Here is a 144,179-nt window from a genome sequence, read left to right as displayed (position 1 = left end):
GTGGAGACCTCACGCCCCACGTGTTGAGCAATTCGGCGGTACGTCCACCCGGCCTCCCGCATGCCCACTATACGCCCTCGCTCAAAGTCCGTCAACTGCACATACGGTTCACGTCCACGCTGTCGCGGCATGCTACCAGTGTTAAAGACTGCGATGGAGCTCCGTATGCCACGGCAAACTGGCTGACACTGACGACGGCGGTGCACAAATGCTGCGCAGCTAGCGCCATTCGACGGCCAACACCGCGGTTCCTGGTGTGTCCGCTGTGCCGTGCGTGTGATCATTGCTTGTACAGCCCTCTCGTAGTGTCCGGAGCAAGTATGGTGGGTCTGACACACCGGTGTCAATGTGTTCTTTTTTCCATTTCCAGGAGTGTATAAATTTAAGAGTCAGTAAGTCTCTTCTGAAAGTATATGTACGGAGTGTAGCCATGTATGGCGGTGAAACATGACCGATAAACATTTTAGACTAGAGGTTAACTTACCAAAAGCTTTCGACTTTATGTGGCTTATTTTTTTGTGATAGTTTCTCGATGCATATGCGTTGATGATTGTGTATCTTTTGTTTCCTGATTTCAAGGTGTTTGTCAAGAAATTTTCTGATTTTGAAATGCAATGCAGGATATTGTCTATGACTGATTTGTCTACTGCAAATCCTGTGTCAATAACTGCCATTGTTCCCCTTTCGATATCAGATTTACCTTTGTATTGTGCATGCTGGATGCGGATATACAGAGTGGAAAGAGAATTTTATTCATCGTTTAACCCTCAAAATGCCAAACGAGGGTGTGGAGGGTGGGGGGCTGAAGTACCTGCTACTCATCTGTAGAAAATAAATCTAGTCTGTGACTTAATATTTCAATTCGCGAAAAAGTGTTATATTTTTTTAAAAAATCTGCTAAATGATACCATGTATTTTTTAAATTTCCCTATTAAACTTCAGTATAGTTAGTATAGGAAAATCAAAATTTCCCCAATGAATATCGTATTCAGTATTACAAGATATGCAGCGAAATTATTCGTTAAAAGTAATGAAACCAGCCGTAATGTCTGTCTCCGTTTATTTCCCGGACTACATCTCACGTGGTGTCTTCTCCGCACAGATGTTTTCTCGTGTGAGGGAGTGGTTCTGCTGCTGGTCAGCAGAGCCAGGGGAGGCGGAGGAGACGCGCGTGTGGGACGACGTCTCTCCGGAAGAAGACACCTTGCAGGTGAGTCTCGTCGTGCTACAGTGCTTCCGAGAGCAAAACCTAAATTGTAAGGGATGACAATTGACCATTCGTTTCTGTTTCGAGTCAGTTTGACTCTGCCGGGAAGCAAACAGTTTAACGTAACTGAAAGAACTGAAATGTCCAAAAGCACTCAACAACAAGCTACTTATGGCTTTAGCTACGAGTAACAAGACCGTATTGACAATGCGAAGGAACCTGATTACAGGGGACGTCACAGTAGAGCAGCAGTTAGTGATGTCGCAGGGTTTTGTGACAGAGGAATCTCATGTAAAAGACCTGCTGCATCACCTGGCGGTGGAAGACACCATTGAAGCTCGTGTTGTTGATTAATGGTGTATCACGTGCTCTGGTGATATATAGAAAGAGCCTCACAGGCGTTGAGGTTGCACTGAATGTCCGTGTGTTGGGAAGCGAATATTTTATGAGACGGAATGGAAATGTAATCAGTCCTCCGACTAGTTTGATGGAGCCAGAAAGAACAGAAAAAGACTGTGCCACCTCTTCGTCTTAGAATACCTTTTACAATCATCGTCCTGAATTATTTGTTGAAAGTATTACAAAATGTTCTTTCAGCTAAAGATTTGACTCTCTGCGGTTCGCTGTGGTAAAATGGAATGTATTCCCTGATATCATGATAGATTTCATTTAATGAAGATCATTATTCAAATCCGTGTATTTTCACATATTCCTTTGTTCTCACCGGAGGAACTAATTACTTCGTATCTCACCAGTCCTCTGAATTTTAAGGGAAGTCTCTAAAACACTTTCAAAACGCTACTATTCTCTCCGTTCAGATTTTCCCATGGCCTATAATTTGTTACAGACGTCTCAATTTTAGACATTTAATCCCCGAATGCAGACCTGTGTTTGACATTAGCAGGCTGCATTTACCGGGCAACCACCGTCTTCATCTGTTCTGGTCTATTTCTTCGACTTTTCTCGCTTTAAAATTCTTGTGATATTTTGCTTTCAACGTGGGAGAATTCCTCCGCCCCCTTCCCTCCACCCCCCTCCGGCCACTCTCTTTTGTTTCTCACTTCATTTTTGTTTTCCTGAGAGGGCATATTGTCTGCTCATTACACTGCTCAGTTCACTCTACATGTTTAATAAACCTTTCTCCCATTCAAAGAGGATTAAAATCTCATTTGCGACTTTTACCACCGATATTCATTCACGCCGAATTTTCATTCCTCTCCTGAACCTTAATCTTATTGTCGTCTTTGCTCCTTTGATGTACTGTAATGACAGGAAGATGAAGGAAGACGGCATCCCGGTTTTAGTACGCTTTTTACCAGAACACCTCTCTCTTACTTTTCCATTCTAACTCTTGCCTCTTGGTTCTTGTAATTGTTGTGTATTACCAGTCTTTACGAAAATTTCCATGTAATTCCACATGCAAACAAGACTCGACAGCGTCAACTTTAAGATTCGGACTGACCAACGATAGCACGATGGCTCGAATATTTCTATTTTCTATTGTAATCAGACAACTCAAATGTAAATATTTATCGAGTGTCTAGAAAGTGTAATTACTGATACACCAGCGAACAGTCCAGATATGTTGAATAATACACCATCCCAACACTTCAACTAAATCTTCGTTGTCTACACTAGCATTCTCTTCCCCAATAGGTGCGAAATGTGACGCGGGACGAGTTCATTCTTCTGTTGCTTGGAAACCGCCTGCTTGGAGAGGAAGAGCGTGGTGCTGGAGGGGTGAGTACCGCAGATTCCGTACTCTTCCGTTATAGGAGTGGTATGGAGGCAACAACTGGATATTTCCGCCAGTCATTACATGTTAGCAGTGCAGACGGCGTCTTGCACCTAAACAACGTTTTTTCCTGGCCTATTTATTTTCCTGAGTAAACAGAGTGCGCCCTTGTCACTTTTATTAAGTGTCTGAGAAACACACCCTTAGTTTGCAAATGTCTTTGTGCAGTTAGTGTTGGAATTTACTTTACGACTCAGTAAGGTCATAATCCTGATTGCCTAGCGCCATCTACAGAAGAATGCTGAAGAATGGATGGGTAAGCTGGTCACCTAATTAGGAGGAATTGCAAGGAATAAGGAAGACACTTACAATACAGTCTAAAGGTGGAACTAATTGCAAATTATTAAGGTATTATAAATGTAATCATGTACAAAAGAGCACGTGTGGAGGGGGAAAGTAGATGTGATTTATAAAAACAGGTTAAAGCAAATGCGATTCACCATGAAAGGCTTGCACATTCCTATCTAGCTTTGAGAGTTGCATCGACAACAGAACAATAATAACAACGAAATATACCCCATAGCATTACATAGCCGATAACTCACAAGTAAACTGAAGCTAATAAAAATCACAGTGTTATAACCTCCAACAAAATTACACCCTAATAACTTTTGTCTTGAAGTTAGTCCACAACAGAAAAAAAGAAACTAACGCCAAGTTTCTCGTTTAGATTCATACAGTCCGTAACATGAACCTTTCAAAACTAAGGCAGCAACTTTAGATTACCACTAATTCTTATATCCTTGCCATACACAGCAGCCGAGCACACCATTGCACGACGCCGCTATTTCAAACTTCTTAATTTTCTTCTCCAGGACAGTGGTGGCGCCTGGTCTGCCTGCTGGACTACTGTGGACACCGAGCCGTCCCGCTCTTCAGAGACACCACACCACGCTTCGCGCCCATGGCGTTCGCGTCCTCATCCCATTGGAGAGGAAAGACGATCTGGACGCCACACGGTACGTCCCCAAACAGCCGCTATTTCTATTCGAATACAGAATTCCAGTTGCGGTATAGACGTAGACGGAGACGATAACTTGTTCTCACTTCTCAGTTGGAACGATGAAGGGAAAGATAAACTGTAGTAATGGCAATGTATGGCGGGAGATGTCTAGTGGCTTTTGAGTCTACCGATTCGATGACGTAGAATATATAGAATTTTCATAACACAAGGTAATCGGTGCTTGCTAGTAACGTAGATGCAGTATCTGAAACTTCAACGTCTGTTTGTTCTGAAGGCTCCGAAAATATGGTTCCACACTCTTTGACAAACAGTCAGTTGGTTTTCAGCAAAGAGGACGAAGCTCGTGATTCTTCCATTACCTGTACTGTAGAGCACCATTAGAATATTTTAAAGTTAATTGTATTTCACTTGCTCTGCCCACTGTCTCACACCTTGTTATGTTTATGCAGATTTTCCAACGCATCAGGAACCTATGCTGCCTGGGCGCCGGATACCAGGAGGTCCAGGAGGACGTAGAAGAGGAGGAGCAGAGCCGTGCTGCGGTCCCAGACACTCCGTAGGTGAGGCATCTCTTGTTATGTCACTACTGACAGGCCATTCTCATTTCGTCCGGGGAGTGCGGTAGGAAAACAAGAGAAAGTACTCACTACGTCAAAGATCATATTAATTTTGCAGCAAAAAATAGTGGCACCATCTGTTTTGACGCAATTTCATAAGATGAAGTTTTTAGTTACTAGTTAGAGAATTAATGTCCATATTGCTCATATGTTTTTAGTTTACCTTCACTGCTGAAAATCAGAAGTGGTAAATGTACGTCTATCAATATACTCAACAACCCAAAGTGTGGTACATAGTGGAGTGTTCTTCCTAACAATGTTATCGAATATCTGTGAAAATTCATTCTCGTGTTGAGAGATGAATCCTGACTGTGTAGCCACCTCTGTCCCCTCTTAGTATCTTGTTCTGATGTTCTCTTTGTGATGCAGACGACGGCAGTGTAATATCGTACACTCCTATTCAGATACAGGATCTCTAAATTATCCAACAAAGTTTCAGGAGAAGTGCATTTTCTTTCGCCCAAAGAGTCCCATTAAAGTTAGGGATGCATCTCTGTTATTCTTTTCCTATGGGCTAAACCGATCTCTTCCCATGGTAGGAGTACGCTTCTGAACTCGTTGTATGCGAGCAGTTCTTCCTACTTCATGAGAACATCTTTAACGCAAGAACAATACACCGGAATTGTTATATCTAGTATCTTTCATGCAATGTCCCTTAAGTATGTAGTGTATTTTCGCAGAACCGTTCCAAGAAGTCTTTGACCTCCAATTTGGTTTGTTAATACTGGTTGAAGTATTTGTCCCACTCTGTTAAGCCGGGCAGAAGTACGAATACATGTCTAGTTTATAGATATTATCTTGTATTTACGTTTAGTTGGAGAGTGCTGCCATTAGTACACCTAGTGTAATTTTTTTATTCTCTTTGCATTTCCTTAGCTTCACCACACGGTGATAGTGGCTTGTAGACACCTGATGCTGTAGATACCAGGCAATAATTCGTTAGGTGTATTGACAACGTTACAGGTGCTATTACGTCTGCTTGATGGGCAACCCATGTCAGTTTCGTTTCCGCGCAACATTCTCCACCCAGTATAAAGTGCCAGTTTTTAGTCGTGAACTTTTTAGGGAGTGAAAGACGTGTCTACAAAACATTCCTTATGACCGTCTTGATAGTCGACCATGTAGAACAGTGTCTAACAACCAAAATCGCATGTGAACCGACTACACGAATGTCTGTGAACTGCGAAGTCGACTAACCTGTGCTTTCGATTATTTGAAATTAGAACAGCATCGTTACAAAACTCACGCTGACAGCACTTGGAATTAACGCAGTTTTCTGTCATTTATTCTGAAACAATCCACTGAAGTACGTAGACTGCTGTTTGGTGGCGAAATTCTCAAACTTCTTTATTCCGCCTACAGGACGCTGGAGAGTCCCTACCACCCACCGCTGCGGCTCTCCCCATCGAAGCGTCCGGCGCTTCTGAGCCGCCGACACGCCCTACACAGTTGCGAGGGCGTCGACGTTCTCGTCGTCAGCGGCGCTTCGTGTGGAAGCGAACTGGACACGTGGCACCTCGGCTGAGAAGTCGTCGACATTACGGCCTGTTTTTGCGACTTCCGTTCTAATAACTATAAAGTCTGGTGTTGATGGAAGAAGATGTATGAAGGTGGGGGGACTGCGTTACTGTTTAATAAAGTGTGCTGCACATTTAATACCGTCTTTTAGATATTATTTATTCATTCAGTTATTTATGCATGCATAAAGTGTTTAACGCATCTGCTGGATCGCGGTACTGATGCGTGTGACCACTATTGGATCTTGCTGGATGTTGTGCTTGAAGGACAGAGTACCAGAACGGCCTGGTTTTCACTGTCGTAGCAAATCTACTCCTCAGGACAGCTAATGGTGATTGCTATATTACAATTGTTTAACATGAATCGTCGATGAAATCTGTAAAAACAACCGTGTATATCTCATTAGTCGTCATAAGATAATGTCAGCTGCCACATAGCACATGAAGAAATCATTGTGTGACACACTAAAACATAGGACCTAATCTCTGTTGACCACAACCATGTTGACGCACGATATTGCTATTTTACACAAACAAAAGGGGATGCGTAACTGAAATAGATTGGTGACACCAGAAACTGAAATTTTAACTCCCAAAATGTGGTTCTGTATGTGCCATTACTTGGCAGTGTTAGTTATTTTGTCTTAAGACAATTTTGTATCAGCAATAGCTGTCAGTGTGTGGGTGTAATGGGTGACTACTGTTACCCTGAAAACACGCTTGATTTATGGCGCGTGGCAAAGAAGATAATTAAAAACCAAAATTGTAGTAAAAATTGTAGCAATGCATGTTACTGCAAAAATTGCTTGAACCTATGTCACAGCAAAAATTGTAACAGCGTATGTTAGAGCAAACAAACTGCCTCTTGATAATGCCAAACCTTAACCATAGGTATACATGTCAAACATACACATTTTAACAGAAAGTTTTACAAAGCATAACAGTTTCCCAGTGTAACTGCTTTATAGTGGAACCATTGTTCTGTGTAAAAGATCGCAGGGTGATTATTTCGCAGTATTAACATTTTCATGTGTTAGTGTTTTCCAGTGTAAACATCTGCTAATGATGCTACCACATGAAGTTAAAGTCAATGAAACATACCTGATACTAAGTCATCACACTAAAGGGCTTCATGGTCAGTGATCACCAGATAAGCGTGCTGACCTCAAGATGTGACATCAGGAATCTGTATGTTTCGCGTATTGGAACATGTCTTTCGGAATCTGTTACACTGCAATGTTTAGACAAGGCTTGGTAACTCTGAAAAACACTTACACTGGAAAAGTAATTCCATCTAAAACAGTACTGCTGAAAACGGCACACTATTTAATAGTTACATTGGAAAATGGAACACTAGAAAATGGTTGCGCTAGATGATGCTTACGAAGGAAAATTGTTGCATTAGCATGCAGTAACACTATAAAACAGTAACAATGTAAATGGTTACACTTGAAAGAAGTCGTACCAGCAATGGTTACAATTAAAACCAGTTACAATGCTAATGGTTACGCTGGAAAATGATTACAGTGGTAACAGTCACAATGGAAAGTGGCTATGCTGGAAATTGTTTACACTGATAGAGCCTTTACTCCGGAAGATGTTTATGTTGATAAATGGGTACAATGGAATTTTTTATACTGAATACAGTTGCGCTGGGAAACAGTTACACTACAAGGTAATTGCAATGCAAAATGATAGCACTTGTAAATGGTTGCACTGGAAAATGATTGCACTGGAAAATGGTTACACTGAAAATATGTGTACTGGAAAATAGTTATAGTGGAAAGTACTTATACTGGAAAATACATATGGTAGCATACTGTTACTCTGGAATACAATTTCCTTGGAGAACAGTTACACTGGAAAACAGTTAAACTGGGAATGGTTTACCAGACTAAAGGCAACGTTGGAAATGAGGGAAATTGATTGCAGTGGAAATGGTAAAGCGGAAGAAATTTAGAGTGGAGAATGGTTACACTGGAAAGGGGTACATCTGGAAATGTGACGTTTTAGAAACAGTCAGACTGGAAAACTATTACACTGTAACACACATACAGCAAATGGCGGGAAAAGTCTACCTCAGTACTCATTTACACTGTAAAACAGTTACACTGGAAAATGCTCACAACGTAAATTAGTTACGCTGGCAAATAGTTGGACTAGGAAAAAGTTACACTAGAAAATTGTTACACTGGACAACACTAACACTGGAAAACAATTACACTGATATACAGTTACAACGGAAAATGTCTGCATTGGAAATGCTTACACTGGAAGAGGACACAGTGGAAAAGTGTTACTGTAGAAACTGCTTCATGGAAGACTGATTACTCTGAAACTGGTTAGACTGTAGAAGGGCTTGCACTAAATATAATTATACCGGAAAATGATTACTCTGAAAATTGGTTACACCAGGAAATGGTTAATCAAGAAGTGGTCACACTGGAAGAAGGCTACACTCTGTAATCTTAATGGTATTTTTCAAACGAAATAGTGTAATATATTTATCGCTTTTGCTAGTGGAAAGGCTTCTGAAATGGTAAAAATGTGCAGAGAAAACTTTTACTTGTGGGTAATGAAATTATATATTCCGCCGACCAACATCATATTCCCATCAGACCGACGAGAACGTCCTCAAACAGTCACATATAGTTGGTAGTTATTCTTGTCTGACAAGGGGGCATCCATATCGGAAGATTCAATTACTTGCACTGCCCTACATACACAAACTGCCATCAACACTTAATATACAGAACATACCGTGAAAATACAGAGTTACGTTGAGTCCACTTCACTATAAGATGCGTCGATATGGTACTCGACGGAGTACACATCAACCATGTTCGACGGAGGCTCCTAAGGCTCTGCTCAAGGAGAAATACGCTTATGACTCACGACGTTCACTGTGCCTGTAATACTGCTTCTAGCCAGAAGACTCCGTACCATACAATACAGTAACATCCGAAACATAGGCGACTCATGTAAACGATTATCTAGCCACCGAAGTCGAGAGCGGTAATCGTACCATGCGACTGTACAGAAGTTACTTACTTTCCTCTTCACTCCACACACACGGACTGCCTCCAGCACATGAACCAAACCACATCTCTGCTCCAGCGATGTTATTGAGCGATGGTGCCAACCACTGCACAGCAACTATAGCTTTGCTGAGAACCACATCATTATACTAAGTCTGTTACAACTAGTTTTGATGAAACCCGGAAAATGTTCATAAACTCCTCAAACACTTGTGGTACTTCGCCTTAGAGAATCTGTAATGTAATCATTTAGGCTTACATACAGTACAAAAGAAAATATACGTAAGCAGACATTGCACATGTTCCTCTCCTTGTCGCTTTCATCTGTTGTAGGAAAAAATGCAGCCCAACGCGACGCATGTAATGACCATTATGTCTAATTTCTAAAGGAAACATAGTTATATCAGTTCATCCCTATTTCTTACGACTGTGTTATCAGAACAATACAGCTGTTTACACGTTCTTTAGAATCATAATATGGTCGCGAGTGTAACGTGACATCATTAACACTGGATGCAGTACTGTCAGTCTAGTAACGTACGTCCGTGGCTACTAATCGGTCATACATTAAACGTTATCTTTGGTTGACCTAGTAACGAGCGAAATCAGTGATTAAATTTTACATGACCTTGGCATTCTTGATTAATATATTTTCTTTTAGAATATAAAACTATTTCTCGGCGTACAACTCTCTTTGAGAGTTAGAGGCTCTGTTTGTGCTACAGTGGTATTAACCTTACAATCGTTTATTTCATCTCCTTCTTTTATATCTTTATTTTCGTCCTTTCTTTTATTTGTTCCTCGCGTTGTAGTTCCTGCTGAATGGATCCTATTGTTATATTAAACATCGGTTTTTTGTGGCGGGAGCCGGTGATTCAGAAGTAGACTATCATATTTTTTGTAGAAGTTGGATGTACCGCGAAAATACTGAAAATGTCGTGTTAAGGTCGATTTGCTACAATTTGGTGTTTATTGTTGTTGTGGTCTTCACTCCTGAGACTGGTTTGATGTAGCTCTCCATGCTACTCTATCCTGTGCAATCTTCTTCATCTCCCACTACCTACTGCAACCTACATCCATCTGAATCTGCTTAGTGTATTCATCTCTTGGTCTCCCTCTATGATTTTTACCCTCTACGTTGCCCTCCAATACTAAATTGGTGATCCCTTGATGCCTCAGAACATGTCCTACCAACCGATCCCATCTTCTGGTCAAGTTGTGCCACAAACTCCTCTTCTCTCCAATTCTATTCGATACCTCCTCATTAGTTATGTGATCTACCCATCTAATCTTCAGCATTCTTCTGTAGCACCACATTTCGAAAGCTTCTATTCTCTTCTTGTCCAAACTAGTTATCGTCCATGTTTCACTTCCATACAAGGCTACACTCCATACAAATACTTTCATAAACGATTTCCTGACACTTAAATCCATACTCGATGTTAACAAATTTCTCTTCTTCAGAAACGCTTTCCTTGCCATTGCCAGTCTACATTTTATATCCTCTCTACTTCGACCATCATCAATTATTTTGCTCTCCAAATAGCAAAACTCGTTTACTACTTCAAGTGTCTCACTTCCTAATCTAATTCCCTCAGCATCACACGACTTAATTCGACTACATTCCATTAACCTCGTTTTGCTTTTGTTGATGTTCATCTTATATCCTCCTTTCAAGACACTATCCATTCCGTTCAACTGCTCTTCCAAGTCCTTTGCTGTCTCTGACAGAATTACGATGTCATCGGCGAACCTCAAAGTTTTTATTTATTCTCCATGGATTTTAATACCTACTCCGAATTTTTCTTTTGTTTCCTTCACTGCTTGCTCAATATACAGCTTGAATAACATCGGGGAGAGACTACAACCCTGTCTCACTCCCTTCCCAACCACTACTTCCCTTTCATGTCCCTCGACTCTTATTACTGCCATCTGGTTTCTGTACAAATTGTAAACAGCCTTTCGCTCCCTGTATTTTACCCCTGCCACCTTCAGAATTTGAAAGAGAGTGTTCCAGTCAACATTGTCAAAAGCTTTCTCTAAGTGTACAAATGCTAGAAACGTAGGTTTGCCTTTTCTTAATCTAGCTTCTAAGATACGTCGTAGGGTCAGTATTGCCTCACGTGTTCCAACAGTTCTACGAAATACAAACTGATCTTCCCCGAGGTCGGCTTCTACTAGTTTTTCCATTCGTCTGTAAAGAATTCGCGTTAGTATTTTCCAGCTGTGACGTATTAAACTGATAGTTCGATAATTTTCACATCTGTCAACACCTGCTTTCTTTGGGATTGGAATTATTATATTCTGCTTGAAGGCTGAGGGTATTTCACCTGTCTCATACATCTTGCTCACCAGATGGAAGAGTTTTGTCAGGACTGGCTCTCCCAAGGCCGTCAGTAGTTCTAATGGAATGTTGTCTACTCCCGGGGCCTTGTTTCGAATCAGGTCTTTCAGTGCTCTGACAAACTCTTCACACAGTATCGTATCTCCCATTTCATCTTCATCTACATCCTCTTCCATATCCATAATATTATCGTCAAGTACATCGCTCTTGTATAGACCCTCTATATACTCCTCCCACCTTTCTGCTTTTCGTTCTTTGCATAGAACCGGGTTTCCATCTGAGCTCGTGATGTTCATACAAGTGGCTCCCTTATCTCCAAAGTTCTCTCCAATTTTTCTGTAGGCAGTATCTATTTTACCCCTAGTGAGATAAGGCTCTACACCTTACATTTGTGCTCTAGCCATCCCTGCTTAGCCATTTTGCATTTCCTGTCGATCTCATTTTTGAGACGTCTGTATTCCTTTTTGCCTGCTTCATTTACTGCATTTTTATATTTTCTCCTTTCATCAATTAAATTCAATATTTCTTCTGTTACCCAAGGATTTGTACTAGCCCTCGTCTTTTTACCTACTTGACCCTCTGCTGCCTTCACTAATTCATCCCTCAAAGCTACCCATTCTTCTTCCACTGTATTTCTCTCCCCCATTCCTGTCAATTGTTCCCTTATGCTCTCCCTGAAACTCTGTACAACCTCTGGTTCTTTTAGTTTATCTAGGTCCCATCTCCTTAAATTCCCACCTTTTTGCAGTTTCTTCAGTTTTAATCTACAGGTCATAACCACTGGATTGTGGTCAGAGTCCACATCTGCCCCTGGAAATGTCTTACAATTTAAAACCTGGTTCCTAAATCTCTGTCTTACCATTATATAATCTATCTGAAACTTGTCAGTATCTCCAGGCTTCTTCCATGTGTACAACCTTCTTTTATGATTGTTGAACCAAGTGTTAGCTATGATTAAGTTGTGCTCTGTGCAAAATTCTACCAGTTGGCTTCCTCTTTCATTTCTTAGCCCCAGTCCATATTCACCTACTACGTTCCCTTCTCTCACTTTCCCTACTACCGAATTCCAGTCACCCATGACTAATGAATTTTCGTTGCTCTTCACTATCTGAATAATTTCTTTTATTTCATCATACAGTTCTTCAATTTCTTCGTCATCTGCAGAGCTAGTTGGCATATAAACTTGTACTACTGTAGTAGGTGTGGGCTTCGTTTCTATCTTGGCCACAACAACGCGTTCACTATGCTGTTTGTAGTAGCTTACCCGCATCCCTATTTTCCTATTCATTATTAAACCTACTCCTGCATTACCCCTATTTGATTTTGTGTTTATAACCCTGTAGTCACCTGACCAGAAGTCTTGTTCCTCCTGCCACCGAACTTCACTAATTCCCACTATATCTACCTTTAACCTATCCATTTCCCTTTTTAAATTTTCTAACGTACCTGCCCGATTCAGGGATCTGACATTCCACGCTCCGATCCGTAGAACGCCAGTTTTCTTTCTCCTGATAACGACATCCTCTTGAATAGTCCCCCCCAGAGATCCGAATGGGGGACTATTTTACCTCCGGAATATTTTTCCCAAGAGGACGCCATCATCATTTAATCATACAGTAAAGCTGCATACCCTCGGGAAAAATTACGGCCGTAGTTTCCCCTTGCTTTCAGCCGTTCGCAGTACCAGCACAGCAAGGCCGTTTTGCTTATTGTTACAAGGCCAGATCAGTCAATCATCCAGACTGCTGCCCCTGCAACTACTGAAAAGGCTGCTGCCCCTCTTCAGGAACCACACGTTTGTCTGGCCTCTCGACAGATACCCCTCCGTTGTGGTTACACCTACTGTACGGCTATCTGTATCGCTGAGGCACGCAAACCTCCCCACCAACGGCAAGGTCCAAGATCCATGGTTCATGTGCGGAGGGGGGGGGGGGGGGGTGGTATTTATTATCGTGCTGAAAACCAACCATTGCAACGTGTTTCTGTGGCTGTTTCATTTTGTGTATTTTATAATTCTCGAAATTTTTTGCTTGTTATATTTTCTTCTGACGCAGAATCGTAACTTTCCGTTGTCGCGTGCCATTAGTTTCAATATTTTTTATTACGAATTTTTATGATTGCATGTTTGAAGTTTATACACTGCCAGACAAAATTTTACACTCTTTAGTTTTCTAATTCATTCATGATTTACTGTTGCGACAGTGCATATGGAGTACATGAAACGATTATATTTGCAGATCAGTAGTACAAGCAGTTTTCAGGTACCAGTTATTGACCCACGCTGAAATACCCATATTAGTTTGTGGTGTAGCCTCCAAGGGTTGCTATGCATGCGCTGATTCTGGCATCCAGTCGATCATGCAGATGGCAAATACTATGCTGGGATACGGTACGCCATGCCTGCTCGATCTGTTCACGTAGTTCTGTAAGAGTTGTTGGTCACACGAAGCACTTCCGTCCCATCACATCCCACACGTGCTCGTCTGGAGATCAGCCTGGACATCTTGCTGGCCAGGGAAGTTGCTGCACGCCTTTCAGAGTCTACTGAGTTTTACAGATAGTGTGTGGGCAAGCATCGCGCTATTGGTACAACACATCGCCAGCTTGTTTCAAGGATGGCAAAAGAAAGGATCTAACAACATTCTGCAGGAACCTAGAGTTAGTTAGGATCCCCTCCAGAAACACCAAAGGTGAATGAGGGTTGTAGCTTATCGCACTCCAGTCCATAAGACCACAATTCGAGCCCTTTTGGACTCGGTCAGTTGACTACAGGAAGGACAAGCGGGTCTCCGTGGTATGATTGCCTGCTCGCTTTACACGTTTGCATTACACTGAGCCTTCTGGCTGTGAGCTTTCCCTACTAAAGGGTAGACGCAGATGGCGCACTGAAAGCTACACCACTACGCTATCTCTTGGTGGACGACGTCGAAGCCGCTGTTAGTACATGTGCTATCCCCATGTGGCATACACCGTTATCGGATCAAAATCGAACTCATACTTCCAGGTGTACTACTCATTTGTCAGGCAGTGTATTTCCGCGTCATCTGAATTAGCAATCTCACTGCTTTTCCTTTTGAAATTTTCGTTTTTGCTGCATTTCAGGGATTGTTATGATGTCATTGGTCAGATCGACTGATGATAAAGAACACTCTGGTCTATCCAACAAGCAAGTTTGCAGTTGGGCAGCATGTAATACATTGTCAGTGAACATAAAGAAATCAAAAAGCATTAAACTCAATTAAATCAACATCGTAGCCTTGCCGTGAGCCTGATAGGACTTTTGTGAACAACTTTCCTCTGCTTTTTATATGCTTCTTGCCTTGATGTTCATTCCCGGATTGTTCTTCTAGTATTCAGAGACGTGTTAATCTGATCCAGCAGTCTTTTTCTGGATCGTCCTACCGGTATTTTTCCTGCAACATTTATATCCAAATTTTGGTCTGGCAGGCGGTTGTCCTTCATCTTCTTCACATGTCCAAATCACCTGAGCCATGTAGTTATCAGTCACTGACAGATCCACTTCATCTCTCCTCTCATGTCTCCATTCATAATTTTATTTCGTCTAGCCTTCCACATGTCTGACCACAGAAACACCATGTGTCATGCTTGTACACTCCACTCCAAGCTGTATGTCGTATTCGGCAGGAGATACGCTTTAAACATGGCCTGTTTAGCTCTCAAGCGAACTCCCTTGTCTGACAGAAAGAAGGCTATGCCTCGTTACTGTGTACTGTACTTCTAGTTGGCTGTTCCATTCCTTGATATCGTGCTTCCCACGAATTAGAAAGATTCCACACGTTCCATTTTCTCTCCGTCTAGCATATCTCTGCCCAGGGCAAGTGTCATGTTAATAATAATTGGTTCTGTTTAGCTTTTGCTTATGGACTGTTGGTACAATTTAAGCTTGGAGCGCCATTCATCTAGTCTCCCCTGTAACGCTGTTTCTGTTTCTCCTCAATTTTTTGGTACAATTTAAACTTATAGCACCATTCATTTACTCTTCCCTGTAACGCTGTTTCTCCTCAAATGGCTTTATCGTCATCATATCTAATAGGTTTCCATTATATTCACATCCAAAAATGTAACAAAATTTAATGGAGAGCGTGTACTGTCCTGTTGCACAGTCTTCAAACAGCAGACAAGGACCATTACGATATTAACTAAAAGTAATAAAGCGTTTCATTTAAGGAAGTATTTAAGAAGTTATTAGTATCCTTACGCAGCCAAGTGAGTTCATCTACCAATCTTTCTTGCACGTCAGAAAAAAATTTGAAAGAGTTAGCAGGATTACATTAATTCAGAAAACAACAATTCCTACGTCTTAAATAATGTATGCTATTAAATTCAAGATTACTTCTTAAGCAAATTATAATAAAACAGCTGCATTATTATATAACATACGTCAGTAACGTAATGGACTTTTTCTGCAAATAGTCATATACATAAAGAGCATAATACTAACGTCTCAATGTCTTCCTCAGCTTCTGGCAGAAGGCTGACACAGGAGTTCACAGAGGACGAACGGCAGACTTGAAGAAGTAGCAGTGGGCCATCAACATGAGCGTGGTAGTGGTGCTGATGCCTTCTGAACTGCCAGTGGTTGTGGGCAGCTAAAAGTATGAAGAGTCCAAACGGTATGTCACTATTTTTCGCATCATTAAGCTAACTTGTTCCAAGTTTGTACAGTCATAAGGCCATTGCATTTTAGGTATAACCGACTGAGACGGTCCATTGTCAACATACTGGCGACGGATTCGGAAGGAAGGGGGTCAAGCTGATGGAAGATTTCCGTGGTTTCCACTTCAGGCCAATGCCAGCCTCAACCCATAAACAATTTTACAGACAGTTACCTGCACTTTCCCCGTTAAACGAAGGTGTATTTATATGTGACTTACATTTTCCTTGTATTACATTGATAAATCGTATATCATTGAGAGGTGATCCTTGGACAGATAAATTAGTTATCCTGATGTTAATGGCGTGTCTTTAAACTACCGGTCGATAACTGTCTTCATAATTATGTTCTTCGTATTTAATTTCGTTTTATAGCGTAACACTTCAGTACTCAAATGATATGAACAAATACAGAAATCCCCCAATAAGGTTGTTAGAGGAATAGATCGCTTTCTTCTCAGATAGGCGAGTTATCAGCCATATTAAACGGCTACTGTGAATCAGCACACCAGGATAGAGATCTTTGTAGCTATTCCGCCTACTGCTGTAGTTATCAAGGCATCGAATTGCTTGTGTAGAACAGCGTCTCCGGCGCAGCCATTTATGTGACCTGAGCAAATGAAGGATCATATAACAGCTCACTGTCTACGCGGTGTTAGCTGTGCAGCGTTCGTTGTCGGATTCATCTGTCATTCTCCTTTGTAGTCGTTACTGTACGGTTTACCAGTATTCAGTTCCAGCATTTATTTCTGGAACAGCTTTTGCAAAATAAATAAATAAATAAATAAAAATAAAAAAGACTGATTTGTGGATAAGGTTACTTCCATCGTCACTCCCCTCTGATTCAGCAACACTACTTCTGCATCTACATCTATACACACTGTCGGAAAATAATCGCAGCACCAAGAAGGAACTACGCAACAGAAACGAAGGTTTGTAGGCATATTTCAACATCTGAAAGATTATGTCTACTCCAGTTTCGAGCCAGTCGCATGCGAGTTGCGCTAGTTGCGCCACTATGACGATGAAGATCAAGGTTAATTTAAATACTTTAGTTAAAAATGCCCTTAAGGAGACAAAGACACCTTTATCAACCAACAGCCCACTGAGTTCCAAAGAGTTCGTGTAATAGAACTACGAGAAGCTGGATGTTCCTCTGCGATGTTGCAGGAAGACTAGGTAGCGATGCAGGCACTGAACATGATTTAGGGAGCATGTTCGCAAGAATCTACGGTCGCAAAGAGAACGGAGTACCGGATAGCCAAGTAGCACTCACGAGAGCGAAGACTATAATGTTTGGCGTATGGCTCCGACGCATCGTACTGCAAATGCAGCAGTAATTCGAGAAGCAGCTGGCACCACAGTGACACAATGAACTGTTACAAATCGGTTATTTGAAAGACTGTTCCGACCCAGACGCCCTTTAGCGTGCATTCCACTGACCGCAAACCACACCCATGTGAGACTTCAGTGATCTCAAGCGAGAGCTCATTGGAGAGCAGGGAGGAGGTCTCTGTGTATTCTAATGAAAGTTGGTTCTGGTTCGGTGCCAATGATGGCTGTGGGTTGGTTAGAACAAAGCCACGGCCTGCAACGAATCTGCAGCGTGGTAAACATCTTGAACCTACACCTTGAGTTATTGTCTGGGGTGTGGCTTCCTGTGGCAGCAGGAGCACTCTCGAGGTTGTACTACGCGCCCTGACTACATATTTGTATGTCAATCTGTTGAGATGCCATTTATGAATAGCATTCCAAGGCCGGCTCAAGTGGCCCAGCGGTTCTAGGCGCTTCAGTTTGGACCGCGCGACCGTTACGGTCGCAGGTTCAAATCCTTCCTCGATCATGGATGTGTGTGATGTCCTTAGCTTAGTTAGGTTTAAGTAGTTCCATGTTCTAGGGGACTGATGACCTCAGATATTAAGTCCCATAGCGCTCAGACCCATTTGAACCATTTGAAACAATAGCATTCCAGGAGGTGCTTTCCGACAGGATAACGCTCACCCACATGCCGCTGTTGTCACCCAACATGCTCTATAGTGTATTTACATGTTACCGTGGCATGCTCTATCAACAAACATGTCTTCAGTCAATCGTTTGCCGTCCCTCACATAATCCTTTCATGCAATGTCCATGTCATGCTGCTTTACAACGTTACCCCTGGATGACAAATCAACGTTACCGTCAGGCAGCACACTACTAATTCTGTATTCGAACACTGCGGAATTATTTTTCTTGTTCACAAGCATTAGCTTACATTTTTTTTACGTTTCCCCATCAGACAAACCAAAAATTTGGACAATGTTATCCTGTATCCTCTAACAGTCACTCAGCGACGGGATCATACAATATACCACAGCATCATCGGAAAACAGCCACAGATTGCTGGTCACCCTTTCAGTGAGAGCATTATGTGTGTATAAAGTAAAGGTGGTCCTATCACACTTTCCTGCGGCACTCCTGACGATATCCATTGCTCTGCTAAACACTCGCCTAGAGGAGAACGTACTAATTTCTTCGCGCCACTCACGTTTCTGGGAACCTAACCCGTATGCTCGTAGCTTCTTTGACAGTCTACAGTGGGGCCCTGTGCAGAATACTTATCTGAAGTCCAAGAATTTGGAATCTGCCTGTTGCACTTGATCCACTGTTCGCAGGACATCATGTCAGAAGTGGGTAAGCCAAGTTCCGCACGAAGGATGCTTTCTAAAGTCATACTGATTCTTGGACAGGAGATTATTCGTTTCAAGGAAATTTGTTATATTCGAATAAAAAATATGTTCGCAAATTCTGCAGAAAGTCGATGTTAAGGGTGGTTAATTTGCTGGAAGTGACCAGACAGTAAGGTTATCGGTCTCATCGGATTACAGAAGGATAGAGAAGGGTGTCGGCCGTGTCCTTTCAAAGGAATCTTTCTGGCATCTGCCCGAAGAAATTTAGGGATGACCGGACGTGAGTTTGAACCGCCGTCCACCCGAATACGAGTCCTTTGTGCGCCACCTCATACGGTCGATATTAAGAATATTGGTCTCTAATTTGGCGGATGCGTTCTTCTACCCTTCGTATATTTAGAAACCAACTACGACTTTCGATCGCTTTGAACTGACACCGTGTGAAAAATTCGTGATAAATGCCGGCTTAGTAAGGCGTCTGTACCGTAAAATACTCTTTGTTCAACTGAATTAGTATTCAGTCCGGATCTTGTGTTTTATTTGCTTACACCTCTTGCAACTGTTTCTCTACAATAGAAGTGCTTATTACTATGACCTCCGTACGAGAGTCTATGCTGTGGGCTATCTACAGGATGTTTGCACTACTCTCCCCTTTGCTATCTTCTACTGCCACATCAGACAGATCAACGACTGAGAGGATACAAGCCTTGAACGGCTTAGCGATTTTAAGTATGACCAGAATTTGCTCGAGTTCTCGGAAATATCTTTTGCTAACTCATGAGGCTGGTAGTTGTATGCTTCGCACATCGACATTTTTACAGACGCAAGAACATCTACTAACTTTTACCTCCATCTTCTGTGTGAACATAAATGTTGTCGTCATTTAGATATTTCCAGTAGCACGTTGGTTAGGTAATTTGTTTACTCACTTGTAACTAATTTTAATGCAAAAACTCGCTACCTTTAATGATGCCAGATCTGTCAATAGAACGTAACGTAAGAACCAACGTCACAATATGCATGCATAATTATATCTGCGTACTTATATGTTGTATCTTTGTAAACCATAGCAAATACAAAATGCCTGCATAATGCTAAAGCTAAAAGACTGCGGAGTGCTCTGTGTAATTCACGGCGTTTTTGGTTAGTAACGATGCCCGGGAACGTTCGCAACAATGGATGCTCGTTGGGAGGGATCTTTGTCGTTGCCTAGCATCACTGCGATTTCTGCCGAAGCTATAATAGTGTCGTTACGAAATCGTGCGCTTACTGAATCCCAGGAGAAACTATCGATTTTCGTTTTTGAGGTGATATAGTTTCCTTTACAGCACAACAGCCGCTGCTAAAAGCTCATTTCGGGCTTGTGAGCTTCGCAAGAAGCCTTAGCTCCAGCTTTGGGAGCACCGGAAGCATCAGCGCTAAGAGGTATGATCCATCAACTTGGTGTCACTCTTTATTCATCTAGTAGCACAAGATATTTTATGACAATCCGAACAACGTAGACACTTCTGTTTCATTATGTGTATAGGAAACTGGTACCGATATATTAAGGTTTGTTTCCGGATGCTGATACAAGTTGCAGATACCTGGTTGGTAACTGGTTTCTCAATGACAGTATACTTCTGATTCAGATTTTCGCGTTCTAGCGCTAGGTATTTAACACATCACATTTATGGCAATGTATTTAACTATTAAAGAAAGAGGAAGTTTTCATTACGTGAAATGTACATTGAGGTGACAAAATTCGAAAGATATCTCCTAATATCGCGTCGGACATTCTTTTGCACGGCGTAGTGCAGCATCTCCACGTGGTGTGGACTCAAGAAGCCGTTGGAAGTCCCGTGCAGTAATACTGAGCCATGTTACCTTGCAGCCGTCCATAATTGTGTAAGTGTTACGACGCAGAAATTTGTGCACGAACTGACCTCGTGATTATGCCCTATAAATGGTCGACGGGATTCACGTCAGGTGACCTGGGTGGCCACATCATCCAATCAAATTATCCAGAATGTTTTTCAAACTTATAATGAACAGTTATGACCCGGTGGCATGCCGCACAGACATCCATAGCAATAAAGTCAATGAATGGCTCTAAATGTTCTCCAGGTAGCCGAGCGGTGACCATTTCCAGTCAGTGATCAGTTCAGCTGGCGCAGAGAGTCCTGTCCATTCCATGTAAACGCGGCCCACACCATAATGGATCCGCAGTAAGCTTACACACTGCCTTGTTGATAACTTGGGTCCGTAGCTTCGTGGGCTCCCCATCATACTCGAACCCTGCGATCAGCTCCTGCCAACTGAACTCGGGATTCATGTGACCTCGCCGTAGTTTTGTAGTAGTCTGGGTCCAACAGTTATGACCACGAGCCCAGAAGGGGCACTTCAGGCTTCACCTCACTGTTAGCGAAGGTACACGCATCCGTCGTCTCCTACAGCAGCCCATTAACGCCAAATTTCACGGCTCTGCTCTAATGGATACGTTCGTCGTACATCCCACAATGATTTCTGGTGTTATTTCACGCACTGTTGCTTTTCTGTAGCTCAGACAACCATAGACAAACGCTGCTGCTTTATTTTGTTAATTGAAGGGCTATCGGCCACTCCGTTGTCCTTGCTGAGATGTAATGTTTCAAATTTGGTGTACACGGCACACTCTTGACACTGTGGATGCCGAAATACTTAATTCCGTGATTTACGAAGTGGAATGTCCCATCTAAATCTGCATCTACATGGTTATCTGAAATTCACACTTAAGTGCCTGCCAGAGGGTTCATCGAACCATTTTCATACTACTTCTCTACCATTCCACTCTCGAATCACGCGTGGAAAAAAGGAACATCTAAATCTATTCGTTCGAGCTTTGATTTCTCTTATTTTATTACGATGATCATTTCTCCCTACGTATGTGGGTGTCAACAAAATATTTTCGCATTCGGAGGGGAAAGTTGGTGTTTGAAATTTCGTAAATAGATCTCTCCGCAAAGAAAGCGGACGTTGTTTCAGTGACTGCCACCCCAACTCGTTTATCATATCACTGATACTCTCACCCTTTATTGCGCGATAACACGAAACGAGCTGCCCTTCTTGCACTTTTTCGATGTCCTCCGTCAATCCTACCTGGTAAGGATCCCACACCCCACAGCAGAGTACGGACAAGTGTAAAGTAGGCTGTCTCTTTAGTGTGGTTTGTCGTATCTTCTAAGTCTACTGCCAACAAAGCAAAGTCTTTGTTTTGCCTTCCGCACAACATTATCTATGTGTACTGTCCAATTTAAGTTGCTCGTAATTGTAATTCCTAGGTATTTCGTCGAATTGATAGCCCTTAGATTTATGTGGTTTATAGTATGATTTTAAGAGACGGTATATTACAGCGTCATCTGCAAATAACCTAAGGGGACTGATCATATTATCAACTAGATGATTTATGTAAATCAGGAACAGCAGAGGGCCTATGACACTATCTTGAGGAACGATAGACATCACATCTGTTCTACTCGATGATTTACCACCTATCACTACGAACTGTGACCTCTATGAGAGGAAATCAGGAATGCAGTCACACAACTGACACGATACTCCAGATGCACGCAATTTCATTAACGGTATCAAAAGCCTTCTGGAAATCTATGAATATAAAATCGATCTGCAATCCCTTGTCGACAACACTCATTACTTCATGGGCATAAGAACGAAATTTTCTGAAAACATGTTAGTTATCTATCAATAAGTCATTTTCTTCAAGGTGATTCATAATGTTCGAGGATAGTATATGCTCCAAAATCCTACTGCAAATTGAGGTCAGTGAGATGGGTCTGTAATTCTCCTATTTTCTTTCTTGAATATAGGTGTTACCTGTGCTACTTTTCAGTCTTTAGGAACAGACCTCTCGTCAAGTGTTTTGTGTTTTGTGTACCTTGTTGGATCAGTCCAGTTTCGTATTAACTGATGCAGCTAGTACCAGCTAAGATTTTGCGTTCAAAGTCTGTTAATTACGATCGTGCGTCCATAATCACTTCGGAGACTTTTCACGTGAATCACCTATGTACAAATGACAGCTCTGGCAACTCACTGCCATTTTGTATCTTTCTTACGTAATACCATTGGTACCATAGCGATCTGTATATGTCCATATCGCTATCGCACGACTTTTGACGACTCAGTGAATTAAGTCGTGAAAGAGAATACCAGTTACAAATACAATCCTCAGGCGTAGATTAAAAATACGAGCGAGAGATAGAGAGAGAGAACGAATCGAGTATCTCTATGAAAGCTTTAGAACGATACAGATTTCTACCACACAGCAGTATTGTTGCAGACACACCTCACAGACTGAATTATAATTTAACTCGAAAACAGAAAAAAATATGAAATCGAAAAATAGTGTAGAGCAATTAAATTCGAAATGTACTCCACGGCATGATGTCAAGGAAACCATTACCATTACGCCACAGGTCAAAGCTGCCTATATATTAGTATATCAAATTCCTCTTCATCCATTTCACGTTGCCACAATGTCACTAGACATTCTCCTTGGTCGATGACATATAGCTAAACTCTGTGACTCTCGTTGCATCGTGATATTGCCATATTCTGCCATCTGTGAATGAGTACTTGTTCCGCGGCTTAGACCCATGCTGAGTACAACCAAAGTGTTTTTTCTCCCGTACAACTTTTGCGTTACAGTTATCGTGGCTCCCTTGCCATGTTTGGCGTCGCGCCCAGTAGATTTTCTTGATTACCACATTAGTGGGCACGTTTTCATTGGGCAAACGGATTATTATCCTCCATGTGTAAGTCTGCTTACGTGGTGGCGAGCATTTCACTGAAAGAACCAGAGGTTGTACAGAGTTTCAGGAAGAGCATAAGGGAACAAATGACAGGATTAGGGGAAAGAAATACAGTAGATGAAGTATGGGTAGCTTTGCGGAATGAAATAGTGAAGGCAGCAGAGGATCAAGTAGGTAAAAAGACGAGGGCTAGTACAAATCCTTGGGTAACAGAAGAGATATTGAATTTAATTGAAGAAAGGAGAAAATACAAAAATGCAGTAAGTGAAGCAGGCAAAAAGGAATACAAACGTCTCAAAAATGAGATCGACAGGAAGTGCAAAATGGCTAATCATGGGTGGCTAGAGGACATATGTAGGGGTCTAGAGGCTTATCTCACTAGGGGTAAGATAGATACTGCCTACAGGAAATTTAAGGAGACCTTTGGAGAAAAGATAACCACTTGCATGATTATCAAGAGCTCAGCGGGAAACCCAGTTCAAAGCAAAGAAGGCAAAGCAGAAAGGTGGAAGGACTACATAGAGGGTCTATACAGGGGCCAATGTTCTCGAGGACAAGATTATGGAAATGGAAGAGGAGGTAGATGAAAATGAAATGGGAGATACGATACTGCGTGAAGAAACTGTAAGACGTGACTCGAAACAAGGCCCCGGGAGTAGACAACATTCCATTAGAACTGCTGACAGCCATGGGAGAGCCGGCCCTAACAAAAATCTACCATCTGGTGAGCAAGATGTATAAGAGAGGCGAAACTCCCTCAGGCTTCAAGAACAATACAGTAATCCCAATCCCAAAGAAAGCAAGTGTTGACAGATGTGAAAATTTACCGGAATATCAGTTTAATAAGTCACACCTGCAAAATACTAACGCAAATTGTTTACAGACGAATGGAGAAACTGGTAGAAGCTAACCTCGGGGCAGATCAGTTTGGATTCTGTAGAAATATCGGAACACGTGAGACAATACTGACCCGACGACTTATCTTAGAAGAAATATTAAGGAAAGGCAAACCTACGTTTCTAGAATTTGTAGACTTAGGGAAACCTTTTGACAATGTTGACTGGAACACTCTCTTTCAAATACTGAGGGTGGCAGGGGTAAAATACAGGGAGCGAAAGGCTATTTACAATTTGTACAGAAACCAGATGGCAGTTATAAGAGTCGAGGAGATTGAAAGGGAAGCAGTGGTTGGGAAGGGAGTGAGACAGGGTTGTAGCCTTTCCCTTGTGCTCTTCAATCTGTATATTGAGCAAGCAGTAGAGGAAACAAAAGGAAAGTTCGGAGTAGGTATTAAAATCCACAGAGAAGAAATTAAAACATTGAGGCTCGCCGATGACATCGTAATTCTGTCAGAGACAATAAAGGACTTGGAAGAGCAGTTGAATGGAGTGGATAGTGTCTTGAAAGGAAGGTATAAGATGATCATCAACAAAAGCAAAATGAGGATAATGGAATGTAGTCGAATTAAATCGGGGGATGCTGAGGGAATTAGATTAGGAAATGAGACACTTAAAGTAGTAAAGGAGTTTTGCTATTTGGGTAGCAAAATAATTGATGATGGTCGAATTTGAGAGGATATAAAATGTAGACTGGCAATGGCAAGGAAAGAGTTTCTGAAGAAGAGAAATATGTTAACATCGAGTATTGATTTAAGTGTCAGGAAGTCGTTTCTGAAAGTATTTGTATAGAATGTAGCCATGTATGGAAGTGAAATATGGACGATAAATAGTTTAGGCAAGAAGAGAATAGAAGGTTTCGAAATGTGGTGCTACAGAAGAATGCTAAAGATTAGATGGGTAGATCATATAACTAATGAGTAGGTATAGAATAGAATTGGGGAGAAGAGGAGTTTGTGGCACAACTTGACAAGAAGAAGGGACCGGTCGGTAGGACATGTTCTGTGATTAATTAGATTAGATTAGTTTTTCATTCCATAGATCCGTGTTGAGCAGATCCTCAGGGATGTGGAACATGTCACTTTTATCCTTTCTTTTTTTAAAAAAAAAGCAGAAATAACAATACTAATAGTATAAATATATACAACACATCATTTGTTTCTATTAAAAAATTCGTCAATGGAGTAGAAGGAGTTGGCCACTAGTAAGTCTTTCAGGCTCCTTTTAAACTGATCTTTATTTGTAACTAAATTATTTATGTTTGCTGGCAAATTATTGAAGATGAGTGTTCCTGAGTAGTGGACCCCATTTTGAACTGAAGTAAGTGCTTTTAAGTCCTTGTGCAGATCCCTTTTGTTCCTGGTATTGTATGTATGAACTGAACTGTTTGTTGGAAAAAGAGACATATTATTTAGGACAAATTTTATTAAGGAGTAAATATACTGAGAGGCAGTAGTTAGTATACCCAGTTCTTTGAAGAGGTTTCTACAAGACATCCATGAGTTTACTCCACAAATAATATGTATTACACGCTTTTGGACTCTGAAAACTTTTGTTTGACTTGAAGAGTTACCCAAAATACTATACCATACGACATTATGGAATGAAAGTAGGCAAAGTATGCAAGCTTTTTCACTTTTATGTCGCCTATGTCTGCCAACACTCGAATTGCTAATACAGATTTGTTAAGGCGTTTATGGAGTTCTTTTGTGTGTTCCTCCTAACTCAATTTATTATGAAGTTGTAATCCCAGGAATTTAAGACTCTTCTATCTGCTCTTCTTCATACTTTATGTATATGTTATGTATATGCTGGGTGGAAACCTCTTACAGGTTCTGAATTGCATGTAGTGAGTCAATGAGTTGACTTTAAACCATTTATTAATATCCATGAAAATATCATTAGCAGATCTTTCTAGAACTACACTCGACATACTATTTATTGCAATACTTGTGTCATCTGCAAACAAAACGAACTCTGCTTCTGGCAGTGTCACTGATGAGAGATTATTAATGTACACAATAAAAAGCAATGGCCCTCAGATGGATCCTTGTGGGACACCACATGTAATTTCTTCCCATTCTGATGATGACTGATGACTTAATTCACTAGTCCCTTGCACTGACACCCTTTGTTTCCTGTTAGTGAGGTATGGCTTGAACCATTTTGCAGCACTGCCTGTGACACCATAGAATTCTAATTTATTTAAAAGGATGTTGTGGTTTACACAATCGAGGCCTTTGACAAATCACAGAAAATACCTGCTGCTTGTAACTTGTTATTTAATGAATTAAGTACATTTTCACTGTAAATCAGTGTACATCCAAACTGTGTTCTTGATAACATGTTGTTTGTGGTCAGATGGTTGAGAAGCTGCCTGTACGTTACTTCTAAATTTTTGGGAATGCTGGGAAAAGTGAAATCGGTCTGTAGTTTGATGGCATCTCTTTATTCCCTTTCTTGAATAGAGGCTTAACATCTGCATATTTCAGCCAGTCTGGAAATGTCCCAGTTATAATTGACTGGTTACACAAGTAACTCAGAATTGTACAAAACTCAGAAGAACATGCCTTAATTAACCTTGTTGATATTTCATCATAACCACTAGAATGCTTTGTTTTTAAAGATTTTATGATGGAAGTTATTTCTTTTGGTGAAGTGAGTGACATATTCATGTACCTGAAGCTTTTTGTAAAGGCTAGTTTCAGATATTCAAGGGCATTATTTACTGACCCTGACAACCCCATTCTATCAGTAACAGATATAAAGTACTTGTTAAATAGATTTACCACACTATGCCCATCGGTTACTAATGGGTCATCTACCCTTAGTGATATTTGCTCCTGTCCCTTTCTGGTTGTACGAGTCTCCTCTTTCACTATATCCCATATAGTTTTTATTTTGTTGCCTGACATTGCTATCTTCTTCTCGTAGTTTATTTGTTTAGATGTCTGAATTACTTTTTTTAATATTTTACAGTATTCCTTGTATTTAGCTAAATCATCAGCATTGGAGCTATTCTTGGTCGACAGATACATTTTCCTTTTTGTTTTACAGGAAATCTTATTTCCTTGTGTGATCCATGGTTTTATTATAGACTTCTGTTTAATTTGAGTAACTTTTAGAGGAAAACAGTTTTCAAATATGATACTGACATTATTCATGATTGTGTTGTATTTTTCATTCATGTCATGAACACTATAAACATCTTTCCAGTTCATATCTTCGAGTAGTTTTCTAAAACACTCTATTTTTGGTTGATTGAATACTCTCCTATACTCAGATTTAGTAGTCTTCATAATCTGCTTAGAATTTACATCTAAAACAAGGAGTTACGTGTCATCATCTGACAGTCCATTTATTACAGGTTTTATGATATGATTTTGTACCTTTGATTTGTTTATAATAATGTTATCAATGGCTGTCCTTGAGATTTAGTGATCCTAGTTGGAAAGTTTACAGTGTGAGTTAGATTAAAAAAAACAACATTACTAACTGCAGTAAATGTTTACTGGAAGATTGAGTTAGAAAATCTGTATTAAAGTCACCAGCAATCAAAATTTCTTTGTTTCTTACTGTTAAATAACCCAAAAGAGCTTCTAGATGATTTATGAATAGATTATAATTTCCTGCAGGTGCTCGGTAAATAGTTACTATTATATAGGATCTGTTATGGAGCTCTACTTCTGTTGCACATTCTTCTAGATGCTCCTCTAAACACAGTTTATTAATGTCAATGTTTTTGAATTTATGTCACTTTTTAATAAATGTTGCAACTCCTCCTCCATCCATATCTACTCTGCAGAAGTAGGAAGCTAGCTTAAATCCTGAAATGTCTAAAATATCTATACCACTGGTTACTTGATGTTCAGAGAGGCAGATTATGTCAATTTTGTTAGATGAATTCATTTCATCGATACAAATAAGTAGTTCATCAACTTTATTTCTGAGTCCCGGAATGTTCTGGTGTAATAAAGATAACTGATGCTGCATACTAATGGGATTATAACTGCTTCTGTGAAGATGAACTGGCAGTTTCTGATTACTTTCTGTTGAACATTGTTTAAATGGAGTCTGTATCCTAAAATCCGACGCCTGTTCATCTGTTTTCTCAAACTCAGTGTGTCTGCCAATCTCTCTTAAAACTCGTTTTCTATCCCCCTTCCCTATCCTAAGAAAGACATCCATCTGACACCTGTGACCACTGGTATTTTACCACTTGTGACAGTGTCCCCCCCTTAAGTTTTTTGCAATCAACCCAGACAGTTTTCCCTTCCCTTTCCTATTGAGGTGAAGGCCATGCCTAGTGTAGTCCCACCTATCAATAGCATCCATAGGAATCAAACCAATATGGGACCCTATATCCGTCCTAAGCAGCCACTCCAACTTCAAGTTCACCCCCCCCCCCCCCCCTACAGAAAAGTTCAAATGAGGCCGAACACGGCGTCTCAACACAGACACAAATCCCACACTCGTATGCTTCGTTACTGATGCTTTCTTCACCAGGTCACTCTCTATGGAATATTCAGAGTCTCTGTCAATGCTGTTTCCTGGACCACCCACTATAACCACGGCATCCTTCTTCGTGAAATCCTTGCATAAAGAACCTACATCCTCTGTTACCTGACCCAGATCTGTACTAGGCTTGAAAAAGTTTGTGACCTGGTACTCTGGACCTAGATTCTCCTGCAGTAGTTGGCCAACACCTCTACCATGCGAACTACCTAACAACAGAACTTTCTTTCTCTTTGCAAATTTCCCTACCTTTTTCATGTCCTTGAAAGCTTGTTGTGCCCTTTTTACAACTTCAGCTACATGAGGCTCATCCGATTCTGACTGAGGCAACAGGTCAAATCTATTTTCAAGATTTATCACAAAGCTGTCTGATGCTCTCCTTTGCCTGTTCCCCCTATTACCTGTTGCCACTTCCCACCTCTGTTCACCCTTCTCCCTCTTTAACCTGTCCAGACCCTCCCTTGCCTTGTCTAGGTCTGCTTGAAGAGCTGCAATTTTCCCTTCCTGCTCCAGTATTTTTCTATCTCTTCTGCATATTCTACAACACCACTAATGAGCCTCATTTATGTCCCCATTTTCCACGCCACTACATTCGCCCCAATGAAAGAAACTACAACACCCATCACACCATACCCCGGAACTAACGATCCTACGGCATATCACACACTTCTCACTCATGGCAAAAACAGAAATCGTATAAACTGATTTAAGTACTGACTAATACATAAACAAAAGACCCTAGAAACTATTCAGGCTGATATAAATAAGTTGAAAGAGTAATGAATAAAAAACACTGGTGATTACATATAAGTTTAAGGCGCTGTTTACTTACGATACGCGCGTGAAATTAAGCCTAAAGTCTGTGCTGTCGGCGCGAGAAGGAAAATAAACTTCTTACCCCGTTTAATCTTATTTAACATTTCACTAACTCTTCCACTACTGTAACAACACTTATAATATATTTATACCAACTGAAAACGTTTACCTATAAGTTTAATTCACGGCTTACTTACGATTCGCACGCGTGAAATTAGGCCTAGGATTCGTGCTACAGGCGTGAGAAGAAAAATACGCGTCTTACACCGTTTAATCTTATTTTATACTTCACTAACATTTCCATTAATTTAACAACACTTACATTATATTTATAACATCTGTAGACGTTTAAAAATAGCTCAATAACAACGCTTTTTTATAATTATTTAGTGCAGCAAATACTCGAAGTGTCCGCGTCGGCGCAGTGGCATCAAGCATCCCCAATTTGGTACTGGAGGGCAGAGTGGAGGGTAAAAATCGTAGAGGGAGACCAAGAGATGAATACACTAAGCAGATTCAGAAGGATGTAGGCTGCAGTAGGTACTGGGAGATGAAGAAGCTTGCAGAGGATAGAGTAGCATGGAGAGCTGCATCAAACCAGTCTCAGGACTGACGACTACAACAACAACAGCAGCAACCTCCATCACCGCTGGCTACTCACTCCCAACTTCCATCTCTGCTGGCTGTTCACCTCCAGCTGTGAGGCCGACCAGCCACAGAGTCTCTTACAGAGTGCGCACTGCACTGTCAAGGGTTATTACTGCAGAGCGCCACATAGCGCTGCCAACTTACAAACACATAAACAGCCTACTTACAAGTATTAGGTGTAAATTTCCACTTATTATGGAGACTGAAGTGATTAAGGCGGGTAGGAAGGGCAGGGAAGTATGTGAAATATTCTAAATGGCTCATTCGAAAATATTATTGCGAAGCTAATCAGACAACCGACTCCCGAAATAACGTATTACATATCCCGTCACCAAGAACAGAGAACTTTTCGGCTTAGTTGAGCAGGAGAACAGTGATGATAAGGCCGTTGCAGCACTGCTGTACAGGATTCTAATATCGGTCAACGTGAAAATTACATACCCAGTACCGATAATGTTGAGCATCAAAGTGCACAGTTCGAGAGAATTGTTCAATACGCTTTAGAAAGATATTTGTCGAAGAAAGTTGTGAGGTATAGACGTTGTTCGACAGCCTTGATAGAAAGTTGCTATTAAAGGAAAGAGAGCCCCACTGCAAACTGAAACGTATTTAAAACCGCGACAACAAACAAAACTTAAACGAAGCCAAAAGTAGCTTAAGGAGAGGCACACGTGAAGCGTTCAAACAACTCTAAAATAAAATTTAATATACCGATATGATAAAAAACCTTAAAAGGTTTTCATCAACAAACGAATCGATGTCGCCAGTCCAGATGCTCCCTGATAATAATGATATCTAAATGGAGGATGCCTTAACGAAAGCCAAATTAGCAGAAGTTCTTTCATCAAAACAGTTTCACTAAGGAAGACTGCACTGTAGTTCCTGCTCTGTATCGTCACACGAACGTCAAATCAACCTGAAATCACTCTGCAGAGGGAAAGCCACTGGACCTGACGGGATTCCAAAACATTTTTACACAGAGTATTCGAAAGAAGTTGCTCCTCTCCTAGTGGCTGTGTACCGTAGCTCGCTAGAGGAGCGGAACATTCCTAGTGACTGGAACAAAACGTAAGACGAAAATGAAATAGACACCGGCGCCCAACTTCATGCGGAGCTCCATGATTTTCAAAAAGTGTTCCATACAGTTCAGCAACGCAACCTGACTAACAAATTACGAGTCTACGGAATATCAGACTAACTGTGTGATAAGACTGAAGAATTTTTAGCGCACAGAACTTATGGCGTACACCATGGAAGTGCTATTCGGTCTTTACTGTTCACAATATATACACTGCCGTGTAAAACTTAAGGACGAAAGTAACTTTCGCACGATGAGTCATTGCAGGTAACATTCGTCGCTGAAAATTTGATCGTACATAGAAATAACAGCCACAGGACAGCACAGTCCAGAAGATGACAACAGTAAATACGCACTGAGATCAATATGAATTGCACTTTTAGTCAAAGACTAAAATTACACGGATAACACCGCGATAACCTTATAAAAGGCGGGACGTGGTTCTTAACAGTTTGTATGAACACCAAGGACGGTAATACATGCTCAAAGACGGTTTCCCATCCCGGCCACTAGATTAGCTAGTAATTCTTGTGTTAGCGCGATGCATCTCTGCTGCACCGCCGTTGATGCATACGGACATGCTACACTGCTACAGTATATCTCGACAACGCATCCCACACGTTCTCGATGAGATTTAAGTCGGGGGGGGGGGGGGGGGGGGGGGGGGGGGGGAACGAGCAGTCCAGTTCATTTCCCGAATATTCTCTCCCTAACCTGCCCTATAAATTAAAAAAACCTAGGCAAGTGCAATTAAGATTCGGGTACTGACGGTTTCGTACAGACTTAATTATGTATACCGACGATAATAATAATAATAATAACAATATTTCGTGTTGCTCATTGGCGTGGTGGAAGTCGTTCTATTGGGCGAGTTGCATGTCCTCAACCGATCGCAGTAATAAAACCGTGGAATGAAAACGTGCAGTCTAATGTGTAACCCGAACAACGTGTTGTTGCTGGCGACAATACACATTGTAGCGAGATGAAAATTAGGTTAAAACGAAAACTGAAAAATCCGTGATCCCTACCAGTTTAGTTCCCAAGAGCTCTTTGTTTCGAAGCATGCCTTTTACCGCTAAACGTCCAGCGTCAACAGAATGTAGATAGTTCCCCAAAGGTTTTGATGAAACATTTTGTGAGAATCCAAATATGTGTCATATACGGCAGTATGTTTTGATCACATTGACCTAGAAGCTTAAATTACAAAGGGGTTTTAATTGATGGAAAGGCAGACACCCAGGCAACGCACTATAAAGTGATCCTATAAGGAATATATTGCGATCGATTGTGATACGGAACCCAAAATATGAAGTGAGAGCGCAATGCACCCTAAAAATACGCACATGCGAAAGAAGTACAGTGTCACAATTACGTTGAGGAGTGACTGTACCGTTTTCAAAGGTTTCGAGGTTTCATCTACATACATACTTTCTTTTTGGACCCTGCGTCATTATGACTCCTCACACCACATCATATGGACCTCCAAAACGTTCACGTTCGACAGTGTTCCTGTATGAATTACGTGATGCCATCTCTCGCCATATGAGGAAACGTCTAGAATCACTGACTCTGCTAGCGTCCAAGAAGAGCAAGCGACCCTATTCATAGTTGGTGCAGTCGCTGGTCTCCTGGCACCATCGCAAATCTTTCAACACGGTACACTCAACGGTCAACGTTACTGTGACAATGGACTCTTTCCCCCTGTCTGCCTTTTTAGGAAACACTCGGTCTTTTCCCTTTTCAATGGATGGCAATGCTGACCGTCTATTGAACAGTGCAGGTGGAGGAACTATCTGACCTGTTAGTAACCATGTACCTCCTTCTGTAGTGTCCAAGGGACCATCATATATTGCGATAACTTCAGTGTAATTATTGACCTTGCATAAAGGTGTAATTTCTTTTCGTGTTATTGTGAATTATTTTTAGTTACTCTTGTGTTTGCTGTAGGGTTCCCTCTACGGACGGTCCAGGTTTCATTGAAGATACTGATTGACAGTGAATCATAATGCGAAAGTTATTGTCGTTCTTAAATTTGGGACTCCTCCTTATAAACGACCTATCAGATGACGTCGGAAGCTCCACATGGCTTTTCGCTTATGATGCCGTTATAAGAGAAACCAGAAAAGTAGAAAACTGCAGCTAAATGCAGAAAGACCTGCAGAGAATCGAAAATTGCGGCAGTGAGTGCACAAACAGGCAGAAAGACCCATTATTGTCTGCTATTGGAGGACAATAAAAAATGGTTCAAATGGCACTGAGCACTATGGGACTCAAATCTGAAGTCATCAGTCCCCTAGAACTTAGAACTACTTAAACTAAGGACATCAAAGACATCCATGCCCGAGGCAGGATTCGAATCTGGGACCGTAGGGTTGCGCGGTTCCAGACTGAAGCTCCTGGAACCGCACGGCCACACCGGCCGGCCGGAGTACAATCGCTGGAAGGAGTAACATCGAAAAATGTCTAGGAGTAAAAGTAAGGGAGCCATTTAATAGGGAAAGACGTCATAAAACCAAAGGCGGGTAAGGCAGGTTTCATACAATTATTCTTATTATATTATAAAACCGATACCTTAAATACAGCTGGAGGAATTTCTTCATTTTTAATATAAATTTATACCAGCTGACGTCCCACAGTCCTCCATCTCAACTATGGATGTACGAAGAACGAAGGAAAGCCTCCTGCAAAACCGTGTGCTTTAATGTTTAAGTTCCAGATGCTACCTGCTACGTGTATCTCGCCAAAAGACCACGAGGGTAAAATTAGATGGATTCAAGCCCATGCAGAGAGTGTTACCAGCTATCGTTCTTCCCACGAACCGTTCGTGACTGGAACAGAAGAAGGGGGAAATCACAGTGGTAGGCAGTGTACCCTCGGCCACGCAGTTATGTGGCTTGCGGAGTATACATGTAGATGTAGATGTAAATGTAGTAGGCAGTTATAAGTGGAACACTAATAATAATTTCCATCACCCCGCAAACCACGCAACCTTGAGTGGCGGAGGGTACTTCTGGCAATATTAACTGATTCTCCCCTTCCCTTTCCCACTCACGAATGGTCCATGGGATGAACGAATGTCGTTAGGCCTCGGAAATAGTTTTAATTTACAAAATTTTGAAGTCTTGATCCTTTCGTGAGTTATATGTAGGGAAAATTGTGTGTTGTTTGGCTTTTTCAAAAATTCTCTCACGAAATTTCAATAGTAAGCCTCCCCGTGATGCACACTGCTTGTCTTGTATCTACGGCCAATGTGGTTTGTTGAGCATCTCTGTAGGTCTCTCACGTCGACAAAATGAATCCGTGACAAAGCCCGCCGATCTTCGTTGGATCTTGTCTATCTCTTCTATCAGTCAACCTGGTAAGTATCCCACGTTGATGAATAATACTCGTGCCTTTGTCCAAGAAGTGCCTTGTAAGCCATTTCCTTCCCCCGTGAGTTACATTTCGTGAAGAGTGCAATAGTGGATTTCTCTTCCTCCGTGAGCGCAACATGCTACATTTATTTACGTATAGGGTCAACTGCTAGAGCCTGCAAAATTAATCAATATTCTGTAGGTTATTTTTTAAATGGACACTATCTTCGGGCATTGCTACTTTCATATAGATTATCGCATCATCTGCGAACAGTCTTAAGAGCTTCCAATGTTTTCCACTAGATAATTTATACACGTTGTAAACAGTAAAGTTCCCACCACGCTTGCTTGAGATACTCCAGAAATTGCCTTTCAAACTGTCAATATTGTCCCGTCAAGAGCGACTTATTGAGTTCTGTCAGCTAGGAAGTCCTGAATCCAAAAGCTCTACCAATGATTGATGATAGATTATTTCGATTAGGACCGTATTTATCGCTACTAAACCAACCCTAAATTAGTCTCGGAAGCCGACAATGTGGCACGTTTGCACGAGAGAACTAAACTGATCCGAGTGAATGCATTTCTAGAATCACTAAAACGTCCGTTGTACCTACCAGGCTAAAGTTTCAAGATCTTTCGCCAGAAGTTCAAGAGTGTGTACAAATTAGACGGTATACTGACGGATCCATACAGGTGTGAGATTTATGCTGTTACCATGTAAATTTTTGAACGGACTCTTCCATCTATGTACACCACTCAATGTCGTTAAATTCTGATGACTAAAATGACATACTTTATGAACTTAATGCAGGAGGCACCTCAAAAGGATTTACACGAATGGTTCAAAGCACTCGCGCCCTGCCTGACGCTACCAGAGACACACTCTAAGCAATGACAAAATCAGTTTTATTGTGGAGGCCATATATGCACATTTGGATACGAATTACAGCCGTCTGGAAGAAAAACGCATATAGCTTGCAGCACGTTAAGTTTTTATATGTATCTTATACACCCAGACACGTTTCGCCTTATTTACAATGCATCTTCAGTGGGTGTCATGAAATATAACAGGAATGATTTTTTTCGTTTGCACATTTTGGTTATTGTTTGTACAAATGGGTTAAGTACAAATTTAAAACAGTTCATTGAAATGTTTAGAGAAAAATGGAAAAGCACTTATATTTCAATGTCCAAATCACTGTTTGTAGACGAAACAGCTTTCTCTCACGGTCCTAGCGGTCACCCCGTTTTCGACTTACAGCCTTGTAACTGCGAATATCCGTGTCTAGAGTGAAACTGTTTTCCGTAAGCACTGCTAAATTTCCCAATTTTTTTGTATCCATTTGTTTTGTTTGACTGTATGTATTTTGATGTGAGTTTTGTGTGTTTCTGCCTTTCTACACATTTTATTTTTATTTTCTTACTTACCAATATCCTGAATTAGTAAATATTTTTATTTTTAATATTTATATTTTTCTTTGACTTAATTTTTTTATTTTTATTTTCCATTTAAATTTTACCATACATAGGAGGGGAGTGGGACTTGCGATCATTCATTGGAAATTTCTGTCTGGTATATGATCAGTCAGTCTAAACAGTGAGTGGTTAGCCATATCCACACGGTAATTTAGTGGTAGCTTCGTTTCAGTCTTTGTTTTGTCTATGTGATATTTACCTTTGATAATTATCTTCTAACGTTTAGCGCGTTTTTCATTATTTATTCTGACTTTTTCCATGTCTTTGTCTCTTGTAGAAGATTTGCGGCTATTTTCTCTTAAATGTTCTGCAAAAGCTGAATGGTTCGTCCGATATTTCCATGCTCTGATATGTTCTTCCACTCTCGCAGGCATACGTTCATTCAGATGCTGCAAGGTCTCATGGGGAATGGCATCCCATTCTTCACGGAGTGCTGTACTGTGTCGGTCGGTGGGGCCTGGCACGAAGTTGGCAATCCAAATCATCCCAGAAGTGTTTTATAGGATTCAGGTCAGGACTCTGTGCAGGCCAGTCCATTACAGGGATGTTATTGTTGTGTAACCACTCTACCACAGGCCCTCAATTATGAACATGTCCTTGATCGTGTTGAAAGATGCAGTCGCCATCCCCGAATTTCTCTTCAACACTGAGAAACAAGAAGGTGATTAAAGCATCAATGTAGGCCTGTGCTGTGATAACTCCACGCAAAACAACAACGGGTGCAAGCGTCCTCCACGAAAAACACGACCACACCATAACAACACCGCCTCCGAATTTTACTGCTGGCACTACACAGGCTGGCAGATGACGTTCACCGAACATTCGCCATATCCACACCCTGCCATCGGATCGCCACATTGTGTACCGTGATTCGTCATTCCACACAACATTTTTGCACTGTTCAGTCATCCAATGTTTACACTCTACACCAAGCGACGCGTCGTTTGGGATTTACCGGCGTGATGTGTGTCTTATGAGCAGCAAATTTTTCCCACCTCCCGCGGAACTGTCATAGTACTTGCAGTGGATCCTGATGCAGTTTGGAATTCCTGTGTGATGGTCTGGATAGATGGCTGCCTACTACACATTACGTCCCTCTTCAACTGTTAGCGGTCTGTGTCAGCCAACAGACGAGATCGGCTTCTACGCTTTTGTGCTGTACGTGTCCCTTCATGTTTCCACTTCACTACCACATCGGAAGGAGTGTGGAAATCTCGCATACAGACGTATAATACAAGTTACACCCAGTCACCTGATCACATTCGAAGTCCGTGAGTTCCGGGGAGCGCCCATTCTGCTGTCTCACTATGGCTAATGACTACTGAGGTCGCTGATATGGAGTACCTGGCAGTAGGTGGCAGCACTGCACCTGCTGTGAAAAACGTATTTTTTATTGGTGTACAGATACATTTGGTAACATAGTGTACCTTTCATCGCATGTGTTACATTGTAGTTGGTATAGACGTACTTTATGGTAGATATAGGTTTACGGTAAATTTCAAAGCTATGCTGTTTCTTATTTATTTTTTTTGTTTATGGTTATAAACTAAAAATTTTTTTGGGTGTAATGTTCTTTTTCTACTACGAATTTCATCTGTTTGTGTGTTGTGTTTATAGCTTCATCCAGCAGACTGATTTTTGGTGGTGGATATCGTCCATGTATCTGATCCAATAAAATATGTTGCAGTTCCTAACGATAAAATCATGCCAATGGATACAACATTTTGAAAGTGACTCGAGAAATAACAGGCGATGAAAAAAGAATAGTAATAGTTTAAAAACGGATGTTAATTTTCAAATCAGAAATTATGGGGCATCTTTTCGTGGAGTGCATTGCATTATTTGCCCATTGTTTCATTTTGTACTTGAAGACAGAGTAGGTATGATCACTCACCTTGAAACTGGCAAAATCTTACTGTCTGCAGTGGAAATGACTACCAATCTTTTATTACTCATATATAAGTGTCATATTCATACCTCACATGTTCTTTCGTATGTATGCCTGTAACGGGGAATATATCAAAACATATAGCGCCAAATATGTAGCTCCGAAATTCACTACGAAATGTCTAGTCAGTGGTTAAAATTCACTAAATCACAAGATGCACAGCAATACACTTAAAAAAAAGACAGAGTCACAATTTAATCCCTAATTTCCTCGAAATCGTCAATTTCTTTCTTTTTGCTACCTTATGATCATACGCAATCTGAAACACCTACTTCCGGTAGAATACAAAATTTTACAGTTCCGACTGTCAGTGTTGAGTCTATATACTTATTTCCCAAACAATTGACTTAACACAAGTTTCACATGTTTGACTGACTGCGATAAGCTGCTACTATTACACAGCTTTTCGTTTCAGATGCACATGAAACACGCGTTAACAATTAAAAACGTAAAATGTGTAAAATGATTTCGCCATTAGTGTGTGCTAAATTAAGTCCCACTCCACTGGCAAACATTAGTCTTCGTATGCCAAAAATGGAAGATTAATGATGAACATTTTACAGTTTGAATTCATTTGGAAATAATAAATCCATTTACCAACATGAATGGTCCATTTAATGTAATTACTATATGTTTTGTCCTCTAAGAAACTGTTCTAACTACGTTGTTACTAGATTTTCAAATTTTTTCCTTGTTTCTTTTTTCTCTTCCAAAAGTTTCTTCATTCTTTGACTGTGTTCTTGATTTCTTCGTTTCGTCCATATTTCCCCCTGTTTTTTCCTGTATTTTATTTAAAATTAAGAGTTCATAATTTTGTTTCTGATTTTTACTGTTTCATTTATACTTTCGCCGTTGATTCCTTTTGATATCGGTCATCTTCTACTTGTGGAAAGCAACTGCGTTTGCGGTTGAGATGTTTACTGCATCAAAAACCCTCTTCGTGAGTATGTTGTTGCTGATTAATGTGTGTGTCCGTTTTATGTCAGTAGGCGTTTTACGATTGTGACTCTGAGTCTGTCTGTATGTTCTTACAATTCGTTGGTCGCTTTCTTTATCAAAATAACGTGTATTGCTTCAAAAATATTTCTGAGAATTTTATGTTCTATCTCTCAGTCTCTCTGATCAGACAGTGAACGTTTCTACTGTTTAGAGTGCTTCTGGGAACTGTGTTGTAGTTCCTGAGTATGGCATGTCTTGAAAGGTCTCTGTTAATCTAGTGCGCCCATTTGAGTTTGTAGGCTTTCTGAAATGTTTGGCTTCCTTTGATATTCGATGGCCTGTTTGATCCTCTTAGTTGTATATATTCCCCTAGGTATTTGAATTTTTCAGGTCTGCTAACATTAACGTGTTTTGTGTGCATTACTTGTGTGTTGCGTTTTCTTACATGTATAGCCTTTACTCATACATCATGAGTAGACCCGTTTTGGCATAGAGTTTCTGCAAGTATTCCAGAGCTCCTTGTGCTTCGTGTCTATTATAGCTGAGTGTTTTGCATTTTATGAGTGTTTTGCATGTATGTGTTCTTCCTAAATGAGCCCCTTTGACTTTTGCTTCTCATTGTTTGGTAATTTTGTCCTAAACCAAGTAGAATGAAATATGGGCCATCTTTCCAAGGACTGCATTTCTGCATCAAAATATTTACTCATTATTTTATGTTCTGAATGAAGCAGTAGATACTGGCAGAATGGTCACTTAGCTGGAAACTGGAGAAATCTTACTTGTTGCAACGAAAACACTATAAGTCTATTATTACACATGTATTTCATCAGAAACGGTACACTATCCGAAGTTGTTCTGCAAAATATTCAATGACACTTATATTGTAATACACTCGTATGGGCAGGCGTGCCTGATTTAAAAACAGGTCCTTAAGGGCAAGAAGAAGACAAGGTTATGCCGCGTTTTATTGAAAACAAAAGAAAACGTTCACTGGTCCTCTCTCAAGACAATTCGTTAACTTAGGCTGTAAGCGACCTACAAGGAAAACGAAATTATCGGCTACAAATAACGTAAGCGTTTGTCGAGAAGTGTACAAGTATTGAAATGTATTTTATTTCAAAATGTGATTATAATACTCGTTCTGAAGTGTCCTCTTAAGTGGACGTAAGAATGGAACAGCAATGGTGCAATTAATGGGTAGTTGTGTGGTGAGAATGTTTCATTTCCTCCAGTTCAAGTCAACGGGAGCTTTGCACAAAGTGACATTTAGGTGCAGAGCAGTTGCAATTACAGTATGCAATACAGATAAATGAATCCGTCTCCTTGTCTGAACCCTGTGCGTACCTCTAATGGTACTGAGAAATTCCACAAACTGTATTCTGCATGTTTTGTCCTTGATTGTCTCTTGTGTTAGTGTCCTACTTTCTCCGTCTATTCTCCTAATGTGTCAAAGAGAGTCTGCCTCTCTATGGAGTCGTAGGCTTTCTTAAGGTCCATAAATGTGATCAGAGTGCTGTTCGTCTCTTCGAACTTCAGAAGTGTTCAGAGGCTCAAAGTCTGTTCAATAGGTATTCTTCCTATCAGTCTGTGGTTCCAGTATTTTGAGTAAGGTCTTGTGAAGAGTTTCGTAAGCGACCTGTAATAAATGAGATACCTCTCTCACTAATAGAGTCTATGTTGACGGAGTCTTTGTGAATCGACGGGCATTTACATTCCAGTAGGATTTTATCTGTAATCCATATTCATGCTAGAACATTATGAATATTCTTATTGATGTTCTGCTATTTGAGTTTTCACATATCGGTAATAGTGCCATCTACTCCATGGGCTGTGTTGCTTTTTAGTTGTTTATAATCTTCTTCATTTCTTTGTTATGAGATGTTTCTGATCTAAATCTGGTATTGTTTTCGTGAAGTTTAATATTTCTTTAGGCTTCTACATCTACATGACTACTCTGCAATTCACATTTAAGTGCTTGGCAGAGGGTTCTATGTGGTGCTTCCAACTGAAGTTCGTAATTTTAACACCCAGGTACTTAGTTGAATTGACAGCCTTGAGAATTGTACTATTTATCGAGTAATCGAATTCCAACTTATTTCTTTTGGAACTCATGTGGATCATCTCACACTTTTCGTTATTTAGCGTCAACTGCCACCTGACACACCATACAGCAATCTTTTCTAAATCGCTTTGCAGCTGATACTGGTCTTCGGATGACCTTACTAGACGGTAAATTACAGCATCATCTGCGAACAGTCTAAGAGAACTGCTCAGATTGTCACCCAGGTCATTTATATAGATCAGGAACAGTAGAGGTCCCAGGACGCTTCCCTGGGGAACACCTGATATCACTTCAGTTTTACTCGATGATTTGCCGTCTATTACTACGAACTGCGACCTTCCTGACAGGAAATCACGAATCCAGTCGCACAACTGAGACGATACCCCATAGCTCCGCAGCTTGATTAGAAGTCGCTTGTGAGGAACGGTGTCAAAAGCTTTCCGGAAATCTAGAAATACGGAATCAACTTGAGATCCCTTGTCGATAGCGGCCATTACTTCGTGCGAATAAAGAGCTAGGTGCGTTGCACAAGAGCGATGTTTTCTGAAGCCATGCTGATTACGTGTCAATAGATCGTTCCCTTCGAGGTGATTCATAATGTTTGAATTCAGTATATGCTCCAAAACCCTACTGCAAACCGACGTCAATGATATAGGTCTGTAGTTAAATGGATTACTCCTACTACCCTTCTTGAACACTGGTGCGACCTGCGCAATTTTCCAATCTGTAGGTACAGATCTATCGGTGAGCGAGCGGTTGTATATGAGTGCTAAGTAGGGAGCTATAGTATCAGCGTAATCTGAAAGGAACCTAATCGGTATACAATCTGGACCTGAAGACTTACCCGTATCAAGCGATTGGAGTTGCTTCGCAACCCCTAAGGTATCTACTTCTAAGAAACTCATGCTAGCAGATGTTCGTGTTTCAAATTCTGGAATATTCCATTCGTCTTCCCTGGTGAAGGAATTTAGGAAAACTGCGTTCAATAACTCCGCTTTAGCAGCACAGTCGTCGATAACAGTACCATCGGCACTGCGCAGCGAAGTTATTGACTGCGTCTTGCCGCTTGTGTACTTTCCATACGACCAGAATTTCTTCGGATTTTCTACCAAATTTCGAGACAATGTTTCGTTGTGGAACCTATTAAATGCATCTCGCATCGAAGTACGTGCCAAATTTCGCGCGTCTGTAAATTTTAGCCCATTGAAGAGTTTATGACAGAATTGTTTTTAGAGGATTTAGCAATTTTCTTCAACACTTATTTCTAGAGCCTTGTCTGCTCCTTTGAACTAGTTATTTTAAGGGTGATAACCCTTTAAATATTCCTGAATGTTCTGCAGAATTTCCGATATTATTTTTTTCTCAACCCTTCCTCGATTTCACTTAATCTAATCGACGTATGCGCGTTTCAGTCATCCAGTATCTTTTGAAGATTCCCTGGACTCTTTTGGAAATCCTCACTTGTTTCTGTTGTTCTGCTACTGTAACGTTATTCCATTCCAGGATTCTTTGTTTTGTGGTCTGGTCACAATTTGCGTTCCACCATTTACGTTTGCGTTTTCAGAGTTGGTGACCCCTATACACCTCTTGTGAACTTTCTTCGAGAGGTCTGTCGATTTTTTAGTTGTGCTTTGATTAAATTCTTCAACAGTTTTGTCAGTGTTTAACTACACGTAATCTGGCTGCTGTCTTACAACTTTATTCTGTATTGTCTTTCTGTTTCTTGTAATTAGCCTAATTTTTACCTGTGGGCAGTGATGGTCACACTCGATGAATCTTTTACTTGAAACTTCTTGGCAGATCAAGACTGTGCGCCAGACTGAGACGCTAATTCGGGACCTTTGCCTTTCGTGATCAAGTGCTGCACTAAGCTACTCAAGCATGACGTATGATTCGTCCTCACAGCTTTGCTTCCGCCCGTACCTCGTTTCCAATCATTCCAACTTCATAGATGTTTTCCTGCGAAACATGCAAACCAATGCTCATGGAAGAAAGGATGTTGCAGAAAACTGGCTTAGCTACAGACAGTAGGATGTTAACAGAATTAAATTTTCACTGTACAGTGGAGTGTTCCCGATACTGCTGTGACATAATTTTTATGTTAAAATTTTTAGAATAATGCATAAGATGATCCCCATTTTCTTCGTACGTTTGGGTACTATATGAGGCTAAGTGTTCTGACTGCACATTTTTCTTTGGCTACTTGTGAAAGCAAATGGCAGTTATAAGAGTCGAGGGGCATGAAACGGAAGCAGTGGTTGGAAAGGGAGTGAGACGGTTGTAGCCTATCTCCGATATTATTCAGCCTGTATATTGAGCAAGTAGTAAACAATAGAAAAACTTGGAGCAGGAATTAACGTCCACGGAGAAGAAATAAAATTTTTGAGGTTGTCCGATGACACTATTATCATGTCAGAGAGAGCAAGAGACTTGGAAGAGCAGCTGAAAGGAATGGGCAGCGTCTTGAAAATAGATATAAGATGAACTACAACAAATGGAAATTGAGGATAGTGGATTGTAATCGAATTAAATCAGGTGATGCTGAGGGAATTAGATTGGGAAATGAGACACATAAAGTAGTAGACTACTTATGTTATTTGGGAAGCAAAATAATCTATGGTTTCGAAGTAGGGAGACTAAAAATGGCAAGAAAAGCATTTCTGAAGAAGGGAAGTTTGTTAGCATCAAGTACACTCCTGGAAATTGAAATAAGAACACCGTGAATTCATTGTCCCAGGAAGGGGAAACTTTATTGACACATTCCTGGGGTCAGATACATCACATAATCACACTGACAGAACCACAGGCACATAGACACAGGCAACAGAGCATGCACAATGTCGGCACTAGTACAGTGTATATCCACCTTTCGCAGCAATGCAGGCTGCTATTCTCCCATGGAGACGATCGTAGAGATGCTGGATGTAGTCCTGTGGAACGGCTTGCCATGCCATTTCCACCTGGCGCCTCAGTTGGACCAGCGTTCGTGCTGGACGTGCAGACCGCGTGAGACGACGCTTCATCCAGTCCCAAACATGCTCAATGGGGGACAGATCCGGAGATCTTGCTGGCCAGGGTAGTTGACTTACACCTTCTAGAGAACGTTGGGTGGCACAGGATACATGCGGACGTGCATTGTCCTGTTGGAACAGCAAGTTCCCTTGCCGGTCTAGGAATGGTAGCACGATGGATTCGATGACGGTTTGGATGTACCATGCACTATTCAGTGTCCCCTCGACGATCACCAGAGGTGTACAGCCAGTGTGGGAGATCGCTCCCCACACTATGATGCCGAGTGTTGGCCCTGTGTGCCTCGGTCGTATGCAGTCCTGATTGTGGCGCTCACCTGCACGGCGCCAAACACGCATACGACCATCATTGGCACCAAGGCCGAAGCGAATCTCATCGCTGAAGACAACTCGTCTCCATTCGTCCCTCCATTCACGCCTGTCGCGACACCACTGGAGGCGGGCTGCACGATGTTGGGGCGTGAGCGGAAGACGGCCTAACGGTGTGTGGGACCGTAGCCCAGCTTCATGGAGACGGTTGCGAATGGTCCTCGCCGATACCCCAGGAGCAACAGTGTCCCTAATTTGCTGGGAAGTGGCGGTGCGGTCCCCTACGGCACTGCGTAGGATCCTACGGTCTTGGCGTGCATCCGTGCGTCGCTGCGGTCCGATCCCAGGTCGACGGGCACGTGCACCTTCCGCCGACCACTGGCGACAACATCGATGTACTGTGGAGACCTCACGCCCCACGTGTTGAGCAATTCGGCGCTACGTCCACCCGGCCTCCCGCATGCCCACTATACGCCCTCGCTCAAAGTCCGTCAACTGGACATACGGTTCACGTCCACGCTGTCGCGGCATGCTACCAGTGTTAAAGACTGCGATGGAGCTCCCTATGCCACGGCAAACTGGCTGACACTGACGGCAGCGGTGCACAAATGCTGCGCAGCTAGCGCCATTCGACGGCCAACACCGCGGTTCCTGGTGTGTCCGCTGTGCCGTGCGTGTGATCATTGCTTGTACAGCCCTCTCGTAGTGTCCGGAGCAAGTATGGTGGATCTGACACACCGGTGTCAATGTGTTCTTTTTTCCATTTCCAGGAGTGTATAAATTTAAGAGTCAGTAAGTCTCTTCTGAAAGTATATGTACGGAGTGTAGCCATGTATGGCGGTGAAACATGACCGATAAACATTTTAGACTAGAGGTGAACTTACCAAAAGCTTTCGACTTTATGTGGCTTATTTCTTTTGTGATAGTTTCTCGATGCATATGCGTTGATGATTGTGTATCTTTTGTTTCCTGATTTCAAGGTGTTTGTCAAGAAACTTTCTGATTTTGAAATGCAATATTGTCTATGACTGATTTGTGTACTGCAAATCCTGTGTCAAAAACTGCCATTGTTCCCCTTTCGATATCAGATTTACCTTTGTATTGTGCATGCTGGACGCAGATATACAGAGTGGAAAGAGAATTTTATTCGTAGTTTAACCCTCAAAATGCCAAACGAGGGTGGGGAGGGTGGGGGGCTGAAGTACCTGCTACTCATCTCTAGAAAATAAATCTAGTCTGTTACTTTATATTTCAATTCGTGAAAAATGTTATATTTTTTTAAAAAATCTGCTAAATGATACCATGTATTTTTTAAATTTCCCTATTAAACTTCAGTATAGTTAGTATAGGAAAATCAAAATTTCCCCAATGAATATCGTATTCAGTATTACAAGATATGCAGCGAAATTATTCGTTAAAAGTAATGAAACCAGCCGTAATGTCTGTCTCCGTTTATTTCCCGGACTACATCTCACGTGGTGTCTTCTCCGCACAGATGTTTTCTCGTGTGAGGGAGTGGTTCTGCTGCTGGTCAGCAGAGCCAGGGGAGGCGGAGGAGACGCGCGTGTGGGACGACGTCTCTCCGGAAGAAGACACCTTGCAGGTGAGTCTCGTCGTGCTACAGTGCTTCCGAGAGCAAAACCTAAATTGTAAGGGATGACAATTGACCATTCGTTTCTGTTTCGAGTCAGTTTGACTCTGCCGGGAAGCAAACATTTTAACGTAACTGAAAGAACTGAAATGTCCAAAAGCACTCAACAACAAGCTACTTATGGCTTTAGCTACGAGTAACAAGACCGTATTGACAATGCGAAGGAACCTGATTACAGGGGACGTCACGGTAGAGCAGCAGTTAGTGATGTCGCAGGGTTTTGTGACAGAGGAATCTCATGTAAAAGACCTGCTGCATCACCTGGCGGTGGAAGACACCATTGAAGCTCGTGTTGTTGATTAACGGTGTACCACGTGCTCTGGTGATATATAGAAAGAGCCTCACAGGCGTTGGGGGTGCACTGAATTTTCGTGTGTTGAGAAGCGAATATTTTATGAGACGGAAAGGAAATGTAATCAGTCCTCCGATTAGTTTGATGGAGCCAGAAAGAACAGAAAAAGACTGTGCCACCTCTTCGTCTTAGAATACCTTTTACAATCATCGTCCTGAATTATTTGTTGAAAGCATTACAAAATGTTCTTGCAGCTAAAGATTTGACTCTCTGCGGTTCGCTGTGGTAAAATGGAATGTATTCCCTGAAATCATGATAGATTTCATTTAATGAAGATCATTATTCAAATCCGTGTATTTTCACATATTCCTTTGTTCTCACCGGAGGAACTAATTACTTCGTATCTCACCAGTCCTCTGAATTTTAAGGGAAGTCTCTAAAACACTTTCAAAACGCTACTATTCTCTCCGTTCAGATTTTCCCATGGCCTATAATTAGTTACAGACGTGTCAATTTTAGACATTTAATCCCCGAATGAAGACCTGTGTTTGATATTAGCAGGGTGCATTTACCGGGGAACCGCCGTCTTCATCTGTTCTGGTCTATTTCTTCGAGTTTTCTCGCTTTAAACTTCTTGTGATATTTTGCTTTCAACGTGGCAGAATTCCTCCGCCCCCTCCCCTCCATCCCCCCGGCAACTCTCTTTTGTTTCTCACTTCATTTTTTTTTCCTGAGAGGGCATATTGTCTGCTCATTACACTGCTCAGTTCACTCTACATGTTTAATAAACCTTTCTCCCATTCAAAGAGGATTAAAATCTCATTTGCGACTTTTACCACCGATATTCATTCACGCCGAATTTTCATTCCTCTCCTGAACCTTAATCTTATTGTCGTCTTTGCTCCTTTGATGTACTGTAATGACAGGAAGATGAAGGAAGACGGCATCCCGGTTTTAGTACGCTTTTTACCAGAACACCTCTCTCTTACTTTTCCATTCTAACTCTTGCCTCTTGGTTCTTGTAATTGTTGTGTATTACCAGTCTTTACGAAAATTTCCATGTAATTCCACATGCAAACAAGACTCGACAGCGTCAACTTTAAGATTCGGACTGACCAACGATAGCACGATGGCTCGAATATTTCTATTTTCTATTGTAATCAGACAACTCAAATGTAAATATTTATCGAGTGTCTAGAAAGTGTAATTACTGATACACCAGCGAACAGTCCAGATATGTTGAATAATACACCATCCCAACACTTCAACTAAATCTTCGTTGTCTACACTAGCATTCTCTTCCCCAATAGGTGCGAGCTGTGACGCGGGACGAGTTCATTCTTCTGTTGCTTGGAAACCGCCTGCTTGGAGAGGAAGAGCGTGGTGCTGGAGGGGTGAGTACCGCAGATTCCGTACTCTTCCGTTATAGGAGTGGTATGGAGGCAACAACTGGATATTTCCGCCAGTCATTACATGTTAGCAGTGCAGACGGCGTCTTGCACCTAAACAACGTTTTTTCCTGGCCTATTTATTTTCCTGAGTAAACAGAGTGCGCCCTTGTCACTTTTATTAAGTGTCTGAGAAACACACCCTTAGTTTGCAAATGTCTTTGTGCAGTTAGTGTTGGAATTTACTTTACGACTCAGTAAGGTCATAATCCTGATTGCCTAGCGCCATCTACAGAAGAATGCTGAAGAATGGATGGGTAAGCTGGTCACCTAATTAGGAGGAATTGCAAGGAATAAGGAAGACACTTACAATACAGTCTAAAGGTGGAACTAATTGCAAATTATTAAGGTATTATAAATGTAATCATGTACAAAAGAGCACGTGTGGAGGGGGAAAGTAGATGTGATTTATAAAAACAGGTTAAAGCAAATGCGATTCACCATGAAAGGCTTGCACATTCCTATCTAGCTTTGAAAGTTGCATCGACAACAGAACAATAATAACAACGAAATATACCCCATAGCATTACATAGCCGATAACTCACAAGTAAACTGAAGCTAATAAAAATCACAGTGTTATAACCTCCAACAAAATTACACCCTAATAACTTTTGTCTTGAAGTTAGTCCACAACAGAAAAAAAGAAACTAACGCCAAGTTTCTCGTTTAGATTCATACAGTCCGTAACATGAACCTTTCAAAACTAAGGCAGCAACTTTAGATTACCACTAATTCTTATATCCTTGCCATACACAGCAGCCGAGCACACCATTGCACGACGCCGCTATTTCAAACTTCTTAATTTTCTTCTCCAGGACAGTGGTGGCGCCTGGTCTGCCTGCTGGACTACTGTGGACACCGAGCCGTCCCGCTCTTCAGAGACACCACACCACGCTTCGCGCCCTCATCCCATTGGAGAGGAAAGACGATCTGGACGCCACACGGTACGTCCCCAAACAGCCGCTATTTCTATTCGAATACAGAATTCCAGTTGCGGTATAGACGTAGACGGAGACGATAACTTGTTCTCACTTCTCAGTTGGAACGATGAAGGGAAAGATAAACTGTAGTAATGGCAATGTATGGCGGGAGATGTCTAGTGGCTTTTGAGTCTACCGATTCGATGACGTAGAATATATAGAATTTTCATAACACAAGGTAATCGGTGCTTGCTAGTAACGTAGATGCAGTATCTGAAACTTCAACGTCTGTTTGTTCTGAAGGCTCCGAAAATATGGTTCCACACTCTTTGACAAACAGTCAGTTGGTTTTCAGCAAAGAGGACGAAGCTCGTGATTCTTCCATTACCTGTACTGTAGAGCACCATTAGAATATTTTAAAGTTAATTGTATTTCACTTGCTCTGCCCACTGTCTCACACCTTGTTATGTTTATGCAGATTTTCCAACGCATCAGGAACCTATGCTGCCTGGGCGCCGGATACCAGGAGGTCCAGGAGGACGTAGAAGAGGAGGAGCAGAGCCGTGCTGCGGTCCCAGACACTCCGTAGGTGAGGCATCTCTTGTTATGTCACTACTGACAGGCCATTCTCATTTCGTCCGGGGAGTGCGGTAGGAAAACAAGAGAAAGTACTCACTACGTCAAAGATCATATTAATTTTGCAGCAAAAAATAGTGGCACCATCTGTTTTGACGCAATTTCATAAGATGAAGTTTTTAGTTACTAGTTAGAGAATTAATGTCCATATTGCTCATATGTTTTTAGTTTACCTTCACTGCTGAAAATCAGAAGTGGTAAATGTACGTCTATCAATATACTCAACAACCCAAAGTGTGGTACATAGTGGAGTGTTCTTCCTAACAATGTTATCGAATATCTGTGAAAATTCATTCTCGTGTTGAGAGATGAATCCTGACTGTGTAGCCACCTCTGTCCCCTCTTAGTATCTTGTTCTGATGTTCTCTTTGTGATGCAGACGACGGCAGTGTAATATCGTACACTCCTATTCAGATACAGGATCTCTAAATTATCCAACAAAGTTTCAGGAGAAGTGCATTTTCTTTCGCCCAAAGAGTCCCATTAAAGTTAGGGATGCATCTCTGTTATTCTTTTCCTATGGGCTAAACCGATCTCTTCCCATGGTAGGAGTACGCTTCTGAACTCGTTGTATGCGAGCAGTTCTTCCTACTTCATGAGAACATCTTTAACGCAAGAACAATACACCGGAATTGTTATATCTAGTATCTTTCATGCAATGTCCCTTAAGTATGTAGTGTATTTTCGCAGAACCGTTCCAAGAAGTCTTTGACCTCCAATTTGGTTTGTTAATACTGGTTGAAGTATTTGTCCCACTCTGTTAAGCCGGGCAGAAGTACGAATACATGTCTAGTTTATAGATATTATCTTGTATTTACGTTTAGTTGGAGAGTGCTGCCATTAGTACACCTAGTGTAATTTTTTTATTCTCTTTGCATTTCCTTAGCTTCACCACACGGTGATAGTGGCTTGTAGACACCTGATGCTGTAGATACCAGGCAATAATTCGTTAGGTGTATTGACAACGTTACAGGTGCTATTACGTCTGCTTGATGGGCAACCCATGTCAGTTTCGTTTCCGCGCAACATTCTCCACCCAGTATAAAGTGCCAGTTTTTAGTCGTGAACTTTTTAGGGAGTGAAAGACGTGTCTACAAAACATTCCTTATGACCGTCTTGATAGTCGACCAAGTAGAACAGTGTCTAACAAACAAAAGCGCCTGTGAACTGACTACACGAATATCTGTGAACTGCGAAGTCGACTAACCTGTGCTTTCGATTATTTGAAATTAGAACAGCATCGTTACAAAACTCACGCTGACAGCACTTGGAATTAACGCAGTTTTCTGTCATTTACCCTGATACAATCCACTGAAGTACGTAGACTGCTGTTTGGTGGCGAAATTCTCAAGCTTCTTAATTCCGCCTACAGGACGCTGGTGAGACCCTACCACCCACCGCTGCGGCTCTCCCCATCGAAGCGTCCGGCGCTTCTGAGCCGCCGACACGCCCTACACAGTTGCGAGGGCGTCGACGTTCTCGTCGTCAGCGGCGCTTCGTGTGGAAGCGAACTGGACACGTGGCACCTCGGCTGAGAAGTCGTCGACATTACGGCCTGTTTTTGCGACTTCCGTTCTAATAACTATAAAGTCTGGTGTTGATGGAAGAAGATGTATGAAGGTGGGGGGACTGCGTTACTGTTTAATAAAGTGTGCTGCACATTTAATACCGTCTTTTAGATATTATTTATTCATTCAGTTATTTATGCATGCATAAAGTGTTTAACGCATCTGCTGGATCGCGGTACTGATGCGTGTGACCACTATTGGATCTTGCTGGATGTTGTGCTTGAAGGACAGAGTACCAGAACGGCCTGGTTTTCACTGTCGTAGCAAATCTACTCCTCAGGACAGCTAATGGTGATTGCTATATTACAATTGTTTAACATGAATCGTTGATGAAATCTGTAAAAACAACCGTGTATATCTCATTAGTCGTCATAAGATAATGTCAGCTGCCACATAGCACATGAAGAAATCATTGTGTGACACACTAAAACATAGGACCTAATCTCTGTTGACCACAACCATGTTGACGCACGATATTGCTATTTTACACAAACAAAAGGGGATGCGTAACTGAAATAGATTGGTGACACCAGAAACTGAAATTTTAACTCCCAAAATGTGGTTCTGTATGTGCCATTACTTGGCAGTGTTAGTTATTTTGTCTTAAGACAATTTTGTATCAGCAATAGCTGTCAGTGTGTGGGTGTAATGGGTGACTACTGTTACCCTGAAAACACGCTTGATTTATGGCGCGTGGCAAAGAAGATAATTAAAAACCAAAATAGTAGTAAAAATTGTAGCAATGCATGTTACTGCAAAAATTGTTAGAACCTACGTCACAGAAAAAATTGTAACAGCTTATGTTACAGCAAACAAACTGCCTCTTGATAATGCCAAACCTTAACCATAGGTATACATGTCAAACATACACATTTTAACAGAAAGTTTTACAAAGCATAACAGTTTCCCAGTGTAACTGCTTTATAGTGGAACCATTGTTCTGTGTAAAAGATCGCAGGGTGATTATTTCGCAGTATAAACATTTTCATGTGTTAGTGTTTTCCAGTGTAAAGATCTGCTAATGATGCTACCACATGAAGTTAAAGTCAATGAAACATACCTGATACTAAGTCATCACACTAAAGGGCTTCATGGTCAGTGATCACCAGATAAGCGTGCTGACCTCAAGATGTGACATCAGGAATCTGTATGTTTCGCGTATTGGAACATGTCTTTCGGAATCTGTTACACTGCAATGTTTAGACAAGGCTTGGTAACTCTGAAAAACACTTACACTGGAAAAATAATTCCATCTAAAACAGTACTGCTGGAAACGGCACACTATTTAATAGTTACATTGGAAAATGGAACACTAGAAAATGGTTGCGCTAGATGATGCTTACGAAGGAAAATTGTTGCATTAGCATGCAGTAACACTATAAAACAGTAACAATGTAAATGGTTACACTTGAAAGAAGTCGTACCAGGAATGGTTACAATTAAAACCAGTTACAATTCTAATGGTTACGCTGGAAAATGATTACAGTGGTAACAGTCACAATGGAAAGTGGCTATGCTGGAAATTGTTTACACTGATAGAGCCTTTACTCCGGAAGATGTTTATGTTGATAAATGGGTACAATGGAATTTTTTATACTGAATACAGTTGCGCTGGGAAACAGTTACACTACAAGGTAATTGCAATGCAAAATGATAGCACTTGTAAATGGTTGCACTGGAAAATGATTGCACTGGAAAATGGTTACACTGAAAATATGTGTACTGGAAAATAGTTATAGTGGAAAGTACTTATACTGGAAAATACATATGGTAGCATACTGTTACTCTGGAATACAATTTCCTTGGAGAACAGTTACACTGGAAAACAGTTAAACTGGGAATGGTTTACCAGACTAAAGGCAACGTTGGAAATGAGGGAAATTGATTGCAGTGGAAATGGTAAAGCGGAAGAAATTTAGAGTGGAGAATGGTTACACTGGAAAGGGGTACATCTGGAAATGTGACGTTTTAGAAACAGTCAGACTGGAAAACTATTACACTGTAACACACATACAGCAAATGGCGGGAAAAGTCTACCTCAGTACTCATTTACACTGTAAAACAGTTACACTGGAAAATGCTCACAACGTAAATTAGTTACGCTGGCAAATAGTTGGACTAGGAAAAAGTTACACTAGAAAATTGTTACACTGGACAACACTAACACTGGAAAACAATTACACTGATATACAGTTACAACGGAAAATGTCTGCATTGGAAATGCTTACACTGGAAGAGGACACAGTGGAAAAGTGTTACTGTAGAAACTGCTTCATGGAAGACTGATTACTCTGAAACTGGTTAGACTGTAGAAGGGCTTGCACTGAATATAATTATACCGGAAAATGATTACTCTGAAAATTGGTTACACCAGGAAATGGTTAATCAAGAAGTAGTCACACTGGAAGAAGGCTACACTCTGTAATCTTAACGGTATTTTTCAAACGAAATAGTGTAATATATTTATCGCTTTTGCTAGTGGAAAGGCTTCTGAAATGGTAAAAATGTGCAGAGAAAACTTTTACTTGTGGGTAATGAAATTATATATTCCGCCGACCAACATCATATTCCCATCAGACCGACGAGAATGTCCTCAAACAGTCACATATAGTTGGTAGTTATTCTTGACTGACAAGGGGGCATCCATATCGGAAGATTCCATTACTTGCACTGCCCTACATACACAAACTGCCATCAACGCTTAATACACAGAACATACCGTGAAAATACAGAGTTACGTTGAGTCCACTTCACTATAAGATGCGTCGATATGGTACTCGACGGAGTACACATCAACCATGTTCGACGGAGGCTAAAAGGCTCTGCTCAAGGAGAAATACGCTTATGACTCACGACGTTCACTGTGCCTGTAATACTGCTTCTAGCCAGAAGACTCCGTACCATACAATACAGTAACATCCGAAACATAGGCGACTCATGTAAACGATTATCTAGCCACCGAAGTCGAGAGCGGTAATCGTACCATGCGACTGTACAGAAGTTACTTACTTTCCTCTTCACTCCACACACACGGACTGCCTCCAGCACATGAACCAAACCACATCTCTGCTCCAGCGATGTTATTGAGCGATGGTGCCAACCACTGCACAGCAACTATAGCTTTGCTGAAAACCGCATCATTATACTAAGTCTGTTACAACTAGTTTTGATGAAACCCGGAAAATGTTCATAAACTCCTCAAACACTTGTGGTACTTCGCCTTAGAGAATCTGTAATGTAATCATTTAGGCTTACATACAGTACAAAAGAAAATATACGTAAGCAGACATTACACATGTTCCTTTCCTTGTCGCTTTCATCTGTTGTAGGAAAAAATGCAGCCCAACGCGACGCATGTAATGACCATTATGTCTAATTTCTAAAGGAAACATAGTTATATCAGTTCATCCCTATTTCTTACGACTGTGTTATCAGAACAATACAGCTGTTTACACGTTCTTTAGAATCATAATATGGTCGCGAGTGTAACGTGACATCATTAACACTGGATGCAGTACTGTCAGTCTAGTAACGTACGTCCGTGGCTACTAATCGGTCATACATTAAACGTTATCTTTGGTTGACCTAGTAACGAGCGAAATCAGTGATTGTATTTTACATGACCTTGGCATTCTTGATTAATATATTTTCTTTTAGAATATAAAACTATTTCTCGGCGTACAACTCTCTTTGAGAGTTAGAGGCTCTGTTTGTGCTACAGTGGTATTAACCTTACAATCGTTTATTTCATCTCCTTCTTTTATATCTTTATTTTCGTCCTTTCTTTTATTTGTTCCTCGCGTTGTAGTTCATGCTGAATGGATCCTATTGTTATATTTAACATCGGTTTTTTGTGGCGGGAGCTGGTGATTCAGAAGTAGACTATCATATTTTTTGTAGAAGTTGGATGTACCGCGAAAATACTGAAAATGTCGTGTTAAGGTCGATTTGCTACAATTTGGTATTTATTGTTGTTGTGGTCTTCACTCCTGAGACTGGTTTGATGTAGCTCTCCATGCTACTCTATCCTGTGCAATCTTCTTCATCTCCCACTACCTACTGCAACCTACATCCATCTGAATCTGCTTAGTGTATTCATCTCTTGGTCTCCCTCTATGATTTTTACCCTCTACGTTGCCCTCCAATACTAAATTGGTGATCCCTTGATGCCTCAGAACATGTCCTACCAACCGATCCCATCTTCTGGTAAAGTTGTGCCACAAACTCCTCTTCTCCCCAATTCTATTCGATACCTACTCATTAGTTATGTGATCTACCCATCTAATCTTCAGCATTCTTCTGTAGCACCACATTTCGAAAGCTTCTATTCTCTTCTTGTCCAAACTAGTTATCGTCCATGTTTCACTTCCATACAAGGCTACACTCCATACAAATACTTTCATAAACGATTTCCTGACACTTAAATCCATACTCGATGTTAACAAATTTCTCTTCTTCAGAAACGCTTTCCTTGCCATTGCCAGTCTACATTTTATATCCTCTCTACTTCGACCATCATCAATTATTTTGCTCTCCAAATAGCAAAACTCGTTTACTACTTCAAGTGTCTCACTTCCTAATCTAATTCCCTCAGCATCACACGACTTAATTCGACTACATTCCATTAACCTCGTTTTGCTTTTGTTGATGTTCATCTTATATCCTCCTTTCAAGACACTATCCATTCCGTTCAACTGCTCTTCCAAGTCCTTTGCTGTCTCTGACAGAATTACGATGTCATCGGCGAACCTCAAAGTTTTTATTTATTCTCCATGGATTTTAATACCTACTCCGAATTTTTCTTTTGTTTCCTTCACTGCTTGCTCAATATACAGCTTGAATAACATCGGGGAGAGACTACAACCCTGTCTCACTCCCTACCCAACCACTACTTCCCTTTCATGTCCCTCGACTCTTATTACTGCCATCTGGTTTCTGTACAAATTGTAAACAGCCTTTCGCTCCCTGTATTTTACCCCTGCCACCTTCAGAATTTGAAAGAGAGTGTTCCAGTCAACATTGTCAAAAGCTTTCTCTAAGTGTACAAATGCTAGAAACGTAGGTTTGCCTTTTCTTAATCTAGCTTCTAAGATACGTCGTAGGGTCAGTATTGCCTCACGTGTTCCAACAGTTCTACGAAATACAAACTGATCTTCCCCGAGGTCGGCTTCTACTAGTTTTTCCATTCGTCTGTAAAGAATTCGCGTTAGTATTTTGCAGCTGTGACGTATTACACTGATAATTCGATAATTTTCACATCTGTCAACACCTGCTTTCTTTGGGATTGGAATTATTATATTCTGCTTGAAGGCTGAGGGTATTTCACCTGTCTCATACATCTTGCTCACCAGATGGAAGAGTTTTGTCAGGACTGGCTCTCCCAAGGCCGTCAGTAGTTCTAATGGAATGTTGTCTACTCCCGGGGCCTTGTTTCGAATCAGGTCTTTCAGTGCTCTGACAAACTCTTCACGCAGTATCGTATCTCCCATTTCATCTTCATCTACATCCTCTTCCATTTCCATAATATTATCCTCAAGTACATCGCCCTTGTATAGACCCTCTATATACTCCTACCACCTTTCTGCTTTTCCTTCTTTGCATAGAACCGGATTTCCATCTGAGCTCGTGATGTTAGTACAAGTGGCTCCCTTATCTCCAAAGTTCTCTCCAATTTTTCTCTAGGCAGTATCTATTTTACCCCTAGTGAGATAAGGCTCTACACCTTACATTTGTGCTCTAGCCATCCCTGCTTAGCCATTTTGCATTTCCTGTCGATCTCATTTTTGAGACGTCTGTATTCCTTTTTGCCTGCTTCATTTACTGCATTTTTATATTTTCTCCTTTCGTCAATTAAATTCAATATTTCTTCTGTTACCCAAGGATTTGTACTAGCACTCGTCTTTTTACCTACTTGACCCTCTGCTGCCTTCACTAATTCATCCCTCAAAGCTACCAATTCTTCTTCCACTGTATTTCTCTCCCCCATTCCTGTCAATTGTTCCCTTATGCTCTCCCTGAAACTCTGTACAACCTCTGGTTCTTTTAGTTTATCTAGGTCCCATCTCCTTAAATTCCCACCTTTTCTTCAGTTTTAATCTACAGGTCATAACCAATGGATTGTGGTCAGAGTCCACATCTGCCCCTGGAAATGTCTTACAATTTAAAACCTGGTTCCTAAATCTCTGTCTTACCATTATATAATCTATCTGAAACTTGTCAGTATCTCCAGGCTTCTTCCATGTGTACAACCTTCTTTTATGATTGTTGAACCAAGTGTTAGCTATGATTAAGTTATGCTCTGTGCAAAATTCTACCAGTTGGCTTCCTCTTTCATTTCTTAGCCCCAGTCCATATTCACCTACTACGTTCCCTTCTCTCACTTTCCCTACTACCGAATTCCAGTCACCCATGACTAATGAATTTTCGTTGCTCTTCACTATCTGAATAATTTCTTTTATTTCATCATACAGTTCTTCAATTTCTTCGTCATCTGCAGAGCTAGTTGGCATATAAACTTGTACTACTGTAGTAGGTGCGGGCTTCGTATCTATTTTGGCCACAACAACGCGTTCACTATGCTGTTTGTAGTAGCTTACCCGCATCCCTATTTTCCTATTCATTATTAAACCTACTCCTGCATTACCCCTATTTGATTTTGTGTTTATAACCCTGTAGTCACCTGACCAGAAGTCTTGTTCCTCCTGCCACCGAACTTCACTAATTCCCACTATATCTACCTTTAACCTATCCATTTCCCTTTTTAAATTTTCTAACGTACCTGCCCGATTCAGGGATCTGACATTCCACGCTCCGATCCGTAGAACGCCAGTTTTCTTTCTCCTGATAACGACATCCTCTTGAGTAGTCCCCCCCAGAGATCCGAGTGGGGGACTATTTTACCTCCGGAACATTTTTCCCAAGAGGACGCCATCATCATTTAATCATACAGTAAAGCTGCATACCCTCGGGAAAAATTACGGCCGTAGTTTCCCCTTGCTTTCAGCCGTTCGCAGTACCAGCACAGCAAGGCCGTTTTGCTTATTGTTACAAGGCCAGATCAGTCAATCATCCAGACTGCTGCCCCTGCAACTACTGAAAAGGCTGCTGCCCCTCTTCAGGAACCACACGTTTGTCTGGCCTCTCGACAGATACCCCTCCGTTGTGGTTACACCTACTGTACGCCTATCTGTATCGCTGAGGCACGCAAACCTCCCCACCAACGGCAAGGTCCAAGATCCATGGTTCATGTGCGGAAGGGGGGGGGGGGGGGTGGTATTTATTATCGTGCTGAAAACCAACCATTGCAACGTGTTTCTGTGGCTGTTTCATTTTGTGTATTTTATAATTTTCGAAATTTTTTGCTTGTTATATTTTCTTCTGACGCAGAATCGTAACTTTCCGTTGACGCGTGCCATTAGTTTCAATATTTTTTATTACGAATTTTTATGATTGCATGTTTGAAGTTTATACACTGCCAGACAAAATTTTACACTCTTTAGTTTTCTAATTCATTCATGATTTACTGTTGCGACAGTGCATATGGAGTACATGAAACGATTATATTTGCAGATCAGTAGTACAAGCAGTTTTCAGGTACCAGTTATTGACCCACGCTGAAATACCCATATTAGTTTGTGGTGTAGCCTCCAAGGGTTGCTATGCATGCGCTGATTCTGGCATCCAGTCGATCATGCAGATGGCAAATACTATGCTGGGATACGGTACGCCATGCCTGCTCGATCTGTTCACGTAGTTCTGTAAGAGTTGTTGGTCACACGAAGCACTTCCGTCCCATCACATCCCACACGTGCTCGTCTGGAGATCAGCCTGGACATCTTGCTGGCCAGGGAAGTTGCTGCACGCCTTTCAGAGTCTACTGAGTTTTACAGATAGTGTGTGGGCAAGCATCGCGCTATTGGTACAACACATCGCCAGCTTGTTTCAAGGATGGCAAAAGAAAGGATCTAACAACATTCTGCAGGAACCTAGAGTTAGTTAGGATCCCCTCCAGAAACACCAAAGGTGAATGAGGGTTGTATCTTATCGCACTCCAGTCCATAAGACCACAATTCGAGCCCTTTTGGACTCGGTCAGTTGACTACAGGAAGGACAAGCGGGTCTCCGTGGTATGATTGCCTGCTTGCTTTACACGTTTGCATTACACTGAGCCTTCTGGCTGTGAGCTTTCCCTACTAAAGGGTAGACGCAGATGGCGCACTGAAAGCTACACCACTACGCTATCTCTTGGTGGACGACGTCGAAGCCGCTGTTAGTACATGTACTATCCCCATGTGGCATACACCGTTATCGGATCAAAATCGAACTCATACTTCCAGCTGTACTACTCATTTGTCAGGCAGTGTATTTCCGCGTCATCTGAATTAGCAATCTCACTGCTCTTCCTTTTGAAATTTTCGTTTTTGCTGCATTTCAGGGATTGTTATGATGTCATTGGTCAGATCGACTGATGATAAAGAACACTCTGGTCTATCCAACAAGCAAGTTTGCAGTTGGGCAGCATGTAATACACTGTCAGTGAACATAAAGAAATCAAAAAGCATTAAACTCAATTAAATCAACATCGTAGCCTTGCCCTGAGCCTGATAGGACTTTTGTGAACAACTTTCGTCTGTTTTTTATATGCTTCTTGCCTTGATGTTCATTCCCGGATTGTTCTTCTAGTATTCAGAGACGTGTTAATCTGATCCAGCAGTCTTTTTCTGGATCGTCCTACCGGTATTTTTCCTGCAACATTTATATCCAAATATTGGTCTGGCAGGCGGTTGTCCTTCATCTTCTTCACATGTCCAAATCACCTGAGCCATGTAGTTATCAGTCACTGACAGATCCACTTCATCTCTCCTCTCATGTCTCCATTCATAATTTTATTTCGTCTAGCCTTCCACATGTCTGACCACAGAAACACCATGTGTCATGCTTGTACACTCCACTCCAAGCTGTATGTCGTATCGGCAGGAGATACGCTTTAAACATGGCCTGTTTAGCTCTCAAGCGAACTCCCTTGTCTGACAGAAAGAAGGCTATGCCTCGTTACTGTGTACTGTACTTCTAGTTGGCTGTTCCATTCCTTGATATCGTGCTTCCCACGAATTAGAAAGATTCCACACGTTCCATTTTCTCTCCGTCTAGCATATCTCTGCCCAGGGCAAGTGTCCTGTTAATAATAATTGGTTCTGTTTAGCTTTTGCTTATGGACTGTTGGTACAATTTAAGCTTGGAGCGCCATTCATCTAGTCTCCCCTGTAACGCTGTTTCTGTTTCTCCTCAATTTTTTGGTACAATTTAAACTTATAGCACCATTCATTTACTCTTCCCTGTCACGCTGTTTCTCCTCAAATGGCTTTATCGTCATCATATCTAATAGGTTTCCATTATATTCACATCCAAAAATGTAACAAAAGTTAATGGAGAGCGTGTACTGTCCTGTTGCACAGTCTTCACACAGCAGACAAGGACCATTACGATATTAACTAAAAGTAATAAAGCGTTTCATTTAAGGAAGTATTTAAGAAGTTATTAGTATCCTTACGCAGCCAAGTGAGTTCATCTACCAATCTTTCTTGCACGTCAGAAAAAAATTTGAAAGAGTTAGCAGGATTACATTAATTCAGAAAACAACAATTCCTACGTCTTAAATAATGTATGCTATTAAATTCAAGATTACTTCTTAAGCAAATTATAATAAAACAGCTGCATTATTATATAACATACGTCAGTAACGTAATGGACTTTTTCTGCAAATAGTCATATACATAAAGAGCATAATACTAACGTCTCAATGTCTTCCTCAGCTTCTGGCAGAAGGCTGACACAGGAGTTCACAGAGGACGAACGGCAGACTTGAAGAAGTAGCAGTGGGCCATCAACATGAGCGTGGTAGTGGTGCTGATGCCTTCTGAACTGCCAGTGGTTGTGGGCAGCTAAAAGTATGAAGAGTCCAAACGGTATGTCACTATTTTTCGCATCATTAAGCTAACTTGTTCCAAGTTTGTACAGTCATAAGGCCATTGCATTTTAGGTATAACCGACTGAGACGGTCCATTGTCAACATACTGGCGACGGATTCGGAAGGAAGGGGGTCAAGCTGATGGAAGATTTCCGTGGTTTCCACTTCAGGCCAATGCCAGCCTCAACCCATAAACAATTTTACAGACAGTTACCTGCACTTTCCCCGTTAAACGAAGGTGTATTTATATGTGACTTACATTTTCCTTGTATTACATTGATAAATCGTATATCATTGAGAGGTGATCCTTGGACAGATAAATTAGTTATCCTGATGTTAATGGCGTGTCTTTAAACTACCGGTCGATAACTGTCTTCATAATTATGTTCTTCGTATTTAATTTCGTTTTATAGCGTAACACTTCAGTACTCAAATGATATGAACAAATACAGAAATCCCCCAATAAGGTTGTTAGAGGAATAGATCGCTTTCTTCTCAGATAGGCGAGTTATCAGCCATATTAAACGGCTACTGTGAATCAGCACACCAGGATAGAGATCTTTGTAGCTATTCCGCCTACTGCTGTAGTTATCAAGGCATCGAATTGCTTGTGTAGAACAGCGTCTCCGGCGCAGCCATTTATGTGACCTGAGCAAATGAAGGATCATATAACAGCTCACTGTCTACGCGGTGTTAGCTGTGCAGCGTTCGTTGTCGGATTCATCTGTCATTCTCCTTTGTAGTCGTTACTGTACGGTTTACCAGTATTCAGTTCCAGCATTTATTTCTGGAACAGCTTTTGCAAAATAAATAAATAAATAAATAAAAATAAAAAAGACTGATTTGTGGATAAGGTTACTTCCATCGTCACTCCCCTCTGATTCAGCAACACTACTTCTGCATCTACATCTATACACACTGTCGGAAAATATTCGCAGCACCAAGAAGGAACTACGCAACAGAAACGAAGGTTTGTAGGCATATTTCAACATCTGAAAGATTATGTCTACTCCAGTTTCGAGCCAGTTGCATGCGAGTTGCGCTAGTTGCGCCACTATGACGATGAAGATCAAGGTTAATTTAAATACTTTAGTTAAAAATGCCCTTAAGGAGACAAAGACACCTTTATCAACCAACAGCCCACTGAGTTCCAAAGAGTTCGTGTAATAGAACTACGAGAAGCTGGATGTTCCTCTGCGATGTTGCAGGAAGACTAGGTAGCGATGCAGGCACTGAACATGATTTAGGGAGCATGGTCGCAAGAATCTACGGTCGCAAAGAGAACGGAGTACCGGATAGCCAAGTAGCACTCACGAGAGCGAAGACTATCATGTTTGGCGTATGGCTCCGACGCATCGTACTGCAAATGCAGCAGTAATTCGAGAAGCAGCTGGCACCACAGTGACACAATGAACTGTTACAAATCGGTTATTTGAAAGACTGTTCCGACCCAGACGCCCTTTAGCGTGCATTCCACTGACCGCAAACCACACCCATGTGAGACTTCAGTGATCTCAAGCGAGAGCTCATTGGAGAGCAGGGAGGAGGTCTCTGTGTATTCTAATGAAAGTTGGTTCTGGTTCGGTGCCAATGATGGCTGTGGGTTGGTTAGAACAAAGCCACGGCCTGCAACGAATCTGCAGCGTGGTAAACATCTTGAACCTACACCTTGAGTTATTGTCTGGGGTGTGGCTTCCTGTGGCAGCAGGAGCACTCTCGAGGTTGTACTACGCGCCCTGACTACATATTTGTATGTCAATCTGTTGAGATGCCATTTATGAATAGCATTACAAGGCCGGCTCAAGTGGCCCAGCGGTTCTAGGCGCTTCAGTTTGGACCGCGCGACCGTTACGGTCGCAGGTTCAAATCCTTCCTCGATCATGGATGTGTGTGATGTCCTTAGATTAGTTAGGTTTAAGTAGTTCCATGTTCTAGGGGACTGATGACCTCAGATATTAAGTCCCATAGCGCTCAGAGCCATTTGAACCATTTGAAACAATAGCATTCCAGGAGGTGCTTTCCGACAGGATAACGCTCACCCACATGCCGCTGTTGTCACCCAACATGCTCTATAGTGTATTTACATGTTACCGTGGCATGCTCTATCAACAAACATGTCTTCAGTCAATCGTTTGCCGTCCCTCACATAATCCTTTCATGCAATGTCCATGTCATGCTGCTTTACAACGTTACCCCTGGATGATAAATCAACGTTACCCTGTCAGGCAGCACACTATTAATTCTGTATTCGAACACTGCGGAATTATTTTTCTTGTTCACAAGCATTAGCTTACATTTTTTTTACGTTTCCCCATCAGACAAACCAAAAATTTGGACAATGTTATCCTGTATCCTCCAACAGTCACTCAGCGACGGCATCATACAATATACCACAGCATCATCGGAAAACAGCCACAGATTGCTGGTCACCCTTTCAGTGAGAGCATTATGTGTGTATAAAGTAAAGGCGGTCCTATCACACTTTCCTGGGGCACTCCTGACGATATCCATTGCTCTGCTAAACACTCGCCTAGAGGAGAACGTACTAGTTTCTTCGCGCCACTCACGTTTCTGGGAACCTAACCCGTATGCTCGTAGCTTATTTGACAGTCTACAGTGGGGCCCAGTGCAGAATACTTATCTGAAGTACAAGAATTTGGAATCTGCCTGTTGCATTTGATCCACTGTTCGCAGGACATCATGTCAGAAGTGGGTAAGCCAAGTTCCGCACGAAGGATGCTTTCTAAAGTCATACTGATTCTTGGACAGGAGATTATTCGTTTCAAGGAAATTTGTTATATTCGAATAAAAAATATGTTCGCAAATTCTGCAGAAAGTCGATGTTAAGGGTGGTTAATTTGCTGGAAGTGACCAGACAGTAAGGTTATCGGTCTCATCGGATTACAGAAGGATAGAGAAGGGTGTCGGCCGTGTCCTTTCAAAGGAATCTTTCTGGCATCTGCCCGAAGAAATTTAGGGATGACCGGACGTGGGTTTGAACCGCCGTCCTCCCGAATACGAGTCCTTTGTGCGCCACCTCATACGGTCGATATTAAGAATATTGGTCTATAATTTGGCGGATGCGTTCTTCTACCCTTCGTATGTTTAGAAACCAACTACGACTTTCGATCGCTTTGAACTGACACCGTGTGAAAAATTCGTGATAAATGCCGGCTTAGTAAGGCGTCTGTACCGTAAAATACTCTTTGTTCAACTGAATTAGTATTCAGTCCGGATCTTGTGTTTTATTTGCTTACACCTCTTGCAACTGTTTCTCTACAATAGAAGTGCTTATTACTATGACCTCCATACGAGAGTCTATGCTGTGGGCTATCTACAGGATGTTTGCACTACTCTCCCCTTTGCTATCTTCTACTGCCACATCAGACAGATCAACGACTGAGAGGATACAAGCCTTGAACGGCTTAGCGATTTTAAGTATGACCAGAATTTGCTCGAGTTCTCGGCAATATCTTTTGCTAACTCATGAGGCTGGTAGTTGTATGCTTCGCACATCGACATTTTTACAGACGCAAGAACTTCTACTAACTTTTACCTCCATCTTCTGTGTGAACATAAATGTTGTCGTCATTTAGATATTTCCAGTAGCACGTTGGTTAGGTAATTTGTTTACTCACTTGTAACTAATTTTAATGCAAAAACTCGCTCCCTTTAATGATGCCAGATCTATCAATAGAACGTAACGTAAGAACCAACGTCACAATATGCATGCATAATTATATCTGCGTACTTATATGTTGTATCTTTGTAAACCATAGCAAATACAAAATGCCTGCATAATGCTAAAGCTAAAAGACTGCGGAGTGCTCTGTGCAATTCACGGCGTTTTTGGTTAGTAACGATGCCCGGGAACGTTCGCAACAATGGATGCTCGTTGGGAGGGATCTTTGTCGTTGCCTAGCATCACTGCGATTTCTGCCGAAGCTATAATAGTGTCGTTACGAAATCGTGCGCTTACTGAATCCCAGGAGAAACAATCGATTTTCGTTTTTGAGGTGATATAGTTTCCTTTACAGCACAACAGCCGCTGCTAAAAGCTCATTTCGGGCTTGTGAGCTTCGCAAGAAGCCTTAGCTCCAGCTTTGGGAGCACCGGAAGCATCAGCGCTAAGAGGTATGATCCATCAACTTGGTGTCACTCTTTATTCATCTAGTAGCACAAGATATTTTATGACAATCAGAACAACGTAGACACTTCTGTTTCATTATGTGTATAGGAAACTGGTACCGATATATTAAGGTTTGTTTCCGGTTGCTGATACAAGTTGCAGATACCTGGTTGGTAACTGGTTTCTCAATGACAGTATACTTCTGATTCAGATTTTCGCGTTCTAGCGCTAGGTATTTAAGACATCACATTTATGGCAATGTATTTAACTATTAAAGAAAGAGGAAGTTTTCATTACGTGAAATGTACATTGAGGTGACAAAATTCGAAAGATACCTCCTAATATCGCGTCGGACATTCTTTTGCACGGGGTAGTGCAGCATCTCCACGTGGTGTGGACTCAAGAAACCGTTGGAAGTCCCGTGCAGTAATACTGAGCCATGTTACCTTGCAGCCGTCCATAATTGCGGAAGTGTAACGACGCAGAAATTTGTGCACTAACTGACCTCGTGATTACGCCCTATAAATGTTCGACGGGATTCACGTCAGGTGACCTGGGTGGCCACATCATCCAGAATGTTCTTCAAACCTATAATGAACAGTTATGACCCGGTGACATGCCGCACAGTCATCCATAGAAACAAAGTCTATGAATGGCTCTAAATGTTCTCCAGGTAGCCGAGCGGCGACCATTACCAGTCAGTGATCGGTTAAGCTGGCGCAGAGAGTCCTGTCCATTCCATGTAAACGCTGCCCACACCATAATGGATCCGCAGTAAGCTTACACAGTGCCTTGTTGATAACTTGGGTCCGTGGCTTCGTGGGCTCCCCATCATACTCGAACCCTACGATCAGCTCCTGCCAACTGAACTCGGGATTCGTGTGACCTCGCCGTAGTTTTGTAGTCGTCTGGGGTCCAACAGTTATGACCACGAGCCCAGAAGGGGCACTTCAGGCTTCACCTCACTGTTAGCGAAGGTACACGCATCCGTCGTCTCCTACAGCAGCCCATTAACGCCAAATTTCACGGCTCTGCTCTAATGGATACGTTCGTCGTACATCCCACAATGATTTCTGGTGTTATTTCACGCACTGTTGCTTTTCTGTAGCTCAGACAACCATAGACAAACGCTGCTGCTTTATCTTGTTAATTGAAGGGCTGTCGGCCACTCCGTTGTCCTTGCTGAGATGTAATGTTTCAAATTTGGTGTACACGGCACACTCTTGACACTGTGGATGCCGAAATACTTAATTCCGTGATTTACGAAGTGGAATGTCCCATCTAAATCTGCATCTACATGGTTATCTGAAATTTACACTTCGGTGCCTGTCAGAGGGTTCATCGAACCATTTTCATACTACTTCTCTACCATTCCACTCTCGAATCGCACGTGGAAAAACGGAACATCTAAATCTTTTCGTTCGAGCTCTGATTTCTCTTATTTTATTACGATGATCATTTCTCCCTACGTATGTGGGTGTCAACAAAATATTTTCGCATTCGGATGGGAAAGTTGGTGATCGAAATTTCGTAAATAGATATCTCCGCAAAGAAAGCGGACGTTGTTTCAGTGACTGCCACCCCAACTCGTGTATCATATCAGTGACACTCTCACCCTATATTGCACTATAACACGAAACGAGCTGCCCTTCTTTCCACTTTTTCGATGTCCTCCGTCAATCCTACCTGATAAGGATCCCACACCCCCCAGCAGAGGACGGACAAGTGTAAAGTAGAATGTCTCTTTTAGTGTGGTTTGTCGTATCTTCTAAGTCTACTGCCAACAAAGCACAGTCTTTGTTTTGCCTTCCCCACAACATTATCTATGTGTACTGTCCAATTTAAGTTGTTCGTAATTGTAATTCCTAGGTATTTCGTCGAATTGATAGTCCTTAGATTTATGTGGTTCATCGTATACCCATGTGGATGCACTGCATTTTCCTTTGTTTAGTGCCAATTGCCACTTTTCGCACAATACACAAGTTGTCTTTAGATAATTTTGTAATTGGAGTTGATCGTCTGATGATTTTAAGAGACGGTATATTACAGCGTCATCTGCAAACAACCTAAGGGGACTGATCATATTATCAACTAGATGATTTATGTAAATCAGGAACAGCAGAGGGCCTATGACACTACCTTGAGGAACGTTAGACATCACATCTGTTCTACTCGATGATTTACCACCTATCACTACGAACTGTGACCTCTATGAGAGGAAATCAGGAATGCAGTCACACAACTGACACGATACTCCAGATGCACGCAATTTCATTAACGGTATGAAACGACTTCTGGAAATCTATGAATATAAAATCGATCTGCGATCCCTTGTCGACAACACTCATTACTTCATGGGCATAAGAACGAAATTTTCTGAAAATATGTTAGTTATCTATCAATAAGTCATTTTCTTCAAGGTGATTCATAATGTTCGAGGATAGTATATGCTCCAAAATCCTACTGCAAATTGAGGTCAGTGAGATGGGTCTGTATTTCTCCTATTTTCTTTCTTGAATATAGGTGTTACCTGTGCTACTTTTCAGTCTTTAGGAACAGACCTCTCGTCAAGTGTTTTGTGTTTTGTGTACCTTGATGGATCAGTCCAGTTTCGTATTAACTGATGCAGCTAGTACCAGCTAAGATTTTGCGTTCAAAGTCTGTTAATTACGATCGTGCGTCCATAATCACTTCGGAGACTTTTCACGTGAATCACCTAGTACAAATGACAGCTCTGGCAACTCACTGCCATTTTGTATCTTTCTTACGTAATACCATTGGTACCATAGCGATCTGTATATGTCCATATCGCTATCGCACGACTTTTGACGACTCAGTGAATTAAGTCATGAAAGAGAATACCAATTACAAATACAATACTCAGGCGTAGATTAAAAATACGAGCGAGAGATAGAGAGAGGTCAAAGCTGCCTATATATTAGTATAGCAAATTCCTCTTCATCCATTTCACGTTGCCACAATGTCACTAGACATTCTGCTTGGTCGATGACATATAGCTAAACTCCGTGACTCTCGTTGCATCGTGATATTGCCATATTCTGCCATCTGTGAATGGGTGCTTGTTCCGCGGCTTAGACCCATGCTGAGTACAACCAAAGTGTTTTTTCTCCCGTACAACTTTTGCGTTACAGTTATCGTGGCTCCCTTGCCATTTTTGGCGTCGCGCCCAGTAGATTTTCTTGATTACCACATTAGTGGGCACGTTTTCATTGGGCAAACGGATTATTATCCTCCATGTGTAAGTCTGCTTACGTGGTGGTGAGCATTTCACTGAAAGAACCAGAGGTTGTACAGAGTTTCAGGAAGAGCATAAGGGAACAAATGACAGGAATAGGGGAAAGAAATACAGTAGATGAAGTATGGGTAGCTTTGCGGAATGAAATAGTGAAGGCAGCAGAGGATCAAGTAGGTAAAAAGACGAGGGCTAGTACAAATCCTTGGGTAACAGAAGAGATATTGAATTTAATTGAAGAAAGGAGAAAATACAAAAATGCAGTAAGTGAAGCAGGCAAAAAGGAATACAAACGTCTCAAAAATGAGATCGACAGGATGTGCAAAATGGCTAATCAGGGGTGGCTAGAGGACAAATGTAGGGTGTAGAGCCTTATCTCACTAGGGGTAAGATAGATACTGCCTACAGAAAAATTAAAGAGACCTTTGGAGAAAAGATAACCACTTGCATGATTATCAAGAGCTCAGCGGGAAACCCAGTTCAAAGCAAAGAAGGGAAAGCAGAAAGGTGGAAGGACTACATAGAGGGTCTATACAGGGGCCAATGTTCTCGAGGACAAGATTATGGAAATGGAAGAGGAGGTAGATGAAAATGAAATGGGAGATACGATACTGCGTGAAGAGTTTGACAGAGCACTGAAAGACCTGACTCGAAACAAGGCCCCGGGAGTAGACAACATTCCATTAGAACTACTGACAGCCATGGGAGAGCCAGCCCTAACAAAAATCTACCATATGGTGAGCAAGATGTATAAGAGAGGCGAAACTCCCTCAGGCTTCAAGAACAATACAGTAATCCCAATCCCAAAGAAAGCAGGTGTTGACAGATGTGAAAATTAACCGGAATATCAGTTTAATAAGTCACACCTGCAAAATACTAACGCGAATTGTTTACAGACGAATGGAGAAACTGGTAGAAGCTAACCTCGGGGCAGATCAGTTTGGATTCTGTAGAAATATCGGAACACGTGAGGCAATACTGACCCGACGACTTATCTTAGAAGAAATATTAAGGAAAGGCATTCCTACGTTTCTAGAATTTGTAGTCTTAGGGAAACCTTTTGACAATGTTGACTGGAATACTCTCTTTCAAATTCTGAGGGTGGCAGGGGTAAAATACAGGGAGCGAAAGGCTATTTACAATTTGTACAGAAACCAGATGGCAGTTATAAGAGTCGAGGAGATTGAAAGGGAAGCAGTGGTTGGGAAGGGAGTGAGACAGGGTTGTGGCCTCTCCCTTGTGCTCTTCAATCTGTATATTGAGCAAGCAGTAGAGGAAACAAAAGGAAAGTTCGGAGTAGATATTAAAATCCACAGAGAAGAAATTAAAACATTGAGGCTCGCCGATGACATCGTAATTCTGTCAGATACAGCAAAGGACTTGGAAGAGCAGTTGAATGGAGTGGATAGTGTCTTGAAAGGAAGGTATAAGATGATCATCAACAAAAGCAAAATGAGGATAATGGAATGTAGTCGAATTAAATCGGGTGATGCTGAGGGAATTAGATTAGGAAATGAGACACTTAAAGTAGTAAAGGAGTTTTGCTATTTGGGTAGCAAAATAATTGATGATGGTCGAAGTTGAGAGGATATATAAAATGTAGACTGGCAATGGCAAGGAAAGGGTTTCTGAAGAAGAGAAATATGTTAACATCGAGTATTGATTTAAGTGTCAGGAAGTCGTTTCTGAAAGTATTTGTATAGAGTGTAGCCATGTATGGAAGTGAAATATGGACGATAAATAGTTTAGGCAAGAAGAGAATAGAAGGTTTCGAAATGTGGTGCTACAGAAGAATGCTAAAGATTAGATGGGTAGATCACATAACTAATGAGTAGGTATTGAATAGAATTGGGGAGAAGAGGAGTTTGGGGGGATGTGGAACATGTCACTTTTATCCTTTCTTTTTTTTAAAAAAGCAGAAATAACAATACTAATAGTATAAATATATATACAACACATCATTTGTTTCTATTAAAAAATTCGTCAATGGAGTAGAAGGAGTTGGCCACTAGTAAGTATTTCAGGCTCCTTTTAAACTGATCTTTATTTGTAACTAAATTATTTATGTTTGCTGGCAAATTATTGAGTAGTGGACCCCATTTTGAACTGAAGTAAATGCTTTTAAGTCCTTGTGCAGATCCCTTTTGTTCCTGGTATTGTATGTATGAACTGAACTGTTTGTTGGAAAAAGAGACATATTATTTAGGACAAATTTTATTAAGGAGTAAATATACTGAGAGGCAGTAGTTAGTATACCCAGTTCTTTGAAGAGGTTTCTACAAGACATCCATGAGTTTACTCCACAAATTATATGTATTACACGCTTTTGGACTCTGAAAACTTTTGTTTGACTTAAAGAGTTACCCCAAAATACTATACCATACGACATTATGGAATGAAAGTAGGCAAAGTATGCAAGCTTTTTCACTTTTATGTCACCTATGTCTGCTAACACTCGAATTGCAAATACAGATTTGTTAAGGCGTTTATGGAGTTCTTTTGTGTGTTCCTCCTAACTCAATTTATTATGAAGTTGTAATCCCAGGAATTTAAGACTCTTCTATCTGCTCTTCTTCATACTTTATGTATATGCTATGTATATGCTGGGTGGAAACCTCTTACAGGTTCTGAATTGCATGTAGTGAGTCAATGAGTTGACTTTAAACCATTTATTAATATCCATGAAAATATCATTAGCAGATCTTTCTAGAACTACACTCGACATACTATTTATTGCAATACTTCTGTCAACTGCAAACAAAACGAACTCTGCTTCTGGCAGTGTCACTGATGAGAGATTATTAATGTACACAATAAAAAGCAATGGCCCTCAGATGGATCCTTGTGGGACACCACGTGTAATTTCTTCCCATTCTGATGATGACTGATGACTTAATTCACTAGTCCCTTGCACTGACACCCTTTGTTTCCTGTTAGTGAGGTATGGCTTGAACTATTTTGCAGCACTGCCTGTGACACCATAGAATTCTAATTTATTTAAAAGGATGTTGTGGTTTACACAATCGAATGCCTTTGACAAATCACAGAAAATACCTGCTGCTTGTAACTTGTTATTTAATGAATTAAGTACATTTTCACTGTAAATCAGTGTAGATCCAAACTGTGTTCTTGATAACATGTTGTTTGTGGTCAGATGGTTGAGAAGCTGCCTGTACGTTACTTCTAAATTTTTGAGAATGCTGGGAAAATTGAAATCGGTCTGTAGTTTGATGGCATCTCTTTATTCCCTTTCTTGAATAGAGGCTTAACATCTGCATATTTCAGCCAGTCTGGAAATGTCCCAGTTATAATTGACTGGTTACACAAGTAACTCAGAATTGTACAAAACTCACAAGAACATGCCTTAATTAACTTTGTTGATATTTCATCATAACCACTAGAATGCTTTGTTTTTAAAGATTTTATGATGGAAGTTATTTCTTTTGGTGAAGTGAGTGACATATTCATGTACCTGAAGCTTTTTGTAAAGGCTAGTTTCAGATATTCAAGGGCATTATTTACTGACCCTGACAACCCCATTCTATCAGTAACAGATATAAAGTACTTGTTAAATAGATTTACCACACTATGCCCATCGGTTACTAATGTGTCATCTACCCTTAGTGATATTTGCTCCTGTCCCTTTCTGGTTGTACGAGTCTCCTCTTTCACTATATCCCATATTGTTTTTATTTTGTTGCCTGACATTGCTATCTTCTTCTCGTAGTATATTTGTTTAGATGTCTGAATTACTTTTTTTAATATTTTACAGTATTCCTTGTATTTAGCTAAATCATCAGCATTGGAGCTATTCTTGGTCGACAGATACATTTTCCTTTTTGTTTTACAGGAAATCTTATTTCCTTGTGTGATCCATGGGTTTATTATAGACTTCTGTTTAATTTGAGTAACTTTTAGATGAAAACAGTTTTCAAATATGATACTGACATTATTCATGATTGTGTTGTATTTTTCATTCATGTCATGAACACTATGAACATCTTTCCAGTTCATATCTTCGAGTAGTTTTCTAAAACACTCTATTTTTGGTTGATTGAATACTCTCCTATACTCATATTTAGTAGTCTTCATAATCTGTTTACAATTTACATCTAAAACAAGGAGTTACGTGTCATCATCTGACAGTCCATTTATTACAGGTTTTATGATATGATTTTGTACCTTTGATTTGTTTATAATAATGTTATCAATGGCTGTCCTTGAGATTTAGTGATCCTAGTTGGAAAGTTTACAGTGTGAGTTACATTAAAAAAACAATATTACTAACTGCAGTAAATGTTTACTGTAAGATTGAGTTAGAAAATCTGTATTAAAGTCACCAGCAATCAAAATTTCTTTGTTTCTTACTGTTAAATAACCCAAAAGAGCTTCTAGATGATTTATGAATAGATTATAATTTCCTGAAGGTGCTTGGTAAATAGTTACTATTATATAGGATCTGTTATGGAGCTCTACTTCTGTTGCACATTATTCTAGATGCTCCTCTAAACACAGTTTATTAATGTCAATGTTTTTGAATTTATGTAACTTTTTAATAAATGTAGCAACTCCTCCTCCATCCATATCTACTCTGCAGAAGCAGGAAGCTAGCTTAAATCCTGAAATGTCTAAAATATCTATACCAGTGGTCACTTGATGTTCAGAGAGGCAGATTATGTCAATTTTGTTAGATGAATTCATTTCATCGATATAAATGAGTAGTTCATCAACTTTATTTCTGAGTCCCGGAATGTTCTGGTGTAATAAAGATAACTGATGCTGCATACTAATGGGATTATAACTGCTTCTGTGAAGATGAACTGGCAGTTTCTGATTACTTTCTGTAGAACATTGTTTAAATGGAGTCTGTATCCTAAAATCCGACGCCCGTTCATCTGTTTTCTCAAACTCAGTGTGTCTGCCAATCTCTCTTAAAACTCGTTTTCTATCCCCCTTCCCTATCCTAAGAAAGACATCCATCTGACACCTGTGACCACTGGTATTTTACCACTTGTGACAGTGTCCCCCCCTTAAGTTTTTTGCAATCAACCCAGACAGTTTTCCCTTCCCTTTCCTATTGAGGTGAAGGCCATGCCTAGTGTAGTGCCACCTATCAATAGCACCCATAGGAATCAAACCAATATGGGACCCTATATCCGTCCTAAGCAGCCACTCCAACTTCAAGTTCACCCCCCCCCCCCCCCCTACAGAATAGTTCAAATGAGGCCGATCACGGCGTGTCAACACAGACACAAATCCCACACTCGTATGCTTCGTTACTGATGCTATCTTCAGCAGGTCACTCTCTATGGAATATTCAGAGTCTCTGTCAATGCCGTTTCCTGGACCACCCACTATAACCACGGCATGCTTCTTCGTGAAATCCTTGCATAAAGAACCTATATCCTCTGTTACCTGACCCAGATCTGCACTAGGCTTGAAAAAGTTTGGGACCAGGTACTCTGGACCTAGATTCTCCTGCAGTAGTTGGCCAACACCTCTACCATGCGAACTACCTTACAACAGAACTTTCTTTCTCTTTGCTTATTTCCCTACCTTTTTAAAGTCCTTGAAAGCTTGTTGTGCCCTTTCTACAACTTCAGCTACATGAGGCTCATCCGATTCTGACTGAGGTAACAGGTCAAATCTATTTTCAAGATTTATCACAAAGCTGTCTGATGCTCTCCTTTGCCTGTTCCCCCTATTACCTGTTGCCACTTCCCACCTCTGTTCACCCTTCTCCCTCTTTAACCTGTCAGACCCTTCCTGTTCCAGTATTTTCCTATCTCTACTGCATATTTCCCACGCCACTACATTCGCCGCAATGAAAGAAACTACAACACCCATCACACCATACCCCGGAACTAACGATCCTACGGCATATCACACACCTCTCACTCATGGCAAAAACAGAAATCGTATAAACTGATTTAAGTACTGACTAATACGTAAACAAAAGACCCTAGAAACTATTCATGCAGATATAAATAAGTTGAAAGAGTAATGAATAAAAAACACTGGTGTTTTCATATAAGTTTAAGTCGCTGGTTACTTACGATACGCGCGCGTGAAATTAAGCCTAAAGTCTGTGCTGTAGGCGCCAGAAGGAAAATAAACTTCTTACCCCGTTTAATCTTATTTAACACTTCACTAAAACTTCCACTACTGCAACAACACTTATAATCTATTTATACCAATTGGAAACGTTCACCTATAGGTTTAATTCACTGCTTACTTACGATTCGCGCGGGTGAAATTAGGCCTAAGATTCGTGCTACAGGCGCGGGAAGAGAAATACGCGTCTTACACCGTTTAATCTTATTTTATACTTCACTAACATTTCCATTAATTTAACAACACTTACATTATATTTATAACACCTGTAGACGTTTAAAAATAGCTCAATAACAACGCTTTTTATAATTATTTAGTGCAGCAAATACGTAAAGAGTCCGCGTCGGCGCAGTGGCATCAAGCATCCCCAATTTGGTACTGGAGGGCAGAGTGGAGGGTAAAAATCGTAGAGGGAGACCAAGAGATGAATACATTAAGCAGATTCAGAAGGATGTAGGTTGGAGTAGGTACGGGAGATGAAGAAGCTTGCAGAGGATAGAGTAGCATGGAGAGCTGCATCAAACCAGTCTCAGGACTGACGACTACAACAACAACATCAGCAACCTCCATCACCGCTGGCTACTCACTCCCAACTTCCATCACTGCTGGCTGTTCCCCTCCACATGTGAGTCCGATCAGCCACAGAGTCTCTTACAGAGTGCGCACAGCACTGCCAAGGGTTATTAATGCAGAGCGCCACATAGCGCTGCCAACTTACAAACACATAAACAGCCTACTTACAAGTATTAGGTGTAAATTTCCACTTATTATGGAGACTGAAGTGATTAAGGCGGGTAGGAAGGGCAGGGAAGTATGTGAAATATTCTAAATGGCTCATTCGAAAATATTATTGCGAAGCTAATCAGACAACCGACTCCAGAAATAACGTATTACATATCCCGTCACCAAGAACAGACAACTTTTCGGCTTAGTTGAGCAGGTAAACAGTGATGATAAGGCCGTTGCAGCACTGCTGTACAGGATTCTAATATCGGTCAACGTGAAAATTACATACCCAGTAACGATAATGTTGAGCATCAAAGTGCACAGGTCGAGAGAATTGTTCAATACGCTTTAGAAAGATATTTGTCGAAGAAAGTTGTGAGGCATGGACGTTGTTCTACAGCCTTGATAGAAAGTTGCTATTAAAGGAAAGAGAGCCCCACTGCAAACTGAAACGTATTTAAAACCTCGACAACAAACAAAACTTAAACGAAGCCAAAAGTAGCTTAAGGAGAGGCACACGTGAAGCGTTCAAACAACTCTAAAATAAAATTTAATCTACCGATATGACAAAAAACCTTAAAACGTTTTCATCAACAAACGAATCGATGTCGCCAGTCCAGATGCTCCCTGATAATAATGATATCGAAATGGAGGATGCCTTAACGAAAGCCAAATTAGCAGAAGTTCTTTCATCAAAACTGTTTCACTAAGGAAGAGTGCACATTAGTTCCTGCTCTGTATCGTCACACGAACGTCAAATCAACCTGAAATCACTCTGCAGAGGGAAAGCCACTGGACCTGACGGGATTCCAAAACATTTTTACACAGAGTATGCGAAAGAAGTTGCTCCTCTCCTAGTGGCTGTGTACCGTAGCTCGCTAGAGGAGCGGAACATTCCTAGTGACTGGAAGAAAACGTAAGCCGAAAATGAAATATACACCCGCGCCCAACTTCATGCGGAGCTCCATGATTTTCAAAAAGTGTTCCATACGGTTCAGCAACGCAACCTGACTAACAAATTACGAGTCTACGGAATATCAGACTAACTGTGTGATAAGACTGAAGAATTTTTAGCGCACAGAACTTATGGCGTACACCATGGAAGTGCTATTCGGTCTTTACTGTTCACAATATACACACTGCCGTGTAAAACTTAAGGACGAAAGTAACTTTCGCACGATGAGTCATTGCAGGTAACATTCGTCACTGAAAATTTGATCGTACATAGAAATAACAGCCACAGGACAGCACAGTCCAGAAGATGACAACAGTAAATACGCACTGAGATCAATATGAATTGCACTTTTAGTTAAAGACTAAAATTACACGGATAACACCGCGATAACCTTATAAAAGGCGGGACGTGATTCTTAACAGTTTGTATGAACACCAAGGACAGTAATACATGCTCAAAGACGTTTTCCCATCCTGGCCACTAGATTAGCTAGTAATTCTTGTGTTAGCGCGATCCATCTCTGCTGCACCGCCGTTGATGCATACGGACATGCTACACTGCTACAGTATATCTCGACAACGCATCCCGCACGTTCTCGATGAGATTTAAGTCGGGGGGGGGGGGGGGGGGGAACGAGCAGTCCAGTTCATTTGCCGAATATTGACTCCCTAACCTGCCCTGTTAGAGGAGGTCGGGCCCAATTATTCATAAAAACATTATAAATTTAAAAAACCTAGGTAAGTGCAATTAAGATTCGGGTACTGACGGTTTCGTACAGACTTAATTATGTATACGGACGATAATAATAATAATAATATTTCGTGTTGCTCATTGGCGTGGTGGAAGTCGTTCTATTCGGCGAGTTGCATGTCCTCAACCGATCGCAGTTATAAAACTGTGGAATGAAAACGTGCAGTCTAATGTGTAACCCGAACCACGTGTTGTTTCTGGCGACAATACACATTGTAGAGAGATGAAGATTAGGTTAAAACGAAAACTGATAAATCCGTGATCCCTACCAGTTTAGTTCCCAAGAGCTCTTTGTTTCGAAGCATGCCTTTTACCGCTAAACGTCCAGCGTCAACAGAATGTAGATAGTTCACCAAAGGTTTTGATGAAATAGTGTGTGAGAATCCAAATATGTGTCATATACGGCAGTATGTTTTGATCACATTGACCTAGAAGCTTAAATTACAAAGGGGTTTTAATTGATAGACAGGCAGACACCCAGGCAACGCACTATAAAGTGATCCTATAAGGACTATATTGCGATCGATTGTGATACGGAACCCAAAATATGAAGTGAGAGCGCAATGCACCCTAAAAATACGCACATGCGAATGAAGTACAGTGTCACAATTACGTTGACGAGTGACTGTACCGTTTTCAAAGGTTTCGAGGTTTCATCTACATACATACTCTCTTTTTGGACCCTGCGTCATTATGACTCCTCACACCACATCATATGGACCTCCAAAACGTTCACGTTCGACAGTGTTCTTGTATGAATTACGTGATGCCATCTCTCGCCATATGAGGAAACGTCTAGAATCACTGACTCTGCTAGCGTCCAAGAAGAGCAAGCGACCCTATTCATAATTGGTGCAGTCGCTGGTCTCCTGGCACCATCGCAAATCTTTCAACACGGTACACTCAACGGTCAACGTTACTGTGACAATGGACTCTTTCCCTATGTCTGCCTTTTTTAGGAAACACTCGGTCTTTTCCCTTTTCAATGGATGGCAATGCTGACCGCCTATTGAACAGTGCAGGTGGAGGAACTCTCGGACCTGTTAGTAACCATGTACCTCCTTCTGTAGTGTCCAAGGGACCATCATATATCGCGATAACTTCAGTGTAATTATTGACCTTGCATAAAGGTGTAATTTCTTTTCGTCTTATTGTGAATTATTTTTAGTTACTCTTGTGTTGTGCTGTAGGGTTCCCTCTACGGACGGTCCAGGTTTCATTGAAGATACTGATTGACAGTGAATCATAATGCGAAAGTTATTTTCGTTCTTAAATTTGGGACTCCTCCTTATAAACGACCTATCAGATGACGTCGGAAGTTCCACATGGCTTTTCGCTTATGATGCCGTTATAAGAGAAACCAGAAAAGTAAAAAACTGCAGCTAAATGCAGAAAGACCTGCAGAGAATCGACAATTGGAGCAGTGAGTGCACAAACAGGCAGAAAGACCCATTATTGTCTGCTATTGGAGGACAATAAAAAATGGTTCAAATGGCACTGAGCACTATGGGACTCAAATTTGAGGTCATCAGTCCCCTAGAACTTAGAACGACTTAAACTAATGATATCACAGACATCCATGCCCGAGGCAGGATTCGAATCTTGGACCGTAGTGGTTGCGCGATTCCAAACTGAAGCTCCTAGAACCGCTCGGCCACACCGGCCGGCCGGAGTACAATCGCTGGAAGGAGTAACATCGAAAAATGTCTAGGAGTAAAAGTAAGGGAGCCATTTAATATGGAAAGACGTTATAAAACCAAAGGCGGGTAAGGCAGATTTCATAGAACTATTCTTTGTAAGAACCGCCAGGAACTTTAGTCCATCAACAAAGGAAGTAGCTTACAAAACACTCGTTCGAGCAATGGAAAGAAGAGCAGCGTGTTTCCTGAAGGGTTCACACAGTTAACGCGAAAGACTACCAGAAATGCTAAGCCAACGCCAGCGGCAGCCGAACGCAGTAGATGCCAACAAGTGTATGGGCCTGAAGGTGACGTTTTTACAACATTGAAACTAGTTGCCAAAATAAAATCGATACCTTAAATACAGCTGGAGGAATTTCTTCATTTTTAATATAAATTTATACCATCTGACGTCCCACAGTCCTCCATCTCAACTATGGATGTACGAAGAACGAAGGAAAGCATCCTGCAAAACCGTGTGCTTTGATGTTTAAGTTCCAGATGCTACCTGCTACGTGTATCTCGCCAAAAGACCACGAGGGTAAAATTAGATGGATTCAAGCCCATACAGAGAGTGTTACCAGCTATCGTTCTTCCCACGAACCGTTCGCGACTGGAACAGAAGGGGGAAATCACAGTGGTAGGCAGTGTACCCTCGGCCACCCAGTAATGTGGCTTGCGGAGTACACATGTAGATGTAAATGTAGTAGGCAGTTATAAGTGGAAGACTATTAATAATTTCCATCACCCCGCAAACCACGCAACCTTGAGTGGCGGAGGGTACTTCTGGCAATATTAACTGATTCTCCCCTACCCTTTCCCACTCACGAATGGTCCATGGGATGAACGAATGTCGTTAGGCCTCGAAATTAGTTGTAATTTACAAAATTTTGCAGTCTTCATCCTTTCATGAGTTATATGTAGGAAAAATTGTGTGTTGTTTGACTTTTTCAAAAATTCTCTCACGAAATTTCAATAGTAAGCCTCCCCGTGATGCACACTGCTTGTCTTGTATCTACGGCCAATGTGGTTTGTTGAGCATCTCTGTAGGTCTCTCACGTCGACAAAATGAATCCGTGACAAAGCCCGCCGATCTTCGTTGGATCTTGTCTATCTCTTCTATCAGTCAGCCTTGTAAGTATCCCACGTTGATGAATAATACTCGTGCCTTTGTCCAAGAAGTGCCTTGTAAGCCATTTCCTTCCCCCGTGAGTTACATTTCGTGAAGAGTGCAATAGTGGACTTCTCTTCCTCCGTGAGCGCAACATGCTACATTTATTTACGTATAGGGTCAACTGCCAGAGCCTGCAAAATTAATCAATCTTCTGTAGGTAACTTTTTTTTTTTTTTAAATGGACACTATCTTCGGGCATTGTTACTTTCCTATAGATTATCGCATCATCTGCGAACAGTCTTAAGAGATTCCAATGTTTTCCACTAGATAATTTATACACGCTGAAAACAGTAAAGTTCCCACCACGCTTGCTTGTGATACCCCAGAAATTGCCTTTCAAACTGTCAATATTGTCCCGTCAAGAGCGACTTATTGAGTTCTGTCAGCTAGGAAGTCCTGAATCCAAAAGCTCTACCAATGATTGATGATAGATTATTTCGATTAGGACCGTATTTATCGCTACTAAACCAAGCCTAAATTAGTCTCAGAAGCCGACAATGTGGCACTTTTGCACGAGAGAACTAAACTGATCCGAGTGAACGCATTTCTAGAATCACTAAAACGTCCGTTGTACCTACCAGGCTTAAGTTTCAAGATCTTTCGCCAGAAGTTCAAGAGTGTGTACAAATTAATCGGTATACTGACGGATCCATACAGGTGTGAGATTTATGCTGTTACCATGTAAATTTTTGAACGGACTCTTCCATCTATGTACACCACTCAATGTCGTTAAATTCTGATGACTAAAATGACATACTTTATGAACTTAATGCAGGAGGCACCTCAAAAGGATTTACACGAATGGTTCAAAGCACTCGCGCCCTGCCTGACGCTACCAGAGACACTCTAAGCAATGACAAAATCAGTTTTATTGTGGAGGCCATATATGCACATTTGGATACGAATTACAGCCGTCTGGAAGAAAAACGCCTATAGCTTGCAGCACGTTAAGTTTTTTTTTATGTATCTTATACACCCAGACACGTTTCGCCTTATTTACAATGCATCTTCAGTGGGTGTCATGAAATATTACAGGAATGATTTTTTTCGTTTGCACATTTTGGTTATTGTTTGTACAAATGGGTTAAGTACAAATTTAAAACAGTTCATTGAAATTTTTAGAGAAAAATGGAAAAGCACTTATATTTCAACGTCCAAATCACTGTTTGTAGACGAAACAGCTTTCTCTCACGAGAAAAACTAGTAGATATTTTTCCGGTTTTCCTAGCGTTCACCCTGTTTTCGACATACAGCCTTGTAACTGCGAATATCCGTGTCTAGAGTGAAACTGTTTTCCGTAAGCATTGCTAAATTTCCCAATTTTTTTGTATCCGTTTGTTTTGTTTGACTATATGTATGTTGATGTGAGTTTTGTGTGTTTCTGTCTTTCTACACATTTTATTTTTATTTTTTTACTTACCAATATCCTGAATTAGTAAATATTTTTATTTTTAATATTTATATTTTTCTTTGACTTAATTTTTTATTTTTATTTTCCATTTAAATTTTACCATACATAGGAGGGGAGTGGGACTTGCGATCATTCATTGGAAATTTCTGTCTGGTATATGATCAGTCTGTCTAAACAGTGAGTGGTTAGCCATATCCACACGGTAATTTAGTGGTAGCTTCGTTTCAGTCTTTGTTTTGTCTATGTGATATTTACCTTTGATAATTATCTTCTAACGTTTAGCGCGTTTTTCATTATTTATTCTGACTTTTTCCATGTCTTTGTCTCTTGTAGAAGATTTGCGGCTATTTTCTCTTAAATGTTCTGCAAAAGCTGAATGGTTCGTCCGATATTTCCATGCTCTGATATGTTCTTTGTGCCAAGTGTAAAATTGGTTGCTGGTTTGCCCTCATACACTATGTGATCAAACGTATCCGGTCTCCTGGCTAAAAATGACTTGCAAGTTCGTGGTAATCCTGGAATTCAATATGGTGTCTGGCCACCCTTAGCCTTCATGAAAGCTTCCACTCTCGCAGGCATACGTTCATTCAGATGCTGCAAGGTCTCATGGGGAATGGCATCCCATTCTTCACGGAGTGCTGCACTGTGTCGGTCGGTGGGGCCTGGCACGAAGTTGGCAATCCAAAACATCCCAGAAGTGTTTTATAGGATTCAGGTCAGGACTCTGTGCAGGCCAGTCCATTACAGGGATGTTATTGTTGTGTAACCACTCTACCACAGGCCCTCAATTATGAACATGTCCTTGATCGTGTTGAAAGATGCAGTCGCCATCCCCGAATTTCTCTTCAACAGTGAGAAACAAGAAGGTGATTAAAGCATCAATGTAGGCCTGTGCCGTGATAACTCCACGCAAAACAACAACGTGTGCAAGCCTCCTCCACGAGAAACACGACCACACCATAACACCACCGCCTCCGAATTTTACTGCTGGCACTACACAGGCTGGCAGATGACGTTCACCGAACATTCGCCATATCCACACCCTGCCATCGGATCGCCACATTGTGTACCGTGATTCGTCATTCCACACAACATTTTTGCACTGTTCAGTCATCCAATGTTTACACTCTACTCCAAGCGACGCGTCGTTTGGGATTTACCGGCGTGATGTGTGTCTTATGAGCAGCAAATTTTTCCCACCTCCCGCGGAACTGTCATAGTACTTGCAGTGGATCCTGATGCAGTTTGGAATTCCTGTGTGATGGTCTGGATAGATGGCTGCCTACTACACATTACGTCCCTCTTCAACTGTTAGCGGTCTCTGTCAGCCAACAGACGAGGTCGGCTTCTACGCTTTTGTGCTGTACGTGTCCCTTCATGTTTCCACTTCACTACCACATCGGAAGGAGTGTGGAAATCTCGCATACAGACGTATAATACAAGTTACACCCAGTCACCTGATCACATTCGAAGTCCGTGAGTTCCGGGGAGCGCCCATTCTGCTCTCTCACTATGGCTAATGACTACTGAGGTCGCTGATATGGAGTACCTGGCAGTAGGTGGCAGCACTGCACCTGCTGTGAAAAACGTATTTTTTATGGGTGTACAGATACATCTGGTCACATAGTGTACCTTTCATCGCATGTGTTACATTGTAGTTGGTATAGACGTACTTTATGGTAGATATAGGTTTACGGTAAATTTCAAAGCTATGCTGTTTCTTCTTTACTTTTTTGTTTATGGTTATAAACTAAAATTTTTTTTGGGTGTAATGTTCTTTTTCTACTACGATTTTCATCTGTTTGTGTGTTGTGTTTATAGCTTCATCCAGCAGACTGATTTTTGGTGGTGGATATCGTCCATGTATCTGATCCAATAAAATATGTTGCAGTTCCTAACGATAAAATCATGCCAATGGATACAACATTTTGAAAGTGACTCGAGAAATAACAGGCGATGAAAAAAGAATAGCTAGTAATAGTTTAAAAACGGATATTAATTTACCAAACAGAAATTACGTGGCATCTTTTCGTGGAGTGCATTCCATTATTTACCTATTATTTCATTTTGTACTTGAAGACAGAGTAGGTATGATCACTCACCTTGAAACTGGCAAAATCTTACTGTCTGCAGTGGAAATGACTACAAATCTTTTATTACTCATATATAAGTGTCATATTCATACCTCACATGTTCTTTCGTATGTATGCCTGTAACTCGGAATATATCAAAACATATAGCGCCAAATATGTAGCTCCGAAATTCACAACGAAATGTCTAGTCAGTGGTTAAAATTCACTAAATCATAAGATGCACAGCAATACACTTAAAAAAAAGACAGAGTCACAATTTAATCCCTAATTTCCTCGAAATCGTCAATTTCTTTCTTTTTGCTACCTTATGATCATACGCAATCTGAAACACCTACTTCCGGTAGAATACAAATATTTACAGTTCCGACTGTAAGTGTTGAGTCTATATAGTTATTTCCCAAACAATTGACTTAACACATGTTTCACATGTTTGACTGACTGCGATAAACTGCTACTATTACACAGCTTTTCGTTTCAGATACACATGAAACACGCGTTAACAAGTAAAAACGTAAAATGTGTAAAATGATTTCGCCATTAGTGTGTGCTAAATCAAGTCCCACTCCACTGGCAAACATTAGTCTTCGTATGCCAAAAATGGAAGATTAATGATTAACATTTTACAGTCTGAATTCATTTGGAAATAATAAATGCATTTGCCAACATGAATGTTCCATTTAATGTTATTACTATACGTTTTTTCCTCTAAGAAACTTTTTTAACTACGTTGTTACTAGATTTTCGAATTTTTCTTTGTTTCTTTTTTCTCTTCCAAAAGTTTCTTCATTCTTTGACTGTGTTCTTGATTTCTTCTTTTCGTCCATATTTCCCCCTGTTTTTTTCCTGTATTTTATTTAAAATTAAGAGTTCATAATTTTGTTTCTGATTTTGACTGTTTCATTTATACTTTCGCCGTTGATTCCTTTTGATATCGGTCATCTTCTACTTGTGGAAAGCAACTGCGTTTGCGGTTGAGATGTTTACTGCATCAAAAACCCTCTTCGTGAGTATGTTGTTGCTGATTAATGTGTGTGTCCGTATTATGTCAGTAGGCGTTTTACGATTGTGACTCTGAGTCTGTCTGTATGTTCTTACAATTCGTTGGTCGCTTTCTTTATCAAAATAACGTGTATTGCTTCAAAAATATTTCTGAGAATTTTATGTTCTATCTCTCAGTCTCTCTGATCAGACAGTGAACGTTTCTACTGTTTAGAGTGCTTCTGGGAACTGTGTTGTAGTTCCTGAGTATGGCATGTCTTGAAAGGTCTCTGTTAATCTAGTGCGTCCATTTGAGTTTGTAGGCTTTCTGAAATGTTTGGCTTCCTTCGATGTTCGATGGCCTGTTTGATCCTCTTAGTTTTATATATTCCCCTAAGTATTTGAATTTTTCCGGTCTGCTAACATTAACGTGTTTTGTGTGCATTACTTGTGTGTTGCGTTTTCTTACATGTATAGCCTTTACTCATACATTATGAGTAGACCCGTTTTGGCATAGAGTTTCTGCAAGTATTCCAGAGCTCCTTGTGCTTCGTGTCTATTATAGCTGAGTCTGTCGTGCAATCTGTGAATTCCCGACATTTTATGAGTGTTTTGCATGTAAGTGTTCTTCCTAATGAGCCCCTTTGACTTTTGCTTCTCATTGTTTGGTAATCTTGTCCTAAACCAAGTAGAATGAAATATGGGCCATCTTTCCAAGGACTGCATTTCAGCATCAACATATTTACTCATTATTTTATGTTCTGAATGAAGCAGTAGATACTGGCAGAATGGTCACTTAGCTGGAAACTGGAGAAATCTTACTTGTTGCAACGGAAAACACTACAAGTCTATTATTACACATCTATTTCCTCAGAAACGGTACACTATCCGAAGTTGTTCTGCAAAATATTCAATGACACTTATATTGTAATACACTCGTATGGGTAGGCGTGCCTGATTTAAAAACAGGTCCTGAAGGGCAAGAAGAAGACAAGGTTATGCCGCGTTTTATTGAAAACAAAAGAAAACGTTCACTTGTCCTCTCTCAAGACAATTCGTTAACTTAGGCAGTAAGCGACCGACAAGGAAAACCAAATTATCGGCTACGAATAACGTAAGCGTTTGTCGAGAAGTGTACAAGTATTGAAATGTATTTTATTTCAAAATATAATTATCATACTCGTTCTGAAGTGTCCTCTTAAGTGGACGTAAGAATGGAACAGCAATGGTGCAATTAATGGGTAGTCGTGTGGTGAGAATGTTTCATTTCCTACAGTCCAAGTCAACGGGAGCTTTGCACAAAGTGACATTTATGTGCAGAGCATTTGCAATTACAGTATGCAATACAGGTAAATGAATCCGTCTCCTTGCCTGATCCCTGTGCGTACCTCTAATGGTACTGAGAAATTTCACAAACTGTATTCTGCATATTATGTCCTTGATTGTCTCCTGTATTAGTGTCCTACTTTCTCCGTCTATTCTCCTAATGTGTCAAAGAGAAACTGCCTCTCTATGGAGTCGTAGGCTTTCTTAAGGTCCATAAATGTGATCAGAGTGCTGTTCGCTCTTCGAACTTCAGAAGTGTTCAGAGGCTCAAAGTCTGTTCAATAGGTATTCTTCCTATCAGTCTGTGGTTCCAGTATTTTGAGTAAGGTCTTGTGAAGAGTTTCGTAAGCGACCTGTAATACATGAGATACCTCTGTAACTAATAGAGTCTATGTTGACGGAGTCTTTGTGAATCGACGGGCATTTGCATTCCAGTAGGATTTTATCTGTAATCCATATTCATGCTAGAACATTATGAATATTCTTATTGATGTTGTGCTATTTGAGTTTCCACATATCGGTAATAGTGCCATCTTCTCCATGGGCTCTGTTGCTTTTTAGTTGTTTATAATCTTCTTGATTTCTTTGTTATGAGATGTTTCTGATCTAAATCTGGTATTGTTTTCGTGAAGTTTAATTTTTCTTTGGGCTTCTCGCCATTGAAGGGTTTAGAAAAGAATTGTTGTTAGAGGATTTAGCAATTTTCTTCAACATTTATTTCTAGAGCTCCGTCTGCTCCTTTGAAACTTGTTATTTGAAGGGTGATAACCCTTTAAATGTTCCTGAATGTTCTGCAGAATTTCCGATATTATTTTTTTCTTAAGCCTTCCTGGATTTCACTTAATCTAATCGACGTATGCGCGTTTCAATCTTCCAGTATCTTTTGAAGATTTCCTGGACTCTTTTGGAAATCCTCACTTGTTTCTGTTGTTCTGCTACTGTAACGTTATTCCATTCCAGGATTCTTTGTTTTGTGGTCTGGTCACAATTTGCGTTCCACCATTTACGTTTGCGTTTTCAGAGTTGGTGACCCCTACACATCTCTTGTGAACTTTCTTCGAGAGGTCTGTCGATTTTTCGGTTGTGTTTTGATTAAATTCTTCAACAGTTTTGTCAGTGTTTAACTACACGTAATCTGGGTGCAGTCTTACAACTTTATTCTGTATTGTCTTTCTGTTTCTTGTAATTAGCCTAATTTTTACCTGTGGGCAGTGATGGTCACACTCGATGAATCTTTTACTTGAAACTTCTTGGCAGATCAAGACTGTGCGCCAGACTGAGACGCTAATTCGGGACCTTTGCCTTTCGTGATCAAGTGCTGCACTAAGCTACTCAAGCATGACGTATGATTCGTCCTCACAGCTTTGCTTCCGCCCGTACCTCGTTTCCAATCTTTCCAACTTCATAGATGTTTTCCTGCGAAACATGCAAACCAACACTCATGGAAGAAAGGATGTTGCACAAAACTGGCTTAGCTACAGACAGGAGGATGTTAACAGAATTGAATTTTCACTGTACAGTGGAGCGTTCCCGATACTGCTGTGACATAATTTTTATGTTAAAATTTTGAGAATAATGCATAAGATGATCCCCATTTTCTTCGTACGTTTGGGTACTATATGAGGCTAAGTGTTCTGATTGCACATTTTTCTTTGGCTAGTTGTGAAAGCAAATGGCAGTTATAAGAGTCGAGGGGCATTAAACGGAAGCAGTGGTTGGAAAGGGAGTGAGACGGTTGTAGCCTATCTCCGATACTATTCAGCCTGTATATTGAGCAAGTAGTAAACATTAGAAAAACTTGGAGCAGGAATTAACGTCCACGGAGAAGAAATAAAATTTTTGAGGTTGTCCGATGACACTATTATCCTGTCAGAGAGAGCAAGAGACTTGGAAGAGCAGCTGAAAGGAGTGGGCAGCGTCTTGAAAATAGATATAAGATGAACTACAACAAATGGAAATTGAGGATAGTGGATTGTAATCGAATTAAATCAGGTGATGCTGAGGGAATTAGATTGGGAAATGAGACACATAAAGAAGTAGACTATTTATGTTATTTGGGAAGCAAAATAATCTATGATGGTCGATGTAGGGAGACTAAAATTGGCAAAAAAAGCATTTCTGAAGAAGAGAAGTTTGTTAGCATCAAGTATAAATTTAAGAGTCAGTAAGTCTCTTCTGAAAGTATATGTACGGAGTGTAGCCATGTGTGGCGGTGAAACATGACCGATAAACATTTTAGACTAGAGGTGAACTTACCAAAAGCTTTCGACTTTATGTGGCTTATTTCTTTTGTGATCGTTTCTCGATGTATATGCGTTGATGATTGTGTATCTTTTGTTTCCTGATTTCAAGGTGTTTGTCAAGAAACTTTCTGATTTTGAAATGCAATGCAGGATATTGTCTATGACTGATTTGTGTACTACAAATCCTGTGTCAAAAACTGCCATTGTTCCCCTTTCGATATCAGATTTACCTTTGTATTGTGCATGCTGGACGCAGATATACAGGGTGGAAAGAGAATTTTATTCGTAGTTTAACCCTCAAAATGCCAAACGAGGGTGGGGAGGGTGGGGGGCTGAAGTACCTGCTACTCATCTCTAGAAAATAAATCTAGTCTGTTACTTTATATTTCAATTCGTAAAAAATGTTATATTTTTTAAAAAAATTCTGCTAAATGATACCATGTATTTTTTAAATTTCCCTATTAAACTTCAGTATAGTTAGTATAGGAAAATCAAAATTTCCCCAATGAATATCGTATTCAGTATTACAAGATATGCAGCGAAATTATTCGTTAAAAGTAATGAAACCAGCCGTAATGTCTGTCTCCGTTTATTTCCCGGACTACATCTCACGTGGTGTCTTCTCCGCACAGATGTTTTCTCGTGTGAGGGAGTGGTTCTGCTGCTGGTCAGCAGAGCCAGGGGAGGCGGAGGAGACGCGCGTGTGGGACGACGTCTCTCCGGAAGAAGACACTTTGCAGGTGAGTCTCGTCGTGCTACAGTGCTTCCGAGAGCAAAACCTAAATTGTAAGGGATGACAATTGTCCATTCGTTTCTGTTTCGAGTCAGTTTGACTCTGCCGGGAAGCAAACAGTTTAACGTAACTGAAAGAACTGAAATGTCCAAAAGCACTCAACAACAAGCTACTTGTGGCTTTAGCTACGAGTAACAAGACCGTATTGACAATGCGAAGGAACCTGATTACGGGGGACGTCACAGTAGAGCAGCAGTTAGTGATGTCGCAGGGTTTTGTGACAGAGGAATCTCATGTAAAAGACCTGCTGCATCACCTGGCGGTGGAAGACACCATTGAAGCTCGTGTTGTTGATTAACGGTGTATCACGTGCTCTGGTGATATATAGAAAGAGCCTTACAGGCGTTGAGGATGCACTGAATGTCCGTGTGTTGGGAAGCGAATATTTTATGAGACGGACAGGAAATGTAATCAGTCTTCCGACTAGTTTGATGGAGCCAGAAAGAACAGAAAAAGACTGTGCCACCTCTTCGTCTTAGAATATCTTTTACAATCATCGTCCTGAACTATTTGTTGAAAGCATTACAAAATGTTCTTTCAGCTAAAGATTTGACTCTCTGCGGTAAAATGGAATGTATTCCCTGAAATCATGATAGATTTCATTTAATGAAGATCATTATTCAAATCCGTGTATTTTCACATATTCCTTTGTTCTCACCGAAGGAACTAATTACTTCATATCGCACTAGTCCTCTGAATTTTAAGAGAAGTCTCTAAAACACCTCCAAAACGCTACTGTTCTCTCCGTTCAGATTTTCCCATGGCCTATAATTTCTTACAGACGTGTCAATTTTAGACATTTAATCCCCGAATGAAGACCTGTGTTTGACATTAGCAGGCTGCATTTACCGGGGAACCGCCGTCTTCATCTGTTCTGGTCTATTTCTTCGAGTTTTTCGCTTTAAAATTCTTGTGATATTTTGCTTTCAACGTGGGAGAATTCGTCCGCCCCCTTCCCTCCACCCCCCTCCGGCCACTCTCTTTTGTTTCTCACTTCATTTTTGTTTTCCTGAGAGGGCATATTGTCTGCTCATTACACTGCTCAGTTCACTCTACATGTTTAATAAACCTTTCTCCCATTCAAAGAGGATTAAAATCTCATTTGCGACTTTTACCACCGATATTCATTCACGCCGAATTTTCATTCCTCTCCTGAACCTTAATCTTATTGTCGTCTTTGCTCCTTTGATGTACAGTAATGACAGGAAGATGAAGGAAGACGGCATCCCGGTTTTAGTACGCTTTTTACCAGAACACCTGTCTCTTACTTTTCCATTCTAACTCTTGCCTCTTGGTTCTTGTAATTGTTGTGTATTTCCAGTCTTTACGAAAATTTCCATGTAATTCCTCATGCAAACAAGACTCGACAGCGTCAACTTTAAGATTCGGACTGACCAACGATAGCACGATGGCTCGAATATTTCTATTTTCTATTGTAATCAGACGAATCAAATGTTAATATTTATCGAGTGTCTAGAAAGTGTAATTACTGATACATCAGCGAACAGTCCAGATATGTTGAATAATACACCATCTCAACACTTCAACTAAATCTTCGTTGTCTACACTAGCATTCTCTTCCCCAATAGGTGCGAGCTGTGACGCGGGACGAGTTCATTCTTCTGTTGCTTGGAAACCGCCTGCTTGGAGAGGAAGAGCGTGGTGCTGGAGGGGTGAGTACCGCAGATTCCGTACTCTTCCGTTATAGGAGTGGTATGGAGGCAACAACTGGATATTTCCGCCAGTCATTACATGTTAGCAGTGCAGATGGCGTCTTGCACCTAAACAACGTTTTTTCCTGGCCTATTTATTTTCCTGAGTAAACAGAGTGCGCCCATGTCTCTTTTATTAAGTGTCTGAGAAACACACCCTTAGTTTGCAAATGTCTTTGTGCAGTTAGTGTTGGAATTTACTTTACGACTCAGTAAGGTCATAATCCTGATTGCCTAGCGCCATCTACAGAAGAATGCTGAAGAATGGATGGGTAAGCTGGTCACCTAATTAGGAGGAATTGCAAGGAATAAGGAAGACACTTACAATACAGTCTAAAGGTGGAACTAATTGCAAATTATTAAGGTATTATAAATGTAATCATGTACAAAAGAGCACGTGTGCAGGGGGAAAGTAGATGTGATTTATAAAAACAGGTTAAAGTAAATGCGATTCACCATGAAAGGCTTGCACATTCCTATCTAGCTTTGAAAGTTGCATCGACAGCAGAAAAATAATAAGAACGAAATATACCCCATAGCATTACATAGCCGATCACTCACAAGTAAACGGAAGCTAATAAAAATCACAGTGTTATAACCTCCAACAAAATTACACCCTAATAACTTTTGTCTTGTAGTTAGTCCACAACAGAAAAAAAGAAACTAACGCCAAGTTTCTCGTTTAGATTCATGCAGTCCGTAACATGAACCTTTCAAAACTAAGGCAGCAACTTTAGATTACCACTAATTCTTATATCCTTGCCATACACAGCAGCCGAGCACACCATTGCACGACGGCGCTATTTCAAACTTCTTAATTTTCTTCTCCAGGACAGTGGTGGCGCCTGGTCTGCCTGCTGGACTACTGTGGACACCGAGCCGTCCCGCTCTTCAGAGACACCACACCACGCTTCGCGCCCATGGCGTTCGCGTCCTCATCCCATTGGAGAGGAAAGACGATCTGGACGCCACACGGTACGTCCCCAAACAGCCGCTATTACTATTCAAATACAGAATTCCAGTTGCGGTATAGACGTAGAAAAAAATGGTTCAAATGGCTCTGAGCACTATGGGACTCAACTGCTGTGGTCATTAGTCCCCTAGAACTTAGAACTACTTAAACCTAACTAACCTAAGGACATCACACACATCCATGCCCGAGGCAGGATTCGAACCTGCGACCGTAGCAGTCGCACGGCTCCGGACTGCGCGCCTAGAACCGCGAGACCACCGCGGCCGGCATAGACGTAGACGGAGACGATAACTTGTTCTCACTTCTCAGTTGGAACGATGAAGGGAAAGATAAACTGTAGTAATGGCAATGTAGGGCGGGAGATGTCTAGTGGTTTTTGAGTCTACCGATTCGATGACGCAGAATATATAGAATTTTCATAACACAAGGTAATCGCTGCTTGCTAGTAACGTAGATGCAGTATCTGAAACTTCAACGTTTGTTTGTTCTGAAGGCTGCGAAAATATGGTTCCACACACTTTGACAAACAGTCAGGTGGTTTTCAGCAAAGAGGACGAAGCTCGTGATTCTTGCATTACCTGTACTGTAGAGCACCATTAGAATATTTTAAAGTTCATTGTATTTCGCTTGCTCTGCCCACTGTCTCACACCTTGTTATGTTTATGCAGATTTTCCAACGCATCAGGAACCTATGCTGCCTGGGCGCCGGATACCAGGAGGTGCAGGAGGACGTGGAAGAGGAGTAGCAGAGCCGTGCTGCGGTCCCAGACACTCTGCAGGTGAGGCATCCCTTGTTACGTCACTAATGACAGGCCAAACAGAACAGTAGGAACTGAGAGCAACCTGTTTGCATTTAACACATCTACTAGTTCCTAAAGTCTATCAAGTTTTCATGGAACTCCAGTAAGGCTTTGCTAAAATAACTTTTCCCCTTGGCTTTACACATAATAAGACTGCAGTGGCACCTCTCTTCCAAAGTGTTCTTATCGCACCATTTTCTATTCACATATGTAATGATCAGTGTAAGTATCGATAAGCTAACTCAACACTTTAATTTGCGTACGTGTCCTGAGACAGTCTTGCTCTGCGTGTGGCAGAGATCTCTCCTGGTACCTTTATCACTTCATTAATTACTGTGCTGCTTTGTGAATGTAGTGTGGATCGAGTAAGTATCTGTAAACCACTAAATCAGTTATATTTTCGCTGACTTTCTCGCCATTCCCATTTCGTCCGGGGAGTGCGGTAGGAAAACAAGAGAAAGTACTCACTACGTCAAAGATCATTTTAATTTTGGAGCAAAAAATAGTGACACCATCTATTTAGACGCAATTTCATAAGATGAAGTTTTTAATTACTAGTTAGAGAGTTAATATGCATATTGCTCATATGTTTTTAGTTTACCTTCATTGCTGAAAATCAGAAGTGGTAAATGTACGTCTATCAATATACTCAACAACCCAGAGTGTGGTACACGGTGGAGTGTTCTTCCTAACAGTGTTATCGAATATCTGTGAAAGTTCATTCTCGTGTTCAGTGACGAAACGTGACTGTGTAGCCACCCCTGTGTCCTCCTAGTCTCTTGTTCTGATGTTCTCTTTGTAATGGAGATGACGGCAGTATAATGTCATAAACTCCTATTAAGATACAGGATCTCTAAATTATCCAACAAAGTTTCAGGAGAAGTGCATTTTCTTTCGCCCAAAGAGTCCCATTAAAGTTAGGGATGCATCTCTGTTATTCTTTTCCTATGGGCTAAACCGACCTCTTCCCATCGCAGGAGTACGCTTCTGAATTCGTTGTATGCGAGCAGTCCTTCCTACTTCATGAGAACATCTTTAACGCAAGAACAATACACCGGAATGGTTATATCTAGTGCCTTTCATGCAATGTCCCTTATGTATGCAGTGTATTTTCACAGAATCGTTCCAAGAAGGCTTTGACCTCCAATTTGGTTTGTTAATACTGATTGAAGTATTTGTCCCACTCTGTTAAGTCGGGCAGAACTACGAATACAAGTCTAGTTTATAGATATTATATTGTATTTACGTTTAGTTGGAGAGTGCTGCCATTAGTACACCTAGTGGCATTTTTTTAATTCTCTTTGCATTTCCTTAGCTTCACCACACGGTGATAGTGGCTTGTAGACACCTGATGCTGTTGATACCAGGCAATAATTCGTTAGGTGTATTGACAACATTACAGGTGCTATTACGTCTGCTTGATGGACCACCAATGTCACTTTCGTTTCCGCGCAACATTCTCCACCCAGTATAAAGTGCCAGTTTTTAGTCGTGAACTTTTTAGGGAGTGAAAGACGTGTCTACAAAACATTCCTTATGACCGTCTTGATAGTCGACCAAGTAGAACAGTGTCTAACAACCAAAATCGCCTGTGAACTGACTACACGAATGTCTGTGAACTGCGAAGTCGACTAACCTGTGCTTTCGATTATTTGAAATTAGAACAGCATCGTTACAAAACTCACGCTGACAGCACTTGGAATTAACGCAGTTTTCTGTCATTTCTTCTGAAACAATCCACTGAAGTACGTAGACTGCTGTTTGGTGGCGAAATTCTCAAACTTCTTTATTCCGCCTACAGGACGCTGGAGAGTCCCTACCACCCACCGCTGCGGCTCTCCCCATCGAAGCGTCCGGCTCTTCTGAGCCGCCGACACGCCCTACACAGTTGCGAGGGCGTCGACGTTCTCGTCGTCAGCGGCGCTTCGTGTGGAAGCGAACTGGACACGTGGCACCTCGGCTGAGAAGTCGTCGACATTACGGCCTGTTTTTGCGACTTCCGTTCTAATAACTATAAAGTCTGGTGTTGATGGAAGAAGATGTATGAAGGTGGGGGGACAGCGTTACTGTTTAATAAAGTGTGCTGCACATTTAATACCGTCTTTTACATATTATTTATTCATTCAGTTCTTTATGCATGCATAAAGTGTTTAACGCATCTGCTGGATCGCGGTACTGATGCGTGTGACCACTATTGGATCTTGCTGGATGTTGTGCTTGAAGGACAGAGTACCAGAACGGCCTGGTGTTCACTATCGTAGCAAATCTACTCCTCAGGACAGCTAATGGTGATTGCTATATTACAATTGTTTAACATGAATCGTCGATGAAATCTGTAAAAACAACCGTGTATATCTCATTAGTCGTCATAAGATAATGTCAGCTGCCACATAGCACATGAAGAAATCATTGTGTGACACACTAAAACATAGGACCTAATCTCTGTTGACCACAACCATGTTGACGCACGATATTGCTATTTTACACAAACAAAAGGGGATGCGTAACTGAAATAGATTGGTGACACCAGAAACTGAAATTTTAACTCCCAAAATGTGGTTCTGTATGTGCCATTACTTGGCAGTGTTAGTTATTTTGTCTTAAGACAATTTTGTATCAGCAATAGCTGTCAGTGTGTGGGTGTAATGGGTGACTACTGTTACCCTGAAAACACGCTTGATTTATGGCGCGTGGCAAAGAAGATAATTAAAAACCAAAATTGTAGTAAAAATTGTAGCAATGCATGTTACTGCAAAAATTGTTAGAACCTACGTCACAGAAAAAATTGTAACAGCTTATGTTAGAGCAAACAAACTGCCTCTTGATAATGCCAAACCTTAACCATAGGTATACATGTCAAACATACACATTTTAACAGAAAGTTTTACAAAGCGTAACAGTTTCCCAGTGTAACTGCTTTATAGTGGAACCATTGTTCTGTGTAAAAGATCGCAGGGTGATTATTTCGCAGTATAAACATTTTCATGTGTTAGTGTTTTCCAGTGTAAACATCTGCTAATGATGCTACCACATGAAGTTAAAGTCAATGAAACATACCTGATACTAAGTCATCACACTAAAGGGCTTCATGGTCAGTGATCACCAGATAAGCGTGCTGACCTCAAGATGTGACATCAGGAATCTGTATGTTTCGCGTATTGGAACATGTCTTTCGGAATCTGTTACACTGCAATGTTTAGACAAGGCTTGGTAACTCTGAAAAACACTTACACTGGAAAAATAATTCCATCTAAAACAGTACTGCTGGAAACGGCACACTATTTAATAGTTACATTGGAAAATGGAACACTAGAAAATGGTTGCGCTAGATGATGCTTACGTAGGAAAATTGTTGCATTAGCATGCAGTAACACTATAAAACAGTAACAATGTAAATGGTTACACTTGAAAGAAGTCGTACCAGAAATGGTTACAATTAAAACCAGTTACAATGCTAATGGTTACGCTGGAAAATGATTACAGTGGTAACAGTCACAATGGAAAGTGGCTATGCTGGAAAATGTTTACACTGATAGAGCCTTTACTCCGGAAGATGTTTATGTTGATAAATGGGTACAATGGAATTTTTTATACTGAATACAGTTGCGCTGGGAAACAGTTACACTACAAGGTAATTGCAATGCAAAATGATAGCACTTGTAAATGGTTGCACTGGAAAATGATTGCACTGGAAAATGGTTACACTGAAAATATGTGTACTGGAAAATAGTTATAGTGGAAAGTACAGAACATACCGTGAAAATACAGAGTTACGTTGAGTCCACTTCACTATAAGATGCGTCGATATGGTACTCGACGGAGTACACATCAACCATGTTCGACGGAGGCTAAAAGGCTCTGCTCAAGGAGAAATACGCTTATGACTCACGACGTTCACTGTGCCTGTAATACTGCTTCTAGCCAGAAGACTCCGTACCATACAATACAGTAACATCCGAAACATAGGCGACTCATGTAAACGATTATCTAGCCACCGAAGTCGAGAGCGGTAATCGTACCATGCGACTGTACAGAAGTTACTTACTTTCCTCTTCACTCCACACACACGGACTGCCTCCAGCACATGAACCAAACCACATCTCTGCTCCAGCGATGTTATTGAGCGATGGTGCCAACCACTGCACAGCAACTATAGCTTTGCTGAAAACCACATCATTATACTAAGTCTGTTACAACTAGTTTTGATGAAACCCGGAAAATGTTCATAAACTCCTCAAACACTTGTGGTACTTTGCCTTAGAGAATCTGTAATGTAATCATTTAGGTTTACATACAGTACAAAAGAAAATATACATAAGCAGACATTACACATGTTCCTTTCCTTGTCGCTTTCATCTGTTGTAGGAAAAAATGCAGCCCAACGCGACGCATGTAATGACCATTATGTCTAATTTCTAAGGGAAACATAGTTATATCAGTTCATCCCTATTTCTTAAGACTGTGTTATCAGAACAATACAGCTGTTTACACGTTCTTTAGAATCATAATATGGTCGCGAGTGTAAAGTGACATCATTAACACTGGATGCAGTACTGTCAGTCTAGTAACGTACGTCCGTGGCTACTAATCGGTCATACATTAAACGTTATCTTTGGTTGACCTAGTAACGAGCGAAATCAGTGATTAAATTTTACATGACCTTGGCATTCTTGATTAATATATATTCTTTTAGAATATAAAACTATTTCTCGGCGTACAACTCTCTTTGAGAGTTAGAGGCTCTGTTTGTGCTACAGTGGTATTAACCTTACAATCGTTTATTTCATCTCCTTCTTTTATATCTTTATTTTCGTCCTTTCTTTTATTTGTTCCTCGCGTTGTAGTTCATGCTGAATGGATCCTATTGTTATATTTAACATCGGTTTTTTGTGGCGGGAGCTGGTGATTCAGAAGTAGACTATCATATTTTTTGTAGAAGTTGGATGTACCGCGAAAATACTGAAAATGTCGTGTTAAGGTCGATTTGCTACAATTTGGTATTTATTGTTGTTGTGGTCTTCACTCCTGAGACTGGTTTGATGTAGCTCTCCATGCTACTCTATCCTGTGCAATCTTCTTCATCTCCCACTACCTACCGCAACCTAAATCCTTCTGAACCTGCTTAGTGTATTCATCTCTTGGTCTCCCTCTATGATTTTTACCCTCTACGTTGCACTCCAATACTAAATTGGTGATCCCTTGATGCCTCAGAACATGTCCTACCAACCGATCCCATCTTCTGGTCAAGTTGTGCCACAAACTCCTCTTCTCCCCAATTCTATTCGATACCTCCTCATTAGTTATGTGATCTACCCATCTAATCTTCAGCATTCTTCTGTAGCACCACATTTCGAAAGCTTCTATTCTCTTCTTGTCCAAACTAGTTATCGTCCATGTTTCACTTCCATACAAGGCTACACTCCATACAAATACTTTCATAAACGATTTCCTGACACTTAAATCCATACTCGATGTTAACAAATTTCTCTTCTTCAGAAACGCTTTCCTTGCCATTGCCAGTCTACATTTTATATCCTCTCTACTTCGACCATCATCAATTATTTTGCTCTCCAAATAGCAAAACTCGTTTACTACTTCAAGTGTCTCACTTCCTAATCTAATTCCCTCAGCATCACACGACTTAATTCGACTACATTCCATTAACCTCGTTTTGCTTTTGTTGATGTTCATCTTATATCCTCCTTTCAAGACACTATCCATTCCGTTCAACTGCTCTTCCAAGTCCTTTGCTGTCTCTGACAGAATTACGATGTCATCGGCGAACCTCAAAGTTTTTATTTATTCTCCATGGATTTTAATACCTACTCCGAATTTTTCTTTTGTTTCCTTCACTTCTTGCTCAATATACAGCTTGAATAACATCGGGGAGAGACTACAACCCTGTCTCACTCCCTTCCCAACCACTACTTCCCTTTCATGTCCCTCGACTCTTATTACTGCCATCTGGTTTCTGTACAAATTGTAAACAGCCTTTCGCTCCCTGTATTTTACCCCTGCCACCCTCAGAATTTGAAAGAGAGTGTTCCAGTCAACATTGTCAAAAGCTTTCTCTAAGTGTACAAATGCTAGAAACGTAGGTTTGCCTTTTCTTAATCTAGCTTCTAAGATACGTCGTAGGGTCAGTATTGCCTCACGTGTTCCAACAGTTCTACTAAATACAAACTGATCTTCCCCGAGGTCGGCTTCTACTAGTTTTTCCATTCGTCTGTAAAGAATTCGCGTTAGTATTTTGCAGCTGTGACGTATTAAACTGATAGTTCGATAATTTTCACATCTGTCAACACCTGCTTTCTTTGGGATTGGAATTATTATATTCTGCTTGAAGGCTGAGGGTATTTCACCTGTCTCATACATCTTGCTCACCAGATGGAAGAGTTTTGTCAGGATTGGCTCTCCCAAGGCCGTCAGTAGTTCTAATGGAATGTTGTCTACTCCCGGGGCCTTGTTTCGAATCAGGTCTTTCAGTGCTCTGACAAACTCTTCACGCAGTATCGTATCTCCCATTTCATCTTCATCTACATCCTCTTCCATTTCCATAATATCATCCTCAAGTACATCGCCCTTGTATAGACCCTCTATATACTCCTACCACCTTTCTGCTTTTCCTTCTTTGCATAGAACCGGATTTCCATCTGAGCTCGTGATGTTCGTACAAGTGGCTCCCTTATCTCCAAAGTTCTCTCCAATTTTTCTGTAGGCAGTACCTATTTTACCCCTAGTGAGATAAGGCTCTACACCTTACATTTGTGCTCTAGCCATCCCTGCTTAGCCATTTTGCATTTCCTGTCGATCTCATTTTTGAGACGTCTGTATTCCTTTTTGCCTGCTTCATTTACTGCATTTTTATATTTTCTCCTTTCATCAATTAAATTCAATATTTCTTCTGTTACCCAAGGATTTGTACTAGCCCTCGTCTTTTTACCTACTTGACCCTCTGCTGCCTTCACTAATTCATCCCTCAAAGCTTCCAATTCTTCTTCCACTGTATTTCTCTCCCCCATTCCTGTCAATTGTTCCCTTATGCTCTCCCTGAAACTCTGTACAACCTCTGGTTCTTTTAGTTTATCTAGGTCCCATCTCCTTAAATTCCCACCTTTTTGCAGTTTCTTCAGTTTTAATCTACAGGTCATAACCACTGGATTGTGGTCAGAGTCCACATCTGCCCCTGGAAATGTCTTACAATTTAAAACCTGGTTCCTAAATCTCTGTCTTACCATTATATAATCTATCTGAAACTTGTCAGTATCTCCAGGCTTCTTCCATGTGTACAACCTTCTTTTATGATTGTTGAACCAAGTGTTAGCTATGATTAAGTTGTGCTCTGTGCAAAATTCTATCAGTTGGCTTCCTCTTTCATTTCTTAGCCCCAGTCCATATTTACCTACTACGTTCCCTTCTCTCACTTTCCCTACTACCGAATTCCAGTCACCCATGACTAATGAATTTTCGTTGCTCTTCACTATCTGAATAATTTCTTTTATTTCATCATACAGTTCTTCAATTTCTTCGTCATCTGCAGAGCTAGTTGGCATATAAACTTGTACTACTGTAGTAGGTGTGGGCTTCGTATCTATCTTGGCCACAACAACGCGTTCACTATGCTGTTTGTAGTAGCTTACCCGCATCCCTATTTTCCTATTCATTATTAAACCTACTCCTGCATTACTCCTATTTGATTTTGTGTTTATAACCCTGTAGTCACCTGACCAGAAGTCTTGTTCCTCCTGCCACCGAACTTCACTAATTCCCACTATATCTACCTTTAACCTATCCATTTCCCTTTTTAAATTTTCTAACGTACCTGCCCGATTCAGTGATCTGACATTCCACGCTCCGATCCGTAGAACGCCAGTTTTCTTTCTCCTGATAACGACATCCTCTTGAGTAGTCCCCCCCAGAGATCCGAATGGGGGACTATTTTACCTCCGGATCATTTTTCCCAAGAGGACGCCATCATCATTTAATCATACAGTAAAGCTGCATACCCTCGGGAAAAATTACGGCCGTAGTTTCCCCTTGCTTTCAGCCGTTCGCAGTACCAGCACAGCAAGGCCGTTTTGCTTATTGTTACAAGGCCAGATCAGTCAATCATCCAGACTGCTGCCCCTGCAACTACTGAAAAGGCTGCTGCCCCTCTTCAGGAACCACACGTTTGTCTGGCCTCTCGACAGATACCCCTCCTTTGTGGTTACACCTACTGTACGGCTATCTGTATCGCTGAGGCACGCAAACCTCCCCACCAACGGCAAGGTCCAAGATCCATGGTTCATGTGCGGAGGGGGGGGGGGGGGGGGGGTGGTATTTATTATCGTTCTGAAAACCAATCATTGCAACGTGTTTCTGTGGCTGTTTCATTTTGTGTATTTTATAATTTTCGAAATTTTTTGCTTGTTATATTTTCTTCTGACGCAGAATCGTAACTTTCCGTTGTCGCGTGCCATTAGTTTCAATATTTTTTATTACGAATTTTTATGATTGCATGTTTGAAGTTTATACACTGCCAGACAAAATTTTACACTCTTTAGTTTTCTAATTCATTCATGATTTACTGTTGCGATAGTGCATATGGAGTACATGAAACGATTATATTTGCAGATCAGTAGTACAGGCAGTTTTCAGGTACCAGTTATTGACCCACGCTGAAATACCCATATTAGTTTGTGGTGTAGCCTCCAAGGGTTGCTATGCATGCGCTGATTCTGGCATCCAGTCGATCATGCAGATGGCAAATACTATGCTGGGATACGGTACGCCATGCCTGCTCGATCTGTTCACGTAGTTCTGTAAGAGTTGTTGGTCACACGAAGCACTTCCGTCCCATCACATCCCACACGTGCTCGTCTGGAGATCAGCCTGGAGATCTTGCTGGCCAGGGAAGTTGCTGCACGCCTTTCAGAGTCTACTGAGTTTTACAGATAGTGTGTGGGCAAGCATCGCGCTATTGGTACAACACATCGCCAGCTTGTTTCAAGGATGGCAAAAGAAAGGATCTAACAACATTCTGCAGGAACCTAGAGTTAGTTAGGATCCCCTCCAGAAACACCAAAGGTGAATGAGGGTTGTAGCTTATCGCACTCCAGTCCATAAGACCACAATTCGAGCCCTTTTGGACTCGGTCAGTTGACTACAGGAAGGACAAGAGGGTCTCCGTGGTATGATTGCCTGCTTGCTTTACAAGTTTGCATTACACTGAGCCTTCTGGCTGTGAGCTTTCCCTACTAAAGGGTAGACGCAGATGGCGCACTGAAAGCTACACCACTACGCTATCTCTTGGTGGACGACGTCGAAGCCGCTGTTAGTACATGTACTATCCCCATGTGGCATACACCGTTATCGGATCAAAATCGAACTCATACTTCCAGGTGTACTACTCATTTGTCAGGCAGTGTATTTCCGCGTCATCTGAATTAGCAATCTCACTGCTCTTCCTTTTGAAATTTTCGTTTGTGCTGCATTTCAGGGATTGTTATGATGTCATTGGTCAGATCGACTGATGATAAAGAACACTCTGGTCTATCCAACAAGCAAGTTTGCAGTTGGGCAGCATGTAATACACTGTCAGTGAACATAAAGAAATCAAAAAGCATTAAACTCAATTAAATCAACATCGTAGCCTTGCCGTGAGCCTGATAGGACTTTTGTGAACAACTTTCCTCTGTTTTTTATATGCTTCTTGCCTTGATGTTCATTCCCGGATTGTTCTTCTAGTATTCAGAGACGTGTTAATCTGATCCAGCAGTCTTTTTCTGGATCGTCCTACCGGTATTTTTCCTGCAACATTTATATCCAAATATTGGTCTGGCAGGCGGTTGTCCTTCATCTTCTTCACATGTCCAAATCACCTGAGCCATGTAGTTATCAGTCACTGACAGATCCACTTCATCTCTCCTCTCATGTCTCCATTCATAATTTTATTTCGTCTAGCCTTCCACATGTCTGACCACAGAAACACCATGTGTCATGCTTGTACACTCCACTCCAAGCTGTATGTCGTATTCGGCAGGAGATACGCTTTAAACATGGCCTGTTTAGCTCTCAAGCGAACTCCCTTGTCTGACAGAAAGAAGGCTATGCCTCGTTACTGTGTACTGTACTTCTAGTTGGCTGTTCCATTCCTTGATATCGTGCTTCCCACGAATTAGAAAGATTCCACACGTTCCATTTTCTCTCCGTCTAGCACATCTCTGCCCAGGGAAAGTGTCCTGTTAATAATAATTGGTTCTGTTTAGCTTTTGCTTATGGACTGTTGGTACAATTTAAGCTTGGAGCGCCATTCATCTAGTCTCCCCTGTAACGCTGTTTCTATTTCTCCTCAATTTTTTGGTACAATTTAAACTTATAGCACCATTCATTTACTCTTCCCTGTAACGCCGTTTCTCCTCAAATGGCTTTATCGTCATCATATCTAATAGGTTTCCATTATATTCACATCCAAAAATGTAACAAAAGTTAATGGAGAGCGTGTACTGTCCTGTTGCACAGTCTTCAAACAGCAGACAAGGAGCATTACGATATTAACTAAAAGTAATAAAGCGTTTCATTTAAGGAAGTATTTAAGAAGTTATTAGTATCCTTACGCAGCCAAGTGAGTTCATCTACCAATCTTTCTTGCACGTCAGAAAAAAATTTGAAAGAGTTAGCAGGATTACATTAATTCAGAAAACAACAATTCCTACGTCTTAAATAATGTATGCTATTAAATTCAAGATTACTTCTTAAGCAAATTATAATAAAACAGCTGCATTATTATATAACATACGTCAGTAACAGAATGGACTTGTTCTGCAAAAAGTCATATACATAAAGAGCATAATACTAACGTCTCAATGTCTTCCTCAGCTTCTGGCAGAAGGCTGACACAGGAGTTCACAGAGGACGAACGGCAGACTTGAAGAAGTAGCAGTGGTCCATCAACATGAGCGTGGTAGTGGTGCTGATGCCTTCTGAACTGCCAGTGGTTGTGGGCAGCTAAAAGTATGAAGAGTCCAAACGGTATGTCACTATTTTTCGCATCATTAAGCTAACTTGTTCCAAGTTTGTACAGTCATAAGGCCATTGCATTTTAGGTATAACCGACTAAGACGGTCCATTGTCAACATACTGGCGACGGATTCGGAAGGAAGGGGGTCAAGCTGATGGAAGATTTCCGTGGTTTCCACTTCAGGCCAATGCCAGCCTCAACCCATAAACAATTTTACAGACAGTTACCTGCACTTTCCCCGTTAAACGAAGGTGTATTTATATGTGACTTACATTTTCCTTGTATTACATTGATAAATCGTATATCATTGAGAGGTGATCCTTGGGCAGATAAATTAGTTATCCTGATGTTAATGGCGTGTCTTTAAACTACCGGTCGGTAACTGTCTTCATAATTATGTTCTTCGTATTTAATTTCGTTTTATAGCGTAACACTTCAGTACTCAAATGATATGAACAAATACAGAAATCCCCCAATAAGGTTGTTAGAGGAATAGATCGCTTTCTTCTCAGATAGGCGAGTTATCAGCCATATTAAACGGCTACTGTGAATCAGCACACCAGGATAGAGATCTTTGTAGCTATTCCGCCTACTGCTGTAGTTATCAAGGCATCGAATTGCTTGTGTAGAACAGCGTCTCCGGCGCAGCCATTTATGTGACCTGAGCAAATGAAGGATCATATAACAGCTCACTGTCTACGCGGTGTTAGCTGTGCAGCGTTCGTTGTCGGATTCATCTGTCATTCTCCTTTGTAGTCGTTACTGTACGGTTTACCAGTATTCAGTTCCAGCATTTATTTCTGGAACAGCTTTTGCAAAATAAATAAATAAATAAATAAAAACAAAAAAGACTGATTTGTGGATAAGGTTACTTCCATCGTCACTCCCCTCTGATTCAGCAACACTACTTCTGCATCTACTTCTATACACACTGTCGGAAAATAATCGCAGCACCAAGAAGGAACTACGCAACAGAAACGAAGGTTTGTAGGCATATTTCAACATCTGAAAGATTATGTCTACTCCAGTTTCGAGCCAGTCGCATGCGAGTTGCGCTAGTTGCGCCACTATGACGATGAAGATCAAGGTTAATTTAAATACTTTAGTTAAAAATGCCCTTAAGGAGACAAAGACACCTTTATCAACCAACAGCCCACTGAGTTCCAAAGAGTTCGTGTAATAGAACTACGAGAAGCTGGATGTTCCTCTGCGATGTTGCAGGAAGACTAGGTAGCGATGCAGGCACTGAACATGATTTAGGGAGCATGGTCGCAAGAATCTACGGTCGCAAAGAGAACGGAGTACCGGATAGCCAAGTAGCACTCACGAGAGCAAATACTATCATGTTTGGCGTATGGCTCCGACGCATCGTACTGCAAATGCAGCAGTAATTCGAGAAGCAGCTGGCACCACAGTGACACAATGAACTGTTACAAATCGGTTATTTGAAAGACTGTTCCGACCCAGACGCCCTTTAGCGTGCATTCCACTGACCGCAAACCACACCCATGTGAGACTTCAGTGATCTCAAGCGAGAGCTCATTGGAGAGCAGGGAGGAGGTCTCTGTGTATTCTAATGAAAGTTGGTTCTGGTTCGGTGCCAATGATGGCTGTGGGTTGGTTAGAACAAAGCCACGGCCTGCAACGAATCTGCAGCGTGGTAAACATCTTGAACCTACACCTTGAGTTATTGTCTGGGGTGTGGCTTCCTGTGGCAGCAGGAGCACTCTCGAGGTTGTACTACGCGCCCTGACTACATATTTGTATGTCAATCTGTTGAGATGCCATTTATGAATAGCATTCCAAGGCCGGCTCAAGTGGCCCAGCGGTTCTAGGCGCTTCAGTTTGGACCGCGCGACCGTTACGGTCGCAGGTTCAAATCCTTCCTCGATCATGGATGTGTGTGATGTCCTTAGCTTAGTTAGGTTTAAGTAGTTCCATGTTCTAGGGGACTGATGACCTCAGATATTAAGTCCCATAGCGCTCAGAGCCATTTGAACCATTTGAAACAATAGCATTCCAGGAGGTGCTTTCCGACAGGATAACGCTCACCCACATGCCGCTGTTGTCACCCAACATGCTCTATAGTGTATTGACATGTTACCGTGGCATGCTCTATCAACAAACATGTCTTCAGTCAATCGTTTGCCGTCCCTCACATAATCCTTTCATGCAATGTCCATGTCATGCTGCTTTACAACGTTACCCCTGGATGATAAATCAACGTTACCCTGTCAGGCAGCACACTACTAATTCTGTATTCGAACACTGCGGAATTATTTTTCTTGTTCACAAGCATTAGCTTACATTTTTTTTACGTTTCCCCATCAGACAAACCAAAAATTTGGACAATGTTATCCTGTACCCTCTAACAGTCACTCAGCGACGGCATCATACAATATACCACAGCATCATCAGAAAACAGCCACAGATTGCTGGTCACCCTTTCAGTGAGAGCATTATGTGTGTATAAAGTAAAGGTGGTCCTATCACACTTTCCTGCGGCACTCCTGACGATATCCATTGCTCTGCTAAACACTCGCCTAGAGGAGAACGTACTAGTTTCTTCGCGCCACTCACGTTTCTGGGAACCTAACCCGTATGCTCGTAGCTTCTTTGACAGTCTACAGTGGGGCACTGTGCAGAATACTTATCTGAAGTCCAAGAATTTGGAATCTGCCTGTTGCATTTGATCCACTGTTCGCAGGACATCATGTCAGAAGTGGGTAAGCCAAGTTCCGCATGAAGGATGCTTTCTAAAGTCATACTGATTCTTGGACCGGAGATTATTCGTTTCAAGGAAATTTGTTATATTCGAATAAAAAATATGTTCGCAAATTCTGCAGAAAGTCGATGTTAAGGGTGGTTAATTTGCTGGAAGTGACCAGACGGTGAGGTTATCGGTCTCATCGGATTACAGAAGGATAGAGAAGGGTGTCGGCCGTGTCCTTTCAAAGGAATCTTTCTGGCATCTGCCCGAAGAAATTTAGGGATGACCGGACGTGGGTTTGAACCGCCGTCCACCCGAATACGAGTCCTTTGTGCGCCACCTCATACGGTCGATATTAAGAATATTGGTCTCTAATTTGGCGGATGCGTTCTTCTACCCTTCGTATATTTAGAAACCAACTACGACTTTCGATCGCTTTGAACTGACACCGTGTGAAAAATTCGTGATAAATGCCGGCTTAGTAAGGCGTCTGTACCGTAAAATACTCTTTGTTCAACTGAATTAGTATTCAGTCCGGATCTTGTGTTTTATTTGCTTACACCTCTTGCAACTGTTTCTCTACAATAGAAGTGCTTATTACTATGACCTCCATACGAGAGTCTATGCTGTGGGCTATCTACAGGATGTTTGCACTACTCTCCCCTTTGCTATCTTCTACTGCCACATCAGACAGATCAACGACTGAGAGGATACAAGCCTTGAACGGCTTAGCGATTTTAAGTATGACCAGAATTTGCTCGAGTTCTCGGCAATATCTTTTGCTAACTCATGAGGCTGGTAGTTGTATGCTTCGCACATCGACATTTTTACAGACGCAAGAACTTCTACTAACTTTTACCTCCATCTTCTGTGTGAACATAAATGTTGTCGTCATTTAGATATTTCCAGTAGCACGTTGGTTAGGTAATTTGTTTACTCACTTGTAACTAATTTTAATGCAAAAACTCGCTCCCTTTAATGATGCCAGATCTATCAATAGAACGTAACGTAAGAACCAACGTCACAATATGCATGCATAATTATATCTGCGTACTTATATGTTGTATCTTTGTAAACCATAGCAAATACAAAATGCCTGCATAATGCTAAAGCTAAAAGACTGCGGAGTGCTCTGTGTAATTCACGGCGTTTTTGGTTAGTAACGATGCCCGGGAACGTTCGCAACAATGGATGCTCGTTGGGAGGGATCTTTGTCGTTGCCTAGCATCACTGCGATTTCTGCCGAAGCTATAATAGTGTCGTTACGAAATCGTGCGCTTACTGAATCCCAGGAGAAACTATCGATTTTCGTTTTTGAGGTGATATAGTTTCCTTTACAGCACAACAGCCGCTGCTAAAAGCTCATTTCGGGCTTGTGAGCTTCGCAAGAAGCCTTAGCTCCAGCTTTGGGAGCACCGGAAGCATCAGCGCTAAGAGGTATGATCCATCAACTTGGTGTCACTCTTTATTCATCTAGTAGCACAAGATATTTTATGACAATCAGAACAACGTAGACACTTCTGTTTCATTATGTGTATAGGAAACTGGTACCGATATATTAAGGTTTGTTTCCGGATGCTGATACAAGTTGCAGATACCTGGTTGGTAACTGGTTTCTCAATGACAGTATACTTCTGATTCAGATTTTCGCGTTCTAGCGCTAGGTATTTAACTCATCACATTTATGGCAATGTATTTAACTATTAAAGAAAGAGGAAGTTTTCATTACGTGAAATGTACATTGAGGTGACAAAATTCGAAAGATACCTCCTAATATCGCGTCGGACATTCTTTTGCACGGCGTAGTGCAGCATCTCCACGTGGTGTGGACTCAAGAAGCCGTTGGAAGTCCCGTGCAGTAATACTGAGCCATGTTACCTTGCAGCCGTCCATAATTGCGGAAGAGTAACGACGCAGAAATTTGTGCACTAACTGACGTCGTGATTACGCCCTATAAATGTTCGACGGGATTCACGTCAGGTGACCTGGGTGGCCACATCATCCAGAATGTTCTTCAAACCTATAATGAACAGTTATGACCCGGTGACATGCCGCACAGTCATCCATAGAAACAAAGTCTATGAATGGCTCTAAATGGTCTCCAGGTAGCCGAGCGGTGACCATTTCCAGTCAGTGATCGGTTAAGCTGGCGCAGAGAGTCCTGTCCATTCCATGTAAACGCTGCCCACACCATAATGGATCCGCAGTAAGCTTACACAGTGCCTTGTTGATAACTTGGGTCCGTGGCTTCGTGGGCTCCCCATCATACTCGAACCCTACGATCAGCTCCTGCCAACTGAACTCGGGATTCGTGTGACCTCGCCGTAGTTTTGTAGTCGTCTGGGGTCCAACAGTTATGACCACGAGCCCAGAAGGGGCACTTCAGGCTTCACCTCACTGTTAGCGAAGGTACACGCATCCGTCGTCTCCTACAGCAGCCCATTAACGCCAAATTTCACGGCTCTGCTCTAATGGATACGTTCGTCGTACATCCCACAATGATATCTGGTGTTATTTCACGCACTGTTGCTTTTCTGTAGCTCAGACAACCATAGACAAACGCTGCTGCTTTATCTTGTTAATTGAAGGGCTATCGGCCACTCCGTTGTCCTTGCTGAGATGTAATGTTTCAAATTTGGTGTACACGGCACACTCTTGACACTGTGGATGCCGAAATACTTAATTCCGTGATTTACGAAGTGGAATGTCCCATCTAAATCTGCATCTACATGGTTATCTGAAATTTACACTTCAGTCCTGTCAGAGGGTTCATCGAACCATTTTCATACTACTTCTCTACCATTCCACTCCGAATCGCACGTGGAAAAACGGAACATCTAAATCTTTACGTTCGAGCTCTGATTTCTCTTATTTTATTACGATAATCATTTCTCCCTACGTATGTGGGTGTCAACAAAATATTTTCGCATTCGGATGGGAAAGTTGGTGATCGAAATTTCGTAAATAGATATCTCCGCAAAGAAAGCGGACGTTGTTTCAGTGACTGCCACCCCAACTCGTGTATCATATCAGTGACACTCTCACCCTATATTGCACTATAACACGAAACGAGCTGCCCTTCTTTCCACTTTTTCGATGTCCTCCGTCAATCCTACCTGGTAAGGATCCCACACCCCCCAGCAGAGGACGGACAAGTGTAAAGTAGAATGTCTCTTTTAGTGTGGTTTGTCGTATCTTCTAAGTCTACTGCCAACAAAGCACAGTCTTTGTTTTGCCTTCCCCACAACATTATCTATGTGTACTGTCCAATTTAAGTTGTTCGTAATTGTAATTCCTAGGTATTTCGTCGAATTGATAGTCCTTAGATTTATGTGGTTCATCGTATACCCATGTGGATGCACTGCATTTTCCTTTGTTTAGTGCCAATTGCCACTTTTCGCACAATACACAAGTTGTCTTTAGATAATTTTGTAATTGGAGTTGATCGTCTGATGATTTTAAGAGACGGTATATTACAGCGTCATCTGCAAACAACCTAAGGGGACTGATCATATTATCAACTAGATGATTTATGTAAATCAGGAACAGCAGAGGGCCTATGACACTACCTTGAGGAACGATAGACATCACATCTGTTCTACTCGATGATTTACCACCTATCACTACGAACTGTGACCTCTATGAGAGGAAATCAGGAATGCAGTCACACAACTGACACGATACTCCAGATGCACGCAATTTCATTAACGGTATGAAAAGCCTTCTGGAAATCTATGAATATAAAATCGATCTGCGATCCCTTGTCGACAACACTCATTACTTCATGGGCATAAGAACGAAATTTTCTGAAAATATGTTAGTTATCTATCAATAAGTCATTTTCTTCAAGGTGATTCATAATGTTCGAGGATAGTATATGCTCCAAAATCCTACTGCAAATTGAGGTCAGTGAGATGGGTCTGTATTTCTCCTATTTTCTTTCTTGAATATAGGTGTTACCTGTGCTACTTTTCAGTCTTTAGGAACAGACCTCTCGTCAAGTGTTTTGTGTTTTGTGTACCTTGATGGATCAGTCCAGTTTCGTATTAACTGATGCAGCTAGTACCAGCTAAGATTTTGCGTTCAAAGTCTGTTAATTACGATCGTGCGTCCATAATCACTTCGGAGACTTTTCACGTGAATCACCTAGTACAAATGACAGCTCTGGCAACTCACTGCCATTTTGTATCTTTCTTACGTAATACCATTGGTACCATAGCGATCTGTATATGTCCATATCGCTATCGCAAGACTTTTGACGACTCAGTGAATTAAGTCGTGAAAGAGAATACCAATTACAAATACAATACTCAGGCGTAGATTAAAAATACGAGCGAGAGATAGAGAGAGAGAACAAATCGAGTATCTCTATGAAAGCTTTAGAACGATACAGATTTCTACCACACAGTAGTATTGTTGCAGAGACACCTCACAGACTGAATTATAATTTAACTCGAAAACAGAAAAAAATATGAAATCGAAAAATAGTGTAGAGCAATTAAATTCAAAATGTACTCCACGGAATGATGTCAAGGAAACCATTACCATTACGCCACAGGTCAAAGCTGCCTATATATTAGTATAGCAAATTCCTCTTCATCCATTTCACGTTGCCACAATGTCACTAGACATTCTCCTTGGTCGATGACATATAGCTAAACTCTGTGACTCTCGTTGCATCGTGATATTGCCATATTCTGCCATCTGTGAATGAGTACTTGTTCCGCGGCTTAGACCCATGCTGAGTACAACCAAAGTGTTTTTTCTCCCGTACAACTTTTGCGTTACAGTTATCGTGGCTCCCTTGCCATGTTTGGCGTCGCGCCCAGTAGATTTTCTTGATTACCACATTAGTGGGCACGTTTTCATTGGGCAAACGGATTATTATCCTCCATGTGTAAGTCTGCTTACGTGGTGGTGAGCATTTCACTGAAAGAACCAGAGGTTGTACAGAGTTTCAGGAAGAGCATAAGGGAACAAATGACAGGAATAGGGGAAAGAAATACAGTAGATGAAGTATGGGTAGCTTTGCGGAATGAAATAGTGAAGGCAGCAGAGGATCAAGTAGGTAAAAAGACGAGGGCTAGTACAAATCCTTGGGTAACAGAAGAGATATTGAATTTAATTGAAGAAAGGAGAAAATACAAAAATGCAGTAAGTGAAGCAGGCAAAAAGGAATACAAACGTCTCAAAAATGAGATCGACAGGAAGTGCAAAATGGCTAATCAGGGGTGGGTAGAGGACAAATGTAGGGTGTAGAGCCTTATCTCACTAGGGGTAAAATAGATACTGTCTACAGAAAAATTAAAGAGACCTTTGGAGAAAAGATAACCACTTGCATGATTATCAAGAGCTCAGCGGGAAACCCAGTTCAAAGCAAAGAAGGGAAAGCAGAAAGGTGGAAGGACTACATAGAGGGTCTATACAGGGGCCAATGTTCTCGAGGACAAGATTATGGAAATGGAAGAGGAGGTAGATGGAAATGAAATGGGAGATACGATACTGCGTGAAGAGTTTGACAGAGCACTGAAAGACGTGACTCGAAACAATGCCCCGGGAGTAGACAACATTCCATTAGAACTACTGACAGCCATGGGAGAGCCAGCCCTAACAAAAATCTACCATATGGTGAGCAAGATGTATAAGAGAGGCGAAACTCCCTCAGGCTTCAAGAACAATACAGTAATCCCAATCCCAAAGAAAGCAGGTGTTGACAGATGTGAAAATTAACCGGAATATCAGTTTAATAAGTCACACCTGCAAAATACTAACGCGAATTGTTTACAGACGAATGGAGAAACTGGTAGAAGCTAACCTCGGGGCAGATCAGTTTGGATTCTGTAGAAATATCGGAACACGTGAGGCAATACTGACCCGACGACTTATCTTAGAAGAAATATTAAGGAAAGGCATTCCTACGTTTCTAGAATTTGTAGACTTAGGGAAACCTTTTGACAATGTTGACTGGAATACTCTCTTTCAAATTCTGAGGGTGGCAGGGGTAAAATACAGGGAGCGAAAGGCTATTTACAATTTGTACAGAAACCAGATGGCAGTTATAAGAGTCGAGGAGATTGAAAAGGAAGCAGTGGTTGGGAAGGGAGTGAGACAGGGTTGTGGCCTCTCCCTTGTGCTCTTCAATCTGTATATTGAGCAAGCAGTAGAGGAAACAAAAGGAAAGTTCGGAGTAGGTATTAAAATCCACAGAGAAGAAATTAAAACATTGAGGCTCGCCGATGACATCGTAATTCTGTCAGAGACAGCAAAGGACTTGGAAGAGCAGTTGAATGGAGTGGATAGTGTCTTGAAAGGAAGTTATAAGATGATCATCAACAAAAGCAAAATGAGGATAATGGAATGTAGTCGAATGAAATCGGGTGATGCTGAGGGAATTAGATTAGGAAATGAGACACTTAAAGTAGTAAAGGAGTTTTGCTATTTGGGTAGCAAAATAATTGATGATGGTCGAAGTTGAGAGAATATATAAAATGTAGACTGGCAATGGCAAGGAAAGGGTTTCTGAAGAAGAGAAATATGTTAACATCGAGTATTGATTTAAGTGTCAGGAAGTCGTTTCTGAAAGTATTTGTATAGAGTGTAGCCATGTATGGAAGTGAAATATGGACGATAAATAGTTTAGGCAAGAAGAGAATAGAAGTTTTCGAAATGTGGTGCTACAGAACAATGCTAAAGATTAGATGGGTAGATCACATAACTAATGAGTAGGTATTGAATAGAATTGGGGAGAAGAGGAGTTTGGGGGGATGTGGAACATGTCACTTTTATCCTTTCTTTTTTTAAAAAAAGCAGAAATAACAATACTAATAGTATAAATATATATACAACACATCATTTGTTTCTATTAAAAAATTCGTCAATGGAGTAGAAGGAGTTGGCCACTAGTAAGTCTTTCAGGCTCCTTTTAAACTGACCTTTATTTGTAACTAAATTATTTATGTTTGCTGGCAAATTATTGAGTAGTGGACCCCATTTTGAACTGAAGTAAATGCTTTTAAGTCCTTGTGCAGATCCCTTTTGTTCCTGGTATTGTATGTATGAACTGAACTGTTTGTTGGAAAAAGAGACATATTATTTAGGACAAATTTTATTAAGGAGTAAATATACTGAGAGGCAGTAGTTAGTATACCCAGTTCTTTGAAGAGGTTTCTACAAGACGTCCATGCGTTTACTCCACAAATAATATGTATTAGACGCTTTTGGACTCTGAAAACTTTTGTTTGACTTGAAGAGTTACCCCAAAATACTATACCATACGACATTATGGAATGAAAGTAGGCAAAGTATGCAAGCTTTTTCACTTTTATGTCACCTATGTCTGGTAACACTCGAATTGCAAATACAGATTTGTTAAGGCGTTTATGGAGTTCTTTTGTGTGTTCCTCCTAACTCAATTTATTATGAAGTTGTAATCCCAGGAATTTAAGACTCTTCTATCTGCTCTTCTTCATACTTTATGTATATGCTATGTATATGCTGGGTGGAAACCTCTTACAGGTTCTGAATTGCATGTAGTGAGTCAATGAGTTGACTTTAAACCCTTTATTAATATCCATGAAAATATCATTAGCAGATCTTTCTAGAACTACACTCGACATACTATTTATTGCAATACTTGTGTCAACTGCAAACAAAACGAACTCTGCTTCTGGCAGTGTCACTGATGAGAGATTATTAATGTACACAATAAAAAGCAATGGCCCTCAGATGGATCCTTGTGGGACACCACGTGTAATTTCTTCCCATTCTGATGATGACTGATGACTTAATTCACTAGTCCCTTGCACTGACACCCTTTGTTTCCTGTTAGTGAGGTATGGCTTGAACCATTTTGCAGCACTGCCTGTGACACCATAGAATTCTAATTTATTTAAAAGGATGTTGTGGTTTACACAATCGAATGCCTTTGACAAATCACAGCAAATACCTGCTGCTTGTAACTTGTTATTTAATGAATTAAATACATTTTCACTGTAAATCAGTGTAGATCCAAACTGTGTTCTTGATAACATGTTGTTTGTGGTCAGATGGTTGAGAAGCTGCCTGTACGTTACTTCTAAATTTTTGAGAATGCTGGGAAAATTGAAATCGGTCTGTAGTTTGATGGCATCTCTTTATTCCCTTTCTTGAATAGAGGCTTAACATCTGCATATTTCAGCCAGTCTGGAAATGTCCCAGTTATAATTGACTGGTTACACAAGTAACTCAGAATCGTACAAAACTCACAAGAACATGCCTTAATTAACTTTGTTGATATTTCATCATAACCACTAGAATGCTTTGTTTTTAAAGATTTTATGATGGAAGTTATTTCTTTTGCTGAAGTGAGTGACATATTCATGTACCTGAAGCTATTTGTAAAGGCTAGTTTCAGATATTCAAGGGCATTATTTACTGACCCTGACAACCCCATTCTATCAGTAACAGATATAAAGTACTTGTTAAATAGATTTACCACACTATGCCCATCGGTTACTAATGTGTCATCTTAGTGATATTTGCTCCTGTCCCTTTCTGGTTGTACGAGTCTCCTCTTTCACTATATCCCATATTGTTTTTATTTTGTTGCCTGACATTGCTATCTTCTTCTCGTAGTATATTTGTTTAGATGTCTGAATTACTTTTTTTAATATTTTACAGTATTCCTTGTATTTAGCTAAATCATCAGCATTGGAGCTATTCTTGGTCGACAGATACATTTTCCTTTTTGTTTTACAGGAAATCTTATTTCCTTGTGTGATCCATGGGTTTATTATAGACTTCTGTTTAATTTGAGTAACTTTTAGATGAAAACAGTTTTCAAATATGATACTGACATTATTCATGATTGTGTTGTATTTTTCATTCATGTCATGAACACTATGAACATCTTTCCAGTTCATATCTTCGAGTAGTTTTCTAAAACACTCTATTTTTGGTTGATTGAATACTCTCCTATACTCAGATTTAGTAGTCTTCATAATCTGTTTACAATTTACATCTAAAACAAGGAGTTACATGTCATCATCTGACAGTCCATTTATTACAGGTTTTATGATATGATTTTGTACCTTTGATTTGTTTATAATAATGTTATCAATGGCTGTCCTTGAGATTTAGTGATCCTAGTTGGAAAGTTTACAGTGTGAGTTAGATAAAAAAAAACAACATTACTAACTGCAGTAAATGTTTACTGGAAGATTGAGTTAGAAAATCTGTATTAAAGTCACCAGCAATCAAAATTTCTTTGTTTCTTACTGTTAAATAACCCAAAAGAGCTTCTAGATGATTTATGAATAGATTATAATTTCCTGAAGGTGCTTGGTAAATAGTTACTATTATATAGGATCTGTTATGGAGCTCTACTTCTGTTGCACATTATTCTAGATGCTCCTCTAAACACAGTTTATTAATGTCAATGTTTTTGAATTTATGTAACTTTTTAATAAATGTAGCAACTCCTCCTCCATCCATATCTACTCTGCAGAAGCAGGAAGCTAGCTTAAATCCTGAAATGTCTAAAATATCTATACCAGTGGTCACTTGATGTTCAGAGAGGCAGATTATGTCAATTTTGTTAGATGAATTCATTTCATCGATATAAATGAGTAGTTCATCAACTTTATTTCTGAGTCCCGGAATGTTCTGGTGTAATAAAGATAACTGATGCTGCATACTAATGGGATTATAACTGCTTCTGTGAAGATGAACTGGCAGTTTCTGATTACTTTCTGTTGAACATTGTTTAAATGGAGTCTGTATCCTAAAATCCGACGCCAGTTCATCTGTTTTCTCAAACTCAGTGTGTCTGCCAATCTCTCTTAAAACTCGTTTTCTATCCCCCTTCCCTATCCTAAGAAAGACATCCATCTGACACCTGTGACCACTGGTATTTTACCACTTGTGACAGTGTCCCCCCCTTAAGTTTTCTGCAATCAACCCAGACAGTTTTCCCTTCCCTTTCCTATTGAGGTGAAGGCCATGCCTAGTGTAGTGCCACCTATCAATAGCATCCATAGGAATCAAACCAATATGGGACCCTATATCCGTCCTAAGCAGCCACTCCAACTTCAAGTTCACCCCCCCCCCCCCCCCCCCTACAGAATAGTTCAAATGAGGCCGATCACGGCGTGTCAACACAGACACAAATCCGACACTCGTATGCTTCGTTACTGATGCTATCTTCAGCAGGTCACTCTCTATGGAATATTCAGAGTCTCTGTCAATGCCGTTTCCTGGACCACCCACTATAACCACGGCATGCTTCTTCGTGAAATACTTGCATAAAGAACCTATATCCTCTGTTACCTGACCCAGATCTGCACTAGGCTTGAAAAAGTTTGGGACCAGGTACTCTGGACCCAGATTCTCCTGCAGTAGTTGGCCAACACCTCTACCATGCGAACTACCTAACAACAGAACTTTCTTTCTCTTTGCTTATTTCCCTACCTTTTTAAAGTCCTTGAAAGCTTGTTGTGCCCTTTCTACAACTTCAGCTACATGAGGCTCATCCGATTCTGACTGAGGTAACAGGTCAAATCTATTTTCAAGATTTATCACAAAGCTGTCTGATGCTCTCCTTTGCCTGTTCCCCCTATTACCTGTTGCCACTTCCCACCTCTGTTCACCCTTCTCCCTCTTTAACCTGTCCAGACCCTTCCTGTTCCAGTATTTTCCTATCTCTACTGCATATTTCCCACGCCACTACATTCGCCCCAATGAAAGAAACTACAACACCCATCACACCATACCCCGGAACTAACGATCCTACGGCATATCACACACCTCTCACTCATGGCAAAAACAGAAATCGTATAAACTGATTTAAGTACTGACTAATACGTAAACAAAAGACCCTAGAAACTATTCATGCAGATATAAATAAGTTGAAAGAGTAATGAATAAAAAACACTGGTGTTTTCATATAAGTTTAAGTCGCTGGTTACTTACGATACGCGCGCGTGAAATTAAGCCTAAAGTCTGTGCTGTAGGCGCGAGAAGGAAAATAAACTTCTTACCCCGTTTAATCTTATTTAACACTTCACTAAAACTTCCACTACTGCAACAACACTTATAATCTATTTATACCAATTGGAAACGTTCACCTATAGGTTTAATTCACTGCTTACTTACGATTCGCGCGGGTGAAATTAGGCCTAAGATTCGTGCTACAGGCGCGAGAAGAGAAATACGCGTCTTACACCGTTTAATCTTATTTTATACTTCACTAACATTTCCATTAATTTAACAACACTTACATTATATTTATAACACCTGTAGACGTTTAAAAATAGCTCAATAACAACGCTTTTTATAATTATTTAGTGCAGCAAATACGTAAAGAGTCCGCGTCGGCGCAGTAGCATCAAGCATCCCCAGTTTGGTACTGGAGGGCAGAGTGGAGGGTAAAAATCGTAGAGGGAGACCAAGAGATGAATACATTAAGCAGATTCAGAAGGATGTAGGTTGGAGTAGGTACGGGAGATGAAGAAGCTTGCAGAGGATAGAGTAGCATGGAGAGCTGCATCAAACCAGTCTCAGGACTGACGACTACAACAACAACATCAGCAACCTCCATCACCGCTGGCTACTCACTCCCAACTTCCATCACTGCTGGCTGTTCCCCTCCATATGTGAGTCCGATCAGATACAGAGTCTCTTACAGAGTGCGCACAGCATTGCCAAGGGTTATTAATGCAGAGCGCCACATAGCGCTGCCAACTTACAAACACATAAACAGCCTACTTACAAGTATTAGGTGTAAATTTCCACTTATTATGGAGACTGAAGTGATTAAGGCGGGTAGGAAGGGCAGGGAAGTATGTGAAATATTCTAAATGGCTCATTCGAAAATATTATTGCGAAGCTAATCAGACAACCGACTCCCGAAATAACGTATTACATATCCCGTCACCAAGAACAGACAACTTTTCGGCTTAGTTGAGCAGGTAAACAGTGATGATAAGGCCGTTGCAGCACTGCTGTACAGGATTCTAATTTCGGTCAACGTGAAAATTACATACCCAGTAACGATAATGTTGAGCATCAAAGTGCACAGGTCGAGAGAATTGTTCAATACGCTTTAGAAAGATATTTGTCGAAGAAAGTTGTGAGGCATGGACGTTGTTCTACAGCCTTGATAGAAAGTTGCTATTAAACGAAAGAGAGCCCCACTGCAAACTGAAACGTATTTAAAACCTCGACAACAAACAAAACTTAAACGAAGCCAAAAGTAGCTTAAGGAGAGGCACACGTGAAGCGTTCAAACAACTCTAAAATAAAATTTAATCTACCGATATGACAAAAAACCTTAAAACGTTTTCATCAACAAACGAATCGAAGTCACCAGTCCAGATGCTCCCTGATAATAATGATATCGAAATGGAGGATGCCTTAACGAAAGCCAAATTAGCAGAAGTTCTTTCATCAAAACTGTTTCACTAAGGAAGAGTGCACATTAGTTCCTGCTCTGTATCGTCACACGAACGTCAAATCAACCTGAAATCACTCTGCAGAGGGAAAGCCACTGGACCTGACGGGATTCCAAGAAAACGTAAGCCGAAAATGAAATATACACCCGCGCCCAACTTCATGCGGAGCTCCATGATTTTCAAAAAGTGTTCCATACAGTTCAGCAACGCAACCTGACTAACAAATTACGAGTCTACGGAATATCAGACTAACTGTGTGATAAGACTGAAGAATTTTTAGCGCACAGAACTTATGGCGTACACCATGGAAGTGCTATTCGGTCTTTACTGTTCACAATATACACACTGCCGTGTAAAACTTAAGGACGAAAGTAACTTTCGCACGATGAGTCATTGCAGGTAACATTCGTCGCTGAAAATTTGATCGTACATAGAAATAACAGCCACAGGACAGCACAGTCCAGAAGATGACAACAGTAAATACGCACTGAGATCAATATGAACTGCACTTTTAGTTAAAGACTAAAATTACACGGATAACACCGCGATAACCTTATAAAAGGCGGGACGTGATTCTTAACAGTTTGTATGAACACCAAGGACAGTAATACATGCTCAAAGACGTTTTCCCATCCTGGCCACTAGATTAGCTAGTAATTCTTGTGTTAGCGCGATCCATCTCTGCTGCACCGCCGTTGTTGCATACGGACATGCTACACTGCTACAGTATATCTCGACAACGCATCCCGCACGTTCTCGATGAGATTTAAGTCGGGGGGGGGGGGGGGGGGGGGAACGAGCAGTCCAGTTCATTTGCCGAATATTGACTCCCTAACCTGCCCTGTTAGAGGAGGTCGCGCCCAATTATTCATAAAAACATTATAAATTAAAAAAACCTAGGTAAGTGCAATTAAGATTCGGGTACTGACGGTTTCGTACAGACTTAATTATGTATACGGACGATAATAATAATAATAATATTTCGTGTTGCTCATTGGCGTGGTGGAAGTCGTTCTATTCGGCGAGTTGCATGTCCTCAACCGATCGCAGTTATAAAACTGTGGAATGAAAACGTGCAGTCTAATGTGTAACCCGAACCACGTGTTGTTTCTGGCGACAATACACATTGTAGAGAGATGAAGATTAGGTTAAAACGAAAACTGAAAAATCCGTGATCCCTACCAGTTTAGTTCCCAAGAGCTCTTTGTTTCGAAGCATGCCTTTTACCGCTAAACGTCCAGCGTCAACAGAATGTAGATAGTTCACCAAAGGTTTTGATGAAATAGTGTGTGAGAATCCAAATATGTGTCATATACGGCAGTATGTTTTGATCACATTGACCTAGAAGCTTAAATTACAAAGGGGTTTTAATTGATAGACAGGCAGACACCCAGGCAACGCACTATAAAGTGATCCTATAAGGACTATATTGCGATCGATTGTGATACGGAACCCAAAATATGAAGTGAGAGCGCAATGCACCCTAAAAATACGCACATGCGAATGAAGTACAGTGTCACAATTACGTTGAGGAGTGACTGTACCGTTTTCAAAGGTTTCGAGGTTTCATCTACATACATACTCTCTTTTTGGACCATGCGTCATTATGACTCCTCACACCACATCATATGGACCTCCAAAACGTTCACGTTCGACAGTGTTCTTGTATGAATTACGTGATGCCATCTCTCGCCATATGAGGAAACGTCTAGAATCACTGACTCTGCTAGCGTCCAAGAAGAGCAAGCGACCCTATTCATAATTGGTGCAGTCGCTGGTCTCCTGGCACCATCGCAAATCTTTCAACACGGTACACTCAACGGTCAACGTTACTGTGACAATGGACTCTTTCCCCATGTCTGCCTTTTTTAGGAAACACTCGGTCTTTTCCCTCTTCAATGGATGGCAATGCTGACCGCCTATTAAACAGTGCAGGTTGAGGAACTCTCGGACCTGTTAGTAACCATGTACTTCCTTCTGTAGTGTCCAAGGGACCATCATATATCGCGATAACTTCAGTGTAATTATTGACCTTGCATAAAGGTGTAATTTCTTTTCGTCTTATTGTGAATTATTTTTAGTTACTCTTGTGTTGTGCTGTAGGGTTCCCTCTACGGACGGTCCAGGTTTCATTGAAGATACTGATTGACAGTGAATCATAATGCGAAAGTTATTTTCGTTCTTAAATTTGGACTCCTCCTTTTAAACGACCTATCAGATGACGTCGGAAGTTCCACATGGCTTTTCGCTTATGATGCCGTTATAAGAGAAACCAGAAAAGTAAAAAAACTGCAGCGAAATGCTGAAAGACCTGCAGAGAATCGACAATTGGAGCAGTGAGTGCACAAACAGGCAGAAAGACCCATTATTGTCTGCTATTGGAGGACAATAAAAAATGGTTCAAATGGCACTGAGCACTATGGGACTCAAATTTGAGGTCATCAGTCCCCTAGAACTTAGAACTACTTAAACTAAGGACATCACAGACATCCATGCCCGAGGCAGGATTCGAATCTTGGACCGTAGTGGTTGCGCGGTTCCAGACTGAAGCTCCTAGAACCGCTCGGCCACACCGGCCGGCCGGAGTACAATCGCTGGAAGGAGTAACATCGAAAAATGTCTAGGAGTAAAAGTAAGGGAGCCATTTAATATGGAAAGACGTTATAAAACCAAAGGCGGGTAAGGCAGATTTCATAGAACTATTCTTTGTAAGAACCGCCAGGAACTTTAGTCCATCAACAAAGGAAGTAGCTTACAAAACACTCGTTCGAGCAATGGAAAGAAGAGCAGCGTGTTTCCTGAAGGGTTCACACAGTTAACGCGAAAGACTACCAGAAATGCTAAGCCAACGCCAGCGGCAGCCGAACGCAGTAGATGCCAACAAGTGTATGGACCTGAAGGTGACGTTTTTACAACATTGAAACTAGTTGCCACAATAAAATCGATACCTTAAATACAGCTGGAGGAATTTCTTCATTTTTAATATAAATTTATACCAGCTGACGTCCCACAGTCCTCCATCTCAACTAAGGATGTACGAAGAACGAAGGAAAGCCTCCTGCAAAACCGTGTGCTTTGATGTTTAAGTTCCAGATGCTACCTGCTACGTGTATCTCGCCAAAAGACCACGAGGGTAAAATTAGATGGATTCAAGCCCATACAGAGAGTGTTACCAGCTATCGTTCTTCCCACGAACCGTTCGCGACTGGAACAGAAGGGGGAAATCACAGTGGTAGGCAGTGTACCCTCGGCCACCCAGTAATGTGGCTTGCGGAGTACACATGTAGATGTAAATGTAGTAGGCAGTTATAAGTGGAAGACTATTAATAATTTCCATCACCCCGCAAACCACGCAACCTTGAGTGGCGGAGGGTACTTCTGGCAATATTAACTGATTCTCCCCTACCCTTTCCCACTCACGAATGGTCCATGGGATGAACGAATGTCGTTAGGCCTCGAAATTAGTTGTAATTTACAAAATTTTGAAGTCTTGATCCTTTCGTGAGTTATATGTAGGAAAAATTGTGTGTTGTTTGACTTTTTCAAAAATTCTCTCACGAAATTTCAATAGTAAGCCTCCCCGTGATGCACACTGCTTGTCTTGTATCTACGGCCAATGTGGTTTGTTGAGCATCTCTGTAGGTCTCTCACGTCGACAAAATGAATCCGTGACAAAGCCCGCCGATCTTCGTTGGATCTTGTCTATCTCTTCTATCAGTCAGCCTGGTAAGTATCCCACGTTGATGAATAATACTCGTGCCTTTGTCCAAGAAGTGCCTTGTAAGCCATTTCCTTCCCCCGTGAGTTACATTTCGTGAAGAGTGCAATAGTGGACTTCTCTTCCTCCGTGAGCGCAACATGCTACATTTATTTACGTATAGGGTCAACTGCCAGAGCCTGCAAAATTAATCAATCTTCTGTAGGTAATTTTTTTTTAAATGGACACTGTCTTCGGGCATTGTTACTTTCCTATAGATTATCGCATCATCTGCGAACAGTCTTAAGAGATTCCAATGTTTTCCACTAGATAATTTATACACGCTGAAAACAGTAAAGTTCCCACCACGCTTGCTTGTGATACCCCAGAAATTGCCTTTCAAACTGTCAATATTGTCCCGTCAAGAGCGACTTATTGAGTTCTGTCAGCAACGAAGTCCTGAATCGAAAAGCTCTAGCAATGATTGATGATAGATTATTTCGATTAGGACCGTATTTATCGCTACTAAACCAAGCCTAAATTAGTCTCAGAAGCCGACAAAGTGGCACGTTTGCACGAGAGAACTAAACTGATCCGAGTGAACGCATTTCTAGAATCACTAAAACGTCCGTTGTACCTACCAGGCTTAAGTTTCAAGATCTTTCGCCAGAAGTTCAAGAGTGTGTACAAATTAATCGGTATACTGACGGATCCATACAGGTGTGAGATTTATGCTGTTACCATGTAAATTTTTGAACGGACTCTTCCATCTATGTACACCACTCAATGTCGTTAAATTCTGATGACTAAAATGACATACTTTATGAACTTAATGCAGGAGGCACCTCAAAAGGATTTACACGAATGGTTCAAAGCACTCGCGCCCTGCCTGACGCTACCAGAGACACTCTAAGCAATGACAAAATCAGTTTTATTGTGGAGGCCATATATGCACATTTGGATACGAATTACAGCCGTCTGGAAGAAAAACGCCTATAGCTTGCAGCACGTTAAGTTTTTTTTATGTATCTTATACACCCAGACACGTTTCGCCTTATTTACAATGCGTCTTCAGTGGGTGTCATGAAATATTACAGGAATGATTTTTTTCGTTTGCACATTTTGGTTATTGTTTGTACAAATGGGTTAAGTACAAATTTAAAACAGTTCATTGAAATTTTTAGAGAAAAATGGAAAAGCACTTATATTTCAACGTCCAAATCACTGTTTGTAGACGAAACAGCTTTCTCTCACGAGAAAAACTAGTAGATATTTTTCCGGTTTTCCTAGCGTTCACCCTGTTTTCGACATACAGCCTTGTAACTACGAATATCCGTGTCTAGAGTGAAACTGTTTTCCGTAAGCATTGCTAAATTTCCCAATTTTTTTGTATCCGTTTGTTTTGTTTGACTATATGTATGTTGATGTGAGTTTTGTGTGTTTCTGTCTTTCTACACATTTTATTTTTATTTTTTTACTTACCAATATCCTGAATTAGTAAATATTTTTATTTTTAATATTTATATTTTTCTTTGACTTAATTTTTTTATTTTTATTTTCCATTTAAATTTTACCATACATAGGAGGGGAGTGGGACTTGTGATCATTCATTGGAAATTTCTGTCTGGTATATGATCAGTCAGTCTAAACAGTGAGTGGTTAGCCATATCCACACGGTAATTTAGTGGTAGCTTCGTTTCAGTCTTTGTTTTGTCTATGTGATATTTACCTTTGATAATTATCTTCTAACGTTTAGCGCGTTTTTCATTATTTATTCTGACTTTTTCCATGTCTTTGTCTCTTGTAGAAGATTTGCGGCTATTTTCTCTTAAATGTTCTGCAAAAGCTGAATGGTTCGTCCGATATTTCCATGCTCTGATATGTTCTTTGTGCCAAGTGTAAAATTGGTTGCTGGTTTGCCCTCATACACTATGTGATCAAACGTATCCGGTCTCCTGGCTAAAAATGACTTGCAAGTTCGTGGTAATCCTGGAATTCAGTATGGTGTCTGGCCACCCTTAGCCTTCATGAAAGCTTCCACTCTCGCAGGCATACGTTCATTCAGATGCTGCAAGGTCTCATGGGGAATGGCATCCAATTCTTCACGGAGTGCTGCACTGTGTCGGTCGGTGGGGCCTGGCACGAAGTTGGCAATCCGAAACATCCCAGAAGTGTTTTATAGGATTCAGGTCAGGACTCTGTGCAGGCCAGTCCATTACAGGGATGTTATTGTTGTGTAACCACTCTACCACAGGCCCTCAATTATGAAGATGTCCTTGATCGTGTTGAAAGATGCAGTCGCCATCCCCGAATTTCTCTTCAACAGTGAGAAACAAGAAGGTGATTAAAGCATCAATGTAGGCCTGTGCTGTGATAACTCCACGCAAAACAACAACGGGTGCAAGCCTCCTCCACGAAAAACACGACCACACCATAACACCACCGCCTCCGAATTTTACTGCTGGCACTACACAGGCTGGCAGATGACGTTCACCGAACATTCGCCATATACACACCCTGCCATCGGATCGCCACATTGTGTACCGTGATTCGTCATTCCACACAACATTTTTGCACTGTTCAGTCATCCAATGTTTACACTCTACACCAAGCGACGCGTCGTTTGGGATTTACCGGCGTGATGTGTGTCTTATGAGCAGCAAATTTTTCCCACCTCCCGCGGAACTGTCATAGTACTTGCAGTGGATCCTGATGCAGTTTGGAATTCCTTTGTGATGGTCTGGATAGATGGCTGCCTACTACACATTACGTCCCTCTTCAACTGTTAGCGGTCTCTGTCAGCCAACAGACGAGGTCGGCTTCTACGCTTTTGTGCTGTACGTGTCCCTTCATGTTTCCACTTCACTACCACATCGGAAGGAGTGTGGAAATCTCGCATACAGACGTATAATACAAGTTACACCCAGTCACCTGATCACATTCGAAGTCCGTGAGTTCCGGGGAGCGCCCATTCTGCTCTCTCACTATGTCTAATGACTACTGAGGTCGCTGATATGGAGTACATGGCAGTAGGTGGCAGCACTGCACCTGTTGTGAAAAACGTATTTTTTATGGGTGTACAGATACATCTGGTCACATAGTGTACCTTTCATCGCATGTGTTACATTGTAGTTGGTATAGACGTACTTTATGGTAGATATAGGTTTACGGTAAATTTCAAAGCTATGCTGTTTCTTCTTTACTTTTTTTTGTTTATGGTTATAAACAAAGTTTTTTTTTGGGTGTAATGTTCTTTCTCTACTGCGAATTTCATCTGTTTGTGTGTTGTGTTTATAGCTTCATCCAGCAGACTGATTTTTGGTGGTGGATATCGTCCATGTATCTGATCCAATAAAATATGTTGCAGTTCCTAACGATAAAATCATGCCAATGGATACAACATTTTGAAAGTGACTCGAGAAATAACAGGCGATGAAAAAAGAATAGCTAGTAATAGTTTAAAAACGGATATTAATTTACCAAACAGAAATTACGTGGCATCTTTTCGTGGAGTGCATTCCATTATTTACCTATCATTTCATTTTGTACTTGAAGACAGAGTAGGTATGATCACTCACCTTGAAACTGGCAAAATCTTACTGTCTGCAGTGGAAATGACTACAAATCTTTTATTACTCATATATAAGTGTCATATTCATACCTCACATGTTCTTTCGTATGTATGCCTGTAACTCGGAATATATCAAAACATATAGCGCCAAATATGTAGCTCCGAAATTCACTACGAAATGTCTAGTCAGTGGTTAAAATTCACTAAATCACAAGATGCACAGCAATACACTTAAAAAAAAGACAGAGTCACAATTTAATCCCTAATTTCCTCGAAATCGTCAATTTCTTTCTTTTTGCTACCTTATGATCATACGCAATCTGAAACACCTACTTCCGGTAGAATACAAATATTTACAGTTCCGACTGTAAGTGTTGAGTCTATATAGTTATTTCCCAAACAATTGACTTAACACATGTTTCACATGTTTGACTGACTGCGATAAACTGCTACTATTACACAGCTTTTCGTTTCAGATACACATGAAACACGCGTTAACAAGTAAAAACGTAAAATGTGTAAAATGATTTCGCCATTAGTGTGTGCTAAATTAAGTCCCACTCCACTGGCAAACATTAGTCTTCGTATGCCAAAAATGGAAGATTAATGATTAACATTTTACAGTCTGAATTCATTTGGAAATAATAAATGCATTTGCCAACATGAATGTTCCATTTAATGTTATTACTATACGTTTTTTCCTCTAAGAAACTTTTTTAACTACGTTGTTACTAGATTTTCGAATTTTTCTTTGTTTCTTTTTTCTCTTCCAAAAGTTTCTTCATTCTTTGACTGTGTTCTTGATTTCTTCTTTTCGTCCATATTTCCCCCTGTTTTTTTCCTGTATTTTATTTAAAATTAAGAGTTCATAATTTTGTTTCTGATTTTGACTGTTTCATTTATACCCGCCGTTGATTCCTTTTGATATCGGTCATCTTCTACTTGTGGAAAGCAACTGCGTTTGCGGTTGAGATGTTTACTGCATCAAAAACCCTCTTCGTGAGTATGTTGTTGCTGATTAATGTGTGTGTCCGTATTATGTCAGTAGGCGTTTTACGATTGTGACTCTGAGTCTGTCTGTATGTTCTTACAATTCGTTGGTCGCTTTCTTTATCAAAATAACGTGTATTGCTTCAAAAATATTTCTGAGAATTTTATGTTCTATCTCTCAGTCTCTCTGATCAGACAGTGAACGTTTCTACTGTTTAGAGTGCTTCTGGGAACTGTGTTGTAGTTCCTGAGTATGGCATGTCTTGAAAGGTCTCTGTTAATCTAGTGCGTCCATTTGAGTTTGTAGGCTTTCTGAAATGTTTGGCTTCCTTCGATGTTCGATATCCTGTTTGATCCTCTTAGTTGTATATATTCCCCTAGGTATTTGAATTTTTCCGGTCTGCTAACATTAACGTGTTTTGTGTGCATTACTTGTGTGTTGCGTTTTCTTACATGTATAGCCTTTACTCATACATTATGAGTAGACCCGTTTTGGCATAGAGTTTCTGCAAGTATTCCAGAGCTCCTTGTGCTTCGTGTCTATTATAGCTGAGTCTGTCGTGCAATCTGTGAATTCCCGACATTTTATGAGTGTTTTGCATGTAAGTGTTCTTCCTAATGAGCCCCTTTGACTTTTGCTTCTCATTGTTTGGTGATCTTGTCCTAAACCAAGTAGAATGAAATATGGGCCATCTTTCCAAGGACTGCATTTCAGCATCAACATATTTATTCATTATTTTATGTTCTGAATGAAGCAGTAGATACTGGCAGAATGGTCACTTAGCTGGAAACTGGAGAAATCTTACTTGTTGCAACGGAAAACACTACAAGTCTATTATTACACATGTATTTCCTCAGAAACGGTACACTATCCGAAGTTGTTCTGCAAAATATTCAATGACACTTATATTGTAATACACTCGTATGGGTAGGCGTGCCTGATTTAAAAACAGGTCCTGAAGGGCAAGAAGAAGACAAGGTTATGCCGCGTTTTATTGAAAACAAAAGAAAATGTTCACTTGTCCTCTCTCAAGACAATTCGTTAACTTAGGCAGTAAGCGACCGACAAGGAAAACGAAATTATCGGCTACAAATAACGTAAGCGTTTGTCGAGAAGTGTACAAGTATTGAAATGTATTTTATTTCAAAATGTAATTATCATACTCGTTCTGAAGTGTCCTCTTAAGTGGACGTAAGAATGGAACAGCAATGGTGCAATTAATGGGTAGTCGTGTGGTGAGAATGTTTCATTTCCTACAGTTCAAGTCAACGGGAGCTTTGCACAAAGTGACATTTATGTGCAGAGCAGTTGCAATTACAGTATGCAATACAGATAAATGAATCCGTCTCCTTGTCTGATCCCTGTGCGTACCTCTAATGGTACTGAGAAATTTCACAAACTGTATTCTGCATATTATGTCCTTGATTGTCTCTTGTATTAGTGTCCTACTTTCTCCGTCTATCCTCCTAATGTGTCAAAGAGAAACTGCCTCTCTATGGAGTCGTAGGCTTTCTTAAGGTCCTTAAATGTGATCAGAGTGCTGTTCGCTCTTCGAACTTCAGAAGTGTTCAGAGGCTCAAAGTCTGTTCAATAGGTATTCTTCCTATCAGTCTGTGGTTCCAGTATTTTGAGTAAGGTCTTGTGAAGAGTTTCGTAAGCGACCTGTAATAAATGAGATACCTCTGTAACTAATAGAGTCTATGTTGACGGAGTCTTTGTGAATCGACGGGCATTTGCATTCCAGTAGGATTTTATCTGTAATCCATATTCATGCTAGAACATTATGAATATTCTTATTGATGTTGTGCTATTTGAGTTTCCACATATCGGTAATAGTGCCATCTTCTCCATGGGCTCTGTTGCTTTTTAGTTGTTTATAATCTTCTTCATTTCTTTGTTATGAGATGTTTCTGATCTAAATCTGGTACTGTTTTCGTGAAGTTTAATTTTTCTTTAGGCTTCTCGCCATTGAAGGGTTTAGAAAAGAATTGTTGTTAGAGGATTTAGCAATTTTCTTCAACATTTATTTCTAGAGCTCCGTCTGCTCCTTTGAAACTTGTTATTTGAAGGGTGATAACCCTTTAAATGTTCCTGAATGTTCTGCAGAATTTCCGATATTATTTTTTTCTCAAGCCTTCCTGGATTTCACTTAATCTAATCGACGTATGCGCGTTTCAATCTTCCAGTATCTTTTGAAGATTTCCTGGACTCTTTTGGAAATCCTCACTTGTTTCTGTTGTTCTGCTACTGTAACGTTATTCTATTCCAGGATTCTTTGTTTTGTGGTCTGGTCACAATTTGCGTTCCACCATTTACGTTTGCGTTTTCAGAGTTGGTGACCCCTACACATCTCTTGTGAACTTTCTTCGAGACGTCTGTCGATTTTTCGGTTGTGTTTTGATTAAATTCTTCAACAGTTTTGTCAGTGTTTAACTACACGTAATCTGGGTGCAGTCTTACAACTTTATTCTGTATTGTCTTTCTGTTTCTTGTAATTAGCCTAATTTTTACCTGTGGGCAGTGATGGTCACACTCGATGAATCTTTTACTTGAAACTTCTTGGCAGATCAAGACTGTGCGCCAGACTGAGACGCTAATTCGGGACCTTTGCCTTTCGTGATCAAGTGCTGCACTAAGCTACTCAAGCATGACGTATGATTCGTCCTCACAGCTTTGCTTCCGCCCGTACCTCGTTTCCAATCTTTCCAACTTCATAGATGTTTTCCTGCGAAACATGCAAACCAATACTCATGGAAGAAAGGATGTTGCACAAAACTGGCTTAGCTACAGACAGGAGGATGTTAACAGAATTGAATTTTCACTGTACAGTGGAGCGTTCCCGATACTGCTGTGACATAATTTTTATGTTAAAATTTTGAGAATAATGCATAAGATGATCCCCATTTTCTTCGTACGTTTGGGTACTATATGAGGCTAGATGTTCTGATTGCACATTTTTCTTTGGCTAGTTGTGAAAGCAAATGGCAGTTATAAGAGTCGAGGGGCATTAAACGGAAGCAGTGGTTGGAAAGGGAGTGAGACAGTTGTAGCCTATCTCCGATACTATTCAGCCTGTATATTGAGCAAGTAGTAAACAATAGAAAAACTTGGAGCAGGAATTAACGTCCACGGAGAAGAAATAAAATTTTTGAGGTTGTCCGATGACACTATTATCCTGTCAGAGAGAGCAAGAGACTTGGAAGAGCAGCTGAAAGGAATGGGCAGCGTCTTGAAAATAGATATAAGATGAACTACAACAAATGGAAATTGAGGATAGTGGATTGTAATCGAATTAAATCAGGTGATGCTGAGGGAATTAGATTGGGAAATGAGACACATAAAGAAGTAGACTATTTATGTTATTTGGGAAGCAAAATAATCTATGATGGTCGATGTAGGGAGACTAAAATTGGCAAAAAAAGCATTTCTGAAGAAGAGAAGTTTGTTAGCATCAAGTATAAATTTAAGAGTCAGTAAGTCTCTTCTGAAAGTATATGTACGGAGTGTAGCCATGTATGGCGGTGAAACATGACCGATAAACATTTTAGACTAGAGGTGAACTTACCAAAAGCTTTCGACTTTATGTGGCTTATTTCTTTTGTGATCGTTTCTCGATGCATATGCGTTGATGATTGTGTATCTTTTGTTTCCTGATTTCAAGGTGTTTTCAAGAAACTTTCTGATTTTGAAATGCAATGCAGGATATTGTCTGTGACTGATTTGTGTACTACAAATCCTGTGTCAAAAACTGCCATTGTTCCCCTTTCGATATCAGATTTACCTTTGTATTGTGCATGCTGGACGCAGATATACAGAGTGGAAAGAGAATTTTATTCGTAGTTTAACCCTCAAAATGCCAAACGAGGGTGAGGAGGGTGGGGGGCTGAAGTATCTGCTACTCATCTCTAGAAAATAAATCTAGTCTGTTACTTTATATTTCAATTCGTGAAAAATGTTATATTTTTTTAAAAAATCTGCTAAATGATACCATGTATTTTTTAAATTTCCCTATTAAACTTCAGTATAGTTAGTATACGAAAATAAAAATTTCCCCAATGAATATCGTATTCAGTATTACAAGATATGCAGCGAAATTATTCGTTAAAAGTAATGAAACCAGGCGTAATGTCTGTCTCCGTTTATATCCCGGACTACATCTCACGTGGTGTCTTCTCCGCACAGATGTTTTCTCGTGTGAGGGAGTGGTTCTGTTGCTGGTCAGCAGAGCCAGGGGAGGCGGAGGAGACGCGCGTGTGGGACGACGTCTCTCCGGAAGAAGACACCTTGCAGGTGAGTCTCGTCGTGCTACAGTGCTTCCGAGAGCAAAACCTAAATTGTAAGGGATGACAATTGACCATTCGTTTCTGTTTCGAGTCAGTTTGACTCTGCCGGGAAGCAAACATTTTAACGTAACTGAAAGAACTGAAATGTCCAAAAGCACTCAACAACAAGCTACTTATGGCTTTAGCTACGAGTAACAAGACCGTATTGACAATGCGAAGGAACCTGATTACAGGGGACGTCACAGTAGAGCAGCAGTTAGTGATGTCGCAGGGTTTTGTGACAGAGGAATCTCATGTAAAAGACCTGCTGCATCACCTGGCGGTGGAAGACACCATTGAAGCTCGTGTTGTTGATTAACGGTGTATCACGTGCTCTGGTGATATATAGAAAGAGCCTTACAGGCGTTGAGGATGCACTGAATGTCCGTGTGTTGGGAAGCGAATATTTTATGAGACGGAAAGGAAATGTAATCAGTCCTCCGACTAGTTTGATGGAGCCAGAAAGAACAGAAAAAGACTGTGCCACCTCTTCGTCTTAGAATATCTTTTACAATCATCGTCCTGAACTATTTGTTGAAAGCATTACAAAATGTTCTTTCAGCTAAAGATTTGACTCTCTGCGGTTCGCTGTGGTAAAATGGAATGTATTCCCTGAAATCATGATAGATTTCATTTAATGAAGATCATTATTCAAATCCGTGTATTTTCACATATTCCTTTGTTCTCACCGGAGGAACTAATTACTTCGTATCTCACCAATCCTCTGAATTTTAAGGGAAGTCTCTAAAACACTTTCAAAACGCTACTATTCTCTCCGTTCAGATTTTCCCATGGCCTATAATTAGTTACAGACGTGTCAATTTTAGACATTTAATCCCCGAATGCAGACCTGTGTTTGACATTAGCAGGCTGCATTTACCGGGGAACCGCCGTCTTCATCTGTTCTGGTCTATTTCTTCGAGTTTTTCGCTTTAAAATTCTTGTGATATTTTGCTTTCAACGTGGGAGAATTCGTCCGCCCCCTTCCCTCCACCCCCCTCCGGCCACTCTCTTTTGTTTCTCACTTCATTTTTGTTTTCCTGAGAGGGCATATTGTCTGCTCATTACACTGCTCAGTTCACTCTACATGTTTAATAAACCATTCTCCCATTCAAAGAGGATTAAAATCTCATTTGCGACTTTTACCACCGATATTCATTCACGCCGAATTTTCATTCCTCTCCTGAACCTTAATCTTATTGTCGTCTTTGCTCCTTTGATGTACAGTAATGACAGGAAGATGAAGGAAGACGGCATCCCGGTTTTAGTACGCTTTTTACCAGAACACCTCTCTCTTACTTTTCCATTCTAACTCTTGCCTCTTGGTTCTTGTAATTGTTGTGTATTACCAGTCTTTACGAAAATTTCCATGTAATTCCACATGCAAACAAGACTCGACAGCGTCAACTTTAAGATTCGGACTGACCAACGATAGCACGATAGCTCGAATATTTCTATTTTCTATTGTAATCAGACAACTCAAATGTAAATATTTATCGAGTGTCTAGAAAGTGTAATTACTGATACATCAGCGAACAGTCCAGATATGTTGAATAATACACCATCTCAACACTTCAACTAAATCTTCGTTGTCTACACTAGCCTTCTCTTCCCCAATAGGTGCGAGCTGTGACGCGGGACGAGTTCATTCTTCTGTTGCTTGGAAACCGCCTGCTTGGAGAGGAAGAGCGTGGTGCTGGAGGGGTGAGTACCGCAGATTCCGAACTCTTCCGTTATAGGAGTGGTATGGAGGCAAGAACTGGATATTTCCGCCAGTCATTACATGTTAGCAGTGCAGATGGCGTGTTGCACTTAAACGTTTTTTCCTGGCCTATTTATTTTCCTGAGTAAACAGAGTGCGCCCTTGTCACTTTTATTAAGTGTCTGAGAAACATACCCTTAGTTTGCAAATGTCTATGTGCAGTTAGTGTTGGAATTTACTTTACGACTCAGTAAGGTCATATTCCTGATTGCCTAGCGCCATCTACAGAAGAATGCTGAAGAATGGATGGGTAAGCTGGTCACCTAATTAGGAGGAATTGCAAGGAATAAGGAAGACACTTACAATACAGTCTAAAGTTGGAACTAATTGCAAATTATTAAGGTATTATAAATGTAATCATGTAGAAAAGAGCATGTGTGGAGGGGGAAAGTATATACCCATTGTACAAGAAGAGCAAAATGTGATTTCTAAAAACAGGTTAAAGTAAATGCGATTCACCATGAAACGCTTGCACATTCCTATCTAGCTTTGAAAGTTGCATCGACAACAGAAAAATAATAAGAACGAAATATACCCCATAGCATTACATAGCCGATAACTCACAAGTAAACGGAAGCTAATAAAAATCACAGTGTTATAACCTCCAACAAAATTACACCCTAATAACTTTTGTCTTGAAGTTAGTCCACAACAGAAAAAAAGAAACTAACGCCAAGTTTCTCGTTTAGATTCATATAGTCCGTAACATGAACCTTTCAAAACTAAGGCAGCAACTTTAGATTACCACTAATTCTTATATCCTTGCCATACACAGCAGCCGAGCACACCATTGCACGACGCCGCTATTTCAAACTTCTTAATTTTCTTCTCCAGGACAGTGGTGGCGCCTGGTCTGCCTGCTGGACTACTGTGGACACCGAGCCGTCCCGCTCTTCAGAGACACCACACCACGCTTCGCGCCCATGGCGTTCGCGTCCTCATCCCATTGGAGAGGAAAGACGATCTGGACGCCACACGGTACGTCCCCAAACAGCCGCTATTACTATTCGAATACAGAATTCCAGTTGCGGTATAGACGTAGACGGAGACGATAACTTGTTCTCACTTCTCAGTTGGAACGATGAAGGGAAAGATAAACTGTAGTAATGGCAATGTAGGGCGGGAGATGTCTAGTGGTTTTTGAGTCTACCGATTCGATGACGCAGAATATATAGAATTTTCATAACACAAGGTAATCGCTGCTTGCTAGTAACGTAGATGCAGTATCTGAAACTTCAACGTTTGTTTGTTCTGAAGGCTGCGAAAATATGGTTCCACACACTTTGTCAAACAGTCAGGTGGTTTTCAGCAAAGAGGACGAAGCTCGTGATTCGTGCATTACCTGTACTGTAGAACACCCTTAGAATATTTTAAAGTTCATTGTATTTCGCTTGCTCTGCCCACTGTCTCACACCTTGTTATGTTTATGCAGATTTTCCAACGCATCAGGAACCTATGCTGCCTGGGCGCCGGATACCAGGAGGTGCAGGAGGACGTGGAAGAGGAGTAGCAGAGCCGTGCTGCGGTCCCAGACACTCTGCAGGTGAGGCATCCCTTGTTACGTCACTAATGACAGGCCAAACAGAACAGTAGGAACTGAGAGCAACCTGTTTGCATTTAACACATCTACTAGTTACTAAAGTCTATCAAGTTTTCATGGAACTCCAGTAAGGCTTTGCTAAAATAACTTTTCCCCTTGGCTTTACACATAATAAGACTGCAGTGGCACCTCTCTTCCAAAGTGTTCTTATCGCACCATTTTCTATTCACATATGTAATGATCAGTGTAAGTATCGATAAGCTAACTCAACACTTTAATTTGCGTACGTGTCCTGATACAGTCTTGCTCTGCGTGTGGCAGAGATCTCTCCTGGTACCTTTATCACTTCATTAATTACTGTGCTGCTTTGTGAATGTAGTGTGGATCGAGTAAGTATCTGTAAACCACTAAATCAGTTATATTTTCGCTGACTTTCTCGCCATTCCCATTTCGTCCGGGGAGTGCGGTAGGAAAACAAGAGAAAGTACTCACTACGTCAAAGATCATTTTAATTTTGGAGCAAAAAATAGTGACACCATCTATTTAGACGCAATTTCATAAGATGAAGTTTTTAATTACTAGTTAGAGAGTTAATATGCATATTGCTCATATGTTTTTAGTTTACCTTCATTGCTGAAAATCAGAAGTGGTAAATGTACGTCTATCAATATACTCAACAACCCAGAGTGTGGTACACGGTGGAGTGTTCTTCCTAACAGTGTTATCGAATATCTGTGAAAGTTCATTCTCGTGTTCAGTGACGAAACGTGACTGTGTAGCCACCCCTGTGTCCTCCTAGTCTCTTGTTCTGATGTTCTCTTTGTAATGGAGATGACGGCAGTATAATCTCATAAACTCCTATTCAGATACAGGATCTCTAAATTATCCAACAAAGTTTCAGGAGAAGTGCATTTTCTTTCGCCCAAAGAGTCCCATTAAAGTTAGGGATGCATCTCTGTTATTCTTTTCCTATGGGCTAAACCGACCTCTTCCCAACGTAGGAGTACTCTGCTGAATTCGTTGTATGCGAGCAGTCCTTCCTACTTCATGAGAACATCTTTAACGCAAGAACAATACACCGGAATGGTTATATCTAGTGCCTTTCATGCAATGTCCCTTATGTATGTAGTGTATTTTCGCAGAATCGTTCCAAGAAGGCTTTGACCTCCAATTTCGTTTGTTAATGCTGACTGAAGTATTTGTCCCACTCTGTTAAGTCGGGCAGAACTACGAATACATGTCTAGTTTATAGATATTATCTTGTATTTACGTTTAGTTGGAGAGTGCTGCCATTAGTACACCTAGTGGCATTTTTTAAATTCTCTTTGCATTTCCTTAGCTTCACCACACGGTGATAGTGGCTTGTAGACACCTGATGCTGTTGATACCAGGCAATACTTCGTTAGGTGTATTGACAACGTTACAGGTGCTATTACGTCTGCTTGATGGACAACCCATGTCACTTTCGTTTCCGCGCAACATTCTCCACCCAGTATAAAGTGCCAGTTTTTAGTCGTGAACTTTTTAGGGAGTGAAAGACGTGTCTACAAAACATTCCTTATGACCGTCTTGATAGTCGACCATGTAGAACAGTGTCTAACAACCAAAATCGCCTGTGAACTGACTACACGAATGTCTGTGAACTGCGAAGTCGACTAACCTGTGCTTTCGATTATTTGAAATTAGAACAGCATCGTTACAAAACTCACGCTGACAGCACTTGGAATTAACGCAGTTTTCTGTCATTTATTCTGAAACAATCCACTGAAGTACGTAGACTGCTGTTTGGTGGCGAAATTCTCAAACTTCTTTATTCCGCCTACAGGACGCTGGAGAGTCCCTACCACCCACCTCTGCGGCTCTCCCCATCGAAGCGTCCGGCTCTTCTGAGCCGCCGACACGCCCTACACAGTTGCGAGGGCGTCGACGTTCTCGTCGTCAGCGGCGCTTCGTGTGGAAGCGAACTGGACACGTGGCACCTCGGCTGAGAAGTCGTCGCCATTACGGCCTGTTTTTGCGACTTCCGTTCTAATAACTATAAAGTCTGGTGTTGATGGAAGAAGATGTATGAAGGTGGGGGGACTGCGTTACTGTTTAATAAAGTGTGCTGCACATTTAATACCGTCTTTTACATATTATTTATTCATTCAGTTCTTTATGCATGCATAAAGTGTTTAACGCATCTGCTGGATCGCGGTACTGATGCGTGTGACCACTATTGGATCTTGCTGGATGTTGTGCTTGAAGGACAGAGTACCAGAACGGCCTGGTGTTCACTATCGTAGCAAATCTACTCCTCAGGACAGCTAATTGTGATTGCTATATTACAATTGTTTAACATGAATCGTCGATGAAATCTGTAAAAACAACCGTGTATATCTCATTAGTCGTCATAAGATAATGTCAGCTGCCACATAGCACATGAATAAATCATTGTGTGACACACTAAAACATAGGACCTAATCTCTGTTGACCACAACCATGTTGACACACGATATTGCTAGTTTACACAAAGAAAAGGGGATGCGTAACTGAAATAGATTGGTGACACCAGAAACTGAAATTTTAACTCCCAAAATGTGGTTCTGTATGTGCCATTACTTGGCAGTGTTAGTTATTTTGTCTTAAGACAATTTTGTATCAGCAATAGCTGTCAGTGTGTGGGTGTAATGGGTGACTACTGTTACCCTGAAAACACGCTTGATTTATGGCGCGTGGCAAAGAAGATAATTAAAAACCAAAATTGTAGTAAAAATTGTAGCAATGCATGTTACTGCAAAAGTTGTTAGAACCTACGTCACAGAAAAAAATTGTAACAGCTTATGTTAGAGCAAACAAACTGCCTCTTGATAATGCCAAACCTTAACCATAGGTATACATGTCAAACATACACATTTTAACAGAAAGTTTTACAAAGCGTAACAGTTTCCCAGTGTAACTGCTTTATAGTGGAACCATTGTTCTGTGTAAAAGATCGCAGGGTGATTATTTCGCAGTATAAACATTTTCATGTGTTAAGTGTTTTCCAGTGTAAACATCTGCTAATGATGCTACCTCATGAAGTTAAAGTCAATGAAACATACCTGATACTAAGTCATCACACTAAAGGGCTTCATGGTCAGTGATCACCAGATAAGCGTGCTGACCTCAAGATGTGACATCAGGAATCTGTATGTTTCGCGTATTGGAACATGTCTTTCGGAATCTGTTACACTGCAATGTTTAGACAAGGCTTGGTAACTCTGAAAAACACTTACACTGGAAAAATAATTCCATCTAAAACAGTACTGCTGGAAACGGCACACTATTTAATAGTTACATTGGAAAATGGAACACTAGAAAATGGTTGCGCTAGATGATGCTTACGAAGGAAAATTGTTGCATTAGCATGCAGTAACACTATAAAACAGTAACAATGTAAATGGTTACACTTGAAAGAAGTCGTACCAGAAATGGTTACAATTAAAACCAGTTACAATGCTAATGGTTACGCTGGAAAATGATTACAGTGGTAACACTCACAATGGAAAGTGGCTATGCTGGAAAATGTTTACACTGATAGAGCCTTTACTCCGGAAGATGTTTATGTTGATAAATGGGTACAATGGAATTTTTTATACTGAATACAGTTGCGCTGGGAAACAGTTACACTACAAGGTAATTGCAATGCAAAATGATAGCACTTGTAAATGGTTGCACTGGAAAATGATTGCACTGGAAAATGGTTACACTGAAAATATGTGTACTGGAAAATAGTTATAGTGGAAAGTACAGAACATACCGTGAAAATACAGAGTTACGTTGAGTCCACTTCACTATAAGATGCGTCGATATGGTACTCGACGGAGTACACATCAACCATGTTCGACGGAGGCTAAAAGGCTCTGCTCAAGGAGAAATACGCTTATGACTCACGACGTTCACTGTGCCTGTAATACTGCTTCTAGCCAGAAGACTCCGTACCATACAATACAGTAACATCCGAAACATAGGCGACTCATGTAAACGATTATCTAGCCACCGAAGTCGAGAGCGGTAATCGTACCATGCGACTGTAGAGAAGTTACTTACTTTCCTCTTCACTCCACACACACGGACTGCCTCCAGCACATGAACCAAACCACATCTCTGCTCCAGCGATGTTATTGAGCGATGGTGCCAACCACTGCACAGCAACTATAGCTTTGCTGAAAACCACATCATTATACTAAGTCTGTTACAACTAGTTTTGATGAAACCCGGAAAATGTTCATAAACTCCTCAAACACTTGTGGTACTTCGCCTTAGAGAATCTGTAATGTAATCATTTAGGCTTACATACAGTACAAAAGAAAATATACGTAAGCAGACATTACACATGTTCCTTTCCTTGTCGCTTTCATCTGTTGTAGGAAAAAATGCAGCCCAACGCGACGCATGTAATGACCATTATGTCTAATTTCTAAGGGAAACATAGTTATATCAGTTCATCCCTATTTCTTACGACTGTGTTATCAGAACAATACAGCTGTTTACACGTTCTTTAGAATCATAATATGGTCGCGAGTGTAACGTGACATCATTAACACTGGATGCAGTACTGTCAGTCTAGTAACGTACGTCCGTGGCTACTAATCGGTCATACATTAAACGTTATCTTTGGTTGACCTAGTAACGAGCGAAATCAGTGATTGTATTTTACATGACCTTGGCATTCTTGATTAATATATTTTCTATTAGAATATAAAACTATTTCTCGGCGTACAACTCTCTTTGAGAGTTAGAGGCTCTGTTTGTGCTACAGTGGTATTAACCTTACAATCGTTTATTTCATCTCCTTCTTTTATGCCTTTATTTTCGTCCTTTCTTTTATTTGTTCCTCGCGTTGTAGTTCATGCTGAATGGATCCTATTGTTATATTTAACATCGGCTTTTTGTGGCGGGAGCTGGTGATTCAGAAGTAGACTATCATATTTTTTGTAGAAGTTGGATGTACCGCGAAAATACTGAAAATGTCGTGTTAAGGTCGATTTGCTACAATTTGGTATTTATTGTTGTTGTGGTCTTCACTCCTGAGACTGGTTTGATGTAGCTCTCCATGCTACTCTATCCTGTGCAATCTTCTTCATCTCCCACTACCTACTGCAACCTACATCCATCTGAATCTGCTGAGTGTATTCATCTCTTAGTCTCCCTCTATGATTTTTACCCTCTACGTTGCCCTCCAATACTAAATTGGTGATCCCTTGATGCCTCAGAACATGTCCTACCAACCGATCCCATCTTCTGGTCAAGTTGTGCCACAAACTCCTCTTCTCCCCAATTCTATTCGATACCTCCTCATTAGTTATGTGATCTACCCATCTAATCTTCAGCATTCTTCTGTAGCACCACATTTCGAAAGCTTCTATTCTCTTCTTGTCCAAACTAGTTATCGTCCATGTTTCACTTCCATACAAGGCTACACTCCATACAAATACTTTCATAAACGATTTCCTGACACTTAAATCCATACTCGATGTTAACAAATTTCTCTTCTTCAGAAACGCTTTCCTTGCCATTGCCAGTCTACATTTTATATCCTCTCTACTTCGACCATCATCAATTATTTTGCTCTCCAAATAGCAAAACTCGTTTACTACTTCAAGTGTCTCACTTCCTAATCTAATTCCCTCAGCATCACACGACTTAATTCGACTACATTCCATTAACCTCGTTTTGCTTTTGTTGATGTTCATCTTATATCCTCCTTTCAAGACACTATCCATTCCGTTCAACTGCTCTTCCAAGTCCTTTGCTGTCTCTGACAGAATTACGATGTCATCAGCGAACCTCAAAGTTTTTATTTATTCTCCATGGATTTTAATACCTACTCCGAATTTTTCTTTTGTTTCCTTCACTGCTTGCTCAATATACAGCTTGAATAACATCGGGGAGAGACTACAACCCTGTCTCACTCCCTTCCCAACCACTGCTTCCCTTTCATGTCCCTCGACTCTTATTACTGCCATCTGGTTTCTGTACAAATTGTAAAAACAGCCTTTCGCTCCCTGTATTTTACCCCTGCCACCTTCAGAATTTGAAAGAGAGTGTTCCAGTCAACATTGTCAAAAGCTTTCTCTAAGTGTACAAATGCTAGAAACGTAGGTTTGCCTTTTCTTAATCTAGCTTCTAAGATACGTCGTAGGGTCAGTATTGCCTCACGTGTTCCAACAGTTCTACGAAATACAAACTGATCTTCCCCGAGGTCGGCTTCTACTAGTTTTTCCATTCGTCTGTAAAGAATTCGCGTTAGTATTTTGCAGCTGTGACGTATTAAACTGATAGTTCGATAATTTTCACATCTGTCAACACCTGCTTTCTTTGGGATTGGAATTATTATATTCTGCTTGAAGGCTGAGGGTATTTCACCTGTCTCATACATCTTGCTCACCAGATGGAAGAGTTTTGTCAGGACTGGCTCTCCCAAGGCCGTCAGTAGTTCTAATGGAATGTTGTCTACTCCCGGGGCCTTGTTTCGAATCAGGTCTTTCAGTGTTCTGACAAACTCTTCACGCAGTATCGTATCTCCCATTTCATCTTCATCTACATCCTCTTCCATTTCCATAATATTATCCTCAAGTACATCGCCCTTGTATAGACCCTCTATATACTCCTCCCACCTTTCTGCTTTTCCTTCTTTGCATAGAACCGGATTTCCATCTGAGCTCGTGATGTTCGTACAAGTGGCTCCCTTATCTCCAAAGTTCTCTCCAATTTTTCTGTAGGCAGTATCTATTTTACCCCTAGTGAGATAAGGCTCTACACCTTACATTTGTGCTCTAGCCATCCCTGCTTAGCCATTTTGCATTTCCTGTCGATCTCATTTTTGAGACGTTTGTATTCCTTTTTGCCTGCTTCATTTACTGCATTTTTATATTTTCTCCTTTCATCAATTAAATTCAATATTTCTTCTGTTACCCAAGGATTTGTACTAGCCCTCGTCTTTTTACCTACTTGACCCTCTGCTGCCTTCACTAATTCATCCCTCAAAGCTACCCATTCTTCTTCCACTGTATTTCTCTCCCCCATTCCTGTCAATTGTTCCCTTATGCTCTCCCTGAAACTCTGTACAACCTCTGGTTCTTTTAGTTTATCTAGGTCCCATCTCCTTAAATTCCCACCTTTTTGCAGTTTCTTCAGTTTTAATCTACAGGTCATAACCACTGGATTGTGGTCAGAGTCCACATCTGCCCCTGGAAATGTCTTACAATTTAAAACCTGGTTCCTAAATCTCTGTCTTACCATTATATAATCTATCTGAAACTTGTCAGTATCTCCAGGCTTCTTCCATGTGTACAACCTTCTTTTATGATTGTTGAACCAAGTGTTAGCTATGATTAAGTTGTGCTCTGTGCAAAATTCTACCAGTTGGCTTCCTCTTTCATTTCTTAGCCCCAGTCCATATTCACCTACTACGTTCCCTTCTCTCACTTTCCCTACTACCGAATTCCAGTCACCCATGACTAATGAATTTTCGTTGCTCTTCAGCACAGCAAGGCCGTTTTGCTTATTGTTACAAGGCCAGATCAGTCAATCATCCAGACTGCTGCCCCTGCAACTACTGAAAAGGCTGCTGCCCCTCTTCAGGAACCACACGTTTGTCTGGCCTCTCGACAGATACCGCTCCGTTGTGGTTACACCTACTGTACGGCTATCTGTATCGCTGAGGCACGCAAACCTCCCCACCAACGGCAAGGTCCAAGATCCATGGTTCATGTGCGGAAGGGGGGGGGGGGTGGTATTTATTATCGTGCTGAAAACCAACCATTGCAACGTGTTTCTGTGGCTGTTTCATTTTGTGTATTTTATAATTTTCGAAATTTTTTGCTTGTTATATTTTCTTCTGACGCAGAATCGTAACTTTCCGTTGTCGCGTGCCATTAGTTTCAATATTTTTTATTACGAATTTTTATGATTGCATGTTTGAAGTTTATACACTGCCAGACAAAATTTTACACTCTTTAGTTTTCTAATTCATTCATGATTTACTGTTGCGACAGTGCATATGGAGTACATGAAACGATTATATTTGCAGATCAGTAGTACAAGCAGTTTTCAGGTACCAGTTATTGACCCACGCTGAAATACCCATATTAGTTTGTGGTGTAGCCTCCAAGGGTTGCTATGCATGCGCTGATTCTGGCATCCAGTCGATCATGCAGATGGCAAATACTATGCTGGGATACGGTACGCCATGCCTGCTCGATCTGTTCACGTAGTTCTGTAAGAGTTGTTGGTCACACGAAGCACTTCCGTCCCATCACATCCCACACGTGCTCGTCTGGAGATCAGCCTGGACATCTTGCTGGCCAGGGAAGTTGCTGCACGCCTTTCAGAGTCTACTGAGTTTTACAGATAGTGTGTGGGCAAGCATCGCGCTATTGGTACAACACATCGCCAGCTTGTTTCAAGGATGGCAAAAGAAAGGATCTAACAACATTCTGCAGGAACCTAGAGTTAGTTAGGATCCCCTCCAGAAACACCAAAGGTGAATGAGGGTTGTAGCTTATCGCACTCCAGTCCATAAGACCACAATTCGAGCCCTTTTGGACTCGGTCAGTTGACTACAGGAAGGACAAGCGGGTCTCCGTGGTATGATTGCCTGCTTGCTTTACACGTTTGCATTACACTGAGCCTTCTGGCTGTGAGCTTTCCCTACTAAAGGGTAGACGCAGATGGCGCACTGAAAGCTACACCACTACGCTATCTCTTGGTGGACGACGTCGAAGCCGCTGTTAGTACATGTACTATCCCCATGTGGCACACACCGTTATCGGATCAAAATCGAACTCATACTTCCAGGTGTACTACTCATTTGTCAGGCAGTGTATTTCCGCGTCATCTGAATTAGCAGTTTCACTGCTCTTCCTTTTGAAATTTTCGTTTGTGCTGCATTTCAGGGATTGTTATGATGTCATTGGTCAGATCGAATGATGATAAAGAACACTCTGGTCTATCCAACAAGCAAGTTTGCAGTTGGGCAGCATGTAATACACTGTCAGTGAACATAAAGAAATCAAAAATCATTAAACTCAATTAAATCAACATCGTAGCCTTGCCGTGAGCCTGATAGGACTTTTGTGAACAACTTTCCTCTGCTTTTTATATGCTTCTTGCCTTGATGTTCATTCCCGGATTGTTCTTCTAGTATTCAGAGACGTGTTAATCTGATCCAGCAGTCTTTTTCTGGATCGTCCTACCGGTATTTTTCCTGCAACATTTATATCCAAATATTGGTCTGGCAGGCGGTTGTCCTTCATCTTCTTCACATGTCCAAATCACCTGAGCCATGTAGTTATCAGTCACTGACAGATCCACTTCATCTCTCCTCTCATGTCTCCATTCATAATTTTATTTCGTCTAGCCTTCCACATGTCTGACCACAGAAACACCATGTGTCATGCTTGTACACTCCACTCCAAGCTGTATGTCGTATTCGGCAGGAGATACGCTTTAAACATGGCCTGTTTAGCTCTCAAGCGAACTCCCTTGTCTGACAGAAAGAAGGCTATGCCTCGTTACTGTGTACTGTACTTCTAGTTGGCTGTTCCATTCCTTGATATCGTGCTTCCCACGAATTAGAAAGATTCCACACGTTCCATTTTCTCTCCGTCTAGCATATCTCTGCCCAGGGCAAGTGTCCTGTTAACAATAATTGGTTCTGTTTAGCTTTTGCTTATGGACTGTTGGTACAATTTAAGCTTGGAGCGCCATTCATCTAGTCTCCCCTGTAACGCTGTTTCTGTTTCTCCTCAATTTTTTGGTACAATTTAAACTTATAGCACCATTCATTTACTCTTCCCTGTAACGCTGTTTCTCCTCAAATGGCTTTATCGTCATCATATGTAATAGGTTTCCGTTA

This window comes from Schistocerca gregaria, chromosome 4 (genome assembly GCF_023897955.1).
Source record: "Schistocerca gregaria isolate iqSchGreg1 chromosome 4, iqSchGreg1.2, whole genome shotgun sequence".
NCBI classification, from domain to species: domain Eukaryota; kingdom Metazoa; phylum Arthropoda; class Insecta; order Orthoptera; family Acrididae; genus Schistocerca; species Schistocerca gregaria.
The sequence above is the reverse complement of the archived record's forward strand: the minus strand, read 5'-3'. Positions refer to the sequence as shown.